This window comes from Chanos chanos, chromosome 1 (assembly GCF_902362185.1).
Source record: "Chanos chanos chromosome 1, fChaCha1.1, whole genome shotgun sequence".
NCBI classification, from domain to species: domain Eukaryota; kingdom Metazoa; phylum Chordata; class Actinopteri; order Gonorynchiformes; family Chanidae; genus Chanos; species Chanos chanos.
Window position 1 is genome coordinate 50,621,715 of NC_044495.1, and position 140,731 is coordinate 50,762,445.

Below are 140,731 nucleotides of genomic sequence, written 5' to 3' on the forward strand. Positions count from 1 at the left end.
TGAGCTGTTAATGACCAATGTCTTGAGATTTCTAAACACTTATTTTCACATGCTCACAAATGATTTTGGCTTGATCTCTTCATCTAGGTCCAATATGGCATATTTCCAGATGAATTCACATTTAATCTTCTCATTGATTCCTTCCTAAAAGATGAAGACTTCAAAGGTACGTTTTTTTTTTTTTTATTGACCAAATTCTGTTGTTTGTGGCTAGATAAAAAAAAAAACCCTCAGTCATATAATTAATAAATATTTGCATAAATTGTACTATTAAAACACAACCAAAAAAAAAAGACTCTGATTAATGCTAGAATGACTAATGGTGTATTAATTGCAGGGGCCTGTTCGGTCGTGGAGGAAGTGATGCTTCAGGAATCTTTTGATCAGCAGACGACACAGATATTATCACTCTATGCGCTGAGTAAATATTTGGCAACCAAGCCTGAACTCAGCGTGAGTATTTTACAACTCCTCCCGATTAACGTGCGTCCAGCTGTAGCTACAAGTTGATTTTATATCATAGCCATACAATGTGCTTGTTTTATTTTCATTGTCTTTACTACATAGTGTTTGAATGTGGCTGAAATGAGGTATGAAAAGCCTGGTAGTAAACCTGGTAGTCGACTGCAAATGTTCAGAGTAAAAAACGACGAAAAACGTGGTCTTTTGTTTGACTCACAGGGATGTCTTGGTTTATTTGTTTTCAAAATGTTTTTGGTATTGAATTGTCTCAGTGGGAGGAGGAAAGGAACTTGGGGGCTGCGCTACTGTTGGCTGGACTGAAACAAGACAACTCCACTGGGCTCAGCGCTCAGCTTCTGGGCTATGCCCTCATTGGTGTGTATCAGAGGACTCATAATACAACCAATTATTCTAATCACAACCACTGTCAAAAATGATTAACTAACACTATTCACATGGCAATTTACATCTACATCATGAAAGTTCGAGCCATTAAAATTTAATGCCTTCAATTTTTTTTGCGGTGCGTCGCTCTGTCTTTTCAGGTAAGGTGGAGATATCCAGGGGAATTCATTCTGTCTTTCACCAGCTGCCCTTGATCTGGACCCCAGGGTACGTCGGACGAGCCCTTGCCGTGGTGGAGAGTGTGTGCGGAGCGTCTGGAGATTCCAAGCTATCTAAGGAAGTTGTAAGTTTTCGGGAAGATAACAAGCCAATTTGCTGTAATAAGGGTTTGATTCATCTTGTTAAAGACTCATTTTGCCAGAGGGTTTTGTTCAGATAAATGCCACACAAATTGTCATCTTAGCTTTGCATCGGCTTTGAACGTTTTGGAAGGCCCCTGGGAAAGTCCAGTGGTTCAACTGTGACCAGAATAATATGATAAGAAAATCTTAGACATCGGCAACATTATTTCGTGAACAGAAATGCTACAACTTAAAACATAACCACACCGATTTGTGTAACTGGACATTAAAAAAAAATACAGTTTCCCCAGATAAAATGATTTCATTTCCTGTTTTTTTTTGGGGGGGGGGGTTTTGTACCTCAGCTGGACCATGTTGAAGCGATACTGCAGGATCTCTCCTTCGCTCTTGAAGCGAAACCTGTGGAGGAGGGGGAGGAAACGTCTGAGAGGACAGTTCCAGAGACCTGGGTTGATGAGGACGAGCTGGAGAGAGCAAAGCTTCCCGACTACATATCCAAATTCAAAGTATGTCTCTCTCTCTCGTCTTACCTCATCTCATTAATGTCTTGCCGGTGGTTATGCGGTAGCAGACCTGTTTTGAAAATGAATGACCAATAGAGAGCAAGAGGAGTTGAAATACGATATTCTCCATCCAGAATGTTTTTCATGCGTATCAACTGCGGTGCTGAAAACAACATGCAGAATAAGTTACGTGAAACAAACTTTGCTGAGCTGCATTAGAACTGTCGCATTCATTGAGTCCTTAATTCCTGTTCACCTCTGAAAGGGATTGGGGGTTTGGGGGGGAATGAGTTTTATTCTCATGATCTTTTGCTAACATCCCACTCCTCTTTGCTGGGCAGGAGCTTAGAGGTCAGCTCCAGGCTGGGGACAAGGTTGACCCAAGCCCTTTTGACACCCTGACCTCCAGGCTGGCAGAGGAAAAGCTTGCTGGATACGAGGAACAGGACGTGGTTCAGTACCATAAGAAAATACAAGACTGGGAAGCAGAGCGCCACCAACTGGTCCAGCGTGAGATAGAAACGAGAGAGAGGGCAGAGCAGGCGCGTTTGGCCAGACAAGCAGCCAAAGCTGCTCGCCAGTGATCGTTAAATAAGCAAAGTCGGTGATAAGTTAAGTTTTGATTCAGCACACAGCACTGATGGAACGATACAGAGAGAAGCTTTCTAAAAGTGAAAATATAACTTTTGTTACATATGTTTATTATGGTTCTAGACAAGGTGGAGATCACATGTAATTGTTATTGTATGTATGTTATATATGTATCTCCCTTGACTGTAAATGGGTTAATAAAGAATTAAAAGCAAGAATGTTTCACCTTTCAAACATCATCTATGTTTCTGATTTGGCAGCTCAGTTATCTTAATGAGATCAGTATTAAGATGGGACCACCTCATTTCACTTATAAAATAAACCTTTTATCATCCTTTTTGTCAGTAATTTATTTCTGTCGGTCACACACGGTCAGTCCTCTATTCTGTCTTCGCCTTCAGCCAGTAGAACATTCTGTAATTGTACAGCTGATTAAAACTGTATGATCTTAGATAAATTGATTTATCCTAAAGGCAATGAACTGAATTTTTCAGTGTCTACATATTTGTTTAAAATATTGACATGTTTTTAAATATAAATGAGATCAAAACTGCTTTGTTAGTATCCTCATCTTTAGCTCTGACTATGAGAACAAACAATATCTTGTCCAGAGTATTATCCTGCAGTTTGTCAAACTCCGACAACCCAATTTCAATTTAAAAAGTGACACCAAATAGCTAATTATACTTGGACTGTATTTAGCTTCCAAGAATTTATCGAAGGGAGCAGTGGATGATGCTGTTGTAAGGATTTGTTTGTCAAAAAGTGAATCTTGGCAGTTTAGTCAAGGGTGTGTTACTGTTTAGTCTGGTGAATTACATAACACTTTATCTATACGTTTCCAAATCAAACAAGCAAACTTTTTGACTTGTGATTGTTCACTTTTTTTGTTTACTATGACTTCACAGAGTAAGCAGAAAAAAAAACAACCTTTTTTTAAAAAATGGAGATCATATCCTCCTCCTCCTTTTCCTCTATGTCCTCACCCACTGGTGTGTGTCTCTGGGCTTTTTAACCCACTGCAGCACAATCACAGGCAAAGATTTCTGATAGCTGATTGGGCAAAAATGTTTCTCCGCCTCTGTTTGCCTTTGAATGTAGTGACATTTTTGTCCTTATCTGTAACAAAAGAAAAACAGGAATTCTCGATGAGCATCAGTGTTTTGGTTAAAAAAGTACTTTCTATTCTCCTGAGATGGAAGAACGTCATTCAAATTCCCTCCTAGTTAAAAAAAAGAAAAAGAAATTGCTACCGTTTTGCCTGTGTTAAGTGATCTTCTCTATTTGAAAAACAGAGAGATTCTCTGTGATTTTCTGATATTCAGAGTTTGGTATCATTCTGTCCAAGTCTCTAATGTTGAAACAACATTTTAAAGGTTATTCACACAGCTAATTCATACGAAGCGAATTCCACTCAAAGCAGATACATAAACCATACATTTTTGTACATTTATGGTGAGTTTGCTCTGGTCATTGTAAATGTCGCACATGTATCATGTTGTTTGCAGCATTTTAGAGATAAGGGAGAAATACTGCTCTCTTATAATGTGCTCCCATACTCATTATGTTAAAACTATTCAGTATTCATGCGCTGTCCCTGGGAAACTGCTGGACAAACAGCAAAACTGAATGTAAGGCACGAATTCTTCCAACTCACGAACAAGAGCTATTGTCCTGCTAGCCTGCTCTACTCTGTGTGTTGGTATTGCTGCTGAAAGCTCTTATTTCAGACGATAACAGCAATACCCTACACTCAAGTCTGAAGGGTTTTTTTTTCTATGGTAAATTTTTGATATTTATTTTGCTCTGGGGTTTTTTGTGTGTGTGTGTATGTGTGTGCGTCTGTCTGTTGAGAATAGATTTAGGTATAAAATATTAGCTCTGTCATTCTGTTCTACCAAAGGTGCTGTTCTAAAGCACCTCTTAAGTGACAGTCCGGGAACACACATTCTTGCAACGACTTAGATCTCCGTATAACCGGTTGTTCCTATCCTTGGTGTAACTAATGCAAAGAAGGATATGTTTAATCATCATTGAGTCCTTGGCTCACACTGGTGAAACGAGTTCCTAGCATACAGCCAAAAATCATGCCCAGTCATTCACTGTACTTCAGTGCACTCTTTAAAGGAATTCTTGTCTAGAATTATACACATCACACGCTCCAATACTATCTGTAGCTTCTTTTCAGTTTGTTCTGTATATAAGCTTTATTGTTTTTCATGTTTGGTTTGCCATTCATCAGCAGCAGGAAGGTACTCGTTGCATGGCACTACGCAGACCTTTTTTGTTTAGCTTAGCACTTAGAACTGGCACAGCTTGTAGCTTATGTTACAATTACTCCTCTCTGAAAGATTGTGCCTGCAGGAACCTGCACTTGTTTTGTTTTACCAACTAACCGTTTGCACTTTTTGTAAGTCGTTCTGCATAACAGTTTCTGCTAAATTGATAAATGTATATATCTATGCTGATAAAACAATATGAGGCTAAAACTCACAATGAATGTACTGACTCTTAATTCTCGAATTAGCAGGTGTTAAATAAATAGTCCAAGTTTCTCTCATTTATAATCTTATTTTCTCTTTTAGTCAGTGGTTTGTGTAATACATTGAATTTCACAACCTCGCCCACTGAGGCAGTTTTCTGCAAATACCAGTCTAATGAATCATGAGAATATAATTGCTCTTTTAAGGAATGTGTATTTTTCTGACTTGAAAACAGCCTCTCGTCAAAGCAAATATCAGTTCCCTATTCACCAAAACAGCACACGTAGCCAGTTTATTTCCAAATTTAGCGTATACTCTGAAGTGAAAGTTCAGTGTGGAACATTCTAAAGGGTCTTGTATCATTTCGCTTAACTATAGAATAGTTACAAAATACCATACGCATAGAAATCCTACAAGTCTAAGCACGTAAGGACTCTATTTGTATAGCTGCTTTTATATGAGGATCACTGTACTTGGTTTGCAAACCAATTAACAGTCGAATGAACTCTTCAGATGTGTACGTTTGGAAGACGCTTTCTTATTTCATATTGTGAACTGTCTTGTGTAATTGTTCCTTTTAACATTGTCCTTAAGTCCCACCTTTGCAATGATCAAATGTTTTGCCAACACTATCTGTGAACAGGTGTGCAAACATTCAGTCAAGTCATGCAGGATAACAGATAAATGTCAGGAAATTTGCCAGTCAGAGAACTGATTATTTTAGTGCACAGAAACAGAAATCAGACATCATTTTATTTGGCATCCGCAGCTTGGCCAGACTCTAAAACTGATATCCAGAGAAATCTACAGGAATATACCTAAAAGTCTTCAATAGATTGCTCTTTGGGTCAATGTCAATCTGACGGCTTTGATTGTGGTCAAAAGTTTTGCTTCGGTGAATGATTATATCACAGCAAAGGGTATTACCTAAACAAATGCACAAAAAAACGTACATACATCTATGAATATAGACTTCAGTTATACACTGATGATAACAGATTTGTCTGTTCAGAAGTGGAGCTGGTTTTTGTTCCTATAACACGGCAAGCCTACATTTCATTGCTTAATGAGGTACCAAATACGTCTTACTATCAAATTCTCCTGTTTTGTAGTTTTAAAACAAAATGGATTTTCCCTCCACTTATTTTTCCCCTCACTTACTTTTGTCGTATTGCGTGGTTGGCATCGGATCAGAGAAATATTGATCAAACGAAATATGTGTTTTAGGCAATAGAAAAAAGGAATAACTTGTGACTGGACTGGACCAAGGGGTGCAAAGGGATGAGGAATGGGGACCAATTAGTGAGCCATTTGAAGATGCTTTCAAACAAATTGAATTTGAACAGCAATGAGCTATCACAGTGATGTTCCACATACACTACAGGAAGTAGTTTCATGTAACATCTCACAGTATGTGCTTGCACACAGCTGACAGGTTGTAAGTGAATTAAAATATTCTGGGGCTTGTCATGCCCCGTAATCATATTACGACGCAGGGCCAGAGTGATACTTAATCAGATTACTATATTTGGCTTCATCGAGATACTACTAACAGATACTATTTTAGTGCTCTCATACGCAACATTCAAAAATGTCTGGTAACCCGGAAAAGCATTGATACACTTTCAACATGAGACTTGCTTCAAGACAAATTTCTCAGTGCACGGTGTTTCGAATGGTGCTACCTCAAGACAGATATAGGACTTGAAATTTTCCCGAGAAGTTTTGCGATGCTCAGTGTTATGTATGGAGCATAACTGGTTACTATTCATACATCCATGTAATGGTGCCAGTTGAAATGAGACAGTTTGATCCAAATGATTCCAGAAATGACCTTCCCCTTTAGTCACATATTCCTAATAGGTTGTAATGTTATGATTTCTGCTCAGAACTCACATTCAAATATTTTACATGCAGGCAAATACATCAGCCTGTCAAAAAAAAAAAAGAAAGAAAAAAAGAAAAAAGAAAAAATTGTGCGACCAAGGTCTTCACTGAGCTGTCTTTCTCCAAGCCCTACACAGATGCCAATCTAAACAATTTACTTCTGATTCTGTCACAGTGTTGTGCTTTGTTATGTTCCGTGAGCCATCACTCATTGTTTACAGATGTTATCAAGAGTTTAACAAACACCCGCCATAAAAACATATACAAATTCCTTCCCAAATCAGATATTAAAAAAAAAAGCATCTGTAATCCAAGCACAATAGCCACCACCTTAACCTTGTCAACATGGATTTGGACACTGAAAGGCTAAAAAACAGATGTCTAAACCATTAACTGGATGGGACACATATTTAGCACAGATAGGAAACAGCCAAAACAAAGTGTTCAAAAAATAGGTCACTAGGCAACCACAAACCATGAGCAATTCTACAAATATTGCAGTTCTGTTAAGGGACATTTCTTCCACGAGAAATTCTGTCTTTTTTTTTTTTTTGATGACGGTAAACAACATCTTCATAAGCGCCATCCAGAATCTTCCACAGGTGTTTGTTTGAGTTGATATCTGGTGACTGTGACTGAGTTGCAATGGTTTACTTTGTTTTCATGTCAGTCAAATCATTAGGTGACCACTTCGGCCCAGGGGGTAGGTCCACGGTTATATTTGAAGATGCCATACTTTTCAGGATAGAAATGTTTCACCGTAGGTTGAAGATAATCACTCAGCGTGGGATTCTTATTTATTTAAATTTTTTGAGAGGGTGTAAACATTGCCAGAAATATAGAACCCACACCACTACAGAGGTGTCAGAAACTATTCTTGATAAAGAAAAAACAAAACAAAACAAAGAAAGCTAAAAAAAAAAAAAAAAAACCCTCCCCAAAACAACTTCCTTGTGCCCTGCATTGTTATCTGAAGTCAGCTGAGTTGTTGTTTGTCTCTCTTGGTCCCTTGAACCAATGCCTGGACACCAGGACCACCCCCCCCCCCCCCCACACACACACACAACCACGACACTACCTCACAAAACATCAACAAGTGGGGCGGTTGTCATCGCTGTAGCTCCTGTCAAAAGTGCCTCAACAATCACCTCTTTTCCTTGAGCTTTCCTCTTTGTATGGTAGCCTTTTACACGTCCTTAACCACGACAGGATATCAATTATTTTATTCATTTTGGGAACCATTCCTGCTGTCACTTAAGATTGTACCCTTTATTTATTCAAGTGTTTACTTTATTTTGTCAGTTGACTGTCAGCTTTTTCCTTTATCTGAGTTTGCATTTCCTTAACCAAATTCTCCCAATGGCATGTCTAAGTCAGGCATTATATTGTTGGACTATAACCAGTGTTTGTCAAGAGCTTCGCTTTGAAGTGAACCTAGAATTTACCTGCACTCACCATAATGACAAGGAACATCACAAGTAGAAGAAAAAATTGGAATGGGAACAATTATTTTTCATTTGGCCCCAGAGCAAACAAATGCGTCTACACTTGTTCTTGAGGATAAAGGGATGATTGTGTTCCAGTATTCCAGGTAGCAGTTATGTTTATAAATAGAAATGGCCTTCGGCAGGACGAAAACCCCAACGATAAAGCAAAACCTCAGCCTACATAGTTGAAGATTGGCTGTATGTTAGAAGGGATAGCCCCTCGAGGCATATCTAAGACACATATTTGTGGCGTCAGGAGTTTGTTTTGATTTTGTTCTCAATGTTCTTCATGTCCTTAAATTTAAGGTCATATCAGAGCAATTCATTACATAAACTATCTTTGATTACATGCATTTTTGCAATGTACACAATATGATATATATTTTACTCTTTCAAAAAATTTAAACAATATCTAAGATCACAGTGTCTGTAACTGTAATGTATGAATGGGCAGCTGAGCTAAAGATGTCTTTGTAGCATTTGTTATTCAAGGATGAAAAGTGACAAAATAAAAAAAAACACTCAAAGTCATGTACTCCGCAGCAGACTATACTAAATTGTTGTTATCACTCTTTTTGTTGTTTCTGCTGTTCCTATTGTTGTTGTTGTTTTTGTATTGCTGTTGTTGTTGTATATATGTTGTTGTTCTTGTTCTGTGTGTGTGTGTGCGTGTGTGTGTGTGGGGGGGGGGGGGGGCATATACATTTTTCCTGTGTAAAACCTCCTTCGTAACCTCTTAACACATGCATGGTCAGACAATGTTTTCTGACCATGCAATGTGCTGGTCTGCTGTAGTCATGGTTACTCTGGTTATTTTGAGCGCTAGTGTATTCATGTGTTCAAGGATTTGCATCTTTGTACTTGTATCAGGAACACTTACTTAACGGTTGTCACTTTATCCTCAAGTGCAATGACCCTGAGCGGCTCTAAAGAGTACAGAGTGCTTTTCGTTTTTTGAGTAATGACAGATTGATGTATTTGCCTGCATGCAAACAAAAAACATATAAGAGCTTTTGGAGTTAAAACAAACAAACAAACAAAACAAAACAAAACAAAACAAAACAAAACAAAACAAAACAAAAACAAAAACAAAAACATGAATATCGTCTACCTCCATCTGAATATCTCTGAGATTTTATTTCTAGATTTATACTCCTCATGACTATTAATAATTCTTGAGGTGACATTCCACACCATTAATAAATCTAAATTGGTTTATTTTTTTTATCCATGTTTTATTGTGACTGATTTGTGCACACCTTTTCAGTGATTTATGAACTATGACTTTCCCACCGATCGTTGCAAGGCAAAATTGTTGCTGTGATGGGCGGAGCGGCGAAAAGACGCAAGCGAAACTTCAGGGTCGCCATAGAGTACAAAGAGTTTTTAGGTGTCCGGGGAGTTTTGGACATGCGGAGAACACAGTGAGAAAAACCTGAACAGACGTTAAGTGACTGCAAGGATGAATTTGGTATTTTTCTACGACAGGCTGATCCAAAAATCGAACGACTTTTTTGGGACACCTTTTCGCGCGCCGCGGTAATACGTTTGTGGAAAAGTGTTTTAGAGCGCACCAGTTAAACTTGCGATGGGGCGGTTGTTACCAAAGTGCAGCAAGTAGGAACGGTATTGTGGAAGAAAAACCTAAAAACTACGATGAATAACAGCACTGCTTTACCAAAAATTGCACCGACCATTCCCTCAATAATGTTTATTTTTGGGGTTACTGGCAATTTGATTGCCATCGTTGTCCTTTGCAAGTCCAGAAAAGAGCAGAAAGAGACAACATTTTACACGCTGGTTTGCGGACTCGCTGTCACTGATCTTTTGGGCACAGTCCTCGCGAGTCCAGTTACTATTGCTACTTATGTCAAAGGATCCTGGCCAGACGGGGACCCCCTTTGCCAGTACTTCGGATTCGTCCTTTTGTTCTTCTCCTTAGCTGGCCTAAGTATAATATGCGCAATGTCCATCGAGAGATATATTGCAATCAACCATGCTTATTTTTACAATGACTATATTGACAGAAAGCTCGCAGGGTTAACGCTTTTTGCTATTTACGTTTCGAACATTTTATTCTGTGCCTTACCGAGTATGGGTTTTGGAGAAGTAAAGATGCAGTACCCTCAAACGTGGTGCTTCATTGACTGGAGAAGTAACGTGAGTACGCACGCAGCGTTCTCCTATATGTACGCGGGATTCAGTTCGATACTCGTCCTAATAACTGTGATTTGCAACGTTCTGGTGTTCGGGGCTTTGATCAGAATGCACAGAAGGTTTATACGTAGGATGTCTCTTGGAACTGATCAAGGAATGGGAACTGATCCCGGAAGACACCGCAGTTTTCGACGTTTGGTTGGAGTTGAAATCCAGATGTTTGTTTTGCTCATCGCCACTTCAATTGTGATCCTCATTTGTTCAATCCCTCTCGTAGTAAGTTCTCCCGTTTATTGACCATGATTTAACGCATGTCTCCTTACTGCACACAAAGAGGTTGATTCTCTGCCCCAAGCGGATTGCAGAGCTGCTGACTTAGCTGTGTTAATGTTTCACTTTAAACAACAACCAAGCAGCGTACTTCTAAATTCGTCGGCGTAATTAAAATTTTGGTGTCTCATTGGCAAACGTTCTTAACGAAGAATTTCCTTTTAAGTAAAAGAAGCGATTACTAAACCTCCTTGAAAAACAGTAATGATAATTGCTACCTTACAAAATAATAACCAATAACAAATGGTCATATTGCTACTGTTCCTGTTTTTATTGCTACTGATCGTATATCTCTCAATGATGTCTCCATTTTTGTTTTATTGTTATTCCACTTAACGACGTAGTGATTCATCAGAATGTCTTTTTTTGGGGGGGGGGCTGTTGGAGGCAAAGATATTGTTAAATTAAGCTTCTTGTTACAGTGGATTAGGATAAAAAGCTTTACAGTGATATATGCAGTCTGTTGCTTTCTCAAAAGAATGTCAAGTTGAAGATTAGACTGAACAGCCTACTGCAGTGTTACCTTCATCAAAAGTTTCCAAAAATAACCTTCTTTGTCCTTTGACATTTTCTTTCTATTTATGCACAATCAACCCTGGGGTACTTAATCTTTTGCTGTCATCCCTGTAGGTGCAAGTATTTGTCAACCAGCTGTATAAGACTGAGGTTGAGAAGAGGTTGGACAAGAACCCAGATCTTCTTGCCGTCCGGATGGCTTCAATAAACCCTATCCTTGACCCTTGGATCTATATCCTCATGCGGAAGGCAGTCCTTCTGAAAGTAATTGAGAACATCAAATGTTTGTTCTGTAAGATTGAAGCTCGGGGCCAACAGAGGCAAAACGCTTTTCACTGCATTGATGCTCAGCAAATCTCCTCTGTCATCTCACGGGAATCCCCTTCCCTCATGTCTCAGGGTCTGAAAGAGGTCAGCAGCACCTCGCAGACTCTTCTCTATCCACCAGAGACCACTGAAAGTTACTTTGGCACCTGTCAATCAAGTCAGTTGGAATCCTGCCCATCTGTAGGCCACTCCACTAAAGACTTAAACTCTGACTCCTCCAATGGGAACAGTGTGGACAACGAGGGTGGAACGTGCCCAAGTGTGAGTGTGCAGACCACGAACACCACCAGCCCTTCCACCAGCTCAAAAGATCAGTCCCTGCATGTGACTTTGACTAATGACACATTCCAAGAGAAAAGTATATAAGTACCACGAGAAACAATGCCATTTACTTGTCCGAGTGGCCTTTCTTGAAGAGAACGGATAATGAAAATGATCTTATACTATACAGGACTCTTGTTATTGCACGATTCACTTTTACCCTATGTTTTGTGAATTTTTGATTCTTTGTGTTGTTATCAGACTAGGTCTCTTAGGAATGCTGAGAATATTGATATGAAATGGCTTATTGTAAAATCAGGGATGTCCAGTGTTTTAATGACAGAATAGAAGAGTGTGTTGTGACAATGCCATTGATGTAAGTTGCTGTGCCCCAGGGATTTCTGTGATTGGGTCAAGTCCCTGGAAAACAAAACCCCTGACCATACACAGTAGACATTCATGTTTATCTTTCCAAGTGAGTTCAAAATGGTCACCGCTCAATCAACAAAACACAAACAAGGCAGGAAATAACCTAGCTAAAATATTTTCTTTAAAAATCAGTGAGGTAGATGGAAAGAGCATCTCTCATCCAAGGAACTGTTCTTGTTAATCTTGAAAAAATAAATGAGATCAACACTGTGACCTTATCTCAACTAAATTAAGTCTAAACAAGCAATGCAATGGCTGGACAAATATGCAGCTCAGAAAACAACCAACAACAAGAGTGTGAGAGTAACTTTAATTACGTGCATCCCCTCCAAAGAACAAATCATATTGATTGAATCTCTGTAAACAAACAAGGGAGTTTGAAGTATCACATACAATGAGTGCTGAATCTCATCCTTAATGGAAATACTGAGGCCTGCTATATTTGTTTGCATTTGTTTGCACGTAAAAGGAAGTTAATAACCCAGCAGAAAAAAAAAAAAATTAAATGCTGTCAGTGTCCAGGCAATATTACCATGTTATGCCAGTGATTATCGCATTTATTTGTAGCCTTAAAACTTATTTTATCAATTATACAACACCAGAATTAACTTAATGCATGTTGAAATAAACAAGGGGTCCAATGGTCTGCCAAACACATAACTGTTGTCTGTTCTTATCTGCCGTCTCATGATGTATTTCCTGCGTCTGAATGGAAAGGAATGAAGTCAGAATGACGCACTAACATCTGGGACAGGCGTCTGCTTCGGTTTTTGAACCTGTGCGAGGATTAATTTAAAAGAGGCCCCCTCTTCTTCGTTTAAAATGGGCAGGTCAAGATGGCAGCTGTCAAAGTGGGGATAAGGACTTTGTACATTACTGTTGTAATTTAATGTGATGTAGAGCAGGCCGCGATAGTGTGATCATTCCCAGTCAGGGATCCACAGTCATGAGCATTCAGAATGAATGACACACACAGGCTTTGATAATCTCCAGCGCTTCAGGCGAGGAATCTGTCAACTCTAGGACTCATATAAATATTCTTAGGAATCAGCGTATGCACTCAGTTCGGGGTTGCTTCCCATGAAACAGTTTATTAATGATACTTTCATCATTATTTACTGGAATTGTAGAAGGAAAACAGAAGTCCTGTCCAGCTAGTCCCTTTCTTAAAACCCAGTGGAAAAAGTGACGTTGTTGTATCAGTTGCTTAAGCCCCCAAGACTATCAAAGAGGGGTGAGGACACAAGGACAAAAGAGTGTGTGAAAAGTGTGAAGTGTGCACATTTTATGATACTAGTATGTGGTTTCACTGACACCCCCCCCCCTTTGGTTTTAGAAATGTGTAAGTAGCTCTGCACTATCAACCGATGAAAGTTCCAAGAAAAACTTGAGAATGGTACACTGGGTTTTTGTTTATGTTATAACTATGACCATCTGATAAAAACGAAAAAGAAGAAACAAGATCCCGCATCATTACACACTTGAGAAGTAATGACTGTAATGAATCCATCAGCTAATCAAACTGAATTTATATCAAATTATGCTTATTCTGAAGTGCCAACCATGCTTGGCTGATTCATAAAGGCTAAGGAAATGCCTGTTGTTTCCTTTTATGATCAAGTGTACAACCATGAGAAAAAAAAGGAAATTGGATTTGACGGTACCCTTTTATTGCTCTTCACAAGTTTCATATCCATCTACATTATTGTTATCCAAGGAAATCCAAGCACTGCAATGAAGAGTCACTTAGATGTAAAGAGAGAGAGAGAGAGAACTGAAGAACCCTGACAAGCAACAGTGAGAAACAAGGATAAGCTGGTTCAAAGGTTCTTTAGATAATACAAACATAAATGAGTTAAGGATTTCAAGACACAAAGGATTAGCTTACTGAAGCATTCCACTTTAATGCCACCCTAGCTACTTTATAAACTATTTATGTTTTTGCTGAGTGCTGTATTTTATACTTTGAGTGTTTTGATTTGTGGGGACGTTTCATTCATTCCACATTGATCATTACTGTGTGTTATTACAGCCACAAAATCTATAAAATCATTTTGTGGGGATTAGTTAGAGCCATTCAAATAAACATTATTTTTTTTGTCTTGATCTGCTGATGCCTTGCTTTCATGTCACTTTTGTACCATGTCATCTGATTTCGAGAACTTTGCTCCTCGTGCTGGTCGTTAGCAATGTAGCCCAAGCCTGCGTCTACACCTGAGGACAAGTCTGTGCGCACAAGATCAAATATTGCTTTTTTGACGTGGTGAATTAAAACCCTAGGAGGGAGTGTCAAAGTGTAATAAAGTTACAGCACATCAAAAAGGAACGCTGCCAACTTTGACTTCGTAACTGCAGACCAATGGATCCGAATGTTTTATAATGCAAGGAGCTAACCATTTTGAAACAGATAAATGAATAAATAAATAAATTACCAAGTGTTCCTGAGTGAGCCCATTCATGACAAGGGATAAGATAGAAACCAACTATAAGCGCTGACAATTTTTGCGCGACACGTCCAGATTGCAAGAAGTGTGACGACTGCAGATTGTACGAGTGCAATCATGCTTTAATGCAGGCAAATATTTGTATGCACGTATTTATTCTGATAGAAGAAGCATATGAATTTCCATGAGTGAAAATGTATGGCTGTATAGAGAGAGAAGAAAAAAAAACCCCATTAAAGTTCCATCAGATGAAGGGGCCACCAAATAGCATGTCCTGAGCTGTGGAGGATCACTATAGGTCGGTGCTGACTTATCTCAGAGTACAAGTAGGTAAGACTGTCAAATGCTGTTGTAGGACATTCAAAGTTCAGTTACGGTTTTATGAGTCAATGGTTAACTTAACACTCAGTTTATAGTACGAATAATCAGTCAAAAGTTTAAACAATTTGTTACATTACAGAATCCAAATAGATTTATTTAGCGGACAGTCTGCAAATTCTTTTTTGTTGTGCATATAGACTATAACAGTAGACCTGAAGGATTTAAGTTGGTACTCAGAGGGTGCATATCTTGTGAGTGAAAAAAAAAGGATAAATAAATAACTGCAACTATAAAAGTTCTGTTTATAAATTGTTGTGGTGTTTATAAGAACATGGTGTGCCCCAAGTGGTATACGATACAATATCAGCAAACGTAGTTTTACCACAACCTACATGAGTGGTTGTCTTTGGATTTCCCACTAACATACATTTGTTCCCCAGTTTCCAACAATATTTGCACTGTAATCGTTTTGACACGTCTGCTTTTAGGGTCTGTCCATCATGATCCTCTCTGTTAAGGCAAGCAGATTTGTTTAGATTTGTTCATTTCCCCTCTGGGCATCAAAAAGAGAATAAATAAGCACACATTGTATTGGAACAAACAGAAAAAAAAAAAACTTTGAGTTGACGCAAGCTTAACGTGCCTAAAGACTAAGATCTGTATTCTGGCTTTCAAATTGGCAAAGATGCTTATTCAAAAGCAATATGCATTCCAAATGAAAATACACACTGAAAACATCTGATTAGTGAAGTTTTAGTCCGATGCAGGCAGTTGCCATCATATTTCGATAACTGCTCAATAGTTTTCTCATGTAAATCAAGGCCTACAAGAGCAAACAGGTTCAAATATACAATCTATGGCTTCTTGTGAGAACATCTCTGTATCAGATTAACCCACGTTATTAAAATCTTGCAGAATCAAGGAACATACAGCCTTGAGGAGGTTGCAGTTCTTAGTTACAGTCCATGCATTCATGATTTGCAATAGTTCAATTCGAAACACATAATAACAATCAAATTGAAGCTGTTGAGTCATTGACTTGAGTCTGTTAGTCACCACTATAAGTCGCAGACTTAGTTTAAGGATAGTTTTACTTATGTGTAACTCTGATGCCGATGTCAATGGAGTTCTTTGATGTCTTGTCTGTCTTACATAATGGTCTCATTTTAGAGCAGCTGTTTACTTAGAGAATACCTGTGCACTGAGTTTTCTCTTGATCTCTTGATTTTTGATTTCTCTTGAAATGATTTTTTTTTTCATTATTACTTAAGCACACATACACACACACACACAAACGCAGACACACACATGGACACACACACGCACGCGCGCTCACACACACTCACACACACACACACACACACACACACACACACACACACACACACACACAGGTATATTCATGCAAATACAATAAGTAATGGTGAGAACAGTGAGTGAATGTCTCCATCATCTGGTTGTAAGAGAACATTACTGTCATGGGACATCCAAATTCATTATTTTAATGGAACATTTACTTTATTTAATTATTATGTGGCCTCTTACAATCATTTGAAAAGTACCTTATGGATATCCTAACTATTTTAGCATGCAACATCTCTATATTTCCAGTATAAATATTTAGAGGAGTTGATAGCAACTATTTCAAATGACCAAAATATGCCCTGATACTACTACTTATTCTCAGAGTGAGGAGAGTCCATGCACATTGCAATTTTCACAGCTTACTTATGATCATAGGTTTGGAGTTTCGTTCATGTGAAATTTCTATATAAAACACTAGGGCCTGATGACTATAATTTATGTGTCATAAGCTTTACTTTGTGTAAAATAATATGTAATGAGAAATCTCACCACCACATCAAGATTCTGCATAACTAAATGTATCCGTTTACTTACTGTTGTTCTTGGCTATTTAATTCTGACATTGCATCTCTGCTTGTCACATGACTCACCAGTGGTAATATTTAATGAGCCCACAGTGACTCTTGCTGTTTAGGAAGGGAGGCCTGATGTGACAGCTTTCTTGTACCCAGGAGCTCTTGCGCACTGCCCTGGCCCTAACCTGCCGGCAGGTCCCTGCAGCATCACAGGTCAAGCTCGTCGTCTTTCACCCGGACACCCCAGGCATCAGTTACCAGGTACAAGGTAGTAAATAAATTAAAGATGCCCGCAAAAGAGAAAAAAACACGTAGAACAGAGGAAACCGAAGAGGAGGAGGATGACGACGCGGAGGAAAAGCAACCCAAGCCGAAAAAGAAAAGCAAGGACAGCGGCAGAGATTCGGGTGAGAAGAAAAGACGCAGAAACTCAGAGGAGACGGAATCAGACAGTGATGTCCCTGACGTGAGAAAAAGCAAGAAAAGGGGCGAGAGTAAGAAAGAAGGAAAGAAAAAGAGCAAAAAACCAAAAGATAAAGATGAAGAGGACGAGGAGGTAAAGAGCAGCAAATCCGAGAGCGGAGATGAAAGCAACAATAACGACGTGAAGACCAAATCCAAGAAAAAGAAAGGCGAGAAACTTCCAGATGTAGTTCAAGAGCCTGAGGAAACCCAAAAAAGCTCAAAGAAGAGTTCCTCCGTGAAAGAGGACCAGAGAGAAAAGATGGGAGGGAAAGAGAAGAAATCCAAAGGTGACGAGAAAAAAAAAAAGAAGAAAGAGGCTGAGTCAGAGGAACAAGGAGAGGAGGAAGAGGATTCTCAGAAGAAAAAGAAAGAGAAAAAGTCCAAGAAAGCCTCGGCCGAAAGCGACGAGGACAACAAAAAAGGGAAAGGCAAAAAGAAGAAATCGAAGCAAGTGGACTACGTGGAAATCTATGAGAATGAGCTGAGGAACTATAAGCCTGAGGCAGTGGAGAGCTATGAGGATGAGTACCATAAGAAAAAAGGTAGTGCTACGTTATTCTGTCTATAATTGTTCTCTTAGTTCATATTTTACAAGGGCTGGCAGCCTGTTTTTTGTCTTGACGGCTTAATAATGTTATTTCAGTCGGACTTAATGCATTAAAAAGAATTTTTTTGTGTGTGTAATGTTTTTATGGGTGACATATTCTCTTGGGCTTTCCATCTTGGAGCACAAGAGTTCTTTTGTCAACCTAATTAAGGGATACAACAGTTATTTGAAAGAAAATGAAAACTAAGGTGAAAGCCTGTATCACATCCTCTTGCTCATCGTTCTGTCCTGTTCCCTTAGACTGTCATCAGACAAAGCATAATTTTGAACTCTATTTAGATCTTGTATGTTATGCTCTAGATATACCCAGGACAGTTCAGGAAAGTTCATGCTTTATGACCTACATTGTAGTGACCCACAAAGTGTGATGTGCCTGATTAGCTTAGCTACATGTCAGTGGTGTTAAAGGCCTATCTATGTAATCCTCCTGTGAATAATATATGGACCTTTTCAGACGTTTCTCCCTCAATAGAACAGTGGATATTGTACAGTGACATCTCTCTCTCTCTCTCTCTCTCTCTCTCTCTCTCTCTCTCTCTCTCTCTCTCTCTCTCTCCCCCTCACTGTCACACACACTCTCCCTTTCAGTATATGAAGTCGTCACCATCACTGGAGATGTGGCTGGTGCAGGCACAGATGCCAATGTCTTTATCACTCTCTTTGGTGACTATGGCATCACACCCAAGCTTCATCTCGCCAGCAAGTGAGTTCCACTGTTGAGAATGATGGGGCGTGTATAGCATATATTAGTATAACTAAAAACGAATGCTTTGGAAGATTTCAATGTGATATTCTGTTGGCTGAAGCCTGATTACGGTATGAGTTGAGTTATTTTTTGGTCTTAGTTACGATATTGATATGATTAATGAGTCAAAATATTTATTCTGATAGGTACATGTTAGAATGACCAACAAATCTTGATAAACTGTTGATTGATATACGCATTGCCCTTTTTACTGATAAATGTTTTTGTAATCTCTCCCTCTCTCTAAACCCACAGCACAGAAAAGAGGTATTCCACTGGATAATCTTCATAAAATGGATTTGAGAGGAAAACAAGTCCAAGACTGCCCCTGATCATATGCTGTGATTGTGGTCTTAAGTTGTCACTTCAATACATGATATTCTACAACCTTTCACCATGAACTAATATTTTATCGAGCTGGTGTTTAGCTTAATGAACTGTAAGCATTATCATGGCTTATTTTCTGATTAGGCCTACATTTTGAGCCAAGGCAAGATTCATGTACGCTGTTTACTGGGATTACTTGGCATACTGGTTTTACGGCAGCCTGTCACATTCCGAAGCACAGACACATGACAGCAACTTTTTGCACAGAAGCAAACCGGTATATGTGTACTGGTGAATGTGATAGTCCTCATGGTAAAAGAGCAGAATATCTATGTAACCCAAATTAGTGCGATCTGGTGAGCACAATGTTGGGAAAACTGGAAATGCATAGTACGTGCATTCTCTTTTTTTTTAGCAAAGAAATGAAAGAAAAGACATTATGGTACTATGCATTTCCCGACATGTATCATTCACATGTATAAATGTACATACATTGAAATGCATAAATATTTTATACAAGTTAATGAGTAATTAATAATGTCTCAAAGTACTTTGTTTCATTTTATATCGAGATACAGAGACAATATTCCACAGCTAACATATGACATTTGTGAAAAGAATATATGTGTTCTGTATTTAAGCGATTAGGTATTGTGGGCTGAACATATGTGTTCTTGGCTGTTCCACTCGGTTATAAATTTACATTAAATAATTTCTGTTATCATGCAACTTCAAATCACTCATATGTTGATTATACTAACAAACAAAGTTGCATTTCCTGCTTAGAAACAGCAGGGTTGATATCTGTTTTTCCTAGTGAATAACAAATTGTTTAGCTGGAGAAGCTTAAGTGTTTGTGAGTGCATGTTTTCTTATACTGATAAAAGAGAAAAAAAACAGGAAAGGAGTATTTTTTTTTATTTTATTTGAGGGTGAATGGAATTAGATGTAATGATGCATCTAGATTTTCCTTTTGCCCTCAAACCTTCAGTACTGTGTATAAAAATCACAGCTATATGAGTCATAAAAGTCCTTTGATTTACTCTTTGTTAAATAATACAGCAGTGTTCTCTCAGTTTAAAAAAAAAAACTCTCAGTTTATGTTTTTGCCCTCAGTTTCTAATTAGAGGCTGATTTTTGCCAGGGTAACACAGTGTATGCCTTATCCAAACAGAGTAAATAATGTTTGGATATGGTTAGTGTTTGCTAAATGAAAAAACTGGCTTGACTTCTGGACTCGTAAGGCTCAGCTATTTACCGCTGTTCATATTCACACAGATGTAGATTTGGATTTATGCTAATTGTACAGTCTCTCTTCTTTTCATTTCAGGAACAGAACAGCCTTCGAAAGACACAAAACAGATGTCTTCAGAATAAGAACTCACAATGTGGGGCCTTTAAAAAAGATACGGTAGGTCAATACTACCTACTTCTGCAAATTTTTATCATCTTACCTCATCTGTTTTCTTTTTTTAAAAAAAGTCATCACTCAACATACAAAAGTACATTTGTGTGTGTGTGTGTGTGTGTGTGTGTGTCACTAGCCGAGTGAAAGAAAACTGGTGTACAGGTGTTTTTCTCTCTGTGTCCCCCAGGATTGAACATGATAACACAGGCTTGAATGCCAGCTGGTTCTTGGACAGGGTGGTGGTGACAGATATGAACAGGCCTCACTTGCGTTTCTATTTTGCCTGTAACAACTGGCTGAGTAAAAAAGAAGGAGATGGACTTTTTGTGCGTGACCTGCTGGGCAGTCTTGACCCAATGGACATGCCTAAATGTGAGCCTTAATCTGCCCAGACATTTGGAAGTGACAGCCCAGATCAGAAGTGACATAAAGTTGGAGAGACAGTTTGCCAATATTTGACCTTTGAATGACTGTTTGACTGTTCTGAGAACTGAGATTGCTTCTTTATTTGTTCCTCTAATTTTTTTTTTCAGATAACAAGTATGTTGTGAGTGTATTCACAGCAGATGTGAAAGGTAGTGGGACAGACGCTGATGTCTTCATTAATATTTTTGGTGAATATGGTGATACAGGTAAGTGAGACAAAAATGATATATGCATAACGCAAAATTCAGATAATGATCACAGGACCCTTTACTTCACTGTTGATTTGCGTTGTGTACAGCCTTTGGAACCTGAGAATGCAAAAAAGCTTCTGATTGCGTTTATCCAAAGGTGAAAGAAAGCTCGACAATGATAAAGACAATTTCGAGAGAGGCACTGAGGACAAGTTTACCATAGAGGCTCCTAATCTGGGAAAAGTGAGAAAAATTACCATTGGCCACAACAACAAAGGATCATCGTCTGGATGGTTTGTGGAAAAGGTACAAGATTGGTGGCTGTTGTAAATTAAGTTTAATAATGTTTTGAAGTTCTTGTTGTAAAACTAATTTAATGTAATAGTCAGCTGATGTTCTGGATGACAGTCAGTAGAGTTACACTAGATTAGCAGATCATTAAAAGGCCTTTTTTTATTTGAGTGTATCTGAGGCTTTGCTTGATAACAACTCAGAGTCTGAAGTAACTAGGGGATGAGGTCATATACTCGGTCTTTGGTCACCCTATCCTAACTGAAAGGAAACACCACACTACTTTACAGGATTGTTTTTCCTCCTGATGAGCCCTTTACCTGCAGATTCACACATAGATTGTCTACATTAACACCAGGTTAAAGCTTGTAGTCTTGAATGAGTTTTAATTCCTTTTTATACAGATAATTCATATTACTAATTAATTCACCATTCACAATAGTGTGTGTAAAAGCTGAAAAGTATTATTTCTGTTTTTGTGATTATCTACTGTCTTCCCTTCAGATATCTGCTAGACTTCTAGTATATGCACAAAATGGGTTTTTCAACTAAATTGGTAAATTATAAATTGCTCCCTGCAAGAGCTCATTTTGTCTATGTAGCGATTTTATCCCATTTTCACTGCGGCTGCATACCATATCCTTGTTTTATATGAATCCTTACTAGTACATAGGAGAAGCACATTTATGCATGCAAGTCGCATTCTTTTCCGTGTGCTACCCATTAAACATTTTCTCATGCTTGTTCACTGTTAAGGTGATACTGGACGACCTTGGAAACAAAGAGCTGTATGAGTTCCCTGTGAATCGCTGGTTTGCCATCGATGAAGATGATGGGAAGATTCAGAGGGATATCTTGGTCGGGGGGAGTCAGCCCACAGGTGACATGATGAATGTAGCAGTGATACTCCTCATTTCCTTGTGATCAGTGCCTCAGAAATATGTCAAAGACAGTTCTTAAAATAAAAAGATTTATTATACAAATTATACAAATTATTGTAGCTACTTACAAATTCATATATTTGTTTAACAACTATTATATTTTCCAATTAATCCTATAACTCTGTGTTAAGAAACCATAAGATGTGTTGGGAAACATTTAGACTTGATTAGAAATAACGATGAGCTGACTTTATTTTGTCTTCTATTTACTATAACTGAATAAAAAACATTCTCATTACCACATCTGTGCTACCACCCTTAGTAACGGTCTGTAGTTTAGATAATGTCTCTTTTGTGATTTCCAAATCCTCTGTTTTAATACTGCTAATGTAGATTTGGCAGTTCTTTGCTCTTTTGTTTTTGATCAGGAAGAGAATCATTTCAGGCTTGAGGGAATCTAATGGCATTACACGTAACTGTATCCCGTAGGCATTGTGTACAACGTCCATGTGGTGACGGGAAACGTCCGGGGTGCTGGCACTAACTCCAAGATCCACATGGTAATGCACGGATCTAAAGGACAGAAGAACAGCGGAAAGGTCTTCCTGGAAGGAGGTCAGTTTGAGCGGGGCCTGACCGACATCTTCAATGTGGAGATTGCTGCCTTGTTGAGCCCCCTAAGTCGTGTCACCATTGGACATGACAACGGTGGGGTCAGTGCTGGCTGGTACTGTGAGAAGGTGAGAAATAATCTGATTTATCATTTTAAAGGCATTGCAGGGTCTTGTGATCCTCTCAGGACATAAAAATGGAAGGGTTATACTTGGACAAGATGTATAATGTTTATCTAGGTTCAGAGTAGGCAAGATCCCATAAGGATAAATGTTTGTAGATTGATGTATCTGTCTCCTGAAATCATTTTCCTGAGAAGATTTTGCACAGGTTAGGAATTAGATTTACAAACGTGGAACGGCTTAGGTTTGATATTTCCTTCAGTGTCTTGGTATAAAATAAAGCCATAATTCTTGTAATGTCATAATTTGTCGGTCTGTCTGAACAAATTGCAATGCAACTGTAAATTGTCACATCTGTATGCCCTATATACACTAGAAATTGCTGATATGATTGCAGTTTGGCAACCTGTAATTTGTTTGCTCTAGGTTGTGGTGTACTGCCCCTTCACAGGGATTGAGCAGACCTTCCCATGCAGCAAGTGGCTGGATGAGAATGAAGGGGACGGACTAATCGAGAGAGAGCTGTATGAGATGGTCTCGCTACGACAGAAGAAGCAGAAAAGTTAGTGGTCTTTTCTGAATCATTTTAACTTTCGTGGTACTAAAAAGGCATCCACTGGCAAATTAATGAAGCTGGGCAAGAAGAATTCAAAATGGGGGGACGTAATGGTAAATTGGCATAATTGGAGTAATTTAGGTTCAAAGCCCATGCATGACAGCGTATTGCCGATCTGTCCATCAGAAAGGTACAGAAAGGTACCCATGGATACCTCAGATTGTAGACAAAAATAATTGTAAGTTGTCTGGGTAAGAGTGCAAGATAAATGAATAGTTGTAAATGTGGTGAATGCTTTTATCTAAATATGTGTAGCTTCACACAGACGTCTCGTGTTGTTACTGGACTGTGACTGATGAAGCTCCCGAGATTCTAAATTTCCGCATGACTTGGGCTAACAATGGTCCGACATTGATGTATTTTCACACTTGCACCTGTTCTCCTCTTCAGAGCATCCATGGTCTCTCTGGATTTGGACATCGGATCTGCAAGGAGCTGGGACTGATGCTCCTGTCTTCTTACAGATCTATGGAGAAAAGGGCAAGTCTGACGAAATGAGACTTGACAACAAAACCGATAACTTTGAACAGGGTCAGCTTGATAAGTTCATGGTAAGTATGCATCTGTTTGAGTAATTAATGTTTACTGATGTTCTGCCTGAAGATGTGAAGGACATGGTACCTTATCAATTTGTTTTTGTCTTTATAAATGCTCAGATTGAGCTGCCAGATTTGGAAAAGCTTGTAAAACTGCGAATTTGGCATGACAAGAGACATCCATTTGCAGGATGGCATTTAAGCAGGGTAAGAAAACAAAATGGGCATAAATCCTCATTTATGTTGTCCTTAGAGTTACACATCATTTTCTTGCCTGCTTTCTATTTCTTTCTAAGGTAACTCTGATGAAAACTTTAACAAAGGAGAAATTTAAATTTCCCTGTGAGCGTTGGCTGGATACAAATGAAGATGACAATGAGGTTGTGAGAGAGCTCCCAGCCACCGGGGAACTCATTCCAGAACCTCTGCCAGGTAAGGCCATGTAAAATAGGGGTGTTCAACCCCTTCCCTTGGGGACAGGAATACATTAAGGTATCCCTTGGTTTGGTTGTTTTAAATGTGATCTTGATGGATAAAGTCTAATGTTAATGAACTGAAGATCTTGTGTATTCCAGTGATAAAATATCGGATAACTGTTCACACTGGGAATGTGGGTGGCAGTGGTACGGACGCGACTGTCTTCCTCTGTTTGATTGGTGATCAAGGGGACACTGGCAATCGCTTGTTAGTCAACTGCAAGAACAATGTCAACAAGTTCGAGAAGAGCAATGTAAGCTCCTGACTAGCTCTCTGAAAATCAAGAGTGACTTGACGGATAATGATGATACTTGTTCACTATTGAACTGGTGACCTCAGCTTGTGGGAACTTGTCAGAAGTATTTTAACACCAGGACGTGCTGAATGCTCCCCATTCTCTTTGGCTCAGACTGTTTTTTTGCTCATCCACAGGCAGATGAGTTCATAATTGAAGCAGTCTCCATAGGCCAGGTTCGCAGGGTGCAAATCGGGCATGATGGCCGAGGTGGAGGCTGTGGCTGGTTTCTGGATAAAGTAGTGGTCAGAGAGGAAGGTCAAGCTGAATCAGAGGCAGTTGAATTCCCCTGTAACAGGTACATTTCTCCGCTACCTCTTTGATACTGCTATAGAAGTGAATAGCTTAACTTATTTATTGAGGTAAATACAGATAGGTCAGAGTTCACGTTGACTGTGCCAACCCCACAGGTGGCTTGACCGCAATGAGGACGATGGCCAGATTGTTCGTGAGTTAGTCCCATTTGCAGACGGACAGAGACTCTACAGTACGTGCATAACTATTTTTAAGCATGGTACACGTTTACCTAGCAGGCTGTGTGATCATTTATATAATTGCATAACAGGATCACTAAGATCAAACTTGAATTTGTCAGACATCAAGAGAAATAGAGGGATAATTATGCTTACGGAGAATTTTTGCTGTCCATTTTTTTAGAGCAAAAAAAATGGTGCATCTTAAACTACATTTATGTCTTATACAATAATCATACTGTTACTTAGCAACAGAGGACCCCCGTGATTTTTGGAAGTAGTCTGGTGGTTCTTACAAGGGATTTTGTTAATGGCACGGCATTAGTTTTGTTTGTTATCAAATTAAAACTGAGTTTCTCTGTTTTCAGATGTCAGCTATCATATAGCAGTGAAGACAGGCAACGTCAGTGGTGGCAGTTCAGACTCAAAAGTCTTTGTGAAGTTATATGGAGAAAAAGGCGACACTAGTAGAATGATGCTGGAAGTCTCCGACAACAACCTGGGAAACTACTTTGAGACAGGGCGGGTTGACATTTTCACCGTTGAAACATATGACATCGGACAGGTATGGATACATATTCCAAAGTAACAACTGCTGCAAATTTAAGAAAATTATGAAAGTATCCTTTAGAATATATTTACTCCTGAACTGAGCTGTACCTTCTTTTATATGATATTAAGTAATGGATTCATTACATACGGACTCTTTAGTAATGAGAGGCTGACCAATTACCTTTCATTTTGCTGTGTGACTTTATAGATCAACCGTCTTATGATTGGACACAATAATGTGGGCATGCGTGCTGGCTGGTTTCTGGACAGCGTGCAGATCATGGTGCCAAACCACGGGCTTCAGTACATGTTTCCCAGCCACCGCTGGCTCTGCAAAGATGAAGCTGATGGCAAAACTGAAGTAGAGATTTATCCCAGCGAGATTCTCGACATTGAGCAGTGTACGCACTCTTATTGTATTGATGTTGCTATGCAGGATATTCTCTCAGTGTCTGGAGATGACAAAGAATTAGCTCCTAAAAGGATATTCTTGAACAGTGGTGTTTAATGTGGTACACTGTGACTCATTATTCATATTGCCATATAAAGCAAGTAATAGTTGATAGCTAGTAAGGCTGTGTTTGTAATATATTTTGAACAGCAAACACTAAAGCATTACAGATGTGATACATTATGGATGGCGTAATCTCACTGAACATTTCTGTCTCCCTTTTTCCAGTGAAAAACTATGAAATCACAGTGCTCACAGGTGATGTGTGGGCAGCAGGGACAAATGCTAATGTTTTCATCCAAATCTATGGTGACCAGGGCAAAACGGAGCTGATTGCTTTGAAAAGCAGGTCTAATAACTTTGAAAGGGGAACACAAGAGATATTCAAGGTGAATATTCAAGTTATCAAATGAACTGAGATTCACTGGCTGTTCTATTCCATTAGTGAGGCATTATAACCACAGAAATAGTGAATAGCTCTCACTGGGTGAATAATCTTAATGGAAACTTGCAATATGTAAAACTCAAATAATGATGTGACTCTTTCAATAATTACATATAAGCATCATAAACTGGAATTTTAAATAGTTAATTGACAAACACATGTGCATTCTTCTTGTTGATATAAAAACTGTAGGTTGAAGCAGCAGACGTGGGGAAGATCTTCAAGATTCGGATTGGTCACGATGGCACAGGCATCGGCAGTGGCTGGTACCTTGAGAAGGTCGAAATCAAGCACCTGGTCATGGCCTTAGTGCCAAAAGAGAAGAAGGATGATAAAAAGAAAAAGAAAAAGAAGAAGAAAAACGAGGAGGAGGAAGAAGAGGAGGTTCAGGAGGAGATGCGGGAAGTTGTGCATACGTACACGTTCCCCTGTGACCGCTGGCTGGCTCGGGATGAGGAGGACGGAGAATTGGTGGTGGAGCTCCTGCCAGAGGACAACGAGGAGCTGGAAGGTACTGACAGAGAGCTGCATCTTGGAGATAAACCCAGACAATGCATGGATCTAAGCCCAGACAATGTGTGGAGATAAACCCAGACAATGTGTGGAGACATTCATACATCTAATCCGTCAAGTAAACCACGTGGCAGATCAACTGAATGTTCAGTCAGCCAGTCAATGGATCAGTCTGTGAATTAGTCAATCACTGTTTCAATTTGTAGTTGATTGTGATGTGGATTATTTAGTGGGTCTCTTGATTGATTTATTTCCTGTTTTGTAAGTGCCTAAAATGAAGTTTTGTAAATTAGTATTTTACAGTAAATATTCTATTTATATTCAGCACTCAGCTATTGCACATGCTAAAAAAAACCCCAAATACTCACACACAGAGCGTGATTGCTAAACCACATATGAAGGGAGTGACTTGTGACATTTCTTCCTCACAGAGATCACGTACGAGGTCAGCGTCTTTACAGGAGATATGTGGGGGGCAGGGACGGATGCCAACGTATTCATAAATATTTATGGGGAAAATGGTGACACGGGAGAGAGGCCCCTGAAGAAGTCTAATCACCTGAACAAGTTTGAGAGAGGGCAGGTGAGACTTCCTCCGATTACACGTCCCTTAATGATACAGCTGGGTTAGAAATGAGCTGAAAGCAGTCAGCCAAGACACTGGGCCTGTACCAACAGAAGAAAGCCTCGAGAACACGATAGGGTGTCTCCTCTTATTCAAAGTAGATGTACCTGTATTCTCTTACTCATCTGTTAATGTGAACAGATGAATAATTGATCCGAACATTAAACTCATCTTTCTGAATCAAGACAGCAGAGCATGGTCTAATCACACAAGTTAAGTCATCTTTGTAATCAGTTTGAAGGACTACATTAATCTGGAGGAATTTCTGAGTTAAGAACATTAGTATAACAGGTTTCATTATGGTATGGGTAAACATTCCAATTTTGAAGTAATCGCTCTAATGCCAGAGCAAAAATGCTATGCAGTTTTCTAGTGTGATACTCTTTTCTAAGCTAGCACAGACTGTCTGCTTCAGAGGTTACTGCGAAAATCCTCAGAAATAATATTACTGCAAACTAGTTTTGCTGATGTACGCATAAAAAGGGCTACACCAGCTCTAAGAGAACATATGCTAGATGTCATTTGTGCCATGCAGGAAGATTTGTTCTCCATAATGGCAGTTGACTTAGGGCCGCTGAAAAAGCTGAGGATTCGCCATGACAACTCTCAGTCGCACTCAGCCTGGTACCTAGATCGTGTTGAAATAGTGGACACCAAAGATGACACCACGTAAGTGCTATTCAAATAGATAAGTAGATATGAGGTCTGATTTGATGAAAAAAAGGTCACTTTTTCCAAAACGGATTTTAATCCAGAGGGTTCCAAAAACTATTCTGATCTGTCCTCAATACGCAGTTACTTCTTCCCTTGCAACCGCTGGCTTGCCATAGATGAGGACGATGGGCAGATTGCCAGAGAGTTGGTTCCTGTGGATGAGGCTTTCATGAGGAAGAATGAGGATGAGGAGGAAACTGGGGCAACGCTAGGCCTGGAACAGAAAGGTTAAAAATGATCTGATCCAAAAGTTTGTCAGTTAAAGACTTGCAGGGAGAATCATGCCATTTTGTAAAAATCTGTCTGTTCAGTGGATGTGTGTGTTAAAATATAGATTTCAAAAGCGATATTTCTTTTCTGCAGCCATGTCAACAACATACACATTAAGAATCAAGACTGGGGAGAAGAAGTATGCTGGGACTGATGCTAACGTCTTTGCGATCCTGTATGGAGAAAAGGATGACACGGGTACTCGACTAAAATATTATGATTGCATCATCTCAGTACTAAAAAGCCTTAGAGCCTTTTTAAAGCATAGCTTAACAGTCTTACCAAGGAAAGTAAACAGATCAATACTATCATCATCCAAGTGTTTTATTTTCTACCACAACCACAAGTCAGTGCAATGACTTCGAATTAATTAACACGCAACTTTAATTCTTATATAACATCTCTGTTATTGAACCACACAGGAATAATCAACCTCAAGGCCTGCAAGTCTCATAAAAATAAATTTGAACAGGGACTGGTAGATGAATTCACTGTGGAAGCTGTGGATCTTGGAGAGCTTAAGAAACTGTGCATTGGACATGACAATTCAGGTGATTTGAAATTACCAGTCTTCTCAAAAAAAAAAAAAAAAATTCAAGAGGAATTATCAGGAATTTTGGTCAGATAAGATCAGAAAAAGTGACTGTCTGCTAATAAGATAATTCTGAGTGACAGGAGGATCTAAATTAGACATTGTTCCTGCAGGACATGGTCAATTGTATCTAAAAGCTCCTGGCGAGCTGTTACCAACCTGTGCTGTATCAGGTTGCCTGGTGATGGTTCCAAGGTTCCAGTCTTTCCATTCATGTCTGATTGGTAGCGGGTACTTCTTTGTAGGCTCTAGTTGTAGTCTATAGTGTCGGGCTTTTAAGCGGCGATAAACAGGAGAAATGAATCACTTGTCAGACCTTTGGTTTCCCAACAACGAGTTTCCAGTCCTCCTGGTTTCATGTAACATATCCTGGAAATAATAGCAGAGACTGCTTTTCTTCCAAGAGCACTAGCGGTGTCTTAAGTTTTAATTAAGCCTTTCTTAAAACAGTTTTCACAGAACAAATTATAAATTTGTTAAAAATACAAGGGATGTGCCAAGTGTCAAGATAAACGTGTCATGGATGTTTTCATGGACTAAAGCATGCATGTTTTAAATGTTTAATGATACTTGGCAGGAATGTTATTGCATGGCATGTAGTTACACGCCACAAATTTCAGTCCAACAGGTTCTTGTTGAGTAGGGAATTTTTCTGCTAATGTTAACCTTGACAGTGGTTCTGCTCAAAATGACAGATCATGACACAAAACAGATTTCTGTATGTGCCTATACATGATTTAATCATTCATTCAGAATAGTACAGTCTAAAAGCAACTTTACTGCATTTTATTGTCAAAAAGTGACACAGAATAACTGTGCGCAATGACCCCTAGTGGCAAATCTTGACAATACAGAGAGAGATTAGTAAACTAGTTAACTTAACACATTCCTGTGTCTTATTTCTCTAATGTGCGTTTCATGGACAACTGCTGTCTTTATTAGATTACCCAAAGACATTTGGTGTTTTTTTTTATTCCTGCACAGGGGGTTCACCTGGTTGGTTTCTGGACTGGGTGGAAATTAATGCCCCTTCCCAGGGACAGAAGCTCCGTTTTCCGTGCGGTCGCTGGTTGGACAAAGGGGAAGATGATGGTGCCATTGTGAGAGACCTCTACCCTGCCGAACTGCAAACGGAGCTGTACACCCCATGTAAGGATAATTGGAACAATATTAGAGCCTGTCTTCCAGTGGTCACTTTTATCTGAGTGGCTCTGAGAGTACACAAAGTTGATTAAAGCTCCATATTGAAAAATAGGAAAAACTGTTACATTTCTCCTCAGTGCTGAAAGCATTTTATTACTCCTTACCCACATGAGGAAATCTTAACAAGCCTTATTGAGCAATTGCAAATTCTTTCTAATTTCCAGTTGTTCCCTATGAGATAACTACCTTCACCAGTGATGTGTTTGGGGCCGGAACTGATGCAGACGTCTTTATTGTCCTCTATGGTCGCAAAGGGCAGTGCACCCAACAGAAGCACCTGTGTGTCAACAAAAGAGAGAGGCGCATGTTCTTTGAGAGAGGAGCAACTGACATGTTTATTGTGGAGGTCAGTTTGTGTGTGTGTGTGCATGTACCTTCTCGTCCATTTCACCACCCAGTAATAAATCTTTTCAAACTGTTGTTGTTATTTATGAGGTGGGAAAAACAAGGCTTGTGCTGGGGTAGTATAACTTTTAACAACAGAAGGGTATAGAATTTATGTGTGTAAAAACTGAATCTGTGTCGTGTGTATACAGCTGGAGGATGTGGGTGATGTCATTGAGAAGATTCGCATCGGTCATGACAACAGAGGGAGCAATCCCGGATGGCATTTGGATCGAGTTGAAATCAGGAGGCTTTTACGAAAGGGAAAGGTACCATTAGTCTCTGTACCTAAAACATGAGAAATCGTTATTGTAACATCATTTTAATACGCTTCTTCAAGTGTGATGGAAAGAATATCCGAAGAAAGAATGTTTTTTAATCCTGTTGGACCAGGGTTCGGAGACAATTATTTTTCCATGCGAGCGCTGGCTAGCTAAGTCAGAAGATGATGGGGAGACAGTGAGGGAGCTGGTACCTTCTGATATTATTCAGGAGAAGCTACTGAGGGATGGAACTTTGAAACACAATGAAACTGAAGTTGATGATGCACTGGAGAGTATGTTCATCCAAATCATACACATTCATTGCAACCTAACAGTTTTTTTTAATGCAGTTCCTTTGTTGACATGAAATACAAAAGAATTATCACATTTGAAGTGTCCAGATGAGAAAGCGTTGTAATATACAGTTTGATAACAAAACATGTTTTTGAAATGTTGCTGTAATAACACTGATTTCAAGAGTGGTTTACTCCCCCTCTTCTCTGTGCTGTTTGTAGCCCATACATATAAAGTATCTGTGAGGACTGGTGACATGCATGGAGCGGGTACTGATGCCAATGTCTTTCTAACCATATATGGAGACCTTGGAGACACAGGCGAACGCAAACTCAGCAAATCTGAGAGCAACACTAACAAATTTGAGCGAGGAGCAGTAAGTTTAATCTCAGCTTAGCTCAGCTCCGTGTCTTTATCCCCTTGTTAGTTTCAAGTCAGAGTAAAATTTTAGCTATTACATGATTCAATGGTTGAGTAGATTCCACGGATTTATTTAGCAACTCTGAATCGCCTTACATTTAACCTGCCTGTATATTTGTTTGTACCATTCACCACAGCGTTTGTAAAGAGAACTTGAGAGCAAATGGATTTATGTTCTGTTTGACAGAGAGACTTGTTTAGATGCCTAGTTTAGTTTACAGCTGAACTGAAGTAGGAAAAACTGAAAACATAGTGAAGTTACAAACCCACCATTTCACACAAAACCAAATAACTTTTTTATATAATAACCACATAATAGTGTGTTTTTTCTCTCCTGTAGGTTGACAAATTCACAATCGAAGCAGTAGACTTAGGTCAGGTCTTTAAGATCAGGATACGACATGATAATTCCATGGTTGGTGCTGACTGGTATCTGGACCAGGTGGAGGTGGTTGATGTGGAAACAGAAGAGGTGTATATGTTCTTGTGTGAGAGATGGCTCTCCAAAAAGAAAGAGGATAAAAGAATCGAGAGAACTTTCTACGTCAAGGTGACGCCAATTGCAATTAATGGCAATTAAACTCTTACCCTCTCTGAATTCCTCTAAATGCACATATTTACACCACTCATGTTCTCTTCACTGCGTCACTTCATAAGGCATTGTCAGTTCTCTCTCTTAGTGGGTGGGATGTGTGGTTGTAGATGTGGGCGGGGCATGGGGGGGCATTTAGGGGGACAATGGCATCAAATTCAGGCAATCATCAGTCATGGGGAACCTCTGAATATTAAATAGAAGTGTATTAGATTAGGGAGCACCTCCTGTAAGAGCAAGGCCCATCATGAGGAGGGATTGCCTTCTCCGGCTCAAATTTCTTCCTCATAACTTATGTATGATTTTTACTTGTGTGATAACTTTAACTTAAACCTCATCTTCCTGGGAAACCTGACTAAAGTTTCGGGTTGGTCTCCTTCTGTCCAATAAGGGGTATGAGGGTGAGAGGAATTCTCAGAACTCAAAGAAGAGCATGAGCTCAAAGAAGGGTCTTGACACCAACATGAACAAAAAGAAAAAGAAAAAGACAGTGGTTATAGATGAAGGCCCAGGTAACCTTGATAAACATATACACGAACACGTACACAAACGACTCCTGCCAAAAATGTACAGAATACACTTTATTTCCTTTATTCCTTTTTACACACCTTGTTACGTTATTATTAGCCAAGAACAGTATTGACAGTATTTCTATATTAGTATTCTCGAATATTCATTAGCATTCAACACATACAGTACTCAGTATATCAGCACTCAATTAATATGTTAATGAATGAAAATAAAAAGCTCACATTAAATCTAACTAATCACAGTGTAATTTTCTGTGGATCTCCTGTATGCCACACAGTGATCCCATACCACTTCACTGTGTCCACGGGAGCAGACCGTGATGCTAGCACCACAAGTCGGGTCTATGTGATTATAATGGGACCCAATGAGGTGGAGACGGATAGACTCTGGCTTGACTTGCCTGAAGGGAAGAAATGCTTTGGTGCAGAGTCCATGGAGAATTTTGTGTGTTATGGGATTGATGTAGGTGAAATCAAGAGAGTGGAGGTGAGATCCTTTGATTTACTTTGTTTAGTTTTCTCCGCCGACTGCACAACATCATTACAATGACTACAAAGCCAGGGAATTGCTTTTATTTTAGTGTCAATGCTGATTTTACATGTGTTCTCTGTGAGGATCATAATTCTAAAGAACAGCTTCAAATAGACTCAAATTGTTTCTCTTCCTCTACTTTTACATGCACAACTACAAGTACTAAAAGTATGAAATTCTAAAACTATATATGGATTCTCTCATAGCTGTCACATCAGAGGTTTTGCTTCTTTGATTTATGATTTATTTTCTGAATCCTGCAGTTCTTTTGATCTCTACAGCTTGGCCATAATGGAGCAACACCAGAAAGCTGCTGGTTAGTGGATGAGATATCCGTTGCAGTGCCCACTAAAGGAATCAAATACAGCTTCCAGTGCAAGTGTTGGCTGGCCAAAGATCGTGGTGATGGTCTTACAGCCAGGGTGTTCAATGTACTGGATGCCACAACTATTAATATAATCCAGAAGGTATACATGATCCAGAAGTATACTTGGGTCCATTTTCCATAATAAACTTCATCCATTATATAATGTCCCCAGTTCAAAAACACTTTATTGTTGTTATTTGATGCTCACTGTGTTCATGTGCAGTGTATGATTTTTGTTATATGGATATATTTTGTGTCCACCTCTTAGGTAATATACGAGGTGACAGTTGTTACAGGGGATACGCAGAATGCAGGGACAGATACCAACATATTCATAACTGTATTTGGGGCCAATGGGACAACAGAGGAGATATTACTTCCAAAGAATGAAGACAGGTGACAAAGACGATTTAATGATGACTCTATATTAGACTCTATCTATTGTTTGATTTATGTTGATTAGCTGTAGAATGATCATTAGCCACTGGATGTCATTTTCATTCCATATTGAAAGAAATGTGTCACTGGTCTATTGTAATTCAAATGTTTTATTGCCCCTGCTCTCATTGTAATATACTCTAGGTTTGAAAGAGGCCAAGAGGATACATTCAACCTTGAAGTAGATGATATTGCACCTTTGAAAAAATTGCGAGTTCGCATAGATGGAACTGGAAGTCGTCCTGATTGGTTCCTTGACAAGGTTAGCTTTTAGGGAGTAGTCAATCACATTTTCACCTCAGCCACACTTATTAAATAATGTATACTTCAAATAGGACAGTTGATTCCATTAGTTACAGGGCCCTCTTCTGTTTTATGACCTAGATCATCATGCGCAACTTGAAAACAGAGGAGGTGTCAGTTTTCACATATGAAGAATGGCTGTCCAAAACCAAAGGGCCCAAAAGAACCAAGATTTGTGAGCTTGCAGCTGTGATTGATGATGAGGAGATGGTTGAGAAAACAACATATATCATTCAAGTTAAAACCAGTGACGTCTCTGGTAGGTGAAGTCATTCTGTGCTGTGAATATCCCTCTTGTTATTTGAGGTATTGCACCCGCTGTTTTACATTGTGCTGAATGGACTCATGTTCAGCGAATGTCGTGATCAAGACAATATTGAATTCTCAGGTCTTGAAATTGCTCCCTCAGGATTTAGTGATTTGTAAAAATTTGATGAAGTTCTTCAGTCTTTCATAAAATGCTTTTTCATTGTTGTGTTTTGTCTCCTCCTGTTGTAGGTGCTGGTACAGATGCAAATGTTTGGCTAATTGTGTTTGGAGAAAATGGAGATACTGGGACACTGGCATTGAAAGAATGCAGCAACAGGAATAAATTTGAACGCAATCAAGTGGACGTGTTCCGCTTCCCAGATATCCTCAGCTTGGGGGAACTCTCCAAGATCAGAGTGTGGCATGATAATAAGGGTGAGCAAAGATTTCACTCATGGTTTTCTAAAGTAATGCAAGTTATGAACATGCTTTTCACAATTTAATGTCATTGTAGGAAAATACCTCTGTGTGTGTGTTGAGTCCAATTCCATGCATTTTTTATTGGTATAGCATTTTTTATAATAGGTATCTAGCACAAAGCAGCTTTACAGGACACCAAGTCCCAGACATTACAAACCTAAGACAACAATGACAAGACATAATTCCCTTGGCTGAAATAGAGAGACACCTTGGAAGAATCCTTGAGGAAGAAAGAGTCAGTGTGTGTGTGTATGTTTTTGTTCTTCTGGTTGTTAGGTCCTGCCCCAGGCTGGCACTTAGAATACATAGATGTGAAAGATGAGCTTATGAATGAAACTTTCCGTTTCCCCTGTGACCGCTGGCTGGCCAAAAATGAAGATGACGGTCAGGTCATGCGGGAACTGGCATGTGCCAACAACGACACTTTAGACCTCAACGACAAGACAAGTATGCCAATGACTGTACTCCAAATGTCTCTTTTCATTTTCACTGTTCTTTTTATTTGAAACATAGATTCACTGTTTAATCTACATATCATTGTCTGTCTTAGAAGACCAGGTATTAAGTACCTTAGATTAAACCAGGTATTTAATCATGTGATCATATTTCAAGGATCAAGGATATCTCTATTATCCGCAAGGGGCATTGTGTTGTATGGTCAGCAGTATCCATACAACATCAGACGAACAATAATGAGTAAACAATAAATACAACACAAAAATCCCACTGAGTTAAAGTAAAAAGACAACTACAAAGTAAAAGCCAATAGCAGCTGGGACAACTGAGTTCTTAAATCTGTTTGTCCTGCATGTCGACAAATTATATCTGCGGCCGGACCAAAGCAACTTGAACTCCTTGAACAGGGGTGGCTAGGATCAACCAGGATTGACTGGGCCTTCTTCAAAGTCCTAACCTTGAACAGATTAGTTAAATCATTCATACCTGCAATTTTGCTGCACATAGTTAGATGGAGGCTCTTCAAATTTCATGCATTAATTAAATAATTTAACATATTTTTTTGTGTTTTATACATGCTATATTATTAGCCATACCATGCATAAAAGCACATAGGTTGAAATCATTCATAAAACATTTACGGGTCTACAGGCTGCACTGAATTCATCGTTTTTGATCAAGTACGCTGGTCCTCTTTTGACTTTTTCTCTCTCTCAGAATATGAAATTGCCATTACAACTGCCAGCTCTGATGATGCAGAGACTAAGGAGAACGTCTGGATAGTCCTGGAAGGGAAGAGAGCACGTTCTAAAGAATTCATGATGGAGAACTCTTCAAAGAAAAAGAGGTTCTTACGGTATGGCCTTCCGACTGTGGAGAACTCTCATTAACCGATAGCCCGGTTTCGATAAATGGTTTTTGAAATGTAAATATATGCATCCATTGTTAATGTCTCCCTGTCTTTTTTTTTTTTTTTCAAGGGGTACCACTGACACCTTTGAGTTCTCCTCTAAAACTTTGGGAGAAATCGTTGGTATCTGCTTAGGTCATATAACAAAAGACAAAAAAGTAAAAAGTGAGGCTCACTGGCATGTACAGGAGGTGGTAGTTACTGAACAAGAGCTTGGAAATAAGTAAGTCAAACTCTGTGAGACTGTGCCCACCAATAGGAATGTTTGGATGTATTTTTATGTACTTTTTTATTTAGTATGTTTTTGCTACACTTTTTAGGCAAAAATATGTCATTTTGTCTGTTACCCGTACAGGTATATTTTCAGCTGTGATGCCCAGATAGCTCTTGCATCTAAGAAGGATGAATTCATGACTTTTGAGTGCACAAAATCGATTGAGAGTTTTGCCAGCAAGGTCCGCAGCTTGGTGCCCGTCAAATACGAGATCATTACCATCACTGGAGATGTCAAAGGTGCAGGCACGGATGCTAATGTCTTCATTACCATCTATGGTGTCAATGGGGACTCGGGAAAGCGACCTCTAAAACAGAAATTCCGAAACCTGTTTGAGAGGGGACAAACTGATCGCTTTCTGCTGGAGATGCTGGACTTGGGAGAACTGCTCAGGGTCAAAGTGGAACATGACAACTCAAGCACAACACCTGGCTGGTTCCTTGAGTGTGTGGAGGTGACCAATACAGCCAACTGGGTGACCACCATTTTTGTTTGTGGAAAGTGGTTGGACAAAAAAAAAGCCGACGGACAGATACAAAGAGTACTTTATCCAAAATACTAAGAGTTATGTCATTTTTAGCACCACATTTTTAGAAAAGACATTTTAGTGAATTTGAATAAGTCAGTCATTTATTTCTGATCTTGTTTATACTTTTGTATTATTCCAATAAAGGCCATTGTCATGAGAATACACAGCTAAGTGATTCTGAGACATATCATTTATTATTATGAATTAATCAAATGAACCAAAACTAGAACTATTTATTGTCTTTTCTGTCATGGACAAGTAATTGCAAGTTACTGTCAAAAAACAATTCAGATAGCTTTTTTTTTTTTTAGTGTTTTAAATGTTTTATTTGAAAAACACATACAAAAAGGTCATATACAAGACAGAAATTAAAAAAGAAAGAACAGTTTGGGTTAAGCTATGCAACTTTTGCATCATCATTAGTAATAAATACAGTACAAAATCCACCAAAAGTGAATCTAAGGTTTTTACGCAATATACACTTATCTAGTTATCATACATGATCATCATTTTAGCTATTGCTTAAATATTGTTGATACATATTTTCTACTTCATCTATAAAATACTTATATCATAAAACATTGCGCAGTTACAGCAAACAGCAGTGTCTTGTACAAAGATAGCCACTTCCCTTTCACTGGCAGGATATTTTACTTTTTTTTTCTTTCTTTTTTTTTTTTTTTTTTTTTGTCAGCAGCAGAAAAAACATCAGAAATATTCATGGTAAAATATGTAACATATCTATCCATTCTCATATGTGTATTAAAACCTGAGAAAGACATGCATTAGATAGCTTGTGCTTTAGGACCTACTGTTCATTCTGTTTTCGCAGACATGTTAATACTATTGCTTATGTCCAATATTTGCTGAAAAAAAAAAGATCAACAAAAGATGCTATTAAGGCTAGAGAGCGTAATTATAAAACGCTAAGCCGTGTCTTCACTGTCGGTTATTTCATGTACACTGGGCTCTAGCAAAAAAAAAAAAAACCCCAAAACAAACAAACAAACAAACAAACAAAAAAGTTTACAGAGCTCATTTTTGTCATCCATCAAATCTACATCTAACCATTTGACTGCCCAGTAATGATTGGTGACCAGCAGATCTGTATTTCTCCTTTTCGGTAAGGGTTTTTATCCAGCATAAACATACCGCTTGTACTGTTAATTGTTCAGTGGTAAAAAGTTGCAATTTTTGTAATAAATATTGTTTTCCAGTATTACAAAACAAGCAGATTTGATCTAGGAAACTTAAACAAGGTCAAAGTGTTATATCTGTGTAATTCTTTTAAGTTTATCATCTTCTTAAAAAACAAAATTAAAGTTGTGGCCAAAATACACAGTCTGGACAGCAGTCATATATAATCAGCAGATGTTGCACTGATTTTTTTAAAATCTAAAAGTTTGGTGCATCTGTAGGTATTATATGCGTTGAGTATAGGGAAATGGTAGTGTACTTCACGAGCTCTTGGTGGCAAAAACAAAAGCTAATTGAGGCTAGATGCACACTGGGCTACCCATTAAATCACAAATTCAGTTATGAAGCACCTATTATATCCTTGTTAACTACTGGAATTGAAATCATCTTTGTCAGCAATATGTCATCGTTCTGAGACAGCTATATATAATGTTTGTCAAAATGTCAGTTTTTCCATGTAACATAAATATAGTTAATGCCTGCAAAGCTCATTTAGAGATGGCAAAGTAAGTCTCACACTGGACTATTATGAAATCTTGAACGTAAAATTCTGAAAAGCTTCTGAAATTTTTTTTTTGAATGCTCACTTTCAAATTTGGCCTAAAATAGCTACCAGAAATAATAAAATGATGATTTGATATTTTCATTATGCCAGTGAGAGGGTAGCCATGCTGAGAGTGCAAAAAAAGGAGACATGCAAAACATTTTCCAGTCAAATAGTCGCTTGTCCACTAGATCACAGCAGAGGAAATTGCAATTAATGGAATGTAACCAAGATTAACAGCACCACATAGAAACACATTTCAACACACCCCCTTTGTTTTTCGTTTGTTTTGTCCGCTTTTTTTTCCCCCTTTAGAATACAACCGCATGCAAAGCACTCCCATTAAGGTATGCACAATGAGGTATATTACACGTGTTATGTCTACATAAATAAATAAGTTGATTAAATTGCAAAACTAAATCAAAAACTTAAATACACACCCATAATAAAGTTAATCATAAATTATGATTGTTAAATACTTAAGGCATCTCAACACACAACATCTTGTGTAAACTATAAATTGCAAAAAACACAGAGAAACATTGCTAAGTACCCTCTCAATTGAAATCTATGTTGAGCAGAAAGAAGCTTGTTAGACATAACACAGCACAAACAATGAAAGGCTTGCTGGTAAGCAACTCTATGCTAAATACACAAAAACAAGAGTGCCGATATGGTAACATTAAAGCAATATTTTTTTTTTAAGCTGTTTGCTTTTGCAGACTTAATTCACAGCTTAACACTGGAACCTGACACCTGGAATATTTAGTTAGCAAAAGCTGGCACACTGATAAATGCATTATATCATACAAATATATAATGCATGTTTCATTTGAATATTGTCTAAAAATGCTACAGCGGGCATAGAATCACATACACTTTGAAAGTGGTCAGAGAAGAGCATAACTAATCCCAATTAGTTATGCTGCGGTTAGATATCTAGCTACAAGAGGACGAGTAACTGTGTGCAAATGCATAAGCAGGTATGAGGTGGGGGGGGGGATGGGGGGGAAAGTGTAAAAATCACATCTCAGGCAACCCCATATTATAGTGCATTACAAAAATAACAGCTAGCTACATTTAAGACAACAATAAATATTTTTTTTTCCAGCGTTGCAGCTACTTCTTTAAAAATGGGCAAAAAAAAAAACGGATTTGAACAAGCTGTTCCAGTCACACGGCTGTGCTAACATTATAAACAATGGTCACAAATGAAATAATGAAGAAAAAGAAGAAGAAGAAAAAAAAAACATAAAATGTAGAGCTTAGAAAAGTCACGTTTGGTTTTTTGATTTTTTTTTTTTTTTTTTATCAAACAAATGGCTTTTTCTCCCTTTTCAACTCCTTTCAGAAACAGCAGCCACAGGTTTCACGCACCTTAACGAGGCAGGGGCTGCTGCCATTTCTGGATATTCTGTGTGTTTTGAGAGATACCATTATACTTATGTTGCTAATGGAAACACCAGAAAGTAGAGCTGTGGCTATAAGTATGTGCTTGTTCTATTGTAGGCAATCAGGTATATGTCACAAAAAAAAGGGGTCACATTTGTGGTTACTCTGGCGACAAGATGAGCACACAGTGTCTTCTGTTATCATTTTGAAAGAAATTCATGCACAAAAAACAAACAAACAAAAAAACAGCCCATCTTTCTTTCACATTCACTTTAAAAATAAAGAGCCCAGGCCAACCATTCAACATGCATTTTGCTGATTTTGTTTCAAAATGCAGATATTTCAAAAGCACTAAACTGAAACAGGCACCTCTTGTCCTGCCTGGACATTTCTGGCACCATGGTTACATCTCACCCCTGATAATAATAGCAAAGTAGCAAAGCGAAAGAATTGCTTCGATTTCGTTGCTTGTTTTTTTTTTTGTTGTTGTTTTTTTTTTTTTGAAACACTATGCTGGGGTGGTTCCATTGTTTGCAACAAGGACCTTGCTTCAGTTTCATTAAAAAAAAAAAATCACATCCTTCTCTTTGTCTTTCACACTGGTTCATTTTGTTTCATTGTAGATTTGTCCTTTAAGTCCTAAGTAATGTTTTTTTTTTCCTGCCATACAACACTGTAATTCCACTACAAATACAAATGATAAATCAGCTGTACTCCATCACACCACAAGCAAATGTAACACTTCAAGAAATTCATGACTGGCTACAGTTAATGTTCAGAAAAGGAGGTTTTTTTGTGATGCTTATGTTATAATGCTTTAATTATTAACAGCTCAACACTAAGAAAGCAATAGATTTTGGTTCTTTCCAGAGAGAGGAACACAGGAAACATCATAGCTACATTCACACACACACACACACCTACACATTACCACAGGTGCATGCTGGGGATTTTTGAGTGATTTCATGAAACAGAAGTATGTTGTAACATGTCTGGGGATTTGATTAGGTCCAACATACCCAAAACAGCATTCCTCTCCTCACGTTTTTTTTTTGCTTTCCCTCTCTCTCTGTTATACCTTAATTGTCGGCCTTCGCTCCTGTCTGTTCCGTTAGTGGTCTTCGGTTGGCTCAGAAGGCAAAGGTGAAAAGATCAAAGGTGATGGAGATGATGAACATTTGGCAAAAAGCACCCGAATGGGATGTGGAGGAGAGACAATAAGGATAGGAGCCAAAAGCTACCAGAGACATCAGCTATCAGGCGTCAGCTGAGTCTCAATGTCTACCCTGCAAATGGGACACTTCTTACTCGTTGCCAGCCACTGGTCCACACAGGCTTGATGGAAGAGGTGCATGCATGGTAACCTCCTGGTAGAGTACATAAAAGAAAATGTCGATCAGTCCTAATGTTGGAAAACATAATTACCGACTCAAAAAGACGCAGCATTGGTTATCTGGTGGTTCTGAGATGGACTGAAACTTACCTAACATCCTCTCCATCCTCAAGCATCGAAAGACATATTGTGCATTTTTCATCTGTGTCCAACTCATCTTCATCCATTCCTATTTTCATTTCCAGGGGTCTTCTCTGAAAAGTTCAACACCATAAGTCAATCAAAGTAAATAACACGATGAAGAAGCACATATAACTAAACTCCACAACAATGATAACTTTGATAGTCACTTGCATTTGTTTTTTAAATGCACATAGAGGTGCAGATTTTTTTACCAAACATAGTGGCAGTTACCTTTTTGTATTTGTGGGGAAATGTGAACCTCTCTATGGTAGTTTGTACTGCTCCTCTGTTGACATTGCCAAGTCTGTCTTCTAACTGCAGGAGTTCCTATATTTGAAATGTTGAGACATACACAACCAATCTTTTAGTATCAGCGTTAGACAAGCTTGCAATATATGAACTCAATTCGCCTAGATCCACACAATGCAGGCTAAATAGTTTGGGTTATTCAACAACAAGGCAGCACCCTGTAACTTAGCAAAGAACCTTGCTTTGAAAAAGGCCCTTTCAAATAAAAAAAAACAAACAAACTAAGAGCCAGTAGGAGGCTAAGGAATTTTGAGGGCAAGGCAACACCATACTAGTTTATCAAGGGTCAATTAAGGGTACACTATGTGGTGAAATCTTATACATGATGAATTTGTGAAAATTTTCCACATAGTCATTAACAAAAAAAAAAAAAAGCACCAAGAGACAAGCCGAGACCTGATGTAACGTCAGGCCTTCTGGCATTACCTCATAACTCTCCCGGACAGCTGACGCATGCCGGGACGGATTCAGACCCTGGAGAGCCAGGAGATGCAACTGTGGATAAGGGTAGTTTCTGATCTCATGGACAACCTGGGCAAAACAAAGCCAAGAATTAGATGCTAATACGAAAATGAAATGCATAAACTATAAAACAGAGGATTAGATGGATAAGCCTCAAACTTCCGCCACGTAATGCTTTTTAATGATCGAGCTCTGAGGCCAAGAATGGATGCTCTGACTCAGTGCAAATGAGCGAGGACATCATTAATAAAAAATTGTTCTAAGACCTTGCGTGGATGACTTACCACTTGGGCTGAAGATGCATTTCTGGGGAAGTGATGCATCCTGGGAGAGGCCAGGTAATGCTGATAGTGCTGCGGAAGCTGAGGGACATGGTACTGTGGATGAGCCAAACCTGTGTCCACACTCAAGTCCCTGGAGATGAAAGCAGGAGGGCTCGGTCAACGCAGGGGCAGAAATTTAAGAGATCTACTTAAACCCAGCTGATACAGCATTGGGTATTCGAAAGAGAAACCTTAAGTCTCATCTATTGAAAGAAAAAACCTCGATACACCATTGAATTACTCTACAAGCAACGAACAATACTAGTCAGGCTGCAGAAAGACTGCGGTGGGTTTTATGCAGAGAAAAAAAGCTATAACCACGTCATTCAAATGTCATTTTGCTCTAAAATTAAGGATAAAATACCATCATCATCAAACTATAAAACATCATCAATTAGCATAATACCACAATAATGTGTAATATCAAAGACAGTCCACAAAAATCATACATGGAAATTTAACATACCAATCTGTTCCTTCTGCTAAGTAGCGGGGTGGCTGGGTAACTGGCTGGGGAACATGCATTGGTGGGGCATATTCATATCCAGGGCGTAGGGTCTGTGGGTGATGGGATGACCTATCTTGGGTATGTCTGGTTAAAACAAGTCAGATTAAAAAGTTACATTATATAGGAACATTAATGGACAATATTCAACCTTGAGATTAAATGCAGTTACATTTCTTTATTTCAAAATGAACGATGTTTAACTCATTCGTTATTTTCATTTTTGTACATACTGATCCCCCAGCTCAGAAAACACAGGTGTACTAAACACTGTGGCCTGGTTTTCCAAACAAAGATTAAAGACAAACCCTTGAGCCAAACTGTGTATAAAATGAAGAATCTCCATTTAGAATGCAACCTACAGCGGAATGCAATACAGCTCCGAGCGTAAACCTTGTCAGCAAAACTCGTCCTAAAACATTGTTAAGACTTAGCCCTCGATTAAAACAACGTTCTGGATTAAATCTTCATGCTTGTCTGCGAAAACAAGACGTAGCTGTTTGTGGTTAGTAGCACTGCTGCACTCCCACCTCGGGTGTGGAAGGATGCGTCTGTGCTGGGCCTCCAGAAGCTGCTGCTGGATGAGGTATTGCTGGTGTAAAGCCTGAGGTAGGAAGGGAGGAGGCCCTTGGATGTCTTGGAACTGCGGTGCTGGCATGGGATTGAGGGGAGGATGTAGCGGGGTCGCTTGCTGGTGTGCTGGGGCCAAGTGTGGGCTCATGCCCGACTGAGATTGTCCTGGATGGGGCATTGGGAATTCGACAGGGATCTGGGCCTGAGGGCCTAAGTGGAAATGGCGGCAAGAGGTAGCATGGCTGTGCTGATGCCTGTTAAAATGGGATCCTGCAAGAACAATACCAGATCAAACAGTGAGTGACAGAAAAGGTAAAGATTTGAGCAAGTGTTAAGTTTAGTCCTTTTTAAGGCTGTGTATGCTTAGTAAGAACACAGTTTTGAAATGTGCATAATCAGTGCTTATGGGAGGGGTTGGGAATGTGTTGGGAAATGGTGTGCTGCACATGTGTCTTACTGGCATGAATGAGCACTTGACTGTGGTGGCTGGGAGCAGTGCATGAGGTTTGCTTTGATGACATATCAAAAATTTGATGCTCAGGCCAGGAATCTATCAATCAAATTTGCAAGCAAAGATACAGATATAATTACAGAAAACTATTATTGCAAAAGCCGGCTTTTGCGTACCTCTCGCTCATCAATTACTTTAAATGTCATTACGGGAACAATGAACAAGTAGAGGAAGTTTAAAATTCTCTTGCAAATTTGACTATGCATCCAGGCCTCAAAAGTGGCTTCTCACCTCTCAGCTGCCGACCCCGAATGTGACCGGGGCTAATATTATTGACTGACTATTTAAAGCAGAGTCTCCCAGATGGAGTTCAGGGCCAGCTGATGGGAGTCCACAGCTGCTGCCTAGAGAACTCTGCCAAAATCTATGGCATGGGCTCAGGTGAGTGAATCATCAATCTTCACAAGGTGAGTCCTACAGTTGTGGTAGCACAGCATGCAGTTCATTTTACATCAGTAATACTTTGGATTACATTTTTTAAAAAAAAACAAAAAAAAAACTACTTTACTACTGTGGTGGTGTGAGAGGTTGCCATGCATTTGGGAAATGAAATGAACTCATAAGTAATTTTTGCGATGATGGGGATATCAGTGATTTCCTAACTCTGGACTGACTAATCGTTGCTGTACGTGATCATGAATGCTGTGAAGTTCACAATGTAACTGCTGTAAGAGTAACGAAAACCAATGTTTCAAATTTTGCAGGTTAAATTTATAATTATGTTTGATAATAAACAATTGCTTAGCTCAACTTCAAAAGACAGCCACGATGTTGAATGACAAGAAGCGTTGCAAGACAAACCCTATGAGAACCGGTTTATGTTTTATGACACAGCTATAATAACAGGGTTCATTTCTGATGTTTGGCCAATGAACAGTCATCAGCACATCAGCCAGTTTTCATGTATGACTTTCACGGTGTGCTCAATTTTTTCCAAAGGACCATCAAAAGACTACTAATTATTTCTAAAGTAAAGCTGGAGCTCATTCCTCATTAAAGGTCAAATCAGGCCACTAACAATACACTTCTGTCTCATCACCTCTTTTGTTTAACCATCCTATGAGTCATTTAAGTCTGCTGAACATTGGCTTCTCTCCTCCCCTTTATCTTTTATTAGCCTACATACAAACAGTATCAAATATATAGGCTACGAACTTTCTTAAATGAAACCAATTTAACCTATAATTGTCAAAGACGGCTTTCAACAAAGAAATACATAAATGAAAATTAAAGAGGCTGCGTACAGCCTACAGGGAATACTGTGCTGTGAATGTTGTGATTTTCTAGGGTTTTTTTTTTTTTTTTTCATTCTTGAGCAGAATACACAAAGCGTCAATTCCATTTCATGACATTTTTCTTTTGTTGTTGCTGCTGCTGTTAATCACTAAATGATATGTTATACCTGTTCCTGTTTCCTTTGCCAAATAAATTTGGTTCTCTGAGACTCGTCGCTGTATACTAATATTGCGATTCACATGACTGGACTTGGTTTATTCTGCTGCAATAAACGAGTAGGTCATCCATAAAATATAACACTGCAATTTTCATCATATCTACGCCCTACTATAAAAAAAAAAATTCTGGCATCAGATAAGAGAATAGTTAAAATCTTGATGTTATGTGTATAGAACAGTAAACCAGTTAACTATCAAACTACTGAGTCAGCCTGTGTGACATCAAGGTCAAAACCTCATCGTTTCTTGGCCTTTCTATGCTGCAGTGTTATGATTTATTCTCAGACTAAAGGTTATTCAACTGAAATGTATCTATTTTATTCACCACTGTAACAGTAAAAGATAATCATAACTAGCATAAAAACTGAAAGTCATCAAGTCTTTAAGTGCACACACACGCAATTCTACTGCAAATTTGTACAAATGGGGATCAAAATACCCTCTCTTTGTATCTTGCTCCTAAAAGTAGTAGATCCAAACAACACACTAATCAGTGTCAGTGACCCTTAAAACATTATTTAACTGGAAACAGGAGTGGTGTATTGATTGGGTGAACGTTGTAACACAAATTCAGTGGGACATAGTAAATAATACACACAAAGGTGTGCTGGAATGAAGCTTCTATAAATTGTTTGGAAATCAGGTATTATGGAAACACAATTGCTTTTTGACATTAAACATGTATGTATTATAGTGATAGCAGCCTCACAGTTGAGTATCAGTCCTTTTGGGCCAGATATCACAGTATCAGCTGTCACAGAAAAAGATTAATTTCAACTGAAAGTGGCTTTTATTCTGAAAACTCTGGGCATAAGATTGTAAAGGCACTCTTAATAGTTCTACAGCAAACAAACAAACAAAAAAAAAAGTTCAATTCAATCCTAATGTTTCCTTGTGTTAGTGAGAAGAACAAAAATCATCAATCACAAAGATGAAATATGTCAATTCCCCGAGACACCACAGAAAAATGGCAAAGTCTACATTGCATTAGGATCATTTACTCTGAGCTGACTTAAAGGTGCAGTTTCCAGTTCCTTCTGCCAACAAAAGCATATTTTGGCAGGCAGGATACTGATATTGCCTACGGCCACGGGTTTAAATAAGGCAAAGCATGAAGTTCCACTCAACAAAAAAAAAAAAAAAAGGGGGAAAAAAAGGGAACCATTCTTTGGAAACAGAACGAATATGTTGGCTATTATCTCTGCATTACCGTAATCCTATGACCAGACTGTCTCTGATCAAAGCCATCAATAAAAAACTGCACTGCACCTTCAAGTGCTTCCATAATCAACATAAATGACCGCATATAAACTCAATTCAGGCCTCACGATGAAAAAGCCAGGAAACCATCTATCTTTGTCGCAGCAGGAGGGAGCAGGTGGGGAGGGGAAGACAATAAATGGAAAATCAGCAAGAAGCACACTGAAGGTTAGGAAAAATACTATATTCTTTATTGAAAATATTAGTATGTGTGGAACTGTGTCATAATAATAATAATAATAATAATAGTAATAATAATAATAGTAATAATAATAATAATAATTACATGCAACAAAAAAAAACAACATTGACCAAAGGCAAGGCCCACCATGCTCCGTATAGGGTTAACAGAACAAAAGCGGCATCCAATGAGCAGATGTGTTTGCTACAGCACATTACAGTACAGCAGGGTACATCTTTTCTACAGAAAGATTACATTGGAATCTATTCAATGTAAAACAAAATAATATGAATAATAACGTGATCATGCATTGAACTCTATTACCAGAACAAAAGGTAGAGAAACCACAACCAAACAATAGACATTTCACTCTAATAGAGGATTTTTGCAGCAGTGCAGGAAATAAACATCCCTGTGAAATGGATAGCATTTTGTATTTAGTTAGTATAGAGTCTGTAAGCCAAATGGGTGAATAATTCATTCTGTGATTTTTATAGAAGCCAAAATCAAGTATAAATAGAAATTTCCAAAAATTATGATAGGCAACAAAAATGGAGAGGGTAGTGTTTGATTTGGCAACACAGGTGCAGTGTAACATCCTTTGTGTTCTTTATAAGAATGATTATTCTGATACTGTGCTTTGTTTAATTTGATTGTCTCTTATAGCAAACAATGCAAATTGCACTGTGACTCGAGTTAACTGCAAAGGATATCCGACTCAGCCTAAACTAACACATTGGATATATACAATGCACCTTCTGTGAATATTGCAAAGGAAAAAATGTGTCAAATTCAAGTGCTAGGTGAAAAGTAGTGTGATCTCACTAATCGCAAAATGTATCCACTTGACAGGAATTTACACATGTTGTCTAACAAGGTTGGATGGGAGGTACATGAAAGTCACTTAATTGTCTAAAAGCTACAATGTGGGTTAACTACAGAAACTTCACAAAAAAGAGACAAGAGTCTTCGTCTAAACGTGTTAGCTATTTTTAGTTTTGCTTCACACAAGGGAATACATTCTTAGGTGGTTTTATATACCAATGTCGTCTTCTGATGGAAAGAGGAAAATGAAGAAGGGGTTCACAATACAGCTAAATGCAGAATACAGGCAGAGGCCACACCACACAGCAGCAGATGATCATTAGCTACACAATGGAGGGGGACGACAAAGATCTGATAATGCAGAATGTAGAGCCAGCCTCGATACTATGAAACAGGAAATAAGAACAGAAATAAAAGCACAATGAAATCATTGATGCCACTCTATGGAAATAAGAGCCACGCTCCTACTTAGCATGGTTAGCTGGCTAGCAACAGATACACCACTAGCCAACCAGCCAGGAAACGATGTTAGCATGCTAAGTATAGCCAGTAAAAGATTGAGTGCAAACCGTCTCAAATATCGCACCAGCAAGCTATCTATCGAAATAGTGATACATCTGAGCTGTAATGTAACTGCATCTACCTTGAGAATACTTCCATAAAACAGAACGACTATTTAAATGTACAATAAATCTACTACAATATTTGGCTCGTAATGTCTTCTCCGACTGCTAGCTTGTTAGCTAACTAGATAATCCTTAAAACTTGACTTTTCCTTCGCCCTCGCCAACTAGCTAAGCAGCCAGAGTCAATATTACTGTACTGCAGACACGTCCTCTTTGTTTAAAAAAATAAAATAACGTAGCTAACCAGCTAGCTCGCACGCGAGCAATGAGAGACATGGAAATGTCTCCTGCTCTGCAACTAGCTCTCCAGCATTGCTACTCTGACTCTTCCGAATAATAAATAAGCTTCAACGTTTTTGATAGCTAACCTTGTAACTAAGCTAACCATAGCTAAAAAATAGCCTGCCCTCAAATTCGAATCGATCCCGCAGTCAGTCTGACTAGCTACCAAGACAACAATCTGATTGTTTACTCCTGCCTAATCTGTAACGTATCTCCTCAATCATTCACATATTTGGCTACCCGATATTAAATCAATCGCTTCCGTTGTCGTTAGCTAGCGAGACACCCGTGTAAGTTGTAATTGTTAGAACGAAGTGAATGTAAATAAATACCTCTGTTTCTCACTGAGCCAAAAACGGGAAGAACCAGATATCCAACATGCACTAAAACCATCCTTAAAATCTTCTTTTCGTCAAACAAAAGTCTTTAAACAGATGGCTCAAAAATACGACCAGCTCTAAATTCTACATCCAGGCGAACCATCCAGTCGCTTTGAGGACAAAGAGGGAGAGGACTACGGGAAGGAGAGCGACGGGGAGGAACACAAAGATTTCACATTAAAATGCCGATAATATGAATGACCACCAGGAGCGCAAAATCACAAATACCAACGAAACTTGAGGTTATATGTTTAATCGATTTTACTGTTAGAGCAATACTACTTCAAAACCTATTATATGTAAAAGCAGCTGACCTAACAAGGTTACACATTCTTGATCAGGTGCTTCTCAAGAAGACTTTGATAATTTTATTTTGTTTGTTTTAACAACAATATTGGGCTTTTCCAGTTTATTCGTGAGGGGGAAAGAATCCACAATCATATTTCTTTGCATCTGCTTGAAGAATGATAATAGTCTGGGAATACACTTCTGAAGACCGCTCAGCCTTCATATTTGTTTTAGCAATTTACACTTGGTTTATTAGGCAAATGAGCATAAGTTCTGTGCACTTATGATGTGAAGGGACAATGCAGAACTGAATGAATGAATCAAGCCACGTTCCATTAGCTTTGTTACTTTTTAACATGGTGGCCAAATAATACATGTGTCGGAATTGGCAAGGGTATGAGCGAGCTGCCCTGTAGCGAATTCTTGTAAAGTCTAAGGAGTTTCTTGATTCCATCCAACGTAGTTTTACCAAAAATAACAGACAGGTGACAATTAAGCTCAGTTACCTGACATCACACCATGTCAAGTCTTTGGAGAAAAACAAAACAAAACAGAAAAAAGCATTTCAACCTTCTAAGTGTTAAGGATGAGAAGTGGATTAAATCAGATAAAAAATATGATAACTTTCCAGGACAGCTAAACCTCCTCCTGCTTTTTTAAAATTGCTTTTGGGTTTTTTTTGTTTTTGTTTTTGTTTTTTGTTGTTTTTTTTGGGTGTGATTCTCATTGAGCCAGAGAAGAAATATCTCATTCGGACAGTTTGAGATTTTCAAGATGGAAAATACTTTGGTTTTCCATGTTTGAGCTCCAGTACATTTATGTACGAATCAAAATAGTACTGAAAAAAAGACATTTTAAATTAGAATTTTGGCTTGTTGGTGCATTCCCATAATAAATTCTATTAGGGTGCATAGTTAGTCTAAGTCAAACTTCAAAGCAGCCAGTAAATGAAATAATGTTTAATCCATATAATCAAATTAATCTGCATAATTAGTTTTAAACTTTAAGTTGAAAGATTTGTAAATAAATGGAAAATTCCTTTCTTTCTTTCTTAAGCTCACACTTTGCATCATTCCTCATTTCACAGTTGTCTGCATGCCTTCATACTTCTGTTTTGAAGTGTCCTGATTTAGAAAGTAGAGCTCCAGTTCATTACGAGATCCAGTGTTTTTTAGCTTTTAACTGGCTTTTTCATGAGCTGAATTCTAAATCCAAATAAACTAATAGTGGAAAAAGCGCCAGTTGTATCTGCAAAAATCAAATAGTCCACTGACATTTCATCCAGTGCCATTTTCCTTACAAAAATATTGCCTAACCTTTGAATTTTCATTTCAAATGACCATACTGACAGTGCTTACAGTCAGAAAACTTGCTTATGCAGTGTTGCAAAATGTTGTGTGGAATGTCATTTTTTATTTTGGTATAGTATCCTCTTCAAGACAGACACACAGAGAGTCTGGGGAGGTAACATCATTATTGCACCACTATTATTATTATGCCATTATTATTACATTATTTTGAGAAGGTAAAATGTCTGAGCCATGTTTTCAGGTAGATGCATTTACTGCACAGAAGCCCCCTACATAAATGATACTGTATATTAATTCAACCTTTGTCATGCTTAGATCCCTCTCTATGTGGAACAAACATCAGAGGTTTTGCTATTGTTACTGTACAATATCATCAAGCACTTATTATGCATATTTTTTTTTAATATAAAAGCCTGAAAATCAAGTTGAAAATGAAAGAACATTAAGTTCTATGAGACATAATCTAGGCACCACATAAACATACAAAAATGCATTGAATTAGGCTAGATAATAATATAGCATTTAAAAAAGGGAGAGAACAAAACAAAAAATGGGATACTCTCTCACAGTAAAAGCCAGACAAGGCTGTAGTTACTAAACAGATGTCCACTTCTTCTTAATGAGGTTCAATGGTCTATTGATTTTATGTTTTGGTGGCTTTTGACATCACTCCCTGAGACCAGAAATGTGGTCACCGACACAATGGACTCAGGCATTTTACATAGGTGTGTTTCTGAGTGTTCTCTGGCAAAAACTGAGATTTCATACAGTATGGGATTCTCCATTTCTACTACATCATCATTGTTCCCATTATTTGTTGGAAGAGGAGTCCGTCAGAAATTAAGGTGGACAAGTCACAAAGACTGCCATTAAAGTGCAAGACTTATTGTAGTCACATCACTTCTGGAAACCTGGTTTGCACACATCTTCTTTCTTGCCATTAAAGTTTTAGATTGTAAATGGGAATGGTGATTTATTTGCTATTTGCTCCTCTTTCATTTGGCCCCACTGGTGCTTCCATAGTTGTTTGTTAGGGCTGAGCCGTCCTGTAAATTTGCATGTGACATCTCTTCCTCACTGTCTTCTCCCACTGGTGTCTCGAAGAAATTAGATACAAAAAACACCTAGATGAAAAGAGGACAGTGTTGATATAAGTTTGTAAGTATATAACATTTTTCAGAACAATTTGAGGCTACGCACAATTTCAAAATTTTGCAAATGACTCACAGTCAGTATTGCCACAACACTCCCCTGTATCAGTCCAACGAGAACATCACTCCAGTGATGTTTGTAATCTGACACTCGAGACAATCCCACATACAAAGACGTGGTAATGAGGAGGAACTGGATTGTGGGACGCAGTAGCCTAGCCCACCCTGTCTGAAGTCGAGCTTGAAGGTACAGCTTTAAACAACAATACAACAATACAATACAAGTGATGAAATGCATGATTCTCTTTCAGCTATTTTAGACATTCAGTAGAACGTAGACCTTAAATAAAGGACACTTTTTAATATAATTTGACCAGTCTCATTGGTGCACACATATCACTAACCATGTTTATTGCTGAGCCAAAAGCTTTCGTACCCTAAATCAGGCCCTTGAATGATTTAAGAAGGGATCTTATACTTACCGCGAGAAACAGCATACAGTACATAGAGAAAGAAGCATGTCCAGAATAGAAAGAAAGCCTACAAGACACAAAAACATTGGATGTTCTGCTTTAGATACATCAGTGACTCAAACTGTGCATACATGAGGTCATTAACTTGCTCAGGTACAAGCCTAACCATTATGAGGCAATGGACTATCCAAAGTCTGACAGTCCTAGTAATTACTAGATGAATATGTTACTTGAGAGCTTACCATCACTCAAGTATGTTGACACACATGATACTCACCTTCCTTCGTTGATCATGGTCTGGTCTCCAGTGCAAGTGATGTTCTCAATGTAACCATTTGTGCTACAGTCAATCTGCCTCCAGTTAGGTTTGCACACATCCAAGAAGTAAGGTCTCAGTCGACCAGTGGAGTACTTTGTAATATCAGTCAGTGACTGGCTGACTGCTGCTCCAAACAGAAAAGATCCTACAGCTTTATACACTGGTGATATATACCTCTTACTGAAAGGTGATCTTAGTATCTTGTATATGGGAAGGCACTCCCCGAAGATCACCTATAGAAAAAAGATATATTACTCACCTTATTTTTCTTTACGTGGTAAAACAATACATGTCAACCACAAAAAGACATAAAAAACTTACTACAGATAATGTGAGTGGAATCATTACTCCACACAAGAGTTGGCAAGAGATTGTATCTTCTTTAAAAGGGTACTTGATCGTGTCATCATTACAGAAAAAGCCTCTTTTGATTGGATTATGTTGTAATGTAAGTAATACAAATGGGAGTCCAGCTGAAAAAAAAGAAAGAGAATGTATCACAAGATAGTTTAGTGGTAGTGGTTAAATGATATCTCACTGTGAACTTTTCAGCAACTGATAAAAATTCCTTGATGAACTGAAACAATTCCTTAATCATTTCAGAACCAGCTCTGTTTCATACATTTTGTTCAGGTGTTGTGGATCATTTAAGTATTCTGTTTCCAATTAAAACTCTTGCCAGCATTTGTTAAAAGAGAGTCATTTAGAACAAAATAAAATGAAGCATAAATGTGAATTATTTATTGAAAGGACACAAGTGTTTCAGTTTCTCACACCTTTGCTTTGGTAGAGTCAAGCTTTTTGGCTATTTTATGAACTATACATTTTTTGGTTTAATCTTACAGATGATGTCACCAACAACAGGGGTACGAATAATTCATTTTATCAACAAATTAGTTGCTAGTAACATTAGGTTAGACTTTAAAGAACTGTTCTGACAGCATTCATTTGAAGTAAGACAGTAATGGATATAACCTAACCATTATGGTTTTTCTACAGGAACTGCTAAAATGGTTCCACTTATATTTAAGTTCATTCCTGGGTCACATTATTAGCATCACCATTGAGAATGAAACAGGTAGTACTTCTGAGGCGAGTTCAACAGGTGAGACAGGAGTAAGCATTTCATGTGAAACTCACTGGTAGCCCATGGCTGAAGCAGAACATTACAACACTAATCAGCAGTTTTCACGCTTCAACTTTGAGCAGCACCACCTACAATGCAAATTAGGAATGCTTTCCTTCAATCTTTTTTTTTTTTTTCTAGTTTCTAGAAAATGCACCAGAAAAAGAAAATATTCTGAAGTACCTTGTTTTGCTGCATTTCAAAGATACTTTCATACTTTGACAGGTTAGGAAATGTGATGGAAAAAATTACCATTTGGATGCAACAAAAAAGAGAACCCTGCCTTGTTTCATGACTGAAAAAAAGTGACTACTGCATTTTTAACATTTATTTCACCATTTCCCTTCTCTAAGAATAAAATGGTGGCACAGAGCTTAGCCAATTTGAAACTAATGAATAAGAGTGCTTCAGTCAGAGATTCCTATAGTTTGGCCCCATTGTCTGCTCCATTGCTGTCTGTGGAGTTCAACTAATGTGCAGTCTGAGGTTCTTGATTAAAATTAAGAGACTCAGCCATTAGAATTCCTAACCATTTGTGACACGTTTGGAAATGTGCTGAGTAAAGGAACCTACTAAAAGAGGCTAAAGACTGTCCATTTCATTCATAAGCAGCATTCAGTTGTAGCCACAAGATATATATTACCAAAAGCAAATTACAGACTAGTACTGCGGGAAATTTAATGTGACTATGCAACCCCAGCCTCGTGATTGATCAGGCTGGTAAGTTATACAAGTGGCTACAATTTCATAATGTTATTCTGTTTTGCTCTGTCAAACTGTTGTTTTATCTTTAGAGAGAGGAAGTCTACAGCCTACGGTAAATCATAAACACCGCTGGTCTTTTCAGCTCTTATCAGGTCACACAAACGCCATTACTAACAAGTTTAATGCGCAAGCTCCTACATGGTAGATTATACCCTGTTAGGTCCTGCTGAATGAATGCACATTCATTCACTCATTTTGGAATGAATGAATAAATACATGAATGAAAGGAATAAAAGCTACAACGTCAGTGTTGCATGTTGAATGCAGCAGTGGTACCGTAAGGTGTAGCCAATGGGATCTATTAGGCTCCGACGAGGTGATCCAAAAATACCCTGGAAAGAAGATTTGCTGAGTTCTCTACACCCAATAGGAAAAAGCGGTACGTACCGAGTGCAACACAGGTGACGTCAAGGAAAATGACAAGAATTCCCTCTGTGTCAAACATTTTCAACACTCGAACACTTAATTTTGATAGGTTCATATGACTTATTTCCCAATTCGATTGCTCCTGAAAAGTTTCAGTAAGTGATCAGACAGTTATGTACCGAGACAACATTTGCCATGGAAGGATGCCACCGTCCGCCGAGACTCGAAAGAGTGAAAAATAACGGATATCGTTGATGTCAAGTCTAATTAAGATACAATATGGCTAGCAAGCCAAAAAGCAAACTATAATCCTGTCCACACCCGGACTATCGCCAAACGACTGCATAATTGACTGCTTTAGAGAGATGCATCTAAACTAATGGTATAACTCGGTGGTGTCGTTCTATTTCTTTGTCTACCTACTACTAACCTACTACCATCGGGTCAAAGCTTAAGTAAGTCCCATAGACAGTGGGCAAGGCTAGTCTCGCCCCACCTCTCCATTCCGTGCAATGCTTAAAAAAATTCATTCTTAATTTACACTCTTTTAGTCAGGCTACGTTAACATTTTAGGAAATTATACGACACAGAAGGTTCTGTAAAACAGAATGTCTTGAGCAGACAAGTCTTAAATTGAATTTGCGCGATGAAAATTTAACCACTTACTTTTCGTCTTGTTTTGATTTTTAAAATGTGAACGGTTTGTATGGATCATTATAAAACAGTAAAAACGGTCGAATAGCTGTCCAAAATTGCTCGCAACGAAGGAATTTAGGATAAGAGAACAGATAAGTACAGACTTGGGCCACCAGTTAACGAAGGTGTCCCCATTCAAATGAAAGCCCAAGAATTTTTAACGACTGTCCCCAAATCGACTCATTTAAAGTAGATTGAGAATTTAAATGTGTCTTTAAGATTATTTGTGACGCCCCATACACAATTTTATTGGGTGGAAACATATTTGTCGTTAGTAGAGGATATACACAATGTACATGGTTTAGATTAAAATATGCTTCGTTACAAAGAATTTATGTTTATTTCAATACTTGATTAATATAAGGAGAATTTTGGTGCACTCCGAGTTGTATGCAGAACAAGTGTGATGCTACAACATATAGTTTACACCTATTTATTATTTTACTTAAGCAAACAAATTAAATGTCATGATTCAAGTGGCAAATGTCATTTTTTAAAAAAATAAATAAATGAACCAAAGGATCGTTGCTTTTTTTACATCATACATGTCTTGCTTTTGTAGGTATTTGTCCTATGTTCAGAATCAGTTCTATGAGAACAATATACTTCTGGAAAGCCAGCCTCCTGGTATGCTGCACCATCTATATGACTTTTGTTCCAACCAAAAACAAGCACTTCTGAATCTAAAATGTCTAGCTTCCACAGATCATTCATTAATTGAAACTTTTGAGTCAGGGAACAGTAAACGCTTGCATACTTGCCAGAGGAGGACTGCTGTAAGACACCAATCATTTCTAACAAATATACTGGAGTCAACAGATATGTCTGTCATTTCATGGGAAAAGAGCTTAATCTCTGTCCACAAAACCAGCCCTTACATAATAGATTGCTTATGGTAGAGAGAGAGAGAGAGAGAGGCAGAAGCAACTGTAGTTTGTTTTAAGTCTTGACAATATCTTTGTTGTCACCACCAAACTTGAATCTGAGTTGATGATTCTCAATTTCTTGCTGAGAGAAGAGCTTGCCCATTTGGCTGTGTGAAGCCTCATTCATAGCTTTGGACTCCATGCACATTTTAAATGTCTCTGGTGCTAATTCATCAGCGCAATGCTTCTCGTGCCACAGATGAAAGAGACCACGAGAGGGAGAGCGCACCACCATGAGGTTGCTGTGCAGGTATTTTCTATAGAGGTATAAGTCTTCTCTGCCCCATCCTTTCATGTTTAAATCAAAACCACCTTAGAGAAAAATGAAAGAAAGAAAGAAAGAAAAGGAAATGGACATGAATCATGATATAACACAACACCAACACCTAAAGCTGACACTGTAATGGTCAAGAAATCACAAAATCATTCAAATGATTCATAATAGTTTTCTTCAAATCATACATTTCTGTTACCTATGTTAATGAAATCTGAACGGTACTGGCATGTCAATCCAAATCCAAAATCTCTCCAGAATCCTGTATCTTTTCTGATTACCTGCAGGTGACATTGGAAATCTGATTGACTGCTTTTTCAGGTAACAAGGCATGCAATAGGTACATCTTTTTGGAGGGAAAAATTCATTACCAGTTGTTGTTCAACAGGTGGAATAGATGTTTGCTGACTATAAATAATATCTGGATTATATTGGCTGAACACCACGGGATAGAATACCCTTTTACCTATAATCAGAAAATGAATAAACAAACAACAACATGACTGCATGGGGCATAATCATTTTATTGACCTGTGTCTGAAGGCTATAAAAGACTCAGAATATAGTAAAAACGAAAGCAAAAACAAGCACAGCTAGTGTATATAGCACAGCACCACTATCCTGTAGTTTTTGGTCTTTCTCACCGGGTTCTGTATTCAAGCGGCAGGAATCGAGGAACTCCGCAGAAAAGCGCACATCTACATCACAGAAGAAAAGAAGGGCGTTGCCCCACTTCCAAGCACGGGCGCCCACGTCTAAACCTCGACCTCTAGAGAATTCCTCATTGAGGTGTATCAGTGTGAAGTTCCTGTAATGCATCTTCCTATCCAAAGGTAATATTTCACAACGATGCAATGACAAGACTTTAGTTGTGTATGTAATGTAATTAACAACTTATAGCAACTGTCCGTGCATAAAATGAGACCTTTATCATGAGGTCTCATTTAAACTGACTGTGCATGTGTGTTTCTCCACAAAAAGGAAATATTGTATCTCTCCTATCACTTGTCAGTACGTTGCTAATCATCCGTCCATGTGTCTTACCTTGCTGTAGAATCTAAAACTTTCCTCACATCATCCATTTGCTCTGTTCCAAAGTATACTACTGTTAAGTGAACCCTTCCATCCTGACGAATACAGACCTCTCTAAGACAGAGTAGAAAAAGACATTCTTTACACAACATATTCTAGCATTCAGAAAATATGCAACACATTCCATAATGTTCTGGGAAAGTTGATCATTGTGTGTTAATCAGTGCAAACATCTTTAATGTAAAGTAAACCCTACCTGAAATTGTGCATGAAATGTCTGAATTTGTCCACACTCTTGGCCAGTGGCAAAATAATGTTTATAATCATGTTGGATGTGTCAACGAGCTCGTTTTTAACCTTCATCAGTGGTCCAAACGGACGAAAGAAAACCAGCCTTCTGAAATCTTGAGAACTGTTACCTCGAAATATGAGATCATACAAGGTCCCTTTGTCCTTCTCCATGCGATAGATTCCTAATAAAGAGCAAGCGTGCGACAACAAGTGTTAAAAATGAGCAATAATTTTAACAGAATACTGTACTTTTCAGAGTTGCATCAGTGCATAACTAAGATTAAAAAAAAAGTACCCATCAAAATTATAAAGGCAAACAAACTTACATTAAAATACTTAAAAACACACACACATACACACACACACTCACATTTCTGCACAAATACAACATTCAATACACATTTAGTCTAAAACAGTGGTTCTTCACAACTGAGACGTTTGAAGTGCTGCATGTGTTTGTAGAACATATAATGTGAATTTCTGAAGGCCTCACCCTCAATGAAATCTCTTGGAGAGTACGCTCTTCGGTCCTGAGGGCTGTCTTTATACTGTGGAGCGTTGAGAATCTGTAACGCCGTGTCTAACGTTTCGCTCAACTCGTCTCGGCGATCCTTACGCACGGGCCTCTCTACAGGGAAGCGGGTAAGCCCCGTCTCCAGCTGGTAAACTCTTTGGAGGGTGAAGCTCTCGAATGGCACAAGAGCATACTCACTTGACAGTTTAGCGCCAGAGAGAACCTCTGCTTGGCTTAACTGCTTTTGAAAGAACTGCTCGAGATCTGCGTGGCTCTTTCCTCCAAGCTCCTCCAACTCCAAGGGAAATGCAACGGCAGATTTTTCCAGGGTCTTTTGTAGCTGTTGGCTCCTCTCTTGAAGAGCCTCTTTCAGTTGGGATATCTGCTTTGCCAAGCTATTGATGTAGTGCTGGTGCTTTTCCGTGTGCTCCTGAAGCATAGCTTGATATCCCTCCTCATTCACTGGACCAGTCAAAAGAGAAGGGGTCCTTCCTTGCCTTCGACTGCTCTGTGGCCTACAGGCTAACAAATAGAGGAGGGATAGGAAACAGAGTATTGCAATTATCGTGAACCCTCTGCGGGGGGTCAGAGCTAAAAATCGCCCCTGTGGCATGGTTCATTTCCAGCCTTATATCGAGTGTTCAGCAGACTTTAGTACCATCCTGCAGTAGTGCATCAGATAAAGCTGAAAATGACGTTTCTATAAATGATGAATGATGAAGGCATTGCTGGAGATCTAACATGAGAAGCTTATCAAATCACATTTGGAAAAAAATAAGGCTAATATTTGTTATGAGACCAAATTTTCCACATGAGAGCTGTTTTTCATTTAGTTTGGACAGAAGATGGGATCCTTCTTGTGTTGGAAGTGAATGTCACAGCCTGTGTTTGAGGTAAAGGTCACTGCATTTTTTATCCATTTTGTGGTGCCCCTGAGAAGACAACAAAACATTAATGTATGATAAACCCATGGATAATGAATTACTATTGTTTGATAATGTGATTTTCCAGCAGAAAGAGAAGAAGAGCTCCTCATCAAAGGTGAACAAATATTACACAGGTATTATTTTAGAAACTATGTTTAAATGTTTGACCCTGTAGAAGTCCACATAATTCTCAAATACATACTCTGTTTGGAAAGACATGCATAGCAGAATCCATTTCAAGAAGCCATGAGGAGAATGTAAAGTGGAAAATTTGCTAGTTGCATGGTGGATGAGCACCAAATGCTGATGTTTGTGAAAAGGTTGGATATTACTGCAATAAATCAATATCAGCATTTGACATCTGTCTCATGAGATAAAGAGAAGTAAAGACAAAAAAAAAAACAACCGAGAATGTCTGCTGCTTTGGTTTTTTGGATGCTAACTCTCACAAACCCTTGAGATAGATCAGCATTCAGTTTTAAAATATAACCAGTCCATTCACCGAGAACACCCTGAGCCCTGACCATAAAGAGGCTGTTGTGCTGAGAGCAAATTCTAACTAGTATGTACACATGCACATTGACACATACATTTCTAAGCATACCCCATAGTATAATGCAATATTCATTAAACAAGTGCAGTCTGGTGTTTCTTATATGGAACAATGTATGACACCTTGTATATGCTAAAGCAGAAATAGCCACACAACTCTCTGACGTGTTTAAACACACTCTCTTGTTTTTGTGAGTAGACCATTAAAAAAATATTAGAAAATCTAGAGAGAATATAAATGAATTAGTTTTTCCATTTCACAGTCTGAGTATTAGAGAACAGGGAAGAAAAACAAACAAGGTTGAAAATATGCATGAAAATATACAGAATTTTTTTTCAATATTATTTAAAGAGGGCCTGTCTGTCAATATAATACATTGCAGATGTCACTGAATATTCTCATCAGTTCTTACACTCACTCTTTAACAAGTGTATAATTATGCGAATGAAATATTCCTGAACTATTATAAATGCCAATCTATGATTTTATTTAATTCCATTTTGTTGTTTCAATCTGAAATCAAAATTTGCTCAGTTTATACTTTTTCTCACCTCACAAATACTCGTACAGTCACAACCGCCACAATAACAAACAAAAAATAATAATATTCAAGATCAACTCACCTTGCCTCTTCATTTTCTACATTATGATTGCATACCTCTAGACCCTTCTCTGTGTCGTTTAACCCCAGTTTACCTTATACATCTGAGCTGTTCACCTCTGCTAACAGTAACTTAAAAGTCCCTCTGTGTAACAGCGGCTTAGGGTGAGTTTACCGCGACTCATTTGCTCTGGGGCTCCCTGGGTACCTCTAGTCAGTATGTTCTCTGTTCAGCCCCCAAACACCTGACTCCTCCCACCTTACCACTATGAATGAGGAGTTGTGTTGCCACGTAATTGGGACTGACAAACAGAGGGTGCGTCCAAGATTTTGGAAGGCATTTCAAACCTTCGGTGTTTAAATAGGATATATACATTAGGTTTGGCTGTCTGCTCCACATTAACTCCCCGTTTACACATAGATCTATTGAAATGTTTGAACAATTCAGATTTCTCAGTCTCTACATCACTGTTACATCAGCCTTGTGTATATTCATGTGTATACTTATGCTGTGTATACTTATATTTTGTATGAGAATGAGGCCAAATGTGAATTGCGTTGCTAGAAATGCACACAAAACTATTTGAAACTCCGATGTTCAGCGGCCTGTTCTTATCTCAATATTGTCTTTGCATCAAACAGAAATACATAAATACATTTTAGCCACAAGCAATCAAGCTGAAGACCTGTTATTTGCAAATCTATTTCTTTATTAGAAAATGACATCCAATAGGCTGTGTATGACACGTATGATTATGTTCAGTCAGTCATAAACAAGGACATTAAAAAATGACATAACAAAACTGGTCACACATATTTGCATCTGATAATATATAAAATTAGAATGTATTGAGTTTTTGATAGTCCTATGTGTCAAAAATGAAAGCTCTGTTTCTTCAATGCAGACTTTAATCATAAACAGTGAAATGCTACAGTATGTGAGTATGGATTAATGAAATTCCTGTACAGGGTCAATCTAAGTAATACATAACAACATTAATATTTCCTACAAGAAGAGGAGCAGCATACAAAGAGCAAATACATTTTTGAAAAGACAATATCAAAAAGAAGAAGAAGAAGAAGAAAAAAAAAAAAAAAGACTGCCACAAGTATTCAAGTTTGAACACGTCCATAAAAGGATCATAGTATGAGAAATTCTTATCAATAACACAGAGCCATATATAGAAAGTGAAAATAATACAATACTGGTAGGAATCTGGGGGGGGGGGGGGTAAATATTTGGCTAATGTCTTCTTTTTTTTTTTTTTTACAGAGATACTAAGCTGAGTTAACCATATCGTAGACATACACGTGATAGTCGTCGTCAAACTTGATGAAGTACACAGACGGCTTGGCTTCAACCTGATGGATGACGGTACCAATCCTCTTGCTGCCATCCTCTTTGATGTACTCCACTTGTTTTCCAACTAGACTTTCAATCACTTCCCCGGGCTCTCTCTCCACAACAGAATCATCTGTGGAAAAAGTCCAACACTTAAGCCAAACAACAACAATACATTTCTCAATTTTCACTGAGCTACTCAGCTGGATTGTACAAGAAGAATTCGCAATACTACGTCCGGATTGGTTCCTGCAAGTTCCTTTTTTTTTTTTTTTTTTTTTTTTTTTTTAAATGTGATGAATCTGATCCTGTCTTTTCCATTATGATATGATGTACTTGGACCTCATTTTGGTTTAAATGTCATTCTTGGCAGTTCAAACATTATTGCTAAACGGCTCATTACTCTCCGAGTCTTTAGACCAGAAAAGAAAAAACAATTTTTCTTACCAATTTATCAATCCACGAACATCTACCACTAAACAATCATCAATTATGAATCACCGCAACTGTACATTAATCTCCAACCAAAAGCAGTCATAATAAATGTTGCACTTACTTGAATGTGACAGTACCCTTAGGTCACCTTCTTTAAAGTCTTTATGTAACTGGTACATGTACAGAACAGGATCTTTCTCATAAGTAATGTAAAACCAGCTGGACATGATGGGAGCTCTCGCTAACACCAGCCCTCTCCATTCGTCTTTTGATCCATCATCAGTTTCAAAAAGGTGCCCAACAGTCTTGCCCATCACAGTGGCTGCCCAGTGGGCGTCATTAACAGGATATGGGCCTGCAAGACAAAGTACTGTGAGCCATTTCCAAACTTCAGTACAGTTTTCCATAAATAAATAGAACGGTTCGATACAGATCATCGCAAAGTTCAAAGGAAAAAAAAAGTATTTGAACGTGCAATTATTCAAAGTCATACATCCATCAGACATGGAGACAAAAAAAAAATGACGTCAAGCCACAGACATATTAAACAAAACAATTGTTTTGAACCTACCGATTCTTTCGTGTAAAATTTCAAGCCCTTGCACTCGCTCATCTTTGAGAATCTCCAGTCCATAAACACAGTCAAAGCCATCATATTTGATTAGATAAAGAGAGGGGTTCACTGGGATTTGGTGTAAGACCGTTCCTTTCCATCGAGAGACCGGAGTGAAGTGGTCTTCTTTCCAGTTGTGTCGTATTCTACACCCAACAATGTTTTGTTGGGGGTCGAGGATGGGCATATAGGAACCAATATCATGTCGTTGCTTCCTAATGAATCAAACAAACCAACACCAAAAATTAGAATGGAAGTGTACGTCTAGGATGTACAAGTACTCATATTTTGCTTTACTCACATATACATACATACATACACGTATACATACTTTGTTATTCAGTGATGCATGTGGATATGTACTGAGAGAAAATACAAACATATGGTGAATACTCACCTATGAGAGCTTTTCTTCTTCATTGTATTTGCAGGGACACCTGTCCGTGCTGGATTTGAACAGTACAGAATTAGTGTGATTTCAAGAAATTACTGTTACAGTTACCTATCTGAGTGGAAAAAAACAACAACAAAAAACTGCAGCTCATATGAAACATAGTCCAGTCTATACTCTATACTCCCTTGTAGGTGGACATTGTTGCCTAAATCTGTGTCAGAAAAAACCCTTATCAAAGTTTTCACATCTGCTTAAAATAAAAAGGCCAGATTAGTCTATTTAATTTCTTTCAGGCTTTTTTTTTTTTTACAGAAATGCCAGAGTTTTATAATTCACTGGCAGACTGAGGCACGATAAATGAAACTACAAGGCTGAACCTTTGCATATCCTGCAGAATGTTATTACAAAAAAGACAGTGATTCAAATCTTTCTCTCCAGTTCACCAAAAGCATTAGAGGACCAAATTGTTCACTACCTCCATCAGTTCTGGAGCGATGACCTGCAGTCTTTCCACATGAGGTCTTCATTCATCCAAAGCTGGGTAGTTTGATGGTGTGATAACTCTAATAGACCTCCAGATTTCTAAAGATTAGATAAATACAAAGATGTCATACATTGATGAGTTCTACTGTAGTCTGAGTGTTGGCCAGTGAAACGCTTAGCATGTTTAACAATAACTCAAAATAACTTAAAAAGGATGCTGTGGTATTCGACTTGAATGTTCATTGTTACCTGCAATAGCAATCATTCCCAATATTTTTTATTCACATTTTAAGGCTATCTTAACGTCAATAAATACAAAGACAAGTCATAAAGTAGTATTTAGAAAACTTGTTTTGTTCTCTCGTGAATAATTTTATCAGTGGGTGTTCAACCAAGTCAATGACCATATTAAGATATGCAAGTCGCATTTCCACCAAGATTTTGCGTTTATTTTTGTTAGGCACGTCACCCACTGATTGACACAAGGTACCTATATAAGTAACCTAGACCACCATGTTCTCATTCAAGGGATTGGGTTTCACGAGTACTAATAAAGAATCATTATTTAACTGACTGTAGAGGTGAATATCCCCCACCTAAACCAGCTACCTGAAACAAAAATCACCGTAAAGACCTCGCTATCAGACACCATCATACATTCAGTTTGGCGTCGACTCAACCCAATTAGCAATAGGCTATCAACCGATAAGGTAATAAGAAAATCAGCTGGGCCATGTTGCTGATGGCCGAAGAAAAGAATATCTGTCCGTGTGAATACAGTTAATGTTTTTCACAGGTAAATCAAATGAAATGATTCATCAGGTAAACTCTAATGACCAGTGGGGATTGGCTGCTATGATGTCTGCCATGATAAGCTATTCGCTGTTTACAAACCTAGCACAAAGCGACATGCGAGTCCGAGATCAAACAAAGGATTTTGAAGAATGCACAGGGTTTTATCTTAAATGAAATCTTAAACGGGCAAATTTCATATTAACCCACCGCACCTCAGTGTCGGGAGGCCTACGTGTACCTAGAACATTTTAGAAACCAAAAGCTCAATGATAAAGTTTACGCTACTTACAAAGAGTTTGAGCAGAAATTGTTGACCCGACCCCGCCTCCCTAGCCTAGCCCAATCGCGCGGCTGACCAAAACCGGTAACCACTTCGCCCTCCTATGAATTGTGATTTTATAATCCCAGTTTTCCAATATAGTAATTTATTCCGACTGTAATAATGGAATTTTCTCAACAACTCGACGCAACTATGTGAATGGCCGTAGTCATTTATATGCGCCTGCGCCAAGTTAATTATGGGACGCCTGTGGCGCAAATGCCGACCGTGGGGCAGACCTTTCTCCACATTCCTGCAGAGCTTTTATGTTTGTCCTCCAGGTTTACGGCAGACTGCATAGACAAGGAAGTACAAAACCGAGACTCCTATTTAATCACAGTCTTCATTAATATCCATAATTTGACCACTCCGAACAATTCTGTGATGAATTTGTCTCCGTATTCGAACATCTGTGCTGTATTTTATGTTTTGTTCTCCTCTGAACTCCCATTCTTTTTTCTTCTGGTTTTTTTTTTTTTTTTTTTTTGCCTTTCATATAGTAATTTGTTGTCGGTAACTTCTTTATCTGACTGTATTCCTGACTGTATTCCTGACTGTGTCTATGTATCAGAGGAAAAAGAAAACGTTTCACATTTTTCATTATTGTCTATCGGTGTGATTAACTGTTAAATTATTCATTATCAGCGGCAAGCAAATTTAATTAACTACGTATTGTCGTTGCACCTCACCCAGTTTACCTTCCAGAACATACCTAAGTTGTGGATACAGTATATCTTTTTGAAGCACAAATTATTTCCTAAGGAGTTTAAGAACAAATAAGATGTTAAAACACCTGCTCTAATGAATTATCTCATGCCGTGCAGCATAGCACATTTCAGAGCGATCAGATGTTCCTGATGAAACATTCTTCAAAAAGTTTCAACGCTGCCGCTCTCTTTCGCCGCTCTCGCCGCTCTCAGTGTGAACGTACAGTAACTGGCTTGTCTTTTTTCCCAAGAAAAAAGTCAGTGAATAAAACTCCAGAAACCAGATATATTTCATATTCATGTTTTTTGATCTCTCGATACCAAGATACAATGAAAACGCGCAGCAAAAAAAAAAAAAAAAAAACTTTTATTTTGCAAAAAGCTGGTAAACGGTGCATTTCATCACTACCGGTTACGTACTGTTGCTGGAGGAACGATCAAGTCAACTTCTACCGCCAATGCTTCCTGTGGGAGCGTTTGTAGTTGAATGAGGACTTCCGACTTCAAGAATGTTACAGTGAATTTTAGGAGTGTCAACAAAAGGATATACACATAAGTACACAGGAAAATCTAGCACAATGTGAGATGACACAACATAACGGTAAACACGAGGAGACCAACAACATCATGGTGGTCAAAAATATCAGAGATCCAACGGCAGTAAGTAGCGGCTAACGTTTAGCTTAAATTCTAAACACGCAGGTTCGCAAATGTTAAGCTCGTTTCTCTGCTACATTGGTATTTGATACTTTGACTTGCTAGACAATATATGTATCTTGTTGTCTATACAGGGTATAGCAACTGCCGGTTAAACGTCTGTTTATGTAGGTAATCAGTTGCTTGACACTTTACAGAAATCCTAGCTAAGCAACCATACTGCAAGGCCATCAGTGCGTTTAGAAATGGTGTTAAGAACACAAAGAACAGGATAACTAGTTAACACTGCTGATCCAGCCAGTTACTGCTGCGGTTTGGCTAAACATAAAACATATCAAATGGTAACTGATTAGCTTTGTTTGGACCATTCAATTTGTTATACATTACTTTCGATATTACCTGGTATGAACGAAGCGTCTAACACTCCATTACTTGGAGACTCTGCCGAAGTTTGCGTAGAATAGCGTTGTGTTATTTACAATATTTCAACCTTCATCAACAGTTTAGATTTGTCTTCAGTTGTTGTTAGGCCTATGTGAGCGTGCTCATAACTGTGGGAACAGTTTGATTGGAGATTGTTGGTGGGAAGAACATTACCTAACAGTTTCTCTGTGTGGAAACATAACCAGTGATTACGTTAATTTCTCTGAAGCCGTAACATTGCAGTAAAATTGTGTAAGGTGCGATCAGTAGTTGTTCGACGGTGTTTAATAATTTGAAATGATTGAACGAACAAGAATGCAATTTAACTATAAAAACAATTAACTATACACACAATAGTGTGGTGGGCCATCTGAACAGTATATTATTGAGGATCGTTGCAGTATTTGAAAATGAGTTAGTTGCTTGTACATTAGTCTCTTGTTTTGACCTGCTATACAATTGATTGCTGAAAAATCCTTAAAAGTAATTTTTGTTCTCCACTGCTCATCTCTGCAGCGCCGTGTTGGCCGTGCTAAGGTGACCCATGCCGTCGTTGTAATTTTTTTAGAATTCTTTGCCTGGGGCCTGCTAACAACCCCTATGCTGACAGTAAGTAACTTAAGTTCACAGTGTGCATGTCATGATGATTGTCCAGTCGTTTGAGTGGGTGGCGCAGGGCTAAGAGTATTTTTTTTACGTGAATTATTTGTTTCCTATGCCTTAGCCCCATGTGCGTCACGCTCAGTCCAGGCTTCCTCAATTACTCAGATTCTGTGCCTGTTCATCAGCTCTCTTATATGAATGAAATGACTGACATATTACATTTTTGAGGAATAAGTTCTCCTAAGTGTGTGTTATTGTACGTCTGTTTATTAAAGGTCCTGCATGAGACTTTTCCTCAACACACATTTCTCATGAATGGTCTCATTCAAGGAGTAAAGGTAAGACCACAGTCAGGAAAGTGTAGTATTGTTTGTCTAGCTAAACAATTTTGTCTGGATTCCATTCAAGCCGTTTAAAAAAAGCTTAAATGGCACTGTTACATGCTTGTAAACAAAATATTCCCCTTTGTGTTCTCTTTTCTCTGACCACCAAACCAATTTTCTCTATGATAATACCTTTCAGACATTACTATGCAATAGTCTCAAACTGCCTATATCTTTCCTACAAATGCAAATTGTGGTCATGCAAATGACAATAGGATAACAGTGTCATTTACCCACCCTCTGATAGTGTATTCACTACAGAGCTGGAGTGAACTGAAAGTGTGTTGAAAAGTCTTCTATTGAACTGTGTAAAACTGTTGCAGGGCCTGCTGTCGTTTATGAGCGCCCCTCTGATCGGTGCCTTGTCAGATGTTTGGGGCAGGAAGTCCTTCCTCCTGCTGACAGTGTTCTTCACCTGCGCCCCCATTCCCTTAATGAGGATTAGCCCATGGTAGGAGGCACTGGTTGACACAGTGCTCTTTGTGTGCTATCACATGCTGTTTCATGTGAGCTTTCCTTTGATAATGCTGAAGCCCCGTAGCCAGTCCCAAACATGGTGAAAACACTCCCTAGAAACTCTAAATGGATTTTAAAGTGTATTTTGCTGTTGGTTTTTCATGGTTCTGAAAATATATTGCTCTGTTACATAAGGCTTTTTTTTCTGGTATCGTTTTTCTGTAAAGAACTTACTTTCATTTTCATTTTGAATGATTTCTTTTTTTTGTTGCGTAAGAACGGAATTCAAAGAATGTAGCCTCTATTCATTCAGGGGGACAAAGGCCTTAAGTTTCGTTTTTTATTTTGTACACTTTCTTTTTCATTTTGCACTTATTTATGTACTTACGTAGCTTATTTTCATTCAGAAGAACAATTTTGATTTCTCTCTTCTTCTTTAGGTGGTATTTTGCCATGATATCAGTATCTGGGGTGTTTGCTGTCACTTTCTCTGTCATATTTGCATATGTAGCAGATATTACAGAAGAGCATGAAAGAAGCACTGCATATGGGTTGGTAAGGGAGAATTTATTAAAAACCCAAACATCTCATCAAATATTGTCGCTCATAATGGAATTTACAAAAGAAGAATTGAACATGGTTTTAAAAACAGCTGGTCTGAAACAACGTCTGAATGTTTTGGTTTGTTTTTTTTTAAATCTCAGGTGTCAGCAACCTTTGCTGCAAGCTTAGTTACCAGCCCGGCCATCGGAGCTTACCTTTCAAGCATATATGGGGACAGCTTGGTCGTGTTGGTGGCTACCATTATAGCTGTGGCGGATATTTGTTTTGTACTGTTTGTCGTGCCAGAGTCTTTACCAGACAAAATGAGATTAAGTTCCTGGGGATTCCCTATTACCTGGGAACAAGCCGATCCCTTTGCTGTGAGTCCCACTTTAAATTTACCCTTGTTTCGTTCGATCAAACATATTGAATAATAGCCATATGTCACCATTCCCAACATTTATTGTACTTTTTTTTTTTTTTTTTTTACAACATCATTGCTGTTTTACATTTTGATATTTTATTTAAGTAATTTAGGCCTGACGTATGTTTCATTGCTTCCCTGTACACAGTCTCTAAGAAAAGTGGGCAAAGATACGACAGTGTTGCTCATCTGTGTGACAGTGTTTCTTTCCTACCTACCTGAGGCAGGGCAGTACTCCAGCTTTTTCCTCTACCTACGACAGGTGGGACACTACAGCCAACTGCCTCTTCAAATTCACACTTTATGGTTGCGCTTTTAAGTCTGAATAAATGTTCTAGTTTGTTTTTCAAATATTGGCTCATCCCATTTGAAAGCTTAAGGTAGATGTTGTATGGATTTTCATGATGTAAATACATGTTTCTATACAAATAATGCCTAAAAAAACAGCAAAGGTTTTTTTGTGAGTAGTCCTTGGTTAATGTTATTAGAATTTAACAGTGTGGATTTAAGGTAACACTAATGTGTTTGTGTATTTCTTAACAGGTCATTAACTTCTCACCAGCAGCAATTGCAGCATTTATAGCAATGGTTGGAATCCTTTCTATCCTAGCACAGGTGGGCTACATCCTTTGGGTGCACTTTCATACATGGTTTACGTTTTAATATATGACATATTTTAATTGAACTTAGTAAATTCCTTAAAATCTCCATATTTGTAATAACTGTGTTTATAATGAGTAATATTGTTTTATATGGAAAAATGTGTTAAGAGATTTTTACAGAACGGGTCATGCATTTCTTCCTCTTTTCAGACTTTGTTCCTCAGCCTTTTAATGAGAACAATAGGAAATAAGAACACAGTTTTACTTGGGCTTGGATTTCAGCTGTTCCAGCTGGCCTGGTATGGCTTTGGATCAGAGCCATGGTAGGCTATTTATTTTTTTGTTTGTTTATTGATTTAAAGAGTCAGCATTGTCTCTAGATTCTCAGAATGATGTGTGTTGCTGGATGTGTGACAATTTGTATCAAGTTTAAAAAAAAAAAAGGGAAAAGAAAAAAAACGTCAGACTTAAAGGTCAGACTCAAATCTTGCTTTTCAGTTGACTCATGTATGTGGAATGCAGCATTTATTACTATATCTCAATTTATTTGGAATCATTTTTATATTTAGAATTGTTGATGTGGTGTTATTAAATGCCTCAGTTTCTTTTGTGGTCTGGCATATTGTCATATTTCGAGACATTTGGCTTGTGGTTGGTTGCATGATGGCATCGGTTTAAAATAACTGTCACATTCTTCTGACAAATGCCTTCAGGATGATGTGGGCGGCAGGCACAGTGGCCGCTATGTCCAGTATCACCTTCCCCGCGGTCAGTGCCCTGGTGTCTCACTGCACAGATCACGGACAGCAGGGTAAGATTACACCGCTCTCTACAAACGCTTTCTGACACTGGGCACGAAAGGTCACTCTCAGTCAAGAGCCTTTCTCAAACTCGAATGACACCAAATAAGAGTTTTTTGGGGGGGGGGGGGGGGGGGGGGGGGGGGTGCAAGTACATTGAAAAAGCTTTGGTGCTTTGTATCTACAGATACTAAATTAGATTTGTATTAGTGGAATGGTATGCTTAGTAAAAATGCTATTCAGAAGATGATGTTTGTATTCCTGTGAAACCTTTAAAGGTGAACCAGTGCAGTGGTACCAACACAAATGATTCCAGTATTATGAATAATTCGTTGATGATTGGTTTATGCTTGACATGTTATAATAAAGGCTCAGACATACAATGTTTATCTCATCTTAGATTGTTGGGTTCATCTTATGAAGGGGAAAAAAATGAATTGCCTGACCATTGTACCTTTATTTCAGGAGCTGTCCAGGGAATGATCACGGGGATTCGAGGCTTGTGCAATGGGCTGGGCCCGGCTTTTTTCGGCTTCATATTCTTTCTTTTCAATGTGGAGCTGAATGAGATTGACCTGGTGGGGAGTGGCCAGAACGCAGATTCAGCTAGTGAGGTAGGGAAACGTGTTAATGGCTTTGTCAAGAAGAGTAAAAGTAGTTCTCTCATACGATACAGTGACCCTTAGCTGATGTTTTCCAGTTTCTGCAACTTTCAGTAATGTAAAAAGTGAGATGAACCACTATAAATGTTTAACTTTAAACCTTGTTTTAAATGGTGAATAAATAGATAACAGGATGGGGTTTTTTTTTTTGTATTGCACTGCATGGACCTATCATTAAGTGCTGTAAAATTCAACACCCTAAAACATGTTCTTAAGTGTGTGAAGGAATGTTCGGCTGTTAAGAGCTTGCGTGCTCAGATTCCCAACTGAACGTTTGTCCCGCAGAAATCCGTCATTCCTGGGCCGCCGTTCCTTTTCGGAGCTTGCTCGGTGGTGCTGGCGCTGATAGTGGCCGTTTTTATCCCAGAGCATCACAACCTTGCGGTGAAGACCTGCACCATGCAAACCATGAGTACAACAGTCAGTGGAGGGCAGTGTGACAACTCCACCCCTGGCAGCGACGAAGATGTTGAGCCACTGCTGCAAGACAGCAGCATGTAATATGCTCTGCTGGACAGGTAGCTCTGAAACGACATTAGAGACCTCAGAAACGGAGAAGCGACCAGTAATTTTACTCTTACCCTAGTTGAGAGAAAGGATGAGGACCGGGTTTGCGATGTCATTAAACCGTTGATTCTTTTATAAGGCTTTAGCGTTGTCTCTTAATGTGGTTGTTTATAATTGTTTTTAGCTGAACTGGGAGTCAGGCTTTGTTTTTGTTCTTCTGTACGCCCTGTGAGGAATGAATTAAGATTATGCAAAAATTCATCAATGAGTTCAAGTTCGCTCTTTGTTGAGTATGTGCCTTTAACATTTCTTTTAAATTCAAGTTTACTATTTTGTTTATGTTTTACTTTTGTTTTTTTTAAATAAATCAACCTTAATTGCCCTGTGAATGTATAATAATACCAATAGATGTCATTTAACATTTCAACGGGTGTTCTTTATGGACTCAAGTTAAACAGTACATTTATTTTAAGACTTACTGTGCATGCAGTTGTGCAGTACTGTCCCCTAAAACTTGAGAACTGATATTTATATAGATAATAAAATAATACAGGTATTACTAGTATTAGTCAAATAAACTCAACTATATGATCTTTGTACATAACAAATATTAAATTTTAAGTTTCATAACGATGAATACAGTAGCTTTTATCTATTGTTGCCACCATAAAGATGAATACTGTAAGCAAAGTTCTTCCAGGTTTTGTAGGATATCACAGTCTTTCTAGGGTATTTCGATCAGTTTTCCCTCTTAAGAGAGCTTCAGTCAGCTCTGGTGTCGCGGGCACCGACATTGTGTACAGTTCACTCAGTCACGGAGTGAGACAACTTGGGTCTTCCATTCACTCAGTTCAGGTTAGGAAGCTTTTAGCAGACCCTGTTTCTGTTTACCAAACACAGCTTCTCATGTGGTGGAGAGGCATATTTACTAATTGCACAAACTTTTTTTGGCCTGTATTTCAAAAACAGCTCTTCTTATGATGACCCCAAACAGGAAAAAAAGCAGTTTAAATATCTATAGGACCATCAAATCCCCCCCCCCCCCCCCCCCCTCAGAATATCCAGTTCCTCTAATGTTGGGGAATGGTTAAGGTGTAACATTGTAGATTTTATTATGTTATATATCCCTTTTTCTAAGTCGTGCGAGTTTTAATCTTTTTTTTTTTTTAAATCCCAGGTGAACGGTATATATATTTAAAATCATATTTAAAGTAGTATTACTAGAGCAAGGCACTGCTGTTATATTCAAAGTATGATTTTAGACCACAGGGACATAATCTCATTAAGAATATTTCATTCTGACCATTATGAGATGCACAGCTCATCCAATAATGCATGAGAATTGAGAGCACTCAAAAAGATCTAATTCTCGTGGACCTAATAAAACGTAAGAACTTGGTATGAGAGAGTAAGTGTACTCTGTTTCTCTGCATATCATCCAAACTATGACAGCTACCTCAGACTGTTTCATTGATATTTATTCCCAAAGTCTGTTTAGATGCTAATTTAAAATATACTTTGCAGCAGCTGGCTCCCACGAAACAGCATACACATACAGCATATGGGTACAGCTCGTTTAACCATAAAGTTCACTCTTAGACACTTTTAATCGGTAGTTTGAGCTGTTTCATGCTCATTTTTTTGCTCATAGTTGTACTTGAAGAGGCAATATTCTACAATTAACATTCCAGTTTGTATGGAACAGGTCTGTGTAATATTGATGTATACTTTGGCTGTATTGTAGCATAGCTCAAAATGCCTCGGTCTGTTATGCAATTAGAAAGAACTGCTTTAATACGGAATTGATGGACAACTCGACATCAGAAAAACACACCGTGAAATGAGCCGTGGCATTTTCAGATATGTCGTTGAGAGTAAGTGCTTTTTCAGCTGTATTCCATCAGTTTCCTTTTCTTGTGCACTGACTACAGTATATCTAATGCTGAATAAATAGTCTGTAATATCATTGCTGCATTTAATCATTTTTTGAGATTTTAGCAAAGTATTTAGTGTGACTTCATTGTATATACTGATATAAATCTTATCCAATATTATTTACAGGACAATAACAAAGTTAAATAAGTGTTTCTAATGCATATCTGTTGGACCCCTGAAATATAATAAATGAGTGTATTGTCAAAGAGACCAAGCTACTGGTTTTAAGACCTGACCAATTTTGAAACATTTGATGATACTGAAGATGTCTAACTATGAAAAACTAGATGAGCTATGATTTCTAACCATACAATTGTTCATAACCTCTAACCATAAACAGAGTTATATCATCGCAATAGTTTTCTGTAATGTTGCATTGAAAGATTTTCTTGTTTACTAAAGAGTATATATTTCTCCTTTGACCAGTTGTAAACAGTAGTTGAGTTTTTTTTTTCTTTTGTTTTTCACTGGAATGAACTTGTTACTGCTAATATATTGTGCCATTTTTGAAGGAATTGCTATGCAGCTGTTCATGTCCAGTTCGGGGTATTTTTTTTTCTTCCCCTCTCTCCCTTCTCTCCCAGATACTTTTCTGTCTCTCCTCCCTCTTTATCAACACATGCAGTGCATATGAAGCATCTCTTCGCTGAACACTGCACTTTCAAATTTGTTTAATGTGCCAGATACTCTGAATTGCTCAATATGTCAATAAAACGATTTGTTAAGAAAACAAAAAATTGTCTTGCACTGATTTATGTGTTTTAGCTTGCTGCTTTTACTCTCCGCCATATTCTAACGACCAGCGTAAGGTTTTGGCTAAAGACCCATTGTTTACTTATAGTTAATGATTCTGTCACTCATGACCACAGGGTAACCGTCGCATGCATTAACATACCAATGTGATCTGTTCCCTTAGGAGTTTCCCAAACAGCCTTTTTTAAAAATTTTCTTTGGCTTAATAAGTAGACAGAATGTATCTCGTTTTTATTTGCAGTTTATATTTTCCTCCGCAGTCTGGCTGTAAATGTCTTAAGTTATTCCATAAAAATAAGATGACATTAAACTCTTGAACTTTCTGATTGACTTTCAAGATGCTCAAGTGTTTCAGGAATTTACTTTACATATTGTATTTTAGCACTTCATATACTATAGCTTTTAACTAGAATTTAACTAGGAAAACGCTTTGTGGTGTATTTGTGTTTAGAGATTATAAGGAAAACAAGCACAGCAAATCATCACAAGTTTTAATATCTGATAAAGCCCATAAAGTACTTAATTCATGTCTAAAAAAATCTTACAAAGTGCTTCATTTAAACACTTGTAAAATGCACAATGATCAATCAACCAGGGTGTCATTCATTCACAAAAATAAATATTGTTATTGCTTAGCAACAAGTGTTTGGTCACATCAAAACACTACGCCTACTGTTTCTGGTCTTCCAAAACATCCACGCAGAATTTGAGCCATTTTCACATGGAAAACCATTACATCTTTATAAAAAAAAGAAAGAGAAGAAAACATGCCAGATTAACATCACTCCATTGAATCACACCACTGTATAGTCCATGTGTCAGCTTGGATCTGGGATACAGTATGTGTATATAGTATACAGTAATGTTTACGTAATATACTACCACTATGACAACATTTCAGTCCAAAACCACAGGCATGGCACAGTTAATAAACACCATAGCACAGTCATAGTAAGCAAGGTGTTTCCACTCTAATGAAATGTCCTGTCACCCATATTTCAAGCCACACAAATGATTCTGTACAGAGGACTCTTGGGAAGGTGTCTGTAGCAGTGCTCACAAAAATATTCTAATTATTAACATTTTGACATGTCCAAAAAATGGCCAGAGTAAAGGAGGAATCAAAGAAGATGGCTCCCCTGAGTTTTAAAATAAATGGAACTGATTCTTTTCTGGACAGTATAAATATGAATTATCTACAAAATGGAAGCAACATGAAAAAAAAGATAAAGGATCCCAGGGATTAAGGGCTCCGAAGGAGCTTCCACCTTAATGAATGAATGCAGAAGAAGTCACATTCTCTTGAAGCTATCAAAGTACATGCAACACTATGTGCAGCAGCATCTAAGAATTTTTTTTTCTCATAATCCAACCATTTTATCTGTACCTCCTTTGGATGATTAAAGAAGACAGCTGAAGGACACTTTGGTTGTGTATGTGGGTGCAGCATCTGAAAAATGACCAAAACCCCCCCCCCCCATATTTATTTACAAGACTTAATAACTGAAATACAGTAAAACTGTAAAGGGTTAAGGTGGGGGGTGGGTTGCGTGTTGTCAATAAATTCAGATTGATTGATATTCCCTCCACTTACCTCTATCTTTGAGAGTTTCAATGTATGTCTTCATGAACTCTTTCTCATGTTCTTCGTGCACGGCGGACTCATTCTCATCCTTTTCCACGTTTGCACCTATTGGGTTATCAAATATTTTGATGAATCTGAGAAAAAGAAAAAAAAAGCAAACAATACCACGTTACAGAGGAGAAAAAAAACACTGCTTTGGTACAACAACAACAACACACAAAAAAAATCCCCTTTAATCCTTCACTCTTTTGCAGAGTGAGAGCACAGAAAGGTAGTTCTGAACTGGACAGCAGCAGCTGAGGGAAAGATGATAGGATTTTTTACGTACATCAGACTCTAAAAAAAGATAAAACATAAAGGGTAAGATTCCCCACTGTGACATTTAAATTTCTTTCCGCGTCAACATCAGAGCAATATGTTAACGGGCATCAGAGAATGTTATCTGGTGCCTAAAATGGAGAGATGTTAGAAAATACCTGTCTCATGCTCTATGATGTGATTCAACATAAGAATCCCATTCGTACTCACTTGATGCGTGGGTTATCACAGAGCACAGAAGGGATGCAGGTGAGCTCATCTCCACTGACAACAAGCATCTTGAGAGTTGTCATGTTTGCCATCGTCATCGGTAAATAGGTCAGTTTGTTCTTGTGAAGAAACAGAGATTGTAACTCCTCAAGCCTGGAAAAAAAGAAGTAAACTGAGGCAAAACAGTGTTGTTTAAGGTGACCTGTATAAGAATGCTTTGCTTAAAATGAGATTAAAAAGTCTTAATCTCAAACTGGTAATCCCATCAGAAATTATTGAAAAAGACATTGAGTTACACTACACATACCTGTCAATGTCCTCTGGTAAGTCTGATAACAAGTTATTGCTAATATCCAACCACTGAAGACTTGACATTCGAAGGACACAGATTGGTATGCTGGCAAATTTATTTTCTGATAAATCTAGGTGTCTCAGCTTTTTCAGGTTGCTGAGCTGAAATAATTGGACAATAATGGTAATTAGATACACGTATTTATTTATGTGCATTGAGTTACACCAAGTGGGCTTTTACATCTTTTATGACTGGTTGCCATTGAACCAGTTATCAAAGTATGATAATAAATATTTGGGTACACAAAATACATTTTTCGTTATGACAATAATTAGCATACAGTTCTCTGCCTAAGTAATAAAGGGCTCACAGTTCTCCTGCCCAAGTAATCTTCTTGCCCAGATTCTAAATGACACTCTATACGTTAAACTTTTACTCTACTAATGCTTTAGATTTCTTACCTCGAAGGGCAGTTCCATGATATTAAAATTTGCTGTCATTTCCAGCCTTTCCAAATTCTCACAGTCACCAAGTTCAGGAGGAATGCTCGATAACTTATTGTAGCTAACGTTCAAATCTCTCAGGTTAGCCAATTTACCTGTCATTTGACAAGAGAACAAAATGAGTGAGAGAAAATTCTCACCTTCACTTCATATTAAACACCCAGCTGCATTGAAAAACATTTCAAAAATGTAACACTGATTTCCAATTCTTTATAATGTAACCACATATTTTATAGCGACAAACCTCTGGCACTGATTAAAATTAAAAACAAAAATTAAAAACAAAAAAACTTCCTACCTATTACGACTGGAAGTTCTTTGATTCCATTCTTGGGTAACTCCAAAACACGCAGGTCAAGAAACTGTTCGACATACTCTGGAATCTTGTGAATTCTTGTCCCTTTTATGTGCCATTCTCTAAGGTATGTCATATCCAGAATATCATCAGGTATCTTCTACAATTCAAGATCACACAATAGGAAAATAAGGCCATCATATAGCGATATCATATCAAACTTGAATATTGTGATATGACTGTCTGGTGATTCCATAGTGAAAACTGATGTAATAATATGTGATTGTGCCTTGAAAAGGACTTGGTGCCATTTTAGAAGTCTTAGCTTTTGTGCATCATATACACATGAACATAACTTCAAATTTTGATGGTTAAGAGAGTCCTCACCAAACCCACTAGAACAGAACATTTCTTCTAACATTTGTTTGATATACAAACAGTAAAGCTGACAGATGAAAACACCTCAGTAGACTGTAGATTTCAAATCCACACTGACAATTTAAAGAAATATAAATGCTTATACATTTACCCTCCATATATTTCCACTCAGCTCATAAATATACTTCTTCTCCTCAACATCAAGACCTGAATAAAAAGAAGATGTTATGAAAAAACGAAAGGAAAAAAAAAGAAATTCAGATTTCTGAACATGTTGATCATCCTTGGTCTTGGAGATGACTCTTATAATTGCTCCACATTTACATGTATGACTAATTATTAATCTTATAGATTTCTATAGTGCTCTGTAGTGAAATTCACTACACATTAATACATTCTAGTCTTACTTTGATAAGGTATTATGTCCATCTCTGCGAATGTTGATCTTTCCAGGTAATGTTGGAGATCTTGGATTTCGTCCTTCTTCATCGTCCTGCATGCTATGCGATAGTGCCATTGCTCATTTATTCTGGAGAAGAAAAGTTTATTCTTTGTAAGGTGTTAGTGACAGGAATTGTAATTCAAAATGTTCTTCTAGCCTGTGTCTTAACCAATGTTCTATTTGGTCAGGAAACTATCAGCTGCTGGTCTAAGTAGCAGCTATGTTAAAGCGATTAACTAACAATAGACAACATTATTTCTTATGTATACACAAACAACTTTCAGCAAACAAAGCCACCAAACATAACTATGGCTGTGGATTTCAGCCTAAGACCGAGTGTAGCCTAAATACAGCCTATGTGACTGAAGTCTCGAAGGCTCTCACTTTGCTAAAGCGCTCTGGTTAATTCGCTCCTGTTCTTTCTTCTGTCTTTGCTTGTACTTCTTCACTCTGACCTCCCACATGCCTCGGATCAATGAGAGGTCATAAATAGGAATGTCCACTCTCATTACTGCCACTTCTGCTGAGCAGGAATATGAGCTAGAGAACAAAAGATGTTATTTTGGACAACTGCATAAAACCTGAAAACAACTCAGCAATCATGTTATTTGTAAAATCACAAACAATGGTTCATCCTGAATATCATGTATTCCTAAACATATGTGCTAGATGTATATGTAATATGCCAGAATGCACAGAGTACCAGGAACAGTTGTGAGTATAACCACCAGTCCTTGAAATGCAACATACATGTATTATGTCTGTGGTATTGATTACCGTCTCAGTTTAAAGCTTATTTGCTGCATTCATGTTTTAATAAACACAATTTATTTCTGTTCTACAGTTCAGTCCTTAGCATTCGTGAACATTTGCATTACTTCTGTTAAACTGAAGAAGAGTGACAAACTATCACACAATATTCATGAATTTGTTGTGTGTTTTATTCAGCTGACATAAAGCAAACTGTCAGAATTGATAGCACTTGATAATTAAGTGATCATACTTAAAGGGAACCTGGACAGTTCTTAAACTGTCAGCACCCCTGGCTTGCTCAACACGGTTTACACAGATCATAAAAAAAGATTTTCCCTCTACTCTTTGCTTTGTTAAACTTCCAAAAGCATAATTCTTTCTGACAATATCCACCTAGCATGTCGAATGAGTGGGAAAACTATCACCTAACAATAACCATACACAGATGCAGTGGAAAATTACAAAGACTATTCCAGCAATGTAGCTATGTGACCTTCTCTTAAATAATGGGCTGTAGCCTATGAGCATTGCACGTGGAGCAGTGTTATCCAGCATACCGTGCTTATTACCTTCAGCCGCATGTAAACAGACAAAATAGTAGATCAAGTGCATGATAACCTTGACAGTACAATAGAAGATGGCAGCTGTTGACACACAAACATTAATGATATAATGAGTCAATTTCATGCTAAATGTGTATTGTACATCCATATATTCTTACCTGTGTTGTGTCTGAGACGCTCTCCTCTGTCTGGACTGAGCGGCTTGTTTACAGGAACTATCGGCAGCCCGTATTCATGAGTCATCCGCATTTAGGCTGTCTGAGTGACTACCCTGCTATTTTTATCATTTGAGATATGACTCCTTGTGTCACACTCACTTGTTGGTGTCATATGTAAGCACATTCACAGATATAATTTCTCTATATGACTCATTATAGCACATGTCAATGTCAACATACAGGCTAGAAACTAAACTATGTTTGTAGATATGTTCTTATTAAAGGTTTTACCCTTAGCCTGGTTGGCACTCATTACCAAATTTTAGGCCTTATTAAATGACCATGGTCTGGTCAAGGGCTTAGACATTGACAAGGTATTTAATGAGTTGACCTCTTTTCTAGAACATCCAGAACACACAGTGACGCGCTGCTTAGTATGTCACACATGTGTCTGTCTTGGGTATAAGATTTAAATAAGACACATGTGTAGGGTAACTAAAAAGAAAACACACATAATATGAAAATTAATTTTTGAAATTAAGTATTGGAAATCAGTTCTTGTTTCTCTGAGCATGTTTTTTTTCCTTTTTTTGTGGTGTGGGTTAATTCTGTTGAAACTTCATTTATACAGTGCACTATGAAATCAGTTTAATGCTCTAGCCTCAGATGAGGTTTGAACTAACTACTAAATATGTATTTTCTTAGATTTCTATCTATCTATCTATCTATCTATCTATCTATCTATCTATCTATCTATCTATCTATCTATCTATCTATCTATCTATCTATCTATCTATCTTGTTAGCACTGAATTATATGAAGCTTGTAAGGAGCTTTCCCTGTTGAAGTGTTTGCCTCACAAATGTATTTTCGCCCCTCATCCACCACGAGGCACTGTAACATAAGAAATTGACTTATATTCTTGGTGTCAAAGAGGCACATGCATCATATGCACTAACAGTGCACTTGTACAGCTAAACCACATTATGGACTTATTTATTACACAGAATGTGGCAATGCGCAGCTGTGTTAGTGTATCGAGTAATCTGCAGTGATAGTGAAGCCAAATCAATGACTTAAAGCAGTTGCAATTGTGGCATAAGTCTTAAAATAAACTGCTTCTCACAGGCTTACCCTTAGCCCCGTAGAGTGAAGTGATGATTAGTAATGTGTGTTAGATGAGTTGTCAAGGCTTTGAGTCTGACGACCTCCATTAAGTAATTTGGATACAAACTGGGGACTGCTGTGTGAGGGTCATAAGAGAGTGGATGTAGTCAAGCCTGTGGAACAGTTGTGTAAACATCATTTCCCTCAGATTTGATATGTGCTGTTAGCATGTAGTCCACCTTTGGCCCTCTAGATTAAACTGTTATTTAATAACATGTAGCTGACTTTCTTTTTGGAATTTCAGGTTCCCTTTCAGGCATTTCTTTAACACTGACAATAAAAGGACGAACTCCATACTATTTTTGTGACCACATAGTATGTAGTTCTCACTATGCAAGCTGCACAGCTTCTCCGATAACCCCCTAACGCTACGTAAACCCTCTTTTCCTGTTCAAAGTGAGAGAGCATGCATTTAGTGGTGACATACCAACCGCTGTGTGCTGATATTGGAGAGGTTTTGGTTGGCACTGCCTTTGGAAGGCAATGCGGAGGAAGTCCTGGGTGTCAAACATATAAGGGGAGACTGGGTGGTGACTGACTGCCTTGGGGAATGGCTCACCCCATGCTCCAAAATTATCACCAGAAGATGGCAGGTTTCTGGTTTGCTCGACATGGCGCATTTTTTAGGTCTTTATCAGTGATGGTGAAGGTTTATCTAACTTCAGACCACTATAACGTATCCTTTGTTTGTTTTTTTTCACCTCTCTGAAACTCAGATTACCAGACTGCTGTGCCGTTTGACTTTTTCATGGCCACCATGGGTACCAGAAGATTGGGGCTTAAAGCCCTTAGATCCTTCAAATGGCTCACTGGAGAAAGCCTAAGCTCAGGCAGAATTAGACTTCTTATTAGTCCTAATGTTGATATGTGCTTTTAATAGTGCTAAGCATTATATGTCTCACAAGAGGGTACAAACAGATCACCATTAAAAAGAATGAGCACTGAACATTCACCATGTGGAAGCATTATTGTGAGCCAACCACTGACATATGACACAGGATTTGTGCCAGCATGACAGTGGAACAGTTGGAATACCTTGGGTCAACGAACTTAAGTCTTTATGTAATGTGTGAATGTATTCTACAAGTGGAGTCAGTATATTTGAAAACTCATTATGTGTGTAAGTGTGTTTTACTAAAAGGATTCACAGAGCTACTGCTCAGGGGCATGTCATGTCTTAATCAGTATTAGTTACTGATAACACAATTACAATGCTTTTGAGAGGGGAGACTAGGACAGAAATAGAATGCATGTCAATCTGGGTTTGACCTACGGTTAAGACCCTCTGCTCAGGGTATATCATGCTCCAAGGAAATTAAATGCCAACTGTGTCCAATCAGATTTGTATCACGGTTCATACTTTCCAGAATATACTGCTGCTTTTCCTCAGAAGTGTTTTGGAGGGTGCTAATGTGATTTAGATCAATGACAAATAGAACAAGCCATTCCCATCCAGACAATGTCCCTTTTGATCCACCAACCAAAATAGACTATTGTAGCTGCTGCCTCATTGTTGCTATGCCTGTGACTGGTGACTTACTGTGGACTTGGTTCAACTGTAATGTCAATCATCTTCAACATATGTGCGAGTGCTTGCAAATGATTGGCAGAGCTCAGTGACATTTGTGTTGATGGGTCTGTCACTTAGGGATTAGAAGTGGTTATTTTTAATCTGCTCATTCTCATGGTCCAAGTCTTCATTTCTCACCTCTTTGAAAACATCTTTTTCTGTTGAAACGTTTTCATGAATAAATATGTAAGTGAAAAGTCAGTGCTATTGCCAGTTGGTTGGTCATTTTCAGCAATGCCAAGACCAATACAAGGTTAAACAGATTTCAGATGTTCCGCCGTAGACAGGAAAGTAACACAGACATCAGTTGTTTGCCCCTGTAATAGGATCCAAGGCGAGCCTCATAGCTTTTCTGCTTCCATATGCTCTTTTGCCCTGCCAGCTTCTTAGACATGATGTGTGCTGATGAAATTGTAGCAAAGTGGATGCTGACAACTTTATGTCACTCCACAAAAGCATGCAATGGTAGCTCATCTGACTTTTGGAGGGGTTATGTTGGGAGGATCGAGCAGATGGAACGAAAAGCCTGGCTCCTCTTGGGACCGAGTGGCACCTGTTGGTTAGTACTACAACATTGATATGAGTTTCCCCGTAATCCAAGTGTCATCAGACGCTGCGTAACCCACAATGGGCGAAATGGCACGGTTCCATCACGGACCCTAAACAAGTTCTTAAAAAAAAAACTTCTGGAAGGAGGAGTGAAATCAGTCATCTTACTGTTATCAACGGAAACATCAGTGATACTGCTGCGGATCTAAAAGGGCAAGACTTCCTCACGGTGTAAAGTAAGTTTAATCGTTCAAGTCTATTGCTGTTGCTGTTGTTTCCAGAAGAATGCATGTTTATTTAGGTGTTTATAGTCAAAAAAAGTGTGAATTTTGTGTATGGGTAAATTTATGATTCCCTCTTCTAGGAAATGAACACTGCTCTCGTTCATGATAAACTGTTCATTAAAACGTTCTGGGAGCAGAAAATTGTAAACCATTCCCAGATGACAGAGAATGAAGAACAAAGGGTAAAGAACAGTGCTCTTTCAAAGTAAGTGATTTTCAGAGAAAAAAATATCAACAGATACTTGATTTTGACTTTATTCCACCATTTTTTCTTACAACTAAAAGAAACAAAATTGAACAAAACCCCTTTTTTTTCCCAATTATTATTATCATTATTATTATTATTATCATTATTATTATTATTACTACTACTACTACTATTATTATTATTATTAAGAATTTAAAGTATAGAGTTGTACTTATAATACAGCATTTTTTCATCAAATTGAATCAAATTATGGGTACAAGCACAGGACATTTGGATCGTTTTAAATGATCTATTTGTAGTTTTCAATCCATTTTCAGTTTTTCCTTCCCTTTTTCCTTGTAAGGGGTGGGTTCGACAGTGCCTAGCAACAAGGTCAAGTCTTTTTTAGATTGCATTTAACTCATCACACTGCGTATCCCAGGACAATTTTGTTATTCAAAGTGCTGAAAATAGCCAGTTACAGCACAGTGGAGGCAGTTAGGACACACCAAGTCACCGGGAAACTGCCTGACCCTCTAATTCTATACATGCTACTCATTCATTTTGATTTTTCTTTTCTTTTTTTTAAAATTTAAATTAAGAGGAGAGAATGAGAAAATGAAAAAGCATCAGTTCTGATCATGTCCGCTGGGATCACAGCATTTATGTCATAATTCAATTTATTCTCATTTAGAAGCTTTACAAATGATTTGAAATGCTCAGAAAATCTCTCCAAAAAAGACAAGCTTGGAATCAATATAATATCATTTTGTATTAGTATATCTTAAGGCATTTAACAACAATTCCTTTTAGTCCATTAGCAATGATTTACCAAAATTTCAGAAGAACACATCCTCGAGCGACACAGCGTGTCTCCAGACCAGGAACATAAACTGAAAAACATTTTAATCACAGCTGGAAAATGACATAGAGAGGTATTAACTACAAAGGTAAGAGGGAGGTGAGGAATGTTGGTTACAGCCCTCCGTCAGCCGCCACACAATAGGCTACTCCAGTTGAAGGTCAGAGGATTATCAGCGTCTACAGTTCGACAGCAGCTTCAAATGCAATAATCCAAATAAATGTGGAGAAGGTGCGAGAGACAGGGCCATTTTAAAAGCAGCATCAGATAACTGACAGATCTAGACACTTAAAAACGGGACAGGATGGCCTGCTGCGACTGAACGCCCTAAACAAAAGTGTATCCTGTGATGGAACGATGGATTTGTGCCTCACGCTCAGTCTTTTCGCCTTAGGCTGAGAGACGAGTGGCTCCAACGGCTCGAAAATCGGACTCGGCATCTGAAGAACGTGCACGATGACCGTATGAGGAGAGCAAAACCCCTAAACCTGACGGAACAAGCATAAACCCCCCCGAATGCCAGCTCTTCTGTTCTGAACCCCCGAAACCAAACATATATTTTAAATAAAGTTCTACATGTTGAAAGATTTTGAATTTCACACGGTGTCTGATTGTTGTTGTTTTTTTTTTTCATTCTTTTTAAATAACTTTCAGAACCTCTTAAGGAGATTTTTTTATCTGTCTTACTGGTCAACATAAAGTGTTAATATGCTTGCCTGCATATGTCAGAGACCAACCCATCAAGGCGGTACAACAAATGGCAATTTATATCATTTGGACTACAGTCAATATTCCGGGCAGTTGTCAGTGACAAATCAAACAGCGTTGTAAAGCACTGCCAAATTGCTGAGGACAGCCAGGAGAGATACTAAAGACACTTTCAAATTGATATTCTCAGTGTGGCTTGTCAGTCTAGACCACAAGACTGCTTGTTAAACATGTTTCAAATGTTTTTTTTGTCTTAGTTTAACTGAATGTAAATTTACATGTGCACACTCAAGTCACACTCACTCATAATGCGCGTGTTCTTATCACTGTGTTTATTTAAGTTGTGAGATCATTCTGTGTGACAAAGTCACTTGACTGGATTTAGAATTGATATTTCAACATCCTGACATTCACAAATGTTTGAATTAAAAGACCTGCTGGATGTCACTTCATATATAATGCATAATACAGGGCTACCACCAATCTGAAGCATTTAATGGTCAATACACTAAACATAAATATATATCTCCTCATACTTAGTCTTGAAAATACTATGGTGCTATGGTGAGCCAACCATATGACTGAGAAAAACAGACCATCATGACCCACAATTCTGAACTAACATGCCACTCTGAACAGGTGTTCTGAAGGTCATAGTCGAGTATACCATCAGTCTATAAGTCATATCAGGTATGTCACGATGTGTTTACTGCTATGTAAAAACACTAGTATTGTTTGCCAGGTCAATGAACTTAAAAATATAAATCACTAACCCCAGTGCTGAAAAGTGTTTGTTTTTTGTTTTGTTTTTCAAAAGACCCACACAGCTGACCCACACTTTGACAAAAGTCATTCCAAAAAAAATAAAACAGCATTCCATGCTTGAACAACGACCCCACATATTTTCCTTTGCATGTCCTCACCATACAAAGTTTCTGCCATGGAGTCTGTAATTGCACATTATCTATTCAACTAAAGGAATACAATCACAATGTAAAGGCAACATTAAGGCAACAAAAATAAGAGTAATGGTGTGATCTGACTGAAATGAAATTAAAACTGGTCAGAGGCTACGGCAAAGATAAGACTTTCCCAACAACTGTTTATTCTTGCTTAAAAAAAAAAAAAAAAAGATTGGACATTTACCATGTTTCAACAAAATGTTCACAACTGTATTCGGAAGAATACAACAGAAGGTGTATATTTTATACAGGCTTTTTAAAAACAGTGTATAAAATAAAATAATCTGAAACAATGATGAAACACTGACATCAGCAGACTAAAGTATATCACAAACTTGTCAGATGCATGAGCAAAATGAAGTCAGGGTGCCTCGTCACGTAACACATCCGTATTTCTTTGTTTACCCTCTGTTTCTCATCATCATATTCCATAAACCATTTGTTTACAATGATGTACAAGTAAACAATCTGAACCAACTCATTGCTCAACAAACTCAATCTGTGGGCTTAAGACTGAAAACAAAATAGAGACCAGCACCTATTTCTTCTTCTTCTTTCCTTTTTTGCCTCCTTCTCCTTGCTGCGAACCTGTCTCTCCTCCTCCACCCTTCTGAGTTCTGGTCTTCAACTTTGGAATCATTTCAGCCACATAAAACATGACATCTTTACCTGAGGACGAGAGAAAGTTTGTAACTCAACTCATCGCTTTAGAAAACATTGCCTACCTAGTTGAGTATTTAATGTGCCTGTATCCTAACGAACTTACGCGATGAGAATCTGTCGTGGCATAGACTTCCATCTTCTTGTTTAATCTGCACACGCACTCGTCCTCTAAACTGTGCATCTCGGTTCCATTCCCTTGGGTACATCTTATTCTGGGTAAAAGAGCACAGTTTTTTTCAGTTTTAACCACACTATTTAAATGCATGCTATGTATTCTTGACAGTTTACAACAAGCAGAAGCAGTTTATTTATTTATTTATTTTTTGGGGGGGACAGCCGCACCTCCACATAAACATTCAGTCCTGCAGCTGTCAGTGTATCCTTGATTTCAGTGCATGAGGGATTTTCCACAGCCTGTGCCAAGTCAAAAAAAAAAAAAACCACACACACACACACACACACACACACATATATAAATCTGCATGACAACCCATCATAATGGCAGTATTGCTACAACGGCACCATTATCCATTATGTAGTCACATAATCATCAGACTCTTAACTTGAATCATACTGCTCTGAACTAGAATAATTAAATACTACAAAAAATAAAAATAAAAATGAGGGATAATGAATGAAATGCAAGATCTCTTACCTTTTCAGCAGGTATCCTACGGCCCTCTGCTAATGTCTTCTTGCTGTTGATGTATGCTGGATATATACATACAAATCTACAACAGGCAGAGCACAAAAGAAAAATGTGCATGTAGAATGAGTGTATTGTATATTCTAAAAAAGCCCCTGGCTTTCCTTCAAAGGTTATACAAAGGAGTTCTCCTTAGAACAACTGTGTTCAGAGAAGATCTTTATGAGCAAACAGGTCGAATTCTCAGCACAAAAAACGCAGGACAGATAAGCATGGCTTGTGAATGCGTGTCCTTTATTTGGACTTTCGGGAGTACGAGCAACAGGCGCTGTGTAAAGCAGCATCAATGCATGACTTGCATTTACATATAGTCAATCAGCGATGACACTTCAGCTAATGTATGCAAAACCCGACAATGCCATATCCACGACAGCGTCCATTCCTCTCCAGGCTCTCGTTTTCCTTAACGGTCCTCGATTTGCGTTAAGCTCTTATTCATAACGCTTCTAATCTTAGAATTTTGTCGTTTATGAACAATCTTGGGTGCTAAAAACCTTTGAGAATAGAGGCACACATATTAATTCAGGATGTCGTAAAGTGAATGAAACCACAACACTCAAAATACAGTGACGATGCTGTAGGAATATCTATGGTCAGTCCGTCAATCTATGCAAAATGCATAATTAGTCATTAATCAGTGACATCTGTTCACATTTCTCAGTCCTCAAGGTCTCAAATTCAAGCAAAGGTTCAACTTTCAATCGGTTTGGAGAGACGAAAAACATCGTCATGTGTAAAGCTAAACTGAGAAACTAAACGTGAATGCAAATGAATATTGACCAGCTGCTCGGTATGTACACGTTATCACAAACTGTGTCTCTGCTAGCCACTACAAGTCATTTGCTCAAGAGCCAGGCAGACAATCTATTAACGTACTTCCTAACTCACCTTTCTTTAGCAGATGGATTAGTTGTTAAATAAGCCATATTCCAAAGAATGCGCTTTTAAGGATAACAAGTTTGTTAGCGGATTCACCAGGGAACTTTTGATACCTCCACTCCCATTCACCACATTATTGTGAGGGTTGACCTCTTCAGAACACTGGGAAGTAATACTGATTTTGTGTGCGTCTTTTAATAAATATCGCCACCTAATGGAAGGGAGTATTGATGCGCAACCATGGAAACTGGTCTTGCAATACCTGTATAACGTCTGATATGGTTGTAACCGTTTTTATGAATTCTTCAGTATTACATCGTTGTCACGTTGTTACATTTGCTTGATGATGAACTAAAGGTAAGCTGAAGAGGTGTTTGTAAAATGTTATTTAGTATACGTACACACGACCAATCAATTTCAGACAAGCTATTGCCTATGTTAGCCGAAAGTTAACTTGCTCAGTTAGCTTATTTGCAGAGTAAAGTTGGCTGGAATCTTGCAAAATTCAACTTGGCTCACTACATTTCCTTTTTAACTGTCAGTCACTGAGGTTCTTTTCTATAATATTACGGTGTGTAACATGTTGGTGAAGTCATAGTCCTTGGTCTAATCTCAAAGTATTTGTGGCAGCTAACTACAGCTCAAGCCTATAGTAGTACCTATTGTAGTGTCCATGGCTGACATCAAAATAAGATCAACACATCATAATTTCTTCAGTGACCTCGGTGGCTTCCGTAGTTTTGCAGATAGTAGTGTTAACCTGGCTCCCCAGTGCCCTATAACCAGTTCATTCAGCCCAAAACGAGCACTTTGCAGGTTATATTACTACATGTATCCGCTGTCTTTTTTCAACTCGTTGTGATGAAAGTGTGAGTAAAACTTCTCGTCAAGTTTCATGATTTGATTTTGTTTGTTACAGCACCACTCTGCGACGTGGAACCGGCTACGGATACACGTGCATTTTGGACCTAATCCTTAGTGCCTACGAGCACCCTCACGTTTATGGATATAGTTCTGCATTACAAAGATGGCCAAGGTCGCTTGAATGATTTACTTCTTGCAACAAAGAACGCATTGGAGGAATTTCCTTGTCGTGTGTTGCCTGTGTTCAAGCCTTGGTTCCCATCTGGTCTTGATAGATCTTTGCCCATCAAACCCAGGAATGCCCCGCCAGTGATTTCATCAGAAAATTTCGAAGAATTCAGAAGATGTAAATGCCAGTCATCATTTCAAGATCTAGTGAGCTCTCCGCAAAATGGTGATTGCGCAGCGGACCCAAAGAAAATTGAGGTCACCAGTCTCAGGGAGGCAGCCCGAAATACTGAAGCAAGTGATCGTCAGGGACAGAGCAGGGATGCATCAAAGACGTGTAAAAGATCATGGAGTGTCATCAGTCAGACAGTCAAATCAATGGACAGCACTCAGTCATTCTCGAGACGGTTTCACAAGATTATTGAGAGACACAGACTTCACCTACATCAGAGAGCGAAATGGATTATACGCGATTTTAACTGTGATCGCATAGAAGATTCTTGGGTTAAGCTAAGCCGTGCCATTAGCCACTCCAGGCTGCCGACATGTAATGCTAACTTTCAGAGGAGCCTTGCACAGATTTGGGTTTACTGTGATGTATTTTATTGTGAATATGTTGGGAATTTTTTAAAGCAAGAGCTTAAACTCACGGGGTCAATCGTTTTAGCTGTTCATAAATTGGGAAGCATACTTAGATTGTAATATTATGTATGATAAATTACTATTTAATTGTGCTTAACATGAATCCATGTCTACAACGAAACTATCTGATGCAAAATTTTGTTGTTCTGAAGTCCTCTCTGGAGGATTCGCTGCATTTTGTTGTGCAGCACTGACGTCAACTCTAAAAAGTGTGTGAACAACCTCATGAGCTCAATGTTATTTATTTTGACAGTACCCTCTAATGAATTTTTAAAAGCTTGATCTGTGTTTGAGTGATATTTTTATGTGTGAGGGAGCTTTGTTGGTTGCCAGAAGTATGCTACTCTTAACAGTGTGCTTTCACTTGAGATCTTTGAATCAAAGTGCCAAATGATTTTATGGCCTGTTACTCCCCCTAGTGTTAACTTCGTATTACTTCATTTCAGAATATTCACAGTACAATTATCCTAAATGAGATATAAAATTACCAGTTCATTATGCAAAGTTGTGTATATTTTGCACCACACAGCCAGTGACATTTAAGTTTTTAAAAGTGACACTTAAGCTTCTTTGATGTGATACGTTTTTGCTGAACAACAAGGACTCCAGCAAACAGAGAGAGAAAGAGTGTAAGATTGTATATGACAACAGAGAACTGGGTCAGTCTTGAATAAAATAGTGGCTAAAATGTCCTTTTATTAATATTGCGCTAAGTAACACATCTTGGACACAACTGTATAAAATGATTAGGTTAAATGACCCTGGAGGTAGAAATTCCTCCTTAAGTTGTGTGATTCAGCTCTTGCTGAGTTATCTTCCCCAGAAACAGAGTGTGGAGAGTTGGCATGCCCTGAAAGTGCCCCATGTATTTCTAAACCATGTTCAGCTCCAGCTGCAGCTGTGGATCTTGGCTCATCCATGCCACATCGTTTTTTCATCTGTGAGGAAGGCATTGCTTATGTGTCTTCTTAGGGCTACCCAGTGAGACTAGACAGGAGAATATGAGCTATCGCCGTGGGATGCTGCTTCACACCAGGTTGAATTTCACTTTGCCAACTCCTGATGGTGGTGTAGAACAGGGGTCTTCAATCCAGTTCTCATGGGCTCCGATTTTTGTTTCAGCCCAGCACTAGCCTGACTATACCTGACTCCATGGATCAACGTTAATCCCTTGTTTAGCTCAAGCGTCTGTGATGATGTAGATGACGAGCAGAATCAGATGTGCTTGGCTGAAACAAGAATGTACACCTGTCTTGTTGATTTTTTATTTTTTTTTTCACTTCCCTCAAAGGACCTTCCAGCGTTTAATAAAGGGTCAGGGTACTTTTTTGCCACTCATTTTGGAAAGCCAGAGTTGCTGGCTCAGCTTATGTCAAACACGTGATTCCAGTTTCTTCCTGATCTAAGATGAGATGAAGGGGACTTTGGCCCTTTGCTGGCCATCCTGACGAACCTTGATTTGGAGGTACCTGGTTTGTACTTGGTTTCTTCACAAGAGGAGTCTGGTAGTCTTTTTCTTAGTACATCCTTTTGCCTTGGAAGGCACTGCTGTGGTACAGAGGTTGAGCCTGTTTGACCAAAAAAATACACACACACACACACACACACACACACACACACACACACACACACACACACAAAGACAAAGTCTCCAAGCAATGCTCAGGTGGTTTTTGAAGTCAAAGACAGAGTGATCCCAGGAGCCAGTGGAGCATTGATCTCTACTGCCCTTGTTCTCTTGGTCTTGTTGGCAGCAATATTAGATTTTATTTGGGGCAAAGTAAACCCAGAGTCTTTGTAATTGGCATTGTGGAACCTTTGATTAGTTTTTCCTGTTTACTGTGAATTTGCTGTATTTTCAGTGATATCTCAAAGCTCTCTGAAAAATGGAAGAAACCTAACAATATTTTGAATTACCATATCAGTAATTCAAATTAATGAAAATATTTCACAAATTCAACTACTAATGTTTATTAATTTTAAATACTCCAGTGACATTGGCTTTGAATTGTAAAAGATGACATCTTCACATACTGAATGAGTCTTTTGGTGTTAAATGTGGTACAACTTTTTATCACACTGCAAACCCAAATCATTTTTGACATTTATGTAAGCCCTCCTGAGTGTAACCTTAGAAAGTTTACACTGACTTGCTGCAGCTACTAAAACACATCTTATACTTGAGTTACAGAGCGATTCATATAAATTACCTAAGGCACATAGTAAATTTTTATCTTATTACATCAATGGCATATTATTGTTCTTTGGTGGTATCTCATGAATAAGGTATTCGGACTTCCAGCTATTATCGGGAACACCTTTACAAGTAATTGCTGTATTAATTCATTCATTTATTTTTATAATGCCCAATAGAGAAACCATTTGACATTCACAAAGTTGTGAATCTTCAATTCTGGGCTTTCCAGAAACTTCCCTTAATACTGTGAAACTTGGTTTAAGTCAAAAACAGAAAGAGAAATTCATGTAAGCAGTTATGATCTATTTTATAATAATAAAAAAAAAAATAGATCCATCGTAATATGGTTTCTCTGCTGCTCTTTCAAAATTCCTGAAATGGAGTTCACAATTCCAAAATAATTCAGAGGTGAGAGACTTAGCAGCAAGCAGTCTATCTGAGGAACCTATTCATTTGGATCCAATAAAAAAATGCAAGGTACCTCACTTTGAAGGACTAACTGTGTTTAAAAGCTGTAAGTTTGGCTGTTTTTTACTGACTAGTTTCAGTTTCTGTGATTTCACACCTGATTTGTTGTGACAAAACAACTGTGAAACCAGGGGTGGGGACCTTTTTTTGCAATCTGGTATATATATAAAAAACAAAGAAGCACACACACACACACACACAAAAAAAACCAAGAAAAAGAAGAACAACAAAATTTGACCTTGGGACCAGAGGTGGAGACGTTAGAGTCTGGAGCATTGCACAAGGTGATTTATTAAGCAACTTTGTTGAGACGCCCAAGTCTATCTTTTTGATGCGCAGATATTTTGCAATTCTTTATGTTGAAGCAGCTCAAAGATTGATAGTATCTTTCTCTGGAACACTGAAATTGACAGTTATTGCACAACGCGGTGATCGCACAACCACAGGCTTATCAGCATTCACACGTTCTGTCCTTCCTGCAAATGTGAAAGAGCATGTGAAGGCAGAGCACGCATATAACTGCAAGTAAGTTGAAAATAGTTTCTCTGTGTCATAATTATTATATTTTCAAAAATGTTCCTACACCTTCATCTTGCCATTCAAATCCGCTATTCAGTTTTCTTTATTAGGTCAGCAGACCTGGCTTTTGAAGAGTTAAATAACGCAAAAGGTAAAGTTGACAGCCAGTCTGTACATTCACTTATGAATTACAGTGACTAAACCAAGATTTTTTAATTATTTTTGTTGACCTTTTGAACAGAAAGGACACATTTCTTTCCTGAGCAGGCTTTAAAGGAAACTGAGAATCTCTGCAGCATGCAATGGTACCGTATAAGATTGTAATTGCAACTGTAACAACTGAGAGCAAAAAAACTGAAAAGGGTTCAAGTGATGCTTTGAAATTGTTAATGTTTTTGGTACCTGTAAATCAAACAACATATAACTGCATTACCAGTATTTTCTAATCCTCATGAAAGGTAACATTCATGTTTATGCAGTTCTCAGGAAACAGAATGAACAAGAGGAGACCTTTGTTTCTAATTGCCCTTTTGGTGTTTCTGTTTAACTGTAAGTGTTTGCTTTAATATGAAGTCTACCTATCAAGTCCTTATGGAGCTGTATTTTCATGTCGTCAATTATCGACTTTTTTGTTTGACGTTGATCTGCAGATGGACTTTCCTTAAAAAGAAGCACGAGTCACCCGAACAGTTACAACTATCGAGGTAAATAAATGCATTTTTCATGAACTGACTGTGAATGACATACAGTAAATGTTGGCAGGTTGTCAGTCCCACTGTTGGTTTCGTATTACTGATGTCTGTTCAGATTTCAAAGACTCAAAGATATGTATGGTTTCCAGCAGTAATTACCACCGTCGCTTCCAGTGTTCAGTCTAATAAAGACTGGATCCAGTGTGTTAGATCTTGACTTGTATCACTCATATAATATATAATGAAGGGAGTTAGTGCTGGGCTAACTGGCCATGATATAATGAACATAGGCTAATGCCCTTCCTTATAAGAAAACTTAAACAGATGACTACATAAATAAAGAGAAATCCCAAACTGCTTGATGACATTTATACTTTTACAGAGCTGAGTGTGAGGGGTAAAGATCTGAAACCATGTAAGAACTTCAATAATATTTGTGCCATATATAGCACAGACTGTTTCACAGCACAGTCATCTCTGAATCAGGGTAGGTGCTTTTTTTTCTCAGCAAAGAGATGATAATAGTACACAGTACTATTCTAAGAACTGTTTAACATTATTAAATTTGCTTTTTATTTTTTCTAGGGATAGTTATGAATATTTCCTGTCACTACATGATTCATTCAGATACCTTGACCTGCAAATGGGTATATCCTGATAATGGTGAAAGAGAGATGATCCAGTCCTTCATTTTTAGAAAGTGAGTGTACTAGTCTACTGTGTCTGCAAACACATGCTTCTGTTTCTAATCCAGACATTCAGCAAAGAGTGAACCCTTGGTTTCCATTTTTCCACCTGTCTGTCCATCTATCTATCTGTCTATCTATCTATCTATCTATCTATCTATCTATCTATCTATCTATCTATCTATCTATCTAGTAAACTACAGCTTTAACAGTAAATCCCACCTTCCCCTCCCATTACACAGATTATTCAGTGAGTGACAGCATCACATATTCAGATTGCACTATTTAAAGCAGCCAGGAAGCTACTTATGCATTCTCATTGTGTGTGCAGATTAGAGGGAGGATGGGCAAGGCAAGACATTTCAGTTACTTTAAATTAGCATGTCAGAAAGTAAATGAGTCTGTTAGAAACAGCAGTCCAGGAGGTGTATTTATTTAGAAGAATGTCAAAGGTGAATTGATGGTGTATGACACACACACACAAAACACATCCATTTTTTTTATATTCATGTCAAGATATAATGTTGCTTTTTTATGTGTTTTAGGTCAGAGCCTGTTATTCACTGTCCAACCATATTCAGCCTGGCTAGTAAATTCAATTTAATCGTGAAAATGAGGGACATCAATAGAAACTTTGAAATATTCTCTAAACCTGTCACAGTGACCATCTTCACAGTAGGTAATACTGTCTTTTAAATATTAAGTTATGCAAGCAGCACACATAAAATGACCAAAGAAAATATGTGGTATATAAAATGAGAAGAATGAAAATTTTAAAGAATGATTTTTATTAAATTAAAATTTAGTATAATTTTATTATTTTAAAATGATTAAAAGAAATTTATATCATAAGGTGTGGATTTCATAGATCAACTCTTTCCTTGCCTGTATGATGAATTGTTTCACTTGTAATCCTGTAGTTGGCCATTCTAGATTAGGCTATATGCTTAAATGAGCCAATCCAGAACTGTTGAATTAATAGATGTAGGATGATCCGGAGAGGTAATATAGTGTTTTAGCATTTTTTCTTCTGTGCTTAATTATGTGCATAGTTTATATGCTGTTTTATGCTTTTATGCAACTTTTAAAAACTTGTCATCATTTTTTGCAGAAGCTGTCAGGAGAAATCAACTCTGAATCTGTCTTTTATTTATCATACATATGCACAATTTAATTGTTTCGAGATACCAGTATACAAAAACCATTAAAAATGAGCTTTGCTATAATTGCTGCTGATAGCATAAGTAACATCTTCTGTTGAAGGAGTAAGGAAAATGGTAATACAATCTTGCTCTGAATTTAGACTACAGCAATTCTCTCTCTCTCTCTCTCGTTCTAGCTCTAGCTCTAGCTCTATAGTTATCTCTTAGGAATAGTTTTGATTACTAAATATTACATATTTACCGTGAGGTGTCCTTCAGCTCAAGCACCTCGTCCTGATGTCATATCCATTAATGGGACAGAGACTTCATTGAACGTCATGTGGACCAAAGGAAAACTGCACAGTGCAAGGTGTAAATTTCGATACAGGCATATCACCACAGAACAATGGACAGAGGTAGCGGTTTAATCATCGTTTGTTGATGATGATTTGTTGAAGCACACAGAAGTGCACAGCATCATCAAGATTAAGGGCACATGTTTGTTGCTAATCAGTTTATCAAATCTGTTTATTAATTTGCATTATACCATTCTTACTGCTACACAATTTAGTGAGTAATTAAAATAATATTGCTGTCTTGACACAATATTACCCATTCTAACAGAATGTTCCAATCTTGACATAATATTGCCCAGTATTATCCACATAGCTGTAGCTATGCTGATGGAATGTTAAAGTATTTCGGTTTGGAAACCATAATAACTGTGGAAATGGAATGTTAGAATGTTGCTATACAGACAATAGTAACTATGGTTATCAGTATGTAAGAATATTGAGTAAGAGTAGCTATGACATCAGAAAGTCAAAATGTTACTGTTCAAAGGTTCAAACATTGCTGCCTTGAAACAACTGTAAACATGGGCACGGAATATCTTGATATATTAGTATCCATGATAAAATAATCTTTGAATATTACGGAACTGAACTTAAGACAAAATGGTAGCCATGAGTAGAGAATTTAGAATGTTGACGCCACGCCACGGGTTCAGAATTTAGAGTGTGGACAATTTCTCACAATGGTATATATGACTACATAATGTTGGAATTTTGCAGTCTTAAAACAAGAGTATACATGAGTTACGATTTTAGAATGTTGATTATTTATCATAATAATATCCATGGCAACAGAATGTTAGAATTTTGCAGTCTTGAAACAATAGTACTCATGGTAATAGAATATAAGAATATTGCTGCATTGACAAAGTGGTAGCCATAGGTACAGAATTGAGAATGTTGATTATTTGTCACAATATTATCCATGGCAACAGAATGACAGAATGTAGCAGTCTTGAAACAATAGTATGTGCGCAAAGTGAATTTTAGAATGTTGCTGCCCTGTCACAATGGTAGCCATGGGTACAGAATTTATAATGTTGATTTGTCACAGCAGTATCCATAGCAACAGAATGATAGAATTTTGCTGTCTTGAAACAATAGCATCCTTGGTTACAGAATGTTGGAATGTTGCTGCCTTGTCACAATGGTAACAATGGAAACTGAATTCAGAATGTTGATTATTTGTCACAATAGCATCCATGGCAACAGAACGATAGAATTTTGCAGTCTTGAAATAATAGCATCCTTGGTTACAGAATGTTGGAATGTTGCTGCCTTGTCATAATGGTAACAATGGGAACAGAATTTATAATGTTGATTATTTGTCACAATAATGTCCATGGCTACGAAACGATCGAATTTTGCAGTCTTGAAACAATAGCATTCTTGGTTACAGAATGTTGGAATGTTGCTTCCTTGTCACAATGGTACCAATGGGAACAGAATTTAGAATGTTGATTATTTGTCACAATAGTATCCATGGCAACAGAACGATAGAATTTTGCAGTCTTGAAACAAGAGCATTCTTGGTTACAGAATGTTGGAATGTTGCTGCCTTGTCACAATGGTAACAATAGGAACTGAATTCAGAACGTTGATTATTTGTCACAATAGCATCCATGGCAACAGAACGATAGAATTTTGCAGTCTTGAAACAAAAGCAACCTTTGTTACAGAATGTTGGAATGTTGCTGCCTTGTCACAATGGTAACAATGGGAACAGAATTTAGAATGTTGATTATTTATCACATTAGTATCCATGGCTACGAAACGATCGAATTTTGCAGTCTTGAAACAATAGCATGCTTGGTTACAGAATGTTGGAATGTGGCTGCCTTGTCACAATGGTAACAATGGGAACAGAATTTAGAATGTTGATTATTTGTCACAATAATGTCCATGGCAACAGAACGATAGAATTTTGCAGTCTTGAAACAATAGCATCCTTGGTTAGAGAATGTTGGAATGTTTCTGCCTTGTCACAATGGTAACAATGGGAACAGAATTTAGAATGTTGATTATTTGTCACAATAGTATCCATGGCAACAGAACGATAGAATTTTGCAGTCTTGAAACAATAGCATTCTTGGTTACAGAATGTTGGAATGTTGCTGCCTTGTCACAATGGTAACAATGGGAACAGAATTTAGAATGTTCATTATTTGTCACAATAATGTCCATTGCAACAGAATGATAGAATTTTGCTGTCTTGAAACAATAGCATCCTTGGTTACAGAATGTTGGAATGTTGCTGCCTTGTCACAATGGTAACAATGGGAAGAGAATTTAGAATGTTGATTATTTATCTCAATAGTATCCATGGCAACAGAACGATAGAATTTTGCTGTCTTGAAATAATAGCATCCTTGGTTACAGAATGTTCGAATGTGGCTGCCTTGTCACAATGGTAACAATGGGAACAGAATTTAGAATGTTGATTATTTGTCACAATAGTATCCATGGCAACAGAACGATAGAATTTTGCAGTCTTGAAATAATAGCATCCTTGGTTACAGAATGTTGGAATGTTGCTGCCTTGTCACAATGGTAACAATGGAAACTGAATTCAGAATGTTGATTATTTGTCACAATAGCATCCATGGCAACAGAACGATAGAATTTTGCAGTCTTGAAACAATAGCAACCTTTGTTACAGAATGTTGGAATGTTGCTGCCTTGTCACAATGGTAACAATGGGAACAGAATTTAGAATGTTGATTATTTATCACATTAGTATCCATGGCAACAGAACGATAGAATTTTGCAGTCTTGAAACAATAGCATCCTTGGTTACAGAATGTTGGAATGTGGCTGCTTTGTCACAATGGTAACAATGGGAACAGAATTTAGAATGTTGATTATTTGTCACAATAATGTCCATGGCAACAGAACGATAGAATTTTGCAGTCTTGAAACAATAGCATCCTTGGTTACAGAATGTTGGAATGTTGCTTCCTTGTCACAATGGTAACAATGGGAACAGAATTTAGAATGTTGATTATTTGTCACAATAGTATCCATGGCAACAGAACGATAGAATTTTGCAGTCTTGAAACAATAGCATCCTTTGTTACAGAATGTTGGAATGTTGCTGCCTTGTCACAATGGTAACAATGGGAACAAAATTTAGAATGTTGATTATTTGTCACAATAATGTCCATGGCAACAGAACGATAGAATTTTGCAGTCTTGAAACAATAGCATTCTTGGTTACAGAATGTTGGAATGTTGCTGCCTTGTCACAATGGTAACAATGGGAACAGAATTTAGAATGTTGATTATTTGTCACAATAATAACCATGGCAACAGAACGATAGAATTTTGCAGTCTTGAAACAATAGCATCCTTGGTTACAGAATGTTCTAATGTGGCTGCCTTGTCACAATGGTAACAATGGGAACAGAATTTAGAATGTTGATTATTTAACACAATAGTATCCATGGCAACAGAACGATAGAATTTTGCAGTCTTGAAACAATAGCATTCTTGGTTACAGAATGTTGGAATGTTGCTGCCTTGTCACAATGGTAACAATGGGAACAGAATTTAGAATGTTGATTATTTGTCACAATAGCATCAATTGCAACAGAACGATAGAATTTTGCAGTCTTGAAACAATAGCATTCTTGGATACAGAATGTTGGAATGTGGCTGCTTTGTCACAATGGTAACAATGGGAACAGAATTTAGAATGTTGATTATTTAACACAATAATGTCCATGGCAACAGAACGATAGAATTTTGCAGTCTTGAAACAATAGCATCCTTGGTTACAGAATGTTGGAATGTTGCTTCCTTGTCACAATGGTAACAATGGGAACAGAATTTAGAATGTTGATTATTTGTCACAATAGTATCCATGGCAACAGAACGATAGAATTTTGCAGTCTTGAAACAATAGCATCCTTTGTTACAGAATGTTGGAATGTTGCTGCCTTGTCACAATGGTAACAATGGGAACAAAATTTAGAATGTTGATTATTTGTCACAATAATGTCCATGGCAACAGAACGATAGAATTTTGCAGTCTTGAAACAATAGCATTCTTGGTTACAGAATGTTGGAATGTTGCTGCCTTGTCACAATGGTAACAATACGAACTGAATTCAGAACATTGATTATTTGTCACAATAGCATCCATGGCAACAGAACGATAGAATTTTGCAGTCTTGAAAAAATAGTAACCTTTGTTAAAGAATGTGGGAATGTTGCTGCCTTGTCACAATGGTAACAATGGGAACAGAATTTAGAATGTTGATTATTTAACACAATAGTATCCATGGCAACAGAACGATAGAATTTTGCAGTCTTGAAACAATAGCATTCTTGGTTACAGAATGTTGGAATGTTGCTGCCTTGTCACAATGGTAACAATGGGAACAGAATTTAGAATGTTGATTATTTGTCACAATAGCATCAATTGCAACAGAACGATAGAATTTTGCAGTCTTGAAACAATAGCATTCTTGGATACAGAATGTTGGAATGTGGCTGCTTTGTCACAATGGTAACAATGGGAACAGAATTTAGAATGTTGATTATTTATCACATTAGTATCCATGGCAACAGAACGATAGAATTTTGCAGTCTTGAAACAATAGCATTCTTGGTTACAGAATGTTGGAATGTGGCTGCTTTGTCACAATGGTAACAATGGGAACAGAATTTAGAATGTTGATTATTTATCACATTAGTATCCATGGCAACAGAACGATAGAATTTTGCAGTCTTGAAACAATCGCATTCTTGGTTACAGAATGTTGGAATGTGGCTGCTTTGTCACAATGGTAACAATGGGAAGAGAATTTAGAATGTTGATTATTTGTCACAATAATGTCCATGGCAACAGAACGATAGAATTTTGCAGTCTTGAAACAATAGCATCCTTGGTTAGAGAATGTTGGAATGTTTCTGCCTTGTCACAATGGTAACAATGGGAACAGAATTTAGAATGTTGATTATTTGTCACAATAGTGTCCATGGCAACAGAACGATAGAATTTTGCAGTCTTGAAACAATAGCATTCTTGGTTACAGAATGTTGGAATGTTGCTGCCTTGTCACAATGGTAACAATGGGAACAGAATTTAGAATGTTGATTATTTGTCACAATAGCATCAATTGCAACAGAACGATAGAATTTTGCAGTCTTGAAACAATAGCATTCTTGGATACAGAATGTTGGAATGTGGCTGCTTTGTCACAATGGTAACAATGGGAACAGAATTTAGAATGTTGATTATTTATCACATTAGTATCCATGGCAACAGAACAATAGAATTTTGCAGTCTTGAAACAATAGCATTCTTGGTTACAGAATGTTGGAATGTGGCTGCTTTGTCACAATGGTAACAATGGGAACAGAATTTAGAATGTTGATTATTTATCACATTAGTATCCATGGCAACAGAACGATAGAATTTTGCAGTCTTGAAACAATCGCATTCTTGGTTACAGAATGTTGGAATGTGGCTGCTTTGTCACAATGGTAACAATGGGAACAGAATTTAGAATGTTGATTATTTGTCACAATAATGTCCATGGCAACAGAACGATAGAATTTTGCAGTCTTGAAACAATAGCATCCTTGGTTAGAGAATGTTGGAATGTTTCTGCCTTGTCACAATGGTAACAATGGGAACAGAATTTAGAATGTTGATTATTTGTCACAATAGTATCCATGGCAACAGAACGATAGAATTTTGCAGTCTTGAAATAATAGCATTCTTTGTTACAGAATGTTGGAATGTTGCTGCCTTGTCACAATGGTAACAATGGGAACAAAATTTAGAATGTTGATTATTTGTCACAATAATGTCCATTGCAACAGAACGATAGAATTTTGCTGTCTTGAAACAATAGCATCCTTGGTTACAGAATGTTGGAATGTGGCTGCCTTGTCACAATGGTAACAATGGGAACAGAATTTAGAATGTTGATTATTTATCTCAATAGTATCCATGGCAACAGAACGATAGAATTTTGCAGTCTTGAAATAATAGCATCCTTGGTTACAGAATGTTCGAATGTGGCTGCCTTGTCACAATGGTAACAATGGGAACAGAATTTAGAATGTTGATTATTTGTCACAATAGTATCCATGGCAACAGAACGATAGAATTTTGCAGTCTTGAAACAATAGCATTCTTGGTTACAGAATGTTGGAATGTTGCTGCCTTGTCACAATGGTAACAATGGGAACAGAATTTAGAATGTTGATTATTTATCACAATAGCATCCATGGCAACAGAACGATAGAATTTTGCAGTCTTGAAAAAATAGTAACCTTTGTTTCAGAATGTTGGAATGTTGCTGCCTTGTCACAATGGTAACAATGGGAACAGAATTTAGAATGTTGATTATTTATCACAATAGTATCCATGGCAACAGAACGATAGAATTTTGCAGTCTTGAAACAATAGCATTCTTGGTTACAGAATGTTGGAATGTTGCTGCCTTGTCACAATGGTAACAATGGGAACAGAATTTAGAATGTTGATTATTTGTCACAATAGTATCCATGGCAACAGAACGATAGAATTTTGCAGTCTTGAAACAATAGCATCCTTGGTTACAGAATGTTGGAATGTTGCTGCCTTGTCACAATGGTACCAATGGGAACAGAATTTAGAATGTTGATTATTTGTCACAATAGCATCCATGGCAACAGAACGATAGAATTTTGCAGTCTTGAAATGATAGCATCCTTGGTTACAGAATGTTGGAATGTGGCTGCCTTGTCACAATGGTAACAATAGGAACTGAATTCAGAACGTTGATTATTTGTCACAATAGCATCCATGGCAACAGAACGATAGAATTTTGCAGTCTTGAAAAAATAGTAACCTTTGTTACAGAATGTTGGAATGTTGCTGCCTTGTCACAATGGTAACAATGGGAACAGAATTTAGAATGTTGATTATTTATCACAATAGTATCCATGGCAACAGAACGATAGAATTTTGCAGTCTTGAAACAATAGCATTCTTGGTTACAGAATGTTGGAATGTTGCTGCCTTGTCACAATGGTAACAATGGGAACAAAATTTAGAATGTTGATTATTTGTCACAATAGTATCCATGGCAACAGAACGATAGAATTTTGCAGTCTTGAAACAATAGCATCCTTGGTTAGAGAATGTTGGAATGTTTCTGCCTTGTCACAATGGTAACAATGGGAACAGAATTTAGAATGTTGATTATTTGTCACAATAGTATCCATGGCAACAGAACGATAGAATTTTGCAGTCTTGAAATAATAGCATTCTTTGTTACAGAATGTTGGAATGTTGCTGCCTTGTCACAATGGTAACAATGGGAACAAAATTTGCAATGTTGATTATTTGTCACAATAATGTCCATTGCAACAGAACGATAGAATTTTGCTGTCTTGAAACAATAGCATCCTTGGTTACAGAATGTTGGAATGTTGCTGCCTTGTCACAATGGTAACAATGGGAAGAGAATTTAGAATGTTGATTATTTATCTCAATAGTATCCATGGCAACAGAACGATAGAATTTTGCAGTCTTGAAATAATAGCATCCTTGGTTACAGAATGTTCGAATGTGGCTGCCTTGTCACAATGGTAACAATGGGAACAGAATTTAGAATGTTGATTATTTGTCACAATAGTATCCATGGCAACAGAACGATAGAATTTTGCAGTCTTGAAACAATAGCATTCTTGGTTACAGAATGTTGGAATGTTGCTGCCTTGTCACAATGGTAACAATGGGAACAGAATTTAGAATGTTGATTATTTATCACAATAGCATCCATGGCAACAGAACGATAGAATTTTGCAGTCTTGAAAAAATAGCATTCTTTGTTACAGAATGTTGGAATGTTGCTGCCTTGTCACAATGGTAACAATGGGAACAAAATTTGGAATGTTGATTATTTATCTCAATAGTATCCATGGCAACAGAACGATAGAATTTTGCTGTCTTGAAAAAATAGTAACCTTTGTTACAGAATGTTCGAATGTGGCTGCCTTGTCACAATGGTAACAATCTGAACAGAATTTAGAATGTTGATTATTTGTCACAATAGTATCCATGGCAACAGAATGATAGAATTTTGCAGTCTTGAAATAATAGCATCCTTGGTTACAGAATGTTGGAATGTGGCTGCCTTGTCACAATGGTAACAATAGGAACTGAATTCAGAATGTTGATTATTTGTCACAATAATGTCCATGGCAGCAGAACGATAGAATTTTGCAGTCTTGAAATAATAGCATCCTTGGTTACAGAATGTTCGAATGTGGCTGCCTTGTCACAATGGTAACAATGGGAACAGAATTTAGAATGTTGATTATTTGTCACAATAATAACCATGGCAACAGAACGATAGAATTTTGCAGTCTTGAAACAATAGCATCCTTGGTTACAGAATGTTCTAATGTGGCTGCCTTGTCACAATGGTAACAATGGGAACAGAATTTAGAATGTTGATTATTTGTCACAATAATGTCCATGGCAACAGAACGATAGAATTTTGCTGTCTTGAAACAATGGCATCCTTGGTTACAGAATGTTGGAATGTTTCTGCCTTGTCACAATGGTAACAATGGGAACAGAATTTAGAATGTTGTTTATTTATCTCAGTAGTATCCATGGCAACAGAACGATAGAATTTTGCAGTCTTGAAACAATAGCATCCTTGGTTACAGAATGTTCGAATGTGGCTGCCTTGTCACAATGGTAACAATGGGAACAGAATTTAGAATGTTGATTATTTGTCACAATAATGTCCATGGCAACAGAACGATAGAATTTTGCAGTCTTGAAACAATAGCATCCTTGGTTACAGAATGTTGGAATGTTGCTGCCTTGTCACAATGGTAACAATAGGAACTGAATTCAGAACGTTGATTATTTGTCACAATAGCATCCATGGCAACAGAACGATAGAATTTTGCAGTCTTGAAACAATAGCATCCTTGGTTACAGAATGTTGGAATGTTGCTGCCTTGTCACAATGGTAACAATAGGAACAGAATTAAGAATGTTGATTATTTGTCACAATAGTATCCATGGCAACAGAACGATAGAATTTTGCAGTCTTGAAATAATAGCATCCTTGGTTACAGAATGTTGGAATGTTGCTGCCTTGTCACAATGGTAACAATAGGAACTGAATTCAGAACTTTGATTATTTGTCACAATAGCATCCATGGCAACAGAACGATAGAATTTTGCAGTCTTGAAACAATAGCAACCTTTGTTACAGAATGTTGGAATGTTTCTGCCTTGTCACAATGGTAACAATGGGAACAGAATTTAGAATGTTGATTATTTATCTCAATAGTATCCATGGCAACAGAACGATAGAATTTTGCAGTCTTGAAATAATAGCATCCTTGGTTTCAGAATGTTGGAATGTGGCTGCCTTGTCACAATGGTAACAATGGGAACAGAATTTAGAATGTTGATTATTTGTCACAATAATGTCCATGGCAACAGAACGATAGAATTTTGCAGTCTTGAAACAATAGCATCCTTGGTTACAGAATGTTGGAATGTTGCTGCCTTGTCACAATGGTACCAATGGGAACGGAATTTAGAATGTTGATTATTTGTCACAATAGTATCCATGGCAACAGAACGATAGAATTTTGCAGTCTTGAAACAATAGCATTCTTGGTTACAGAATGTTGGAATGTTGCTGCCTTGTCACAATGGTAATAATAGGAACTGAATTTAGAATGTTGATTATTTGTCACGATAGCATCCATGGCAACAGAACGATAGAATTTTGCAGTCTTGAAACAATAGCATCCTTGGTTACAGAATGTTCGAATGTGGCTGCCTTGTCACAATGGTACCGATGGGAACAGAATTTAGAATGTTGATTATTTGTCACAATAGTATCCATGGCAACAGAACGATAGAATTTTGCAGTCTTCAAAACAATAGCATCCTTGGTAACAGAATGTTGGAATGTTGCTGCCTTGTCACAATGGTAACAATGGGAACAGAATTTAGAATGTTGATTATTTGTCACAATAGTATCCATGGCAACAGAACGATAGAATTTTGCAGTCTTGAAAAAATAATTACCTTTGTTACAGAATGTTGGAATGTTGCTGCCTTGTCACAATGGTAACAATGGGAACAGAATTTAGAATGTTGATTATTTGTAACAATAGTATCCATGGCAACGGAACGATAGAATTTTGCTGTCTTGAAACAATAGCATCCTTGGTTACAGAATGTTGGAATGTGGCTGCCTTGTCACAATGGTAACAATAGGAACTGAATTCAGAATGTTGATTATTTGTCACAATAATGTCCATGGCAGCAGAACGATAGAATTTTGCAGTCTTGAAATAATAGCATCCTTGGTTACAGAATGTTCGAATGTGGCTGCCTTGTCACAATGGTAACAATGGGAGCAGAATTTAGAATGTTGATTATTTGTCACAATAGTATCCATGGCAACAGAACGATAGAATTTTGCAGTCTTCAAAACAATAGCATTCTTGGTTACAGAATGTTTGAATGTGGCTGCCTTGTCACAATGGTAATAATAGGAACTGAATTCAGAATGTTGATTATTTGTCACAATAGTATCCATGGCAACAGAACGATAGAATTTTGCAGTCTTGAAACAATAGCATTCTTGGTTACAGAATGTTCGAATGTGGCTGCCTTGTCACAATGGTAACAATAGGAACTGAATTCAGAACGTTGATTATTTGTCACAATAGCATCCATGGCATCAGAACGATAGAATTTTGCTGTCTTGAGAAAATAGTAACCTTTGTTACAGAATGTTGGAATGTTTCTGCCTTGTCACAATGGTAACAATGGGAACAGAATTTAGAATGTTGATTATTTATCTCAATAGTATCCATGGCAACAGAACGATAGAATTTTGCAGTCTTGAAATAATAGCATCCTTGGTTACAGAATGTTCGAATGTGGCTGCCTTGTCACAATGGTAACAATGGGAACAGATTTAAGAATGTTGATTATTTGTCACAATAGTATCCATGGCAACAGAACAATAGAATTTTGCAGTCTTGAAACAATAGCATCCTTGGTTACAGAATGTTGGAATGTGGCTGCCTTGTCACAATGGTAACAATAGGAACTGAATTCAGAATGTTGATTATTTATCACAATAATGTCCATGGCAGCAGAACGATAGAATTTTGCAGTCTTGAAATAATAGCATCCTTGGTTACAGAATGTTGGAATGTTGCTGCCTTGTCACAATGGTAACAATGGGAATAGAATTTAGAATGTTGATTATTTGTCACAATAGCATCCATGGCAACAGAACGATAGAATTTTGCAGTCTTGAAACAATAGCATTCTTTGTTACAGAATGTTGGAATGTAGCTGCCTTGTCACAATGGTAAGAATAGGAACTGAATTCAGAATGTTGATTATTTGTCACAATAGTATCCATGGCAGCAGAACGATAGAATTTTGCAGTCTTGAAACAATAGCATTCTTGGTTACAGAATGTTCGAATGTAGCTGCCTTGTCACAATGGTAACAATAGGAACTGAATTCAGAATGTTGATTATTTGTCACAATAATGTCCATTGCAACAGAATGATAGAATTTTGCTGTCTTGAAAAAATAGTAACCTTTGTTACAGAATGTTGGAATGTTGCTGCCTTGTCACAATGGTAACAACGGGAACAGAATCTAGAATGTTGATTATTTATCACAATAGTATCCATGGCAACAGAACGATAGAATTTTGCAGTCTTGAAACAATAGCATTCTTTGTTACAGAATGTTGGAATGTTGCTGCCTTGTCACAATGGTAACAATGGGAACAAAATTTAGAATGTTGATTATTTGTCACAATAATGTCCATGGCAACAGAACGATAGAATTTTGCAGTCTTGAAACAATAGCATTCTTGGTTACAGAATGTTGGAATGTTGCTGCCTTGTCACAATGGTAACAATGGGAACAGAATTTAGAATGTTGATTATTTATCACAATAGTATCCATGGCAACAGAACGATAGAATTTTGCAGTCTTGAAACAATAGCATCCTTGGTTACAGAATGTTGGAATGTTGCTGCCTTGTCACAATGGTAACAATGGGAAGAGAATTTAGAATGTTGATTATTTATCACAATAATGTCCATGGCAACAGAACGATAGAATTTTGCAGTCTTGAAATAATAGCATCTTTTGTTACAGAATGTTGGAATGTTGCTGCCTTGTCACAATGGTACCAATGGGAACAGAAATTAGAATGTTGATTATTTGTCACAATAGCATCCATGGCAACAGAACGATAGAATTTTGCAGTCTTGAAACAATAGTACTCATTGTAATAGTATGCAAGAGTATTACTGCATTGACAAAATGTTAGCCATAGGTACAGAATTTAGAATGTTGATTATTTTTCACAATAGTCTCCATCATAACGATAGCATTTTACAGTCTTGTAATAATACTATCCCTGGTAACACAATGTTAGAAAGGTGCTGTCTTGAAACAATGGAAGCCACACTACGGGTACAGAATTAAGAGTGTGGACCGTTTGTCAGAATAATATCCATGGCAACATAACAGTAGAATTTTGCAGTATTCAAACAAGAGTAGGCATGAGTGATGATTTTCAAGTGTTGATTATTTATCACAATAATATCCCTGGCAACTTATTGTTAGAATATTGCTGTCTTGAAACAATGGGTACATGTGTATAGAATTCAGAATTTCGATTAGTTGTCACAGTAGTATTCATGGCAACAGAATGTTTGAATGTTGCAGTCTTTAAACAGTAGTACCTATGGAAACAGAATGTTAGAATTTTGCTGCATTGACACAATGGTAGCCATGGGCACAGTATTTAGAATTTTGATCATTTGTCACAGTTGTATCCATGACAACAGAATGTTAGAATTTGACATTCTCGATCAGTCCCTCCAGGATTTCGCGTTGTCGCGATCGCAACAATTAACGCAAATTCAAACAATCCCCATGAATTCTGCGCCTACATGCAAATTTGACCAGTCATCATAGTTTCCTGCAAATTCCACCAACCACAGCAGTTCACGTTGAGCCATACGTCGCCAAACTCATTTACTTGTTATATGTTGTGAAGATGCCGACATGTACAACACGAGCGCCTCACATTTACCAACGAAAATGACTGCTAAATACTTTTGCAAGGCAATTCCCCAGTGTTTTGCACGAAAGCAGGGTTAAGCTGTTTTGCACTGTGTGCATCGTTGTGGTAGAAAATAAACATAAGTCATCGATTGATAAACACTTTTCTACTGCAAAACATACCCGGGGCGGTATTTCAGGAAGCGGGTTTAGTGAAAACTCAGAGAAAGTAGTAAACCTCCTAATAGAAGAGCCCTATGGCTTCATCCCCCTAGCAAAACAAAGTCAAAGGGGTCTTCTACTAGGAGGTTTACTACTTTCTCTGGGTTAACTAACTCTGAGTTTTCACTAAACCAGAGGGCTGTACTACGAAGTGAGGTAATTGGCTTATTCAGGTAACTTCTGGTTAAGTTAACTCAGAGTAAGTAGTAAACCTCCTAACAGAAGAGCCTTGTGGCTTTGTTTTGCTGGGAGAATGAAGCCATAGGGCTCACCTTTTAGGAGGTTTACTACTTACTCTGAGTTAACTTAACCAGAAATGATACCTTTATCTCGCTTCGTAGTACAGGCCCCCTTTTTCTGAAATACCCCCCAGGAGAATGGCTGAAAGTTTTGTTTTGTTTTGACTGCGACTGTGTGTTTGAGCTCTAAAAAAGGTTAGGTTATGCTGCTTTGTGGAATACCCTGCAGGTGCACTTCTTCATTTATAAATAAAAAATGTTTTGTTCGGTTTTTTTTGTAGTCCTTTGAATCCTTTCTTTTTTTGTAAACCTTTTTGGTAAGGTTACTTAGAGCACTCAGAATGATTTGGTTTTGTTGTTACTAGAACGATTTGTCCTCAGTTATTAGTGAATTGTTCAATTATGACTCAAAAGATAAACATTCGCAGTTATATTTGCAATTTTCACTTGCTCCCACAATTTCATTGCCGAAAACCGCCTGCGAACATCGCAACATGCATCTCAGTGTTTTAGAAAAGCTGCTGTGAAATCAGGCTTTTTAGGCCGCAACAGTCCCAAAAAAGGCCCGCGAAATCCTGGAGGGACTGAATAATACTACCCATGGTAACAGAATGTTGGAGTGTTGCTGACTTGACAAAATAATCACAATGGGTACAGAATATAGAATGTTGATTATTTGTCACAATAAAATTTATGGCAACAGGATGTTGCTGTTGTGAGACAATGGCACGTATGGAAACACAAAGTCAGAAGATTTGTGTCCTCTTACAGTAGTATCCATGGCAGCGGAATGTTGCAGTCAGGAAAGAATAATATCAATGGTAATAGAAGCTTAAAATGTTGCTGCCCTGCAAAAGTAGTAGTCATGGGCACAAAACTCAAAATGTTGATTACTTGACACAATAGTAATAATGGCTACAGAAGATTTGAATGTTGCTGTTTTACATAATAGCACCAATGACAAAAGAATGGTGGGATGGTGCTGTCTTAACACCACTGAAAAGTACCCATGGAAACAGATAGTAAAAATGACACAATACTACCTATGGTAACAAAATGTCATACCATGGCAACGAAATGTTAGAATGCTGTTGTCATATGCAATAATTTATTGCAATGGCAAAAGAATAGCAGAATGTTTGTATCCTGGTGTTACAGTACCCATGGCTAACTGAATTCCAAAATGTTGCTGCCTTGATACAATAGTGCCGATGGTAAAAGAATATTAAAATGTTGCAGCCGTGGCTACACAATGTCAAAATGTTGCTGTTTATCATGCATACTATATATGTCAACATAATGTGTTTTAACACAATAGTGCCTATGTTAACATTGTGTTGTTGTTTTTCTTTATTGTAGTTAATCACAAGGTTATGACAGCCTGGCAAAATAAGATACTGTTGTGCCGTTTCTGTATTGAAATACAAGTAGTAAGATTTATATTGCAAGGATATGATCAAATGATTTAAATGAATGTTTCTTATTATGTCAGCTTCAAGAATTTGTCGCTGTGGAAAATAATGGCAAAATGGGTCACACAGTTAACGGCCTCCAGCCGTTTTGTCAGTACAGCTTGACGGTGTCATGCATTGGTATAAATGATCTGTGGAGTGAATGGAGTCTTGATTATACAGGAATGACCCTGGAGAGTGGTGAGTTGAAGAGGGTAACATCATATGTAAAAAATAAACCAAAATCAAAATGAACAATGTTCAAATTCACCGTTTGGCATGATAGACCCCCTACATACTATTGGATGCTTTAGTCTCTCTAATTTTGCAATATTTTAAATTGCAATCTCAAGCAAAAAGAAAATAAAGGCATTGCCCTGATACAAAATAACTGTTCAAGCAGGGCAAAATGGTTATTGCATTTATTTCTTTGTAGCCCCAGTTACACCACCGAATGTCAGTTACTATGTGAAAGCACTGGACTTCAGTTCTGGCACTCAGCAGCTCCTGCTTGTATGGAAGGTAATGTTATATTTTGATTCACATTCATTTTTTTTTCTAGTAAGTCTTGGAAAACATTGACAGTCATGGTCAATTCAGTTTTTGATTTTTTCCAGAATGATGACTACTGAAAACTCTATAAACAGGCATATAACATAGTGTTTTTGTCCTATTTTTTAGGCCTTAGAGACTGTTGAGGCAAATGGAATTATTCTTGGATATGAAGTGACATATGTGCCAACCAGAAACCTATCTTTGAAGAGGACAGTTCATACTTCTGATCTGAAAGCCAACGTAAACATGACCATAGAGGAATATGACATAGCAGTAATGGCCTACAACAGTGCTGGGCAGTCTCCCTGTTTTCACCTCAGGGTGAACACTGATCTAAATCAAAGTCAGTTGGTAACTTTTATCTTCTCTCTGTTTTGATGCTGTTTGCAATCAAACGTTGAGGAATAGCAAGTGACTTTTGGTCAAGAGATAACATCTCTGTCTTAAAGGTGCAGCATTAAGTAATGTCTAGATTGCACAGTACCCTCTATTTCTTCGATTTCATCTATTTTTGGAGTATGAGCTCTTTAAAGGAAACAAATTATGGTCCAAATATACAATATCTCTCATCTCCTCATCTCTTCAAAGTAGTTCTCTGTAACTTAAAAGCCTGATGTAATTGATACGGATGTAATGTAATGTAAGCCCATGTATGGTTTCAACAAGATACCCATCTTATCAAGGCAGCTGCTCTTTCTGGTTAAATTCATGTAACAAATTTCAGAGCTAGTCTTGTCTCTAATAGAGAGATATTTATTATTAATGCAAATGAGAAAGTAATCACTGTGGATTAATTTAAGGGCAAGGAAAATTAGGAATGATCTGCTCTGCTTTTAAATGAGAGATTGGATTACAATTTATTCAAGACATTAATTATTTCATCACTGTTCTCTGTCAGATTTACCCCAAGTGAAAAAGCTCTGGGCCTTCTCTGGAAGTGATACAGTATGGATCCAATGGGAGACTGAATATTTTCCACCTTTTATTTTGACTGAGTTTGCCATTGAGTGGGCTCCTGCTGATAACTCCACACTAAACAGTTGGAAGAGGGTTAACAGTACTACATCTTCGACAGCTTTGCAAGGTAAGTATATCCTAAGCTTGTTGCTACACAGTGTATATGCAATAATTCCACCTGGCCAGCCAAAGTGCTTTAGTAAATCTGAATTCTATTCTCAGGATGTAGACCAAAAGAGATTTACAGCATCACTGTGTACCCAATTTGTGGTAAGCTTTGTGGAGCTCCGAAGTCTATTCATGCAACTCTAGAACTTGGTGGTAAGAACATTTAAAAGAAAAAAATACAAACACTTGTTGCTTCTCATTTCTGTTTGGAGTACCACTCATTTTATGTCTGACTCCAGCTCTTCTAGATGTTGTCAAATTGAGAATTGTAAATGTGACCAAAACCTCTGCAACTGTCCAGTGGAAATGGCAAAAGAAGACAGATGGCCCGAGTGTTCTTCAGTACAGGCTGACATTATATGGAGGGCAGGAAACAAAATGTAAGATCCTATCTGAGGTCTCTTATTTTCAATGTGATGAGACAGGAAGGTGGTGCGTTGTAAATCTTACAAAGGTACCGCCTGAAGAATAGAAATATTTTTCAGTTTCAATGGCCTTCATTTATCAATATAACATAGAAAACAGCGCAGATCCGAGCGCAGAAATCATCTTACGACGAGTTCACGTGCGATTCGTGAAAAGTTTGTATCTCAGCAATTACAGCGAAAAAATGATCGGGCTTGGATAAATGTGGCGGCTGAAAACGATCGTCATTTAAATATCACACCCCTAAATATTCTCAGTTTAGAGGCCTCGCCCCTAGAGTTTACGACATGGAGGAGTGTAATATGTCAAAGTTCTCCGACCTCGAAATAGAAACTCTAACATCAAGTCCAATTGAACCAGAAACAATGCAAATTGGTTAGCCTATCCATGGAAGCCCAAAGATGCCATGATACATTTAATTTAGATTCCGTTTTCTTGTGATAACGTGTTATTTTTTGTTTGTTTGTCTTCTTCAGAGCGACTTAATTATGTCATCATCATGAAATAACGAAGCTTTGTTTTCTCGAGATAACGACATAATTAATTCGAGATCTCCAGACAGCAAAGAAGAATAACACATCATCACGTGAAAACGGAATCTAAATTAAATGTAAATTCATGGCATCTTAGAGCTTCCATATCTACCCATTGCTTGTAATTATGTCACCAGTTGCAAGCCTAACAAGTAGGCTATCTCAAAATGAAAGAGAAATTAATCTTACATCAAAAAATGTTAACCCCGTTAACTTCAAACAATTTGAAAATATCAATTTATATAAGGATATATGAAACTTACTCGCCGGCAACCGAGCCTTTTCCTATCACTCTCCGTTCCTCTGGAATGGTTTACCTACAGAAGTCAGGGAGGCAAACTCTCTCGAACTTATGAATAATATAATTTTGATTTGACTTTGTTATAGACATGTAAAGCCCTAGTGATACTGGGCTCTAAATAAACTTATGTTATTGTTATTAGTAGTAGTAGTGGTATTAATAATAATAATGATAATAATAATAATAATAATAATATATTTTACTTACAGGAGAAAACATACTACCTTGTTTTTGTGGACCTTAGTTTCAATATTGTGGTTGTTTTTTTCTCCAGCATTACCAATATTCCCAGAGAGATGGCACTACTCATTCAACAAACTTAAGCCCAACACCAAATACACTGTCTATGTTTCTGGGGAAACAAGTGTCAGTAATTTCACCATAACAAATATTGACTTTGCCACTCCCTTGTTAGGTAAGTAGCTCTAGAAATAGTTGCACAAGTTTTAATAGCCATTTAAAATGAACTACCTGACACAAACCATTTGAATTTCAGCCTTGAAATTTCCTTTCCCACAAAAAGTCTACTGCATTTATTTTTTCAGAAAACGATGAGATGTTGAAGCTTTCTGTTCCAGTAGCTCTGCTAATACTCACTTTTGGAATATTCTCCATTTTGTCGCGAACTGTGTAAGTGTGGTTTGCAATAATGCAATGTTTACCACTTAACATTATTTTAAGTGTTATCACTTATGTCTTATTGTTGACTTATATATATTTTTTTTCCTTTTTTTTTTTTAACCGCATTGCTGTTACCATTAAAAAATAAAATAAGACCATGCTCTGTCAATGACAGTAACTACTTTACTGTACTAAAAGCAATGCAAGGTTTTTTCCTGCTATAAAGTGAGCACTGGCTTCTCTTATGTTAATTTTAAACAGCTGTAAGGAACATTTTTTCCCAGCTGTTGCCAACCCAAGATACAGCCTTATTGCACACTGGCTTCTGGATCCCCAGTGTGAGGTAATCATCAGACCAAAATTTCCTTCATTGACTTTCACTCACTCTTTTAGCCTACTATAAAAGAAAGACTTGGTTTAGAATACTGTGTAGAAGGTTTGTCCCAATTCATAGCCGGTAAAACAACTGATGATTTGTCAGAATTCTTGCATTAATCAATCTTTCATGTTTTGAACATGTCTAAAACGAGTTTGAGCAAAAGCTTTGCATTAGGTTTACTGAAATTGATCCTAACGTAATCTTATTTTTAAAAAGAGGAATCAGCCACTAGTGAAAATTTCAGATGTAGCTCAGGTTGATTCCAATCATTTGACCTCTTTGCATATTAGCAAAGAGGTCAAATGTGACTGCGTGTCAGATGCCCAACAAACTGATTTTGTAATCTAATAAAGAATTGTCTTTTTTTCACAGAGAAATGGAATGATGAGAGTTCTGAAGCTGGAAGATTTCACAGTGACTAAACAACTGACTGAAAAGGCTTTCATACAACTAGAGGAAACAGTGTCCACAATTATAGTGGATGATAACAAAGACGTTGGTCCTCCACTGGAAAATACCACTCGCACAACCAACACCTATTCTTCAGAGCCAACTGAACACACTGAAAACACTCCCACCTCTCCTGGTTGCACTAGGAGGTTAGACTTCTCTCCGCTTCCTGGTAATGTAGATTATGTACAAAACTGCCCCATGGCAATAAGCACTTCTTAAATACAGTTTAAGGGTTTGGTTTTCTGTATATAGCAGTTACCTCATTAAAACTATAAAAGAATAGCACCTTTCATGGTTCTGAGAAAGAGAGTAGTAATGTCTCTAATGGGGAACCTGACTCCCTCATAGTGTTCCAGTGTTTGATACAGATAGAACTAATTGTAATTATTATCTGTAAGTGAAAAGTACAAAGGTTGATGTGGCACTATATGCAGTGTCATTCTGTCTTAAGGACTGTCACTAGGTGTGTGGCATACTTCAACTACAGAACAGTTCACAGAATGTTTATCATTGCAATATTGTTGGATACCGTACAACAATTCACGTTTCACCTGAGTTAAATAGATAGGACTATTCTTTTTATGTCAAAGGGGTGCTGAAAAGGGTTAAAACATAACCAGTCAGTCATTCATTTTAGACAGGGATGATAAGTAATAAAGGAAAAGTTCTTTGTTAGCGTACTTCTGTATTATATTGGCAGATTTATATGTCCTGAGTTTCAACAATATGAGCAACTTTCACCTCATGCATCTGTGAGGAAATTATATACTGTTGACTTGCATTTCTATTGACAACCGTCTTTGCATGTTTCATATTGCTTGGTCAGTCAGAAGTCATTGCTTTTTCATACTTTTTCTTTTTTTTTCTTTCGACCATCTGATAGCTGACTGGACACTTGTGGGAACACCACCAGTGTAGGCTATTTTAAGCAGCCCTGCAGTAGGGCCTCATACATGTGGATGTGCACAAACAGGTGTAAGATCTTGTGTGTTCATATGCCTAGCTCATAGCTACACTACTTCCCTTTGCATGTACTGTACTTGTCATCGCCACGTGAGTGCATCGGCTGTCAAATGTCAAAGCGGTACCACAAACCTCCAAATGGCACCAGAAATGCCAGCAGAAAGCGAGTTAGTCACCAATAGTGCCGGCATAGGTGACCATCAGTGGTCTTATTCAAAAGAAATATTTACCTGTGTTGGTGCACAAAATGATTCCTTTTTTTTTACTGCAGGAAAGAAACTCCCTCAAATATTCATCAAATCTTAAGAAAGCTGTGTTTTGGTCATGTTTTATTCATTGCAGTTGATGAATTTTCATCTTGTTCTTTTGGAAAGTAGAGTACATTAAAAAAGGTTGATATTTTAAGACTTTAACTCAAGTTCTTTTTTTAATGGTTGACTTGCACTTTTACGAGTCATTCTTTTATGACTGTATCTTTAACTCAAGTACAATATCCAAATCCTTTTAAAACCCCTGACATTGTATATCTAAACAGAGTAGGGGAAAAGAGAGAATTCTGTGAAATTTATTACTGATGCATCAATAAAGTTGGATAGTGTGAGATGCCAAAGGCACATCCAATAAAGGCACAAAAGAGCATGTTCCCTGTGGTGGGTCTGTTGACCAGAGTTACTCTGTCTCTCTCTGCTGTGTGTTCAAGTGCGAGATTTTTTTTTGTCACATACACAGTTATAAACAGTATACAACTAGTAGTGAAATGCAAACCTGGTTCAACTCCTTGAACTGTGCAAAATAGAAGAGATAAGAATAAATAAAAAAAGATACAAAAGAAATGCACAATAAAAATAGGTACTAGAATAAGATTTGGAATAAGAACTAGAATAAAAACTAGAAAGTACAGAGTGCAGGCAGAACTGTGTGCAAGAAAGTAAGTATCCGCCACATCATTAAAGTCCTGAGGTAGTGTTGATGATAGTGTGGCGGGCATGTCCGTATTGAGGAGTCTAATGGCCTGGGGGAAGAAGCTCCTCCTGAGCCTCTCAGTCATCAGACTGCGGAAGCGCTTGCCGGATTACAGCAAGCTTAACAGACAGTTACTGGGATGGGTTGAGTCCTTAGCAATTTTAATAGCTCTGGTACTGCATCGCCTGGTGAGGATGTCATGCAGAGAGGGGAAGGCTCTCCCAGAAATGCACTCAGCTAAGCGCACCACTCTCTGCAGGGCTTTGTGGTCCTGGACGGAGCAGTTTGCACACAACACTGAGATGCACTGAGTCAATATACTTTCTATGGCCCAGGTATAGAAAGTTTTCAGAATCACTGTGGGGGGACACTGAATTTCCTCAACAGTCTTAGGTGATACATCTGTTGTCTGGCCTTTTTTAACCTGAGCTTGAATGTGATTAGTTCAGGTCAGGTCTTCAGACATATGTACTCCAAGATACCTGAAGCTACTCACTTGGGTCCTGCCTATCATGAGTGGGGGGTAAGTCCGCTGCTACTTCCCTCTGAAGTCCACAACCAGCTCCTTGGTTTTGCTGACATTCAGATAGAGACAATTCGCCTGGCACCAGGTTACCAGCTTCTCCACATCGTCCAGGTAGGCGGTCTCATCGTTGTTGGAGATAAGGCTCAGAACCACTGTGACGTCAGCAAACTTGACAGTCATGTGTAATAGAGCGGTAAGCGAATTGGAGTGGATCAGTACTGAGGTAGTTATTGCCATGATGTCACTATATAACTTAAGGTGTGAAGAAACAGGGGGCATGGCATCACACGTGACGGGAAAGGCCTGCGCTATGCTAGTGTCACTCCTCACCTACAGTGGATGCTATGCATGGGAGAAACTTATGGGGGGGGCGGGAGTTCAGTCTTATATGCTATATAAAGCAGACACATTTGCATGAACATAATTAACAAATCATGTGTTTTATTTTCAAGGAAGTGCATCACGTTCATTACTGATAGCCCGGTAAGACCACTTGAACAAAATCTTAAAAATGATCTGTTTCACAAAGTTACATGTTTCTGTTTGTTCCTTTAAAAAAGACATGCTACTGTCTGAGGTTTGAGAAAGCAGTAGACTGGACCATGTTATTTTAACAGCTGTTACACACCACCATATTATGTAAGTCCTTGCATAATGATCTGATTCTGTCTGATTTCAAATTGTTTCCTCTGAATTTTTTACATCCAAATGTAAACATAGATGTGCAGTAAAGTAATTCATATAGTCCCGTTAGCAATATTAATCTGCTATTTAAAATATTTTAAAAATACAGATTGAATCTGAAAACTCTGCAAAGATCTTTCACAAACTTGGAAACAAATCCTACCTAAAATACAGACAGTTTTGATACAAAGCAAAGTTTACATGATTATTCTTTACAATTTGATTAAATACGTGTTTCAAATATTATTGTTTCAGCTTCAAGGTCAATCATGACCATAATCACCATCATATATCAAATAAAACATATTTGTAATGTAGTGTTCTTATTGAACTCTGAATGTTCAATTGATTAACTGTTTCAAAGTTTAGAGGTTTGCATTCATACCAATCCAGTGTTTGACCAAGTTATGGGCAACAGCTTGTCTCGGGGGCATGGTGAAAACTGCCTGCTTAGCTTTTAAAAGAGCATCTACTACCTGTGAGCCAAAACAAGACACAGCGAAAAGTAGGAAATATTAATGCTAACACATTATTCCTGGAACATTACAAAACATACAGCCATGCAAATCAAAGAACACGCAGTCCTTCTCTCTTCTATTTAACGACGTGAAATGTTGGTTAAAGCCCATGTATTTTCATGATAGATATTACTTCATAGCATACATTTCTGAAGCACTTAATCACAACCAAAACGATAACCGTTTAAACAATAGCATGAAAATGTTGAAGGGAAAATCAGGAAAGCAAAACAGAAAAACACAAAATGAGGCTCTCACCTGCTGTCGAGTGAACCAGCGAGCTTCTTCAATTTCATTCTCATCTACTTTGATGTCAGTGGATAAGGCTACGGAGTGGCATCCTATCATTAAGCTGGAGGGCATTGGCCAGGGCTGACAGGACACATACTGGACAGGGCCAACTCTAACTCCGCTCTCCTCCAGCACCTCTCTCCTTACTGCCTCTTCTATGGTTTCACCTGCCACAGGAGTCAAGTACAAAACATGTTCTTTAAAACACAGGGAAATCAGGCATACTCATTTATTTCATTTATTTTAAAGTAGCGGTGGCTACCTGGCTCAATGAATCCAGCAAGACATGAGAACATTCCTGGAGGAAAAATCTTCTTTCTTCCCAATAAACACTGATTTCCGTCAGGGTGAAGGACCAGCATAATCACAACAGGATCTATGTTTTAAAACAGAGAAAACAACACTAGGTTTCTCTCTCTCTCTCTTTTTTTTTTTGTGTGAGGATACTGACACATTTAAATAACTATGGGTGTATTTTCCCGTGATTATTAAAAAAAACAACAACATAATTACCCTCCTAAGAATTCTGTGACTGGTGTATAGTGACACAGATAGAATTTGAAACCAGTCACAGGCTTCCACCCTTTATACTGGTTTATGCTAAAATTTTAAGCCCAGAACATGACAGAGGGGACTTAAATGTTCCTTACCAACTCTTGGGTAACATGTATTGTGGACACCTTTGAGACTTTTGCAGTCCTCTCTCAAACACGTCCTCTTGTGCCCACCTTCATCCACTCTGGTCTCAGACCCACAAGTTGGGCAAAATTTATAGCGACTATGCCAGGCCAGCACTGACCTCGCGTGTGCAGTGACCCCTGTATGAAACCAAAAAATCGGTTTTAACTGAAGCATCCTGCAACTCCATTTGTCTTTGAGAAAATCATAAAGGCCATACAATCAGCCTCTCACCTGCCTCATCCTCATTCAGGAACAGGAGATCTGGCATTGGACGTTTGATGTAGAAGCTGTTTGCATCTATGGATTTCAGACACTCTGTTGGATCTTCATCTGTGTTAAGAGCAAACCAGGCAACGAGTCCATCCTCATCTGCCGTCGGAGATGAAGAGGATTTTTTAACCTCTTTCTCCACCCCAAGGAAAACAACTGTTGTGTCAATCTTCTTTAATAATGCTTCTACAGAGCTAGCATTGAGTTTGCACAGTTTCACATTGGGCTGACTAGCTGTTTCCTTGTCTGGTCCCGACGTGACAAGAAGGTTCAAGTTGTAAAATACAATGAAAACTGTTTCAGGTGAGGACTGTTTTGCTGCAAGCCACTCCGAGTTGGTTCGTTTTTCACTCATTCTGTTGAGAAATTCCCTGTTGAAGTAGATTTCTTGGTCCCCGACACCAGTGCATGGCAGAAGGTTATGAAGATTACTGTCTCCACCGTTTATGAACAACTTTGCAATGTGCTTGTAGCCCCAAAATTTGGCTATATCATACGCAGTTTGACCCGACTTGTTTACCAAGGATTTGTCACACCTTAAGGCAAAAAATAATAAAAAAAGACTTAGAAGCAGAAGACACCCTATGCAATAAGACATCTAATCATCTTGTATTAGAGTATATGATTTATAGTATAGCTTATCATCTTCAAAGTCCAGCATTGACAATCCACAGATTCACAAAAAGAAAACAATCATCATCATTATCACATATGTCTCCTATATATTTAGCCTACCCATTTGAAATGAGGATTTTAGCCACTTCATAGTGCCCATTTCTTGCTGCAAACATTAAAGCAGTCCAGCCTTGTTCTCCTCTCTCATTGATCAGTGTGGTCGAATGGGAGATCATTGCTGATATTTTCTCCAAGTCTCCCTTGGCTGCATAATCCAAGAATTTCTCCACCATTTCATCTTTGGCACTAAGATGAGCGTTAAACATCTTCTTTAAGACTGTTCTACACTCTTACAAGACGAAACAAAAAAAAAGACACAACACAACAGTTAAACGCTTAAAGACAAATTAAATACTGAGTCATCTCGATCTGAGCAACGACGGAGTACTGTAGTTCTCTTACAGTTTAGTTTAGTATGTTGGATACAGTTTAATGGTACAATTAAGGTAATGAAACCTTGGCAAGCAAGTACGAACAACAACTAGCTAAAGTAACTGCAAAACCTAAGGTTTTAGACGGTAACAGAAAGCCGAACGGAACTAGAGTTGAACTTCTCTTGCAGACCAATTGGAATTGCAATGTCATAGTGAACAATGTGAATGACTGACATTTTGACATCCTCTGGAGGTACGGAGATGGCCAGGAAAACTAGGTTTTTGCTCACCTGGAGGTCATTACATTTTTTCCCGGAACGACTGACAATTCTTATTAGTAAAAACATAATCAATAGAACATTTGTGACACAAACCTGATTTACAACGAGGACGCGCAGCAGTTAGATTTTGACATGTTTTGTAACTCGTCTTGAAGTCGTACGCTGATGACGTATGACGCAGAGGCGGAGGCTTTTCATTCGCAGAAAATCGGTTGTTGCTGAAAGGGTGCCCCCAAACGTTCAAACTAAAGAACTTCTATTTATTGAATCCTACCCTTTTAAGAACAAAGGAGAACTTATGGTATCGCAAACTCAATGAACAAATGATTAAACAAATAGATCATTATTATTCAAATGAATAATTGGAGCGATTGAGCAAATTAGGTCGCTATTTCTAACAAAATTGTTCTTACTTACATAAGTTATATGTCGTCATGCATGTAAATGGGGTAATAAGCCTTGTAACTGTCATTACCAGTAACACCACACAATATTACACAATATTAGCGCAGTAAAACTTCTCCAAATTATGCAATGCAAAAGTCTCTAATTTAGCTCACACTCTGCATGTATGTTTCTCACAAGCTCCTCTACTTTGTGTGTTTTAAATGGTCTGTCATATTCTCATCTTATTTCATTATGAGTTTATGACATATTGATCAGTTATCCCATTCAGTACACCATGTCACTCATTTCTGCTTTGTTAGCAGGAGCAGTAAAACATTTGGGTCAGACTACTCCAAAAAAGGACTATGTCAGCACGCCAGGGCACTGAAGGCAAATCACTCATTAACTAGAAGCCCACTGGGTTAGAGTAAATGCCTTCTCATTGGTTGAAAATCACTTGTAGAAAGATGGGTTCAGATCACCACACCAGTTGATTAGACCAAATTTACTCTGGTTTTCAGATGGAAAAATATTCACCTCAAAATGACTGTGTTTCCTGAAGCTAAAGAAGAATAAGGACAGAGCAGCTTTACAAATGTGTTCTGTTACACCACATGCACCCATGACTGGTTCTGTGTCTGTACGGTAAGAGTATCCCAGTTCATATTGACATTGATATCAGTTTAATTTTAAAATCATGTCAGTGAATGAGCAGTGTAAGTAAACAGTCAGTGCAGAGTTTAGCATGTAATTATCCAAACGCTTTTTGTGACTCACATCTAAAAAACATGAAAAGAATGCATCAGAGAAAGTCTATTTACCTAAGCGAGTTGAAAGTGCTTTGTGGCAAATTTGTCAAATTTGTTGTCAGACAAATCTCACAGATTTGCCTGAGACAGTGGGAGAGAGAGCACAACATTTTCTCTGACGTCGGTACATCTGTTCCGTGTTTTTCCAACATGCTTATGCCAGCCTGACAACATGCTTATAATTACTTCAAGGCCAACACATTTTGCAATGACATAAAAAAAAAAAAAATCATAAAAGTAGCTGAGTATATATGTTGTTAAAATGTTCTTAAACGATCCTGAACAGTTGTATAACTTTGTGCTCAGTAAGCATTCTCAACAACGTTTGTTTACATTTCCCAATTCAGATAGGTAAACAAAACAAATCAAAGGGGGAAAAAGAGAGAGGTTGCTTTGCACGCGAGTGGACAAAGTCAACACAAGAAGCTTACGCAGTTGATCACACAACCACGCAAAGCTGGGAAATAGTATCAGCCTTTGCAAAAGAAAAAAAAACAAAAAAAAACAAGAACAGTAAAGAATAAAATCACAGGAAGACGGAGTAGTGCAGAACTTTCATGAGAATTTTCGTACTTACCTTAAAAGCATGTGACAAACTGCTCCTGTGACAATTTCATGTTGTAATAATTTTAAAATTAAACCAATATTTCAGCTCTGAAGCAGAAAATGGAGGAGAGGAGAGACAACACAAAATGGTAAAGCCTGATGCACCAACATTAGTGGAAAGTGAACCAGAAATCTTGATGAGGAGAAGTAAACCAGCCATAGTGCGGTATGCCTCTTGACTATTAAATTATTGTGATAAACCTATGAGTATTCAACTGTGTAAATAGATTTGATTTAGGTATAAATTACTGTTTTTTGACTCATAAAGCGCTTACATGACGTAGTTCTTTATTTATGGAAGAGGCTCAAAATTTTGGTTAAACACAGATGGTTCTGTTTCATCATTAATGCAATATTATATTTAGAGGGGTCACTCCTTTTGCAGGAGTAAAACATTAGACCAGTCACTTCTGTTGCAAATGCAGAGTGATGGTGAAACAAAGACTGAGAGGAAGAAACCCCAATCTGGTCAAGTAAGAAAATTCACTTTTGATCAATTTTTTTATCTGTGGAACTGGAGTTATTGTTAAAAAGTGCTCATTCTCCTTTTTGTATGTATGTATGTACATATGTGCGTATGTATGTATGTGCATATGCGTGTATGCTGTATTTTGCTTTAACACTTTAACACTCTAGCAGTATACTTAGAGTTAACTGCACTATAAACTTGTGTTAAAGTGCATCATATAACACATGTTATTTGTTTAACATTTAACATTTCTCACTGGGGGATCAACAAATACTTTGTATTAAATCATAATATTGTTAAATCATAATATATATTATGATTTGTGTGTGTATGTATATGTATATATATATAGATATAGATAGATAGATATGGATATAGATAGATAGATAGATAGATAGATAGATAGATAGATAGATAGATAGATAGATAGATAGATAAGTTTCAGTTACAGCAGAAAAGCGTACATGGAAGCTGTTTGTTATTAATGTACATATATCATAATAAAATAAAGATGGACCTCGCACAGAATGAAAGATCATTTACACCATTTTTTTTCTTTTAAATTTCAGTTTTCCAGGTTTACAAATGCCCAATATCGGAAAATTTTCAAAGACATTAGTAAGGATGAGCCTCTCAGACAGAGTAAGCAGCACACACACACACACACACGCACGCATGCCCGCACACACACACACAAAAAAACCCAAACAAACTTATGCACGTTTACACATATACCCATTTTAATTTAATCTTATTTACCATGTGAAACAGGCTGGTCAATGAGTATATTAATTATAATTTGTAATATAATCATATTTGTGCAGCATGACTGTAAAGCAGACTTAGATGAGTATTTTGATAATTCAAGGAAGCCGTCTGACAATCAATCTCATTTTGTTTCCTAGGTTACACTTGTGCCTTACAGAAAGATATTCTATATCAAGGAAGACTATTTGTCACAGAAAATTGGATCTGTTTCCACTCTAAGGTTTTTGGCAAAGACACTAAGGTGTGTATATTGATTTTATGTATCTAGCCATAAACCTGTGATGATTAAATGACAAATGACTAAAGATTTAAGAGCACAACTAACCTAATTTCTCTCTTTCCATCCCTCTAATGTAACATTCAAAGAGCATTGTATAATGCCTGTTTTCTACTGTATTTTCATAGATTGCGGTACCAACTTCCTCAATTTCAGCAATAAAGAAAACAAAGACTGCTATTTTAGTGCCAAATGCACTAGTGATTGAAACTGAAACTGAGCGAGTAAGTAACTTAAACTAGATTTTTAATACATAATATTTCCTCAGTAATCACTGTTATATGCTATAATGCTAAAACTTGATTTTCTTGCCGTCCTTATGGAACAGGACAACTTTGCTTGAATATCTGAAGATTCACATTTAAGTGACATGAGTTGCTTGTTGTGAAATGAGTTGTTTATTTCCTTTCCTTTTTTCTCTATTTATTGGTTTCACAGCATCTCTTTGTATCATTCTTGTCTCGGGACACCACATACAAGTTTTTGATGTCAGTATGTCCCCATCTTGATGTGAGTTCTTTCTTACCATTCTACGCAAATTATTGAGTTTTTGTTATTTTGTGATTGACATTTTCTTGTTGTATAAAAATATATGTATTCCTTAAAGTTTGAAGTTCCTGTTCAGTACACCTCAAAGAATTGTTTTGACTGTATTTCAGGAGAAGAGTGTTGGAAGCAGGCGTGGGCATGACTTCAGAGTGGATCCTACATCTCTTCCTTTGGTAAGTTCACCACCAGTTATTTTTTGTGTCCCCCTCTTGAAGTGTGTTAGGAATCTGTGTTTATAGTTTTTCAATCATCTTTTCATGTCATTCTGGAAAATGTAGTGGTAACATTTTTGCAATGTATGCTCCTTGAAAAGAGTTTTCTCGTTTTCTCCCTTTTCTCATGTTATGTGATTTTTTTTTCCCATAAAAGTGTTTTTTTTTCTTTATAGGGTTTCTCTGCAGATCTGTTCAACACAGATCGAGGGGTCAGACAGAGACAGAACATCGAGGACAGCAGCAGCTCAGACTCACATTCCCCAAATTATGAGAAAATCCCAGGTTTGTTTAGAACAACCGGATCTCATAAAACAGCTAAAACAGTAGAGTGTCAGTATTGAACACGTAAGCTGCGACAAGCTCTGTCTGCAATCCTGTGAAACGTGTCTAGAATGGATGTGTGAAAAGTTACAAAGCTGATCTCCCTTGCATTTATCTAACCCCCTTGCCCTAATCGTTAATAATTCTGTCAGTTAGATTCAAGGGGGTAGGATACGTGTTCTAAGTGCAGAGTTAACTGAAGATGTCTTCTGACATCAAGCCATAAAACAAGCCAGGATGGCACATGGTGATCAGGAATATCAGTTGCTAAGCTAGGAATCACAATAAGGAAACAAACCATGGTCCAGCATGATGGATACAAGGTAACACCATATAATAGCAGACTTGGTAACTCAGAGAATGAGAGACTTTTGAGACATCGAGTCTCCTCAGAGAATGTAGATTCATTAACATTATGGTATATTTATTAAAAATGAGCTTTGAATCATTTGTTGGAAAATTCAACAGTTATTTCTCTCAGAATGTACTATATGTATTTACTGTCTTGAACGAACTTCCCAGCTTTCAGAAATGTGGTGAAACAAGGAACTATCCCTGCCCATCAAAACAGCCATGTTGATCAAACAGACTCACATCATAAAGGTAAGATGTTAATAATATGCTTAAAGTAAATATGTAAAATCATTGTGAAGAATCATGACAGAAAACTACATTTTTGTCCATATTTTAGTTCCCTCAGTATCAGAAGGGGTTACGTGTGATATCAAATCTCTGAGACCAGTGTCCCTGAATACACTTCTGGCTGTCTACTTATTTCTGTGAGTCTTCTCTTGCTGGTAACATAGACAAGGGATTTTAGTCAGTGCTATTTATTTTGCAAATGATACAATCTTGTAATCTTCTATTTGTTTGACTCATGGTTTTATGCCATTTTGATTTGTTTGTTTTGGACTCACAGAGTTGGCATACTTGTCTTATCGTCTTGTTATATGGCTTTCAAGATAATATCTTTGGAGGAGCGTCTGATTTCTTTAAACTCTCTGAAAACCTTTTCTTACAGTGGGTAAGGACAGGATATTGTCTAAGCATATTCAAAGAAAACTCATGTCAACAGCCTCATTGTACACATAATCTATTTCTCTATTTTTGTTTATTTACACAAGAAAAATATAATAACATCTTTTAAAATAGAGATGTAATCACTACATTCCACCTGGAATTGCTTTTCAGAGATGACTACCTCAATGGATACTCTGATGACGAGCATGGAGAGATCTCTACAGTGCTTTCCATGAACATACTCACACTAGAAAAGGTTGGTAAATGGATATTTTTATGTTCTAATTTCATTTAAAGGGGCACTATACACAACAGACACCACACAAACCTTATCAAGTGGTCACCAACAACAACAAAAAAACCCCTCTGGCTGTGTAAGATGATATAAGATATAAGATGAGCCTCAAGATAAGATATGAATTGTTTGAATTGTTTGAATTGTTTCAATTTATCTATAAAATCCAGTTACTTTTGGGCTTTAAAGTTTGATTTCTTGTAGAAGTGTTGGACCATCCAAAAACAAGTTCCATCTGAATGATATTACTGTCCCTGATGACTTTGTTCAATAAATACACTGAGGCATGACACAGTATGTCTGAACAGCTTGGGATTAATCTCTATTCTATAATTCTCCAGATCCAGAGAAACCTACAGAAGCTATTAGAAGAGACCCAGTTATGATCAACTGTAAAGTCATGATCATATGTTGTCAGACCACGTGGAATGACACATCAGATGCCACAATTGCGCATACAGCTGAAACACTCAGCTGACACAATCAAATGTACAGATATAGGCAAACATGCTTAATATCATCCAAAAAAAAAAACGGTGCTAGAAAATAATTATTTGTTGTCCTTTTTAACAACTGGTTTTTGTATCACAGTAAATTTGTTGGTCTGATGTGCTGTTTTGTTACACAGTCCAAGTTGAAGCGATCTACGTGTTTAATGTGATCCTCTAAACTGCTAAAATTGGGTTTCAGATGAATTATTGTCCACTGTCTATTGTTGGTGGATTTTTATTTGTTTAAAGAGTATTTAAAGGAGAAGAAAATCTAATCCAAATGATAATGGAGAGATTAAGCTTTATATTATAGAGTTTAAGTGTGTACTTATAGTTGAATATGTAATTTGGAACGCACACGTACATTATTATGCCGCCTATATGTGGTTTGTTTGAACTTTAGTGTTCTGGACTTCTCCAAAAATATCTGCCTAGGTGGGTGGGGTGTGTGAAGGCTTGCACAGCCAGTGATGGTGCTTGTGATGTTTATGATGCACAGCATTTTATTTTATTTTATTTTTTTGCTTCAAAATAGCTGCATTCTGTTTACAGATGGATTCTATGTACTTCAAACATATGTCTAAAACTTGTATGTATGTATATGTTTGCTATTGAGTTCTAATCAATAGATGGATGTAAAATATCAAAGTTGATAGTGAGCTTATGCCAGTCCTTGGGTATATTTTAATGTGACACTTTGTGGAATTCCATGGCTCTTAACATTCCATTAAAATGTTCTTAACTGAAACTCTTTGACTCTTCGATCTTTTCGACTATAAATCTGATCTAATTCTGCTCACAACCTTTTCTGGCTCACAGTCACATTTGGGGCTGATTGTTAGTCACCTATGATAAGGTGTGAGTTGGCAAGGGATGTAAAACATGTTGCAACAAAACACAACTGATCGAAAGTCATTATACGCCATAATACTACTGACATAAATAAATAAACCTGACAGAGGTTCACCCAATTAGTTACGACTTACAAGTACTGCTTTTAGGGGACACCACTCTTCTAGTCAGCTTCAATAAAGCTTCTGTGGTCCGGTGAGATGATGTTTAACCATAACAAAAGAAATAAAAGTAATGTGCATATATTGTAAATTAATATACAAGACATTCAGTTGGTACAACACTACAAAATCAAACAATAATGTCTTTTGTGTCAGCCAAACACTTGCTGCTGCTCTCATGCCGCATTTTAAACATCCTGACTTCTGTACTGCTGGGCTTTAAAATAGAACCTACTTCTTAATTTCTGAAACTAAAATGAAGTGCGAAGAAAGCTGAGACAATGATTCCTAAAATGACAACTTAAATGTGAACTGAGTTTATGGATACAAGTAAGGAAGGAAGTAGGGACATTTAACAAAGTATCCAGAAAAGGCTGCAAAACACAAACTTTCTGCTCAAATGTTAATAATACACTTTTTCAAAAATTATCTGCAGAAAGGATTAGATTTTTTGTATTGTTGTTAATATCTGTTGACATTTTCAGGATCTTTTTCAGTTTTGTACTGCCAAGTGGCAGACAATGAAAGAGTGCGTTGTGTTTCATGGTAATGTGGATGCATGTCATCTTCCTTCTATACAGAAAACAATTGTTTTACACAGACCCATACTGAATACAAATGGACAAGTGTTTTAAAAAAGAGGTGTTACCGAGTGTGTTCTTTTACTCATTTTATGCAATTGCATGTAAAACACTGTATAGTATTACTATTATTATTGATGTTGTTGTTGTTGTTGACAAATGTTTACATTGCTGACGTAATTCGTATCCAAATATCATATTTTTATTAAGTTAAATTGTAACCTAAAAATGACTTCTCCTCTCATTTCACGGCAATGTATATTTGGAATTTAAAGAATGAGAGTGGGGGCAGGCGATTTTATCAACCACTACGCTCGTCAGCAAAACGCACAAGAAGTAAAACGTGGTTTTACTTGAAACCGAGTGACGAAGCGACACCCCGCGCAATAAGCCCTCCTTCAAATCAGTCTCCATCAGGATGTCACGGGTTCTAAGCAACTTGTAATAGCTACGCAAGTTGTGTCTGCTGACACTCAATGAAGACGAGTTGAAGCCTTGTAAACAGAGAAGGGGATGCGCGCACGAGTCCAACCGTTTCACTGATCCAAAATATTTATATCAAGATCACCTCTCACCATTTATGCAATCAATAGCTAAGTTCTAGAAGAAATAACGACAACATTTTAACGATGTCGGATTCACCTGCGCCACCTGCATCGGCAGAATCAGCACAAAGTCAAAGTAGATTTCAAGTGGATCCGGTGGCAGAGGCAGCAGCCGCAGCTGCGAGTGGGGCACCCATAGCTGGAGCTATTCAAGTGCCACCCGGCACAAAATCAGCAATGACCCCAGCCAAACCAACCGAGGCCACGACAGGAAGTGAGGAAGCCAAAGGTAGATTTCGTGTGGTAAACTTTGCAGGTCCGTGTGGAGGTGTAAGCCCAGCAGACGGATCATCAGAATTTGCACAGAACAGTGAAACAGTAAGGAGCGAAGCCAGTTTGCATTCCTCTACTGGAGGTCTCACACATTTTTCTGACACTCACTCCAGTACCTATTACCTGAGAACATTTGGCCACAACACTATTGATGCGGTGCCAAACATCGATTTCTACCGACAATCCGCAGCGCCTCTTGGAGAGAAGCTTGTCCGACCAACACTGTCGGAGCTTCACGATGAGCTTGACAAGGTATGAACTGTTTTATGCCCATAAAAAATTATATATATATATATATATATATATATATATATAAATGTACTTTTTTACGTACTTACATACTTAGTAAAATTTAAATGCTGAAGTTCTTAAAAGAACATAAAAAAAAATAATAAGGGTTTAAATTGTTAAAACTGAAGCACAAATTGGTAATATGATTGCATCAAGGGCATTTAGGCTCTGCTGCTGCATAAATCTTGATAGGAACATAAGTATTCTCTCTCTCTCTCTCTCTGTCTCTCTCTCTCTTTGTGCTTGACACAAACTATAAATACTTGGCTTAAGTGTGTGTGTATATATATATATACACTCGAATTGTGGAGTCAAAAATTGAACTTCAGTTGAAGTACTTTAAAGAGGGAGGGGGTGCATGAATAAAGTGCAAATATTTTAAAGTATAATGTTGAGCATTAGTGTTGAACATTAGTATGGAGACCTCATGCTGTTAATATGTGGCTTGTATAGTAACCTGAGTTTGTGCAATATCATTATTCTGTCATTCACAGACCATGTTGATTTATGACTCACCTAAAATGCCAGTGATTTCTTTGATCTTAATGGCATTCCCTCCTACTTGAGCACATTTATTTATTTATTTGTGTACGTACTTTGTTGAATGGGCCGTGTGATGTCAGAGATGTCACCCACACATTTGTCCTCGGACAATGCCCTTTCTCTCTGTACCCACACCCTGAACACCATGAACGTTAGGCTATGCTGCTGCAATCGCTAACAATACTGCTGTGTTTCCCCCACCCCACTCAATGGCCCAGTGTCTCCTGTTGCGAGTAGATCTCAGTAGTGTTATACCAAAGGAATACAAACCAAAAACCGTTTGGCACCGCAAAGGACAATTTGACCAAGGTGGCGTGGCATACTAAGTTCCACCAAAGAAAGCATTTTATATAAGCACAAAATCAAAATAATTCTGTTTGATCTTACGCTGTACAGGCACTGTTTTACACATTGTGTGTGTGTGTGTGTGTGTGTGTGTGTGTGTGTGTGTGTGGGTGCGTGTGCATGTGTGCGTGCGTGTATGCGTGTGTGTGTTTATGTGTGTTTAAGGAAAACTAAAGAGAAATAATTAAATTAAAGACATATCTTCAAAAAGTATTAAGTACCAAAATACTCTTTACTAGCAATGTGCTCTTGACCGCAAATGATTTCTTTGAAGTAAACAGCTTGTGAAACAATAATAAAATGTCTGGTGGTACAACCATTTAACTAGTTTACTCAAAGGCCAAACAGCTTGGTAGAGTGTCAAGCTTTTGCTGAATGTTTACTTGAAGGAGAGTTGGAGGATTAGTGCAACAGTTCAATATCATTTGCATGAAAGTAAGATAAGGACATCACAAACAAGGGGTAATGTTTTCATATAAGTCAACTGAATCAAGTTTTTTTCCTTTCTTTTTTTTTTTTTGTTAAAGAACTAGCTTGGTGGGTTGATATCAAAGTGGACTGATCTGTTACCAGTATAGGAGTTCTTGTATGCTTTTTGGTATATTTTGACTGTTTATTTTAAAGAAATTCCTTTAAAATAAATAGATTAGCTGCAACACATAGCTATAAATAAATGTGAAAAAAGAAACAAAGAAAACAGAGAAAAAGTGTGTACTAACAGATGCAGTATATTGTGATGCCCAGGAGCCATTTGAAGATGGCTTTGCTAATGGGGAGGAGCCAACAGCTGGTGAAGAAGCTTTGGTTAAAGACATGTCAGAGTCAAAGGGCATGGTGAAGTTCGGCTGGATCAAAGGTGTCTTGGTTAGTGTACTTCACGATTTTTTCCATGTCTGGTACATACCATTATCAAATCATCTTCCACAATATGAACTTCTCAAATGCAGTAATAAAGTATGACAAAAGCCCTAAGAGCTGCTTATAAGAACCTGTAAATAAAAAGTATGGGTAAGCAACAAAATGCCTTCAAATGCATAACATGCATAGTCTATCCTTCCTGAATCTACACTGAGTGCTATTTTAATAACGCATAAGCACGTCTGTATCCTTTTTCAGTTCTTTAATGTGTAGAACTGCATGATATGTGTAATGGTTTCCGTAGGAAACATTCTGAAACAAATCCACATCACACTATATGAGATCATTTTAATATTGTTAGAGGTCTAGATTCAATATTTACAAAGGCATAGAGCACAGAGGAAATGAGGTATGCACCAGAGTTGCTGTAAGGTAGTCTACCTAAGTTTACTTTTCAGATGAATACACATAATAAAACATGAAATAGTTACTCATATGAGCTCAATAATATCTATAACTACACTTTTGAGCCTTTCAAAAAAGAATTTTTTTTTTAAAAAAAGTGCCCTTTATGACCAAAGATGTAAGGAGGAGACTCTAAAATGATTTCTGGAATAGCTTTTAATCATTTGAAATGAATGATTACTAATGTTTGTGAACACCTGTTAACACATACAGTGTGTCATAACTTATCTTGAACCTGTATTCCAACATATTTGGACAGCATGTTTCTCAATTTCTACTCAAATTTGAAATCGACAAATTGTGTTTCGTTCATGACATGACTCCAACTCCAGGTTATGCACACTGAGAATACACTTCAGGCTGCCAGTTTGCATCTTTGCCTAATTCATTGTATCATTTCCCCAGGTGCGATGCATGCTGAACATTTGGGGAGTGATGTTGTTTATCCGAATGTCATGGATTGTAGGCCAAGCTGGGATTGGTACATCTTTATATCTACACTCTGAACAGGAACAGATTTGATCCAGTGACAATTATCTCACCAGTCATAACAGTTCAAGTAGCAATGGAGATAAACCAGTCATCATCAATTATTAGACCTACTCATTTATGTTACTGATTTTCTTATTGACAGCTTGCCCTGACATCCTGTGCTATCTATTTATGGAATTATTTCCCTCCTCTGTATTCTCAGAATACTCAGGAAACAGAACATTCTCAGGAATGACAGGAAATTAGTGTCGCCCTGTAATGGTTCATGTCTGTATTGTTGGCTTTTACGAACACGTTCAGTAGTTCAAAATAAAGACGTTCAACATTTGAAATTATAATTCAGTTTCATCAGATTTGCAAAGTTCTTGGAACCTCTGATGTGTTGTTCTCTTCTTTGCCAGCTCTCTCATGTGCAATTATTGCTATGGCAGTAGTTGTAACCACCATCACTGGACTTTCCACTTCAGCAATTGCAACCAATGGTTTCGTGAAAGGAGGTAAAAAATGTTTCTCTTACATACAACCTCTGTTTCTGATTTTTGCTTATATGTGTTCTTGACTTATTTATATTTGTATTCTTGACTTATTTATACTTTTATGTATCTGGTTTGATTTTGGTACATTATTTGATTTTTGCTGATTTTTAGTTTGAAATCTCCCAAGAAAATCAGTTTGTCAATTTGTTTCTAGCCAAGTTTAGCCACCAGTGTTAATCTTTGTTGCATCCTCAGGTGGAGCATACTATTTGATATCCAGGAGTTTGGGTCCTGAATTTGGTGGATCCATTGGTCTAATTTTTGCCTTTGCTAACGCTGTTGCTGTTGCCATGTACGTTGTGGGTTTTGCAGAAACAGTTGTGGAGCTTCTAGATGTAAGAGCCTTTCATTTTCCTCCTGCAACTCTCACAGTCTCTAGCACTGAGTGAACCATTCAAATGCTATAAATACGTTCGACCATGCAGTGAATGCTCAATCCGATTTTCCACAGAGCGTGGATGCCCTTATGACAGACGAAATTAACGACATTCGTATTGTCGGCACCCTCACAGTCATTTTACTTTTGGGGATCTCTGTGGCAGGAATGGAGTGGGAGGCTAAGGTACAGTTAAGCAAAAGACAGTTTCTTCCAAAGCAATGAAGCAGTTTTTTTCCCCCTGAGAGTTTTTTGCTTATTTAAAGCTTATCTATTGGTTTTCCAGGCCCAGATTGTGTTACTTGTCATTCTGCTGGCGGCTATCCTCAACTACTTCATTGGGTCATTTGTACCAATGGACTTTAAGGAGCCCATGGGTTTTTTTGGCTACAAAGGTTTGCAGCATTATTGTAGCACCTACTTGAAAAGACAGCAAAACGAACAAACAAACAGACAAAAGAACAAAATATAAACCAATACATGAATTAACAAATATGCATACATATGTCCACTCTTTTTTATTTTATTTTCATATTTACTTGGAAAACTGTCAGCAGAAGATAATAAATATCCCTTTATCTCAAGGTCATAAGAACAGACAGTTTTCAGTGTTTATACAAGTAAACTGAAATATGAGTTTTTCTTGATCTGTGTTTTTGACTACCATACACTATGTAGCTTTAGTATGTTGGTGTACTATTTACAAATAACGGACAGTTAAGTCTTAATTTTTTCTCCAAAAGCTGCGATACTGATAGAAAACATGGGACCAGACTTCAGAGATGGTGAGACGTTCTTCTCCGTGTTTGCCATCTTCTTTCCTGCTGCAACTGGCATTTTGGCAGGAGCCAACATCTCAGGCGACTTATCGGTGAGGTCACGGATCCTCGCTGTTGACTATTATTTTCTTGAAACATAACTTTGCTAATTATAATTCAGAGATTTCTCCAATTAAGTGAACACCTCAAGACCATAAGCTTGCGTAGTTGCTTTTTGTGGTGTTATTTGCCTTAAAATTTGTCTTTTTTGACACTCCAGGACCCACAGTTGGCAATTCCAAAAGGAACTCTTTTGGCCATCCTGATAACTGGCATTGTTTATGTAGCGGTAGCAATTTCATCGGGTAATATGCATATATTACGGTACTTTGATATGTTTGCCTGAACTTTATGAGTCAGAAGGCAGTGCATAACATAGTGATTCATCCCCTTCATATTATTTGGGCCCCACTGCCCTTTAATTCAAACTCTGAGACATACGATAATAATTATACATGATCATATCAATTATCAAATTTACTCAAAGTGAAAGTATCTGTTTGGTTAGGCATTTTATAACTAAACCTTACTCAGACCCTTTTCACTTGTGCACAAATCCCATTTTTATCCACATAAATCTGAAAATCTTTCTTTCTTTCTTTTTTTAACTGCAGGAGCTTCCATACTACGAGATGCAACAGGAGATAACAATGATACCATCATTGGCTCACTGGAGAACTGTACAGATGCTGCCTGTACTCTGGGTTATGATTTCTCCATCTGCCAGGAGGGTGGCTGCAAATTTGGGCTCCAGAATGACTTTCAGGTTTGTCAGCGTAATTGCCGCAAACAGTCTCAACACCATCGTTCAACACCAGTAACAGGGCTCCTACATTTGACTTATGAAATATCATAAGTAATTGGATGTTCTACACATTTTACTCTTAGCTGCATCCACTGTGCACTTTTTAAAAATAGTTTGATGGTCTTGCACAGCAAAGTTTGTATTCTCTCTGGTCTGTGGATGTACTGGTTTAGATGAGACATATGGAGAAACAACTGAGATAATGGTAGTTGTGTAACAAGTCACATGCTGTCAGGTCAGACTTGAATGAAGGCATTGAGAGGCATTCTCGCCTGCAGACCCCCCTGTCTTTTGTGACAATGATACCACACACAAATTTTGCACAGCAAGTTTTGTTTTCCTCACGCATCTCATTTTGATTTAAATTGAATGTTCACCTGTAACTGCTGGTATAAGCATCACAGTTTCATGATTAAATACACTTTTTAGGGGGGTTTTTTTTTGGGGGGGGGGGGTTGTGATGCATGATTTAGGTATCAGTTTGTATTCTAACATGGGAGCTTGTTTTTTTTTTTTTTAGGTCATGAGCATGGTGTCACTCTTTGGTCCTCTTATCACTGCTGGTATTTTCTCTGCAACATTATCATCTGCTCTTGCCTCCTTAGTCAGTGCCCCCAAAGTGTTCCAGGTGAATGAAACATTTGTTATATAAACATTTACTTATTTCCATTGTCCTTGAGAATGATCTTTATATGGTTTGATGTGTTTTGAAAATGGTTATGTTCTTTTTTTGTTTGTATAAGGATTCAACAGATGGGTTTTTTTTCCCCTGGTTTTGTAGGCTTTGTGCAAGGATAACATCTATCCTGGTATTGGTGTGTTTGCCAAAGGTTATGGGAAAAACAACGAACCTCTTCGCGGCTATGTTCTTACTTTCTGCATTGCTCTTGCCTTCATTCTGATTGGTGAGTCGATCAAAAGCAGTGTTCAAATTTTGCTGGAATTTCTTTTAAAGTTCTTGATATCCATCTTTGCCAGAGGTTTTATTTGAAGCGCATCTGAACTTAGCTCTTTGTTTGTTGCTTTGTCCCTTCAGCGGAGCTAAACGTGATTGCTCCCATCATTTCAAACTTCTTCCTAGCCTCCTATGCCTTAATCAATTTCTCTGTCTTCCATGCCTCGTTGGCGAACTCTCCAGGTAAACTTGAAAACTGTGTAATTTTAAACAGTATGAAACAATTAGAGAGCATTGAGTATAACCCTTTATAACAGACATGGCACATTATCCATCTGCTTGTTGTCCTGTTATTCTTTATAGTGTCACTTTGCATTCTGTTGTAAATAGTGTTGTTTCTAATTATAGGGTGAGAGATAAAAGGGAGGTAATGTGAGATTTTTATGATTTGTATGTCTTTCTTTTATAATTAAATAGGATGGCGTCCAAGTTTTAAATATTACAATAAATGGGTTTCGTTGGCTGGAGCTGTGTTGTGCTGTGTGGTCATGTTTGTCATCAACTGGTGGGCTGCCCTCGTAACAAACGTAATTGTCATGGCACTTTACATATATGTCAGCTACAAGAAACCAGGTAATGTCCTATGCTCTGAAATACACATAAACTACACCTCCACCCCAATTCTCAACTATGCTGAATGAATGATTTTCATAGCTATCTGATTGTTTAGATTTGATTTTGCTAATCTCTCCCCTGAAGTCACAAGAGGCAGAATTTTTTTCTTGTGGAAGTGAGAGTTCATGAATAAATATTAGATTTTACAACTAGTTTCAGAAAGTCAACCATAATAGAATTTGGTGTTTTATTTTAGTTTCAGGCATATATAGAGATATTGGCAGATACATAAGAAAATAAATAAATAAATAAAATTAATGCATGCCATGTACTTACCCTGTGTCTCAGATGTAAACTGGGGCTCATCCACTCAAGCACTAATGTACAACCAAGCCTTGTCTCACTGCCTACACCTCACTGGAGTGGAAGACCACATCAAGAACTTCAGGTATTTCCTTCAAGTGCACATTCAAGAGTCTACTTATTAAGATTTGAGAAGACGTCAGTCCTCTTCAGTTTGGTGCTAACAGCAATAGCAATATCTGCAGATATGCCAATTACAATCAGGCTGTTTTCCATATTTGGTGCTATGTGTGTTGTAACTTCCCACACAGACCACAGTGCCTTGTGATGAGTGGGTATCCCAATGCCAGACCTGCACTGATTCACTTAGTGCATGCTTTCACAAAGAATGTGGGCTTGATGGTCTGTGGACACGTCCGAACGGTAGATACCCCTTAATATTTTAGTTTTTGGTCATCATTGATTGACAACACTCTCCAGCAAGCTGCTTATATTACACCCTGTACTGTATACATTGAAATTGGGGCATCTGTTTGAATGTGTGTGTTTCTCCAAAGGGTTCCCGAAAGCCAAGCTACAAGGACATGATGAATGATCAAATTCGGTACCAGCGCTGGCTTCTGAAAAAGCACATCAAGGCCTTTTACACACCAGTGTATGCAGAGGACCTAAGGCAGGGAGCCCAGTACCTGCTGCAGGTAAACATCATGCTGAAGAACAAGGCCAAAGGATTAGCATGGTGCACATATTGCTTTATCCCACACAACACTCTCTTACATTAAAGAAAACAGATCCGGAATGTCTTCCAAATTTAGAAGTTTAACATTAGTACTGGTTTTCAGCGGGAGTGTAAGTGACTTCCTTATGCTCAGGAAGACATTTTTTATTATATGTGATTTACCTTGACTGGTAGGTGTTTCATTTCTTTCTTTCTTTCTTTCTTTTCCTTTCAAAGGCAACAGGTTTGGGTCGTTTGAAACCTAATACACTAGTGTTTGGTTTCAAGAACAACTGGCAGGACTGGGATATGAAAGATGTGGAAACATACATCAACACTATACAGTAAGTATGTACTAAATTTTCTAGGTAAGCTCTTCACTAAGTAAGACTACGCTTATGTAGCCTCAGTGTGATGACTGGTAACTGACATGTTCTTTTTATGCAAAACAGTAGAATCAGTCAGAATCAGTCAGTCTCTATGGTTTGTATTTGTTTATGTTTTATTGTGTGGAAATGCCTGAGGCATAATTATGATGAAAATGTATTAACCCTGCTGGTAGCACAAACAAAATTTAACTCGACAATTAAAAAGACACTTTGAAAAATATTATACCCTTCCTCACTCATGTTTTTGGTTCTTGCTCCTAACATCTGCTCTTGGTTATGAAAATACCCACATTCTAGATCGTTTGAGACAAAGGAAAAAAAAATGTCTTAATTCACAGATATATACTGTTCTTTTTTTCTATTTATAGTGATGCCTTTGACCTACAGTATGGTACAGTTCTCATCAGGCTGAAGGAGGGACTTGATATATCCCATATCCAAGGCCAAGGTGTGCATTTAATACAAACTGTGCATGATTTTTTAGTCTCTGAATAATACCCACAAAAGAATTGTTGTCTAAAACATGTAGAGCAGATTCAGGGCTGTTTGGCAAGACATATAAATTACTGAACGCAGTTATTTACAATATGAGATTCATCCAACAACACAGTATGTGAGCCAGTGTGACATTGAAAAGTACACTGACTTAGAAAGTGATTGCAATGTTTCTCAACTGTCTAGTCTGTATAGCTATATTAAATGACCTCAATTTTGTGTCTTACCTCTGTCACTCCTTTTATCCACTCTCCTCAGATGAATTTTTGTCATCCCATGAGAAAAC

The 140,731-nt window shown here is 37.7% G+C and overlaps 15 protein-coding genes across 23 annotated transcripts in view; 8 read left to right on the top strand and 7 right to left on the bottom strand.

The window, feature by feature from the left end:
• mrps27 (mitochondrial ribosomal protein S27) overlaps positions 1–2,497 on the top strand; it is a 5,122-nt gene extending 2,625 nt beyond the window's left edge. The window contains exons 6-11 of the mRNA XM_030779152.1: positions 88–166; positions 338–453; positions 735–837; positions 1,008–1,150; positions 1,514–1,675; positions 2,014–2,497. Coding sequence (XP_030635012.1) covers positions 88–166; positions 338–453; positions 735–837; positions 1,008–1,150; positions 1,514–1,675; positions 2,014–2,256 — 846 coding nt within the window. The 3' untranslated portion in view covers positions 2,257–2,497. The remainder of the gene's footprint in view (positions 1–87; positions 167–337; positions 454–734; positions 838–1,007; positions 1,151–1,513; positions 1,676–2,013) is intronic.
• Positions 2,498–9,776: 7,279 nt separating this feature from the next.
• On the top strand, positions 9,777–11,816 carry ptger4a (prostaglandin E receptor 4 (subtype EP4) a). The gene is made up of 2 exons (XM_030774693.1): positions 9,777–10,553; positions 11,238–11,816. Exons 1-2 carry the CDS (start codon positions 9,777–9,779, stop codon positions 11,814–11,816), a joined length of 1,356 nt encoding a protein of 451 aa, XP_030630553.1.
• A 5,255-nt stretch (positions 11,817–17,071) lies between these two features.
• Positions 17,072–37,676, top strand: loxhd1b (lipoxygenase homology PLAT domains 1b). Its single transcript, XM_030787664.1, has 42 exons — positions 17,072–17,792; positions 18,446–18,560; positions 18,858–18,869; positions 20,260–20,340; positions 20,525–20,709; positions 20,871–20,969; positions 21,112–21,260; positions 22,002–22,125; positions 22,616–22,866; positions 23,287–23,422; positions 23,867–24,027; positions 24,133–24,219; positions 24,309–24,444; positions 24,588–24,742; positions 24,922–25,082; positions 25,195–25,271; positions 25,626–25,822; positions 26,018–26,210; positions 26,489–26,649; positions 26,898–27,216; positions 27,650–27,801; positions 28,379–28,512; positions 28,639–28,784; positions 28,921–29,025; positions 29,250–29,378; positions 30,404–30,568; positions 30,787–30,968; positions 31,159–31,275; positions 31,400–31,562; positions 31,785–31,939; positions 32,324–32,533; positions 32,967–33,087; positions 33,384–33,592; positions 33,919–34,104; positions 34,273–34,400; positions 34,587–34,704; positions 34,827–35,004; positions 35,244–35,429; positions 35,751–35,921; positions 36,648–36,786; positions 36,911–37,063; positions 37,196–37,676. Exons 1-42 carry the CDS (start codon positions 17,072–17,074, stop codon positions 37,674–37,676), a joined length of 7,248 nt encoding a protein of 2,415 aa, XP_030643524.1.
• A 4,314-nt stretch (positions 37,677–41,990) lies between these two features.
• Positions 41,991–50,031, bottom strand: ark2cb (arkadia (RNF111) C-terminal like ring finger ubiquitin ligase 2Cb). Of its 6 annotated transcripts, none has more exons than XM_030768690.1 (9): positions 49,936–50,025; positions 44,675–44,734; positions 44,449–44,578; positions 43,853–43,978; positions 43,348–43,477; positions 43,028–43,132; positions 42,524–42,619; positions 42,260–42,363; positions 41,991–42,143 (listed from the first exon to the last, which is right to left on the bottom strand). In XM_030768690.1, the coding sequence occupies exons 1-9, from the start codon at positions 49,994–49,996 to the stop codon at positions 42,026–42,028; spliced, it is 930 nt and encodes a 309-aa protein (XP_030624550.1). In that variant the 5' UTR covers positions 49,997–50,025; the 3' UTR covers positions 41,991–42,025. The 6 variants fall into 6 exon arrangements, 5 of the variants coding, with proteins under 5 accessions (XP_030624550.1, XP_030624541.1, XP_030624533.1 ...); XM_030768681.1 differs by having other exon boundaries at positions 44,449–44,553; positions 44,638–44,737; positions 49,906–50,025; XM_030768673.1 differs by having other exon boundaries at positions 44,449–44,734.
• A 917-nt stretch (positions 50,032–50,948) lies between these two features.
• csgalnact1b (chondroitin sulfate N-acetylgalactosaminyltransferase 1b) lies at positions 50,949–60,127 on the bottom strand (the record flags this gene model as incomplete). The annotated part of the gene is made up of 8 exons (XM_030765024.1): positions 59,494–60,127; positions 58,966–59,182; positions 58,722–58,823; positions 58,322–58,500; positions 58,049–58,143; positions 57,877–57,958; positions 57,468–57,715; positions 50,949–50,981 (listed from the first exon to the last, which is right to left on the bottom strand). Coding segments are annotated over exons 1-8 (1,590 nt in total), but the record flags the coding sequence as incomplete, so codon positions are not given.
• On the bottom strand, positions 52,577–55,860 carry plpp1b (phospholipid phosphatase 1b). The gene is made up of 6 exons (XM_030779588.1): positions 55,803–55,860; positions 53,846–53,997; positions 53,483–53,757; positions 53,215–53,272; positions 52,809–52,985; positions 52,577–52,705 (listed from the first exon to the last, which is right to left on the bottom strand). The coding sequence occupies exons 1-6, from the start codon at positions 55,858–55,860 to the stop codon at positions 52,577–52,579; spliced, it is 849 nt and encodes a 282-aa protein (XP_030635448.1).
• A 2,745-nt stretch (positions 60,128–62,872) lies between the features above and the next one.
• On the bottom strand, positions 62,873–66,060 carry spinb (spindlin b). Its single transcript, XM_030768706.1, has 6 exons — positions 65,946–66,060; positions 64,854–64,960; positions 64,382–64,430; positions 63,943–64,199; positions 63,493–63,726; positions 62,873–63,069 (listed from the first exon to the last, which is right to left on the bottom strand). The coding sequence occupies exons 2-6, from the start codon at positions 64,903–64,905 to the stop codon at positions 62,873–62,875; spliced, it is 789 nt and encodes a 262-aa protein (XP_030624566.1). The 5' UTR covers positions 64,906–64,960; positions 65,946–66,060.
• Positions 66,061–67,160: 1,100 nt separating this feature from the next.
• On the top strand, positions 67,161–73,214 carry mfsd14bb (major facilitator superfamily domain containing 14Bb). 2 transcript variants are annotated; one of them, XM_030768643.1, is made up of 12 exons: positions 67,161–67,342; positions 68,279–68,371; positions 68,641–68,703; positions 69,072–69,199; positions 69,645–69,759; positions 69,909–70,127; positions 70,320–70,433; positions 70,715–70,786; positions 70,984–71,096; positions 71,487–71,584; positions 72,039–72,199; positions 72,521–73,214. In XM_030768643.1, exons 1-12 carry the CDS (start codon positions 67,268–67,270, stop codon positions 72,734–72,736), a joined length of 1,467 nt encoding a protein of 488 aa, XP_030624503.1. In that variant the 5' UTR covers positions 67,161–67,267; the 3' UTR covers positions 72,737–73,214. The 2 variants fall into 2 exon arrangements, with proteins under 2 accessions (XP_030624503.1, XP_030624495.1); XM_030768635.1 differs by having other exon boundaries at positions 72,039–72,187.
• A 3,616-nt stretch (positions 73,215–76,830) lies between these two features.
• On the bottom strand, positions 76,831–79,962 carry lrrc2 (leucine rich repeat containing 2). The gene is made up of 9 exons (XM_030788391.1): positions 79,838–79,962; positions 79,413–79,540; positions 79,163–79,221; positions 78,637–78,793; positions 78,297–78,433; positions 77,851–77,996; positions 77,544–77,696; positions 77,025–77,149; positions 76,831–76,880 (listed from the first exon to the last, which is right to left on the bottom strand). The coding sequence occupies exons 1-9, from the start codon at positions 79,960–79,962 to the stop codon at positions 76,831–76,833; spliced, it is 1,080 nt and encodes a 359-aa protein (XP_030644251.1).
• A 4,618-nt stretch (positions 79,963–84,580) lies between these two features.
• Positions 84,581–86,052, top strand: LOC115804537 (protein FAM240C). Its single transcript, XM_030765036.1, has 2 exons — positions 84,581–84,702; positions 85,941–86,052. The coding sequence occupies exons 1-2, from the start codon at positions 84,581–84,583 to the stop codon at positions 86,050–86,052; spliced, it is 234 nt and encodes a 77-aa protein (XP_030620896.1).
• A 1,284-nt stretch (positions 86,053–87,336) lies between these two features.
• On the bottom strand, positions 87,337–89,589 carry srp19 (signal recognition particle 19). The gene is made up of 5 exons (XM_030776936.1): positions 89,474–89,589; positions 88,535–88,610; positions 88,222–88,293; positions 87,983–88,091; positions 87,337–87,885 (listed from the first exon to the last, which is right to left on the bottom strand). The coding sequence occupies exons 1-5, from the start codon at positions 89,509–89,511 to the stop codon at positions 87,755–87,757; spliced, it is 426 nt and encodes a 141-aa protein (XP_030632796.1). The 5' UTR covers positions 89,512–89,589; the 3' UTR covers positions 87,337–87,754.
• Positions 89,590–90,466: 877 nt separating this feature from the next.
• shld3 (shieldin complex subunit 3) lies at positions 90,467–91,198 on the top strand. Its single transcript, XM_030765047.1, has one exon. It carries the CDS (start codon positions 90,467–90,469, stop codon positions 91,196–91,198), a length of 732 nt encoding a protein of 243 aa, XP_030620907.1.
• Positions 91,199–119,957: 28,759 nt separating this feature from the next.
• Positions 119,958–122,966, bottom strand: nudt12 (nudix (nucleoside diphosphate linked moiety X)-type motif 12). Its single transcript, XM_030777847.1, has 7 exons — positions 122,916–122,966; positions 122,228–122,456; positions 121,454–122,028; positions 121,192–121,359; positions 120,804–120,917; positions 120,509–120,708; positions 119,958–120,208 (listed from the first exon to the last, which is right to left on the bottom strand). Exons 2-7 carry the CDS (start codon positions 122,431–122,433, stop codon positions 120,098–120,100), a joined length of 1,374 nt encoding a protein of 457 aa, XP_030633707.1. The 5' UTR covers positions 122,434–122,456; positions 122,916–122,966; the 3' UTR covers positions 119,958–120,097.
• Positions 122,967–123,681: 715 nt separating this feature from the next.
• On the top strand, positions 123,682–129,777 carry gramd2b (GRAM domain containing 2B). 3 transcript variants are annotated; one of them, XM_030773164.1, is made up of 14 exons: positions 123,682–123,854; positions 124,671–124,790; positions 124,990–125,097; positions 125,663–125,735; positions 125,999–126,102; positions 126,267–126,362; positions 126,577–126,648; positions 126,798–126,860; positions 127,076–127,184; positions 127,746–127,826; positions 127,915–128,002; positions 128,143–128,247; positions 128,415–128,499; positions 128,880–129,777. In XM_030773164.1, the coding sequence occupies exons 3-14, from the start codon at positions 125,044–125,046 to the stop codon at positions 128,922–128,924; spliced, it is 975 nt and encodes a 324-aa protein (XP_030629024.1). In that variant the 5' UTR covers positions 123,682–123,854; positions 124,671–124,790; positions 124,990–125,043; the 3' UTR covers positions 128,925–129,777. The 3 variants fall into 3 exon arrangements, with proteins under 3 accessions (XP_030629024.1, XP_030629014.1, XP_030629004.1); XM_030773154.1 differs by having other exon boundaries at positions 125,010–125,097; positions 128,409–128,499; XM_030773144.1 differs by having other exon boundaries at positions 125,010–125,097.
• Positions 129,778–131,252: 1,475 nt separating this feature from the next.
• Positions 131,253–140,731, top strand: part of LOC115823133 (solute carrier family 12 member 2) — an 11,385-nt gene continuing 1,906 nt past the window's right edge. The window contains exons 1-20 of the mRNA XM_030787157.1: positions 131,253–131,753; positions 133,425–133,544; positions 134,409–134,484; positions 134,897–134,992; positions 135,227–135,366; positions 135,483–135,593; positions 135,694–135,802; positions 136,151–136,278; positions 136,446–136,530; positions 136,840–136,991; positions 137,551–137,658; positions 137,812–137,935; positions 138,067–138,168; positions 138,403–138,558; positions 138,889–138,988; positions 139,155–139,266; positions 139,401–139,541; positions 139,799–139,905; positions 140,319–140,398; positions 140,704–140,731. The exon at positions 140,704–140,731 is cut by the window's right edge and continues 116 nt beyond it. Coding sequence (XP_030643017.1) covers positions 131,253–131,753; positions 133,425–133,544; positions 134,409–134,484; positions 134,897–134,992; positions 135,227–135,366; positions 135,483–135,593; positions 135,694–135,802; positions 136,151–136,278; positions 136,446–136,530; positions 136,840–136,991; positions 137,551–137,658; positions 137,812–137,935; positions 138,067–138,168; positions 138,403–138,558; positions 138,889–138,988; positions 139,155–139,266; positions 139,401–139,541; positions 139,799–139,905; positions 140,319–140,398; positions 140,704–140,731 — 2,576 coding nt within the window. The remainder of the gene's footprint in view (positions 131,754–133,424; positions 133,545–134,408; positions 134,485–134,896; positions 134,993–135,226; positions 135,367–135,482; positions 135,594–135,693; positions 135,803–136,150; positions 136,279–136,445; positions 136,531–136,839; positions 136,992–137,550; positions 137,659–137,811; positions 137,936–138,066; positions 138,169–138,402; positions 138,559–138,888; positions 138,989–139,154; positions 139,267–139,400; positions 139,542–139,798; positions 139,906–140,318; positions 140,399–140,703) is intronic.

Excerpts from the sequence above, each read along its gene's own strand:
- shld3 (XM_030765047.1), top strand. The coding sequence starts at position 90,467 with ATGGATATAGTTCTGCATTACAAAGATGGCCAAGGTCGCTTGAATGAT.
- gramd2b (XM_030773154.1), top strand. The coding sequence starts at position 123,805 with ATGTGTTCTGTTACACCACATGCACCCATGACTGGTTCTGTGTCTGTA. Across the intron at positions 125,098-125,662 it reads AGAAACCCCAATCTGGTCAA|TTTTCCAGGTTTACAAATGC; the intron begins GTAAGAAAATTC and ends TTTAAATTTCAG. Across the intron at positions 125,736-125,998 it reads GGATGAGCCTCTCAGACAGA|GTTACACTTGTGCCTTACAG; the intron begins GTAAGCAGCACA and ends TTTGTTTCCTAG.
- lrrc2 (XM_030788391.1), bottom strand. The coding sequence starts at position 79,962 with ATGAGAGTGGACATTCCTATTTATGACCTCTCATTGATCCGAGGCATG. Across the intron at positions 79,541-79,837 it reads AACCAGAGCGCTTTAGCAAA|AATAAATGAGCAATGGCACT; the intron begins GTGAGAGCCTTC and ends TTTCTTCTCCAG. Across the intron at positions 78,794-79,162 it reads TGAGTGGAAATATATGGAGG|AAGATACCTGATGATATTCT; the intron begins GTAAATGTATAA and ends CTTGAATTGTAG.
- plpp1b (XM_030779588.1), bottom strand. The coding sequence starts at position 55,860 with ATGTTTGACACAGAGGGAATTCTTGTCATTTTCCTTGACGTCACCTGT. Across the intron at positions 53,758-53,845 it reads TTCCACTCACATTATCTGTA|GTGATCTTCGGGGAGTGCCT; the intron begins GTAAGTTTTTTA and ends TTTTTTCTATAG. Across the intron at positions 53,273-53,482 it reads ACCATGATCAACGAAGGAAG|GCTTTCTTTCTATTCTGGAC; the intron begins GTGAGTATCATG and ends TGTGTCTTGTAG.
- LOC115804537 (XM_030765036.1), top strand. The coding sequence starts at position 84,581 with ATGAACACTGCTCTCGTTCATGATAAACTGTTCATTAAAACGTTCTGG. Across the intron at positions 84,703-85,940 it reads AAGAACAGTGCTCTTTCAAA|GCTGAGAGACGAGTGGCTCC; the intron begins GTAAGTGATTTT and ends TTTTCGCCTTAG.
- ark2cb (XM_030768655.1), bottom strand. The coding sequence starts at position 49,996 with ATGGTTTTAGTGCATGTTGGATATCTGGTTCTTCCCGTTTTTGGCTCA. Across the intron at positions 43,979-44,415 it reads CTTCCACACCCGAGGTGGGA|ACATACCCAAGATAGGTCAT; the intron begins GTGCAGCAGTGC and ends TGTTTTAACCAG. Across the intron at positions 43,133-43,347 it reads ATGCATCTTCAGCCCAAGTG|GTTGTCCATGAGATCAGAAA; the intron begins GTAAGTCATCCA and ends TGTTTTGCCCAG.
- loxhd1b (XM_030787664.1), top strand. The coding sequence starts at position 17,072 with ATGCCCGCAAAAGAGAAAAAAACACGTAGAACAGAGGAAACCGAAGAG. Across the intron at positions 25,823-26,017 it reads AAACATATGACATCGGACAG|ATCAACCGTCTTATGATTGG; the intron begins GTATGGATACAT and ends GTGACTTTATAG. Across the intron at positions 30,969-31,158 it reads CTGACATGTTTATTGTGGAG|CTGGAGGATGTGGGTGATGT; the intron begins GTCAGTTTGTGT and ends GTGTGTATACAG.
- srp19 (XM_030776936.1), bottom strand. The coding sequence starts at position 89,511 with ATGGCTTATTTAACAACTAATCCATCTGCTAAAGAAAG. Across the intron at positions 88,611-89,473 it reads AATCCATCTGCTAAAGAAAG|ATTTGTATGTATATATCCAG; the intron begins GTGAGTTAGGAA and ends TGCCTGTTGTAG. Across the intron at positions 88,092-88,221 it reads GACTGAATGTTTATGTGGAG|AATAAGATGTACCCAAGGGA; the intron begins GTGCGGCTGTCC and ends TCTTTTACCCAG.
- nudt12 (XM_030777847.1), bottom strand. The coding sequence starts at position 122,433 with ATGTTTAACGCTCATCTTAGTGCCAAAGATGAAATGGTGGAGAAATTC. Across the intron at positions 122,029-122,227 it reads AAAATCCTCATTTCAAATGG|GTGTGACAAATCCTTGGTAA; the intron begins GTAGGCTAAATA and ends TTTTGCCTTAAG. Across the intron at positions 120,709-120,803 it reads TGCTGGATTCATTGAGCCAG|GTGAAACCATAGAAGAGGCA; the intron begins GTAGCCACCGCT and ends CTCCTGTGGCAG.
- mfsd14bb (XM_030768643.1), top strand. The coding sequence starts at position 67,268 with ATGACACAACATAACGGTAAACACGAGGAGACCAACAACATCATGGTG. Across the intron at positions 69,200-69,644 it reads TTAATGAGGATTAGCCCATG|GTGGTATTTTGCCATGATAT; the intron begins GTAGGAGGCACT and ends CTTCTTCTTTAG. Across the intron at positions 71,097-71,486 it reads GGCTTTGGATCAGAGCCATG|GATGATGTGGGCGGCAGGCA; the intron begins GTAGGCTATTTA and ends AAATGCCTTCAG.
- spinb (XM_030768706.1), bottom strand. The coding sequence starts at position 64,905 with ATGAAGACCTCATGTGGAAAGACTGCAGGTCATCGCTCCAGAACTGAT. Across the intron at positions 64,200-64,381 it reads AAGAAGAAAAGCTCTCATAG|GAAGCAACGACATGATATTG; the intron begins GTGAGTATTCAC and ends TTGATTCATTAG. Across the intron at positions 63,070-63,492 it reads AAGGGTACTGTCACATTCAA|ATGATTCTGTTGTGGAGAGA; the intron begins GTAAGTGCAACA and ends CTTTTTCCACAG.
- ptger4a (XM_030774693.1), top strand. The coding sequence starts at position 9,777 with ATGAATAACAGCACTGCTTTACCAAAAATTGCACCGACCATTCCCTCA. Across the intron at positions 10,554-11,237 it reads TTTGTTCAATCCCTCTCGTA|GTGCAAGTATTTGTCAACCA; the intron begins GTAAGTTCTCCC and ends TCATCCCTGTAG.